The 137,886-nt window shown below is 61.9% G+C and overlaps 4 protein-coding genes across 5 annotated transcripts; 1 reads left to right on the forward strand and 3 right to left on the reverse strand.

The window, feature by feature from the left end:
• Positions 1-1,945: 1,945 nt before the first annotated feature.
• Positions 1,946-23,636, forward strand: CACNA1F (calcium voltage-gated channel subunit alpha1 F; the record flags this gene model as incomplete). Its single annotated transcript, XM_082300279.1, has 46 exons — positions 1,946-1,973; positions 2,584-2,830; positions 3,123-3,228; positions 4,232-4,371; positions 4,442-4,584; positions 4,659-4,811; positions 6,263-6,459; positions 6,644-6,747; positions 6,828-6,988; positions 7,071-7,154; positions 7,638-7,725; positions 8,240-8,266; positions 8,739-8,899; positions 9,851-10,076; positions 10,844-11,051; positions 11,475-11,595; positions 12,099-12,180; positions 12,305-12,359; positions 12,465-12,519; positions 13,220-13,352; positions 13,811-13,940; positions 14,200-14,259; positions 14,683-14,789; positions 15,022-15,109; positions 15,727-15,834; positions 15,947-15,999; positions 16,505-16,651; positions 16,723-16,924; positions 17,654-17,812; positions 17,894-18,250; positions 18,508-18,636; positions 18,722-18,787; positions 18,906-18,997; positions 19,544-19,703; positions 19,882-20,009; positions 20,087-20,183; positions 20,272-20,374; positions 20,464-20,565; positions 20,639-20,769; positions 20,848-20,958; positions 21,349-21,485; positions 21,567-21,707; positions 22,009-22,151; positions 22,605-22,717; positions 22,798-23,034; positions 23,397-23,636. 46 exons carry the CDS (start codon positions 1,946-1,948, stop codon positions 23,634-23,636), a joined length of 6,060 nt encoding a protein of 2,019 aa, XP_082156405.1.
• A 4,089-nt stretch (positions 23,637-27,725) lies between these two features.
• KDM5C (lysine demethylase 5C) lies at positions 27,726-53,061 on the reverse strand. Of its 2 annotated transcripts, none has more exons than XM_082300436.1 (27): positions 52,144-53,061; positions 50,060-50,137; positions 49,834-49,956; positions 47,939-48,109; positions 47,727-47,858; positions 47,508-47,631; positions 46,735-46,913; positions 46,500-46,658; positions 45,074-45,193; positions 43,728-43,886; positions 42,617-42,798; positions 41,530-41,692; positions 41,339-41,458; positions 40,100-40,294; positions 38,392-38,573; positions 37,306-37,430; positions 37,067-37,214; positions 35,845-35,941; positions 35,053-35,411; positions 34,614-34,752; positions 33,922-34,101; positions 33,235-33,369; positions 31,690-32,214; positions 30,724-30,781; positions 30,026-30,225; positions 28,895-29,080; positions 27,726-28,197 (listed from the first exon to the last, which is right to left on the reverse strand). In XM_082300436.1, exons 1-27 carry the CDS (start codon positions 52,759-52,761, stop codon positions 28,189-28,191), a joined length of 4,866 nt encoding a protein of 1,621 aa, XP_082156562.1. In that variant the 5' UTR covers positions 52,762-53,061; the 3' UTR covers positions 27,726-28,188. The 2 variants fall into 2 exon arrangements, with proteins under 2 accessions (XP_082156562.1, XP_082156561.1); XM_082300435.1 differs by having other exon boundaries at positions 27,727-28,197; positions 47,727-47,861.
• A 1,848-nt stretch (positions 53,062-54,909) lies between these two features.
• On the reverse strand, positions 54,910-77,673 carry LOC309584322 (IQ motif and SEC7 domain-containing protein 2-like; the record flags this gene model as incomplete). Its single annotated transcript, XM_082300281.1, has 16 exons — positions 54,910-56,041; positions 56,732-56,781; positions 57,358-57,519; positions 60,224-60,385; positions 61,029-61,128; positions 61,236-61,361; positions 61,686-61,825; positions 62,649-62,815; positions 63,261-63,383; positions 63,470-63,631; positions 64,144-64,979; positions 65,411-65,881; positions 67,314-67,590; positions 74,554-74,583; positions 75,461-76,311; positions 77,446-77,673. 16 exons carry the CDS (start codon positions 77,671-77,673, stop codon positions 55,046-55,048), a joined length of 4,881 nt encoding a protein of 1,626 aa, XP_082156407.1. The 3' UTR covers positions 54,910-55,045.
• A 1,670-nt stretch (positions 77,674-79,343) lies between these two features.
• On the reverse strand, positions 79,344-119,944 carry SMC1A (structural maintenance of chromosomes 1A). The gene is made up of 25 exons (XM_082300442.1): positions 119,736-119,944; positions 119,069-119,257; positions 117,679-117,791; positions 115,380-115,583; positions 113,146-113,384; positions 112,008-112,266; positions 111,361-111,501; positions 111,193-111,275; positions 109,842-110,049; positions 105,732-105,917; positions 103,547-103,726; positions 100,905-101,051; positions 96,748-96,885; positions 93,259-93,375; positions 93,071-93,177; positions 91,747-91,888; positions 87,709-87,854; positions 86,661-86,814; positions 85,742-85,852; positions 85,343-85,499; positions 84,739-84,893; positions 82,790-82,941; positions 82,153-82,222; positions 81,625-81,735; positions 79,344-79,691 (listed from the first exon to the last, which is right to left on the reverse strand). The coding sequence occupies exons 1-25, from the start codon at positions 119,842-119,844 to the stop codon at positions 79,608-79,610; spliced, it is 3,702 nt and encodes a 1,233-aa protein (XP_082156568.1). The 5' UTR covers positions 119,845-119,944; the 3' UTR covers positions 79,344-79,607.
• Positions 119,945-137,886: the final 17,942 nt, after the last annotated feature.

Here is a 137,886-nt window from a genome sequence, read left to right on the forward strand (position 1 = left end):
CTTCGTGACCTCTTGGCACAGCCCAAGATCTCCTACTTTGCATTAATTAGTACGAAACCCAGGTGCTGTTCTTGGCTCTATTGGTTTCAATTTGTTTTGATGACAGTTCATTTGTTCTGTTTCCTTCTACAAACAAAACTTAAACCAAAATATAATGGCAAATAATACATCACTTGGCTCTAGCTTAGGCATCCACCAATCATTAACTTTTGTTTCTCTACTCTATCTTAATTAATGCAAATTTCTTCTAACTCTTAGCTAAAATTTTAACCTTTTAGAGCCTTGACTCAGGGCGATGGAGCTCATGGGGAATATGAGGGGAAGGAGCAATGGGGGGATGCAGCCCATGGGGGGAAGGAATGGCACCCACGCGGTGTCTGAGGCGAAAATGGTGCCCGTGAGGGGTGGCAGAGCGGGAAATGTCCCCTGTGGGGTCGGAGGGGCAGCTGAGGGGGGACACGGAGCCCCTGAGGGCGGTGGGGGGAAATGGGGCCTGTCAGGGGTGATGGGGGAAGCGGCACCTGTGAGGGGCAGCCGAGGGGAGAAACGCGAGCATGCGGCACCTGGGGACGTTCAGTGGTGGCCGTGGCGGTGCTGAGGGAGCGGTCGGACCCGATGGTGAAGGGAAAAGAGTGGGAAAGACTCCGCTACTGGAATAAGGAGTAAAGTAGGCGTGTTTATTCCAGCGCTGGGACGCACGGGGGATCGCTCCTCCAAAGCCATGCGTGCCGACAGCTGCATTCAGCTTGGTATTTATCGGGTTACAAGTTCCATATTCATTGAGTTTCCCAATCCGTCTATACATATTCATTACCTGGCCCCGCCCAGCCTCGATTCGTATTAAAATAAGCCCAAAAGTCATTTACATCCGCGTTGCGCTTGCGCAGTGTTGTCTGGTGGTCGTGGGCAGGGGTCTCCGAGATGAAAGAAGAGTCTTCCTCAGATGAAGTAAAGGGTCTTCCTCATCCTGAACTTTTCACCTTTCGTCCCTGCGCGTGCTCTTTATGTCCCTGGGCTAAGTCCAAACTTCAAGACTGGTTTGAGCTAGTTTTAGGTTAAAAACAGGATGTCTGGTCAAGATTCCTTCCCCTTTATCAATAGTCTCCTATCTTCTCATCCTGCTTTGGTAGGCACAGTAAGTGTTGGGCAAGAGGGATGCATCGCTTCTGACAAAGAACTTCTCAGTAAATCATTTAACCTCTGCTTCCCCATTCCCCTGACTCAATGGGTTTGAGGGTTTGTTCTGACCTGAACAATTCTGTCATTCCGTGGAAGTGGCACCTGCAGGGTCTGAGGGGGAAACGGCGCCTGTTTGGGGACACTGACACCCGCGGGATGTGAGGGGAGCAGTGGTGGCAGCGCGTCCCTCACACGCCTGTTCCCGACCCCTCATGGGTGTGACCCCGACCCCTCACTCTGTCCCCAGCCCCGGGTGTGACCCCGACCCCTCACTCTGTTCCCAGCCCCGGGTGTGACCCCGACCCCTCACTCTGTCCCCAGCCCCTCACACGGGTGTGACCCCGACCCCTCACTCTGTCCCCGACCCCTCACTCTGTCCCCAGCCCCTCACTCCCAATCCCGACCTCTCCCACGCGTGTTCCCGGACACGTGGGCAGTGCTGCCCCCTCACCCCCCCCCCCGTTAATCCCCGTTAATCCCTGGCAGGGACGAGCAGGGACGAGCCCTGGGGAGGCCTTGGAGAGACCCCGGTGCCCACAGACTCCCCAAACCCCCCTAAGCACCCCTGAACCCCCCTAAACACCCCTGACCCCCCCTGACCCCCCCCCAATCCATCCTCTCGATGCTCCCAAACCCCAACAGACCCCACAAATCCCCGTGAAAGTCCGTTGGACCACCCTCCCCCCTTCCTAGGATACCCCAAACCCTCCCAAACACCCCCAGAGGTGCCCCCAACCCTCCAGAAACACCCCCAAACCCCCCCACCATGTCGGAGTCAGAGGAGAACGGAGAGGGTGAGTCTGGGGGGGGCCTGGGTGGGCCTTGGGTAAAAGTGAGGATTCAAGGGGGGGGTCCCTGAGGGCTTGGGGGGTGCCCGAGTGTCCTGGGGGGGGGCCTGGTCTATGGGATGGGGGTTTAGGGATGGTCACTGTGTGTCTGGGGGTCCCGGCATTGGAAGGGTTTGCAGGGTAGGGGGTCCAGGAAGATTTCGAGGTCCAGAGGGCTTGGGGGTGTCCAGGAAGGTTTGGGGGGTCCAGGAGGGCTTGAGGGGTTTCAGGAGGGGTTGGGGGTGTCCAGGAAGGTTTGGGGGGGGCTCAATGGGATGTGGGTGTTCAGGGGTGGTCACTGTGTGTCCAAGCGGTCCCAGGCTTGGAGGGAGTTGGGGGGATGTCCAGGAAGATTTGGGGGGCATCCGGGAGGAATTCGGGGGGGACAGGAGGGATTTGGGGGATCCAGGAGGACTTGGAGGGGTTTCTGCTCTATGGGATTGGGGTGTTCAGGCGTGGTCCCTGTTTGTCTGGGGTGCCCCAGGCTCCTGGGGGGGGGGCAGGAGGGTTTGTGGGGATCCCGAAAGGTTTGGGGGGGGTTCCCTACCCACTCCTGACCCCCCGTTCCCCTCCCCAGGCCGCCCCAAGGAGCTGCCCCCCTTGGCCGAGGCCATGGGGCAGCCCCTGGGCTGGGGGTCCAGCGACGGCGCCGGGGGGGGGGCGGGCGGGGGGACCCCCCCGGGGCAGCGGCAGCGCCGCCCCCCCCACCCCAAGCACAAGGGCCAGGGGGGCACTGGGGGCGTCCATCGCTCCCCCCGTGCCCTCTTCTGCCTCCGCCTCAACAACCCCATCCGCCGGGCGGCCATCAGCATCGTGGAGTGGAAGTGAGTGGGGGGCTCGGGGGGTCTGGGGGGGGGGCACCATCAGCATCGTGGAGTGGAAGTGAGTGGGGGGCTCGGGGGGTCTGGGGGGGCACCATCAGCATCGTGGAGTGGAAGTGAGTGGGGGGCTCGGGGGGTTGGGGGGGCACCATCAGCATCGTGGAGTGGAAGTGAGTGGGGGGCTCGGGGGGTCTGGGGGGGCACCATCAGCATCGTGGAGTGGAAGTGAGTGGGGGGCTCGGGGGGTTGGAGGGCCTTGGGGACCCCCCCCACCTGCTGCCCCCCTTCCCCCCAGGCCCTTCGACATCCTCATCCTCGCCACCATCTTCGCCAACTGCGTGGCCCTGGGGGTCTACATCCCCTTCCCCGAGGATGACTCCAACGCCTCCAACCACAACCTGGTGAGAGCCCCCAGACCCCCAGAAAGGGGGGAGGCCCCCCCCCCCCCACTCACCGGTCCCAGTTGGGTGCTGGGAGAACGCTGGGAAAGGGGGGTTCCACCCCAGCACTGGGATCCACCCGGGACTGGGCTGGGGGGTGGGGGGTGACACTTTGGGGGGTCTGGAGGCGCCGGGGGTGGCACTGTGGGGTGTCGGGGGCTGTGGGGACAGGGGGGTCCCTGTGTCACACGTGTCCCTTGGCACACGCCCGTGCCGCTGCCTTAATCCGCTTTGCCGGCGCCGCGGGAGCCGCGGGGGCCTAATCCCGGCTGAGCCGCCCCAGTCACCCACAAAGGGGACACTGGGAGGGGGCTGGAGGGGGCCCAAATGTCCCTTGTCACCCCGAGGGAGGAGGCACTGGGGCAGGACCCCCCCCCCCCGAATATCTCTGTGCCTGGACACCCAAAGGGAGGGGACTCCGGGGGGGTGTCAGGGGTGTCCCCAAATGTCCCTGTCCTTGTCCATGGGCAAAGGGAAAGCTGAGGGGGTGCAGGGCCAGGGGAGGTCCCGAAGTGTTCCTGTCCCTTATACCCAGGGGAAGGGGACACTGGGAGGTGTGGGGGGCTGGTGGGGTTCCCGAGTGTCCTTGTCCCCAAAAGGAAGGGGATGCAGGGGGTTTCCCAAGTGTCTCTGTCTCTTGTCCCCAAAAAGGGACAAACGTCCCTGTCCCTTGTCCCTCAGGAGAAGGGGATGCTGGGAGGGGGATCCCCAAACATTCCCAACCCCAGGGGATGCTGGAAGGGGTCGGGGGGTCCCTGAGGGGTTTCAAATGTCCCTGATCCCCAGGGAAGGGGACACTGTGAGTGATGGGGGGCGGAGGTGTCCCGGAATGTCCTCCTGGAGAAGGGGTCAGGGTGTCAGGGTAGGGGGGTCCCCAAAAGGGGAAGGGGACACTGGGCGGGGCTGGTGACCCTGTGCGCCCCTGGAGCAGGGGGTGCTGACCCCGCCCGCCGTGCCCCCCCAGGAGCAGGTGGAGTACGTGTTCCTCATCATCTTCACGGTGGAGACGTTCCTGAAGATCATCGCCTACGGGCTGGTGCTGCACCCCAGCGCCTACATCCGCAACGGCTGGAACCTGCTCGACTTCGTCATCGTCATCGTGGGGTGAGGGGGGTTCCAGGGACGGGGACAGCGGGGAGGGGATGGAGCTGTGTGACCCCCGGTGTCCCCCCAGGCTGTTCAGCGTGATCCTGGAGCAGGTGTCCCACAAGCCGGGCGATGCCCACCACATGAGCGGGAAGCCGGGCGGCTTCGATGTCAAGGCCCTGCGCGCCTTCCGCGTGCTGCGGCCGCTGCGCCTCGTCTCCGGCGTCCCCAGTGAGACCCCGGGGGGAGCGGGGGGGTTGGGGGTCACCCCAGCCTCCTGCCAACCCCTCCCCGTGCCCCCCCAGGCCTCCACATCGTGCTCAACTCCATCATGAAGGCAATGGTGCCGCTGCTGCACATCGCGCTGCTCGTGCTCTTCGTCATCATCATCTACGCCATCATCGGCCTCGAGCTCTTCATCGGCCGCATGCACAAGACCTGCTTCTTCATCGGCTCGGGTAGGGCCGGGGGTCACCCTCCTGCTTCTTCATCGGCTCGGGTAGGGCCGGGGGTCACCCTCCTGCTTCTTCATCGGCTCGGGTAGGGCCGGGGGTCACCCTCCTGCTTCTTCATCGGCTCGGGTAGGGCCGGGGGGTCACCCTGCGTGTCCCCCCAGCCCCGGGATGCCCCCAGCGTCAGGGACTCCCCAGGAGTCCCTCAGTGCTCTCAGGTGCCCCAGCCCAGGGATGGGGATTCCCCAGGGACACCCCACACTGAGACCCCCCCCCCTGAATTCCCTGAGGACCCTCCCAGCAATGAGGGTTCCCCCCAGGGACATCCCAGCAGGGTTCTGGGCTCCTTAACACACTGAGACCCCCTTAAAGCCCCTGAGACCCCCCCAGCACTGAGGATCCCCCAGGGACACCCCACACTGAGACCCCCCCCTAAATTCCCTGAGGACCCCCCCAGCAATGAGGTTCCCCCCCAGGGACACCCTTTAGCGGGGGGGGGGGGTCCCGGGTGCAGGGGAACCAGCTGGAGACACGATACGGACACCGATACGATTTGAGCATCGTGCTCCAGTTTTACTGTTTTCCTTACACCAAGTTATACTTTGCCAAGTTCACGCCCCTTTCCCATGAGAAAGCCTCTATGCAGCGGGGGAGCTGACCAGTGTGTACCTTTTCCCAAGGCTGTTCGAGGCTGCTGGCTGGCAGGTGCCTTGCAAGCCTGAGGCCCCGTCAGGGGTACTTCTGCAACAGCCCTGGGATGCCCAAGCTCTCCTGGGGTATCCTATGTCCCCGCTCCACAAGGAATTCCTCTACAACACCCCAGCAGGATTCTGGGCTCCTTAACACACTGAGACCCCCTTAAAGCCCCTGAGATCCCCCCAGCACTGAGGATCCGCCAGGGACACCCCACACTGAGACCCCCCCTAAATTCCCTGAGCACCCCTCCGGGAGACCCCAGCAGGGTTCTGGGCTCCTTAACACACTGAGATGCCCCTAAATTGCTGAGACCCCCTCCAGCCCAGGGACCAGGATCCCTCAGGGACACCCCACACTGAGACCTCCCTAAAGCCCCTGAGACCCCCCCCCAGCACTGAGGATCCCCCAGGGACACCCCACGCTGAGACCCCCCCTGAATTCCCTGAGACCCCCTCCAGCCCAGGGACCAGGATCCCTCAGGAACACCCCAGCAGGGTTCTAGGACTCCTTAAAACACCAAGACCCCCCTAAATTCCCTGAGCACCCCCCAGGACACCCCAGCAGGATTCTGGGGCTCCCAACACACCCCTGGGACAGTAACTCAGGGATGTGAGTTGTCAGGAGGGACAAGAGTGGGCAGTGGGGACAGGAGCTGTCAGTGGGCACAAGCGCCAGCAGCGGGGACCGGAGCCGTGTGAGGGCAGTGAGAGGGGACAGCCAGCCCGGAGCTGTCACCAGGGCCCGTTGTCTCCTGTCCCCAGACCTGGAGTCGGAGGACGATCCCTCTCCCTGCGCCTTCTCGGGGCACGGCCGCGCCTGCCTGCAGAACAACACCGAGTGCCGGGGCCGCTGGGAGGGCCCCAACGGCGGCATCACCAACTTCGACAACTTCTTCTTCGCCATGCTCACCGTGTTCCAGTGCATCACCATGGAGGGCTGGACCGATGTGCTGTACTGGGTGAGACCCCCGAGCCCCCCGAATCCTCATCACCCCTCCCTGAGCTCCCCCAAATCCTCACACACATCCCTGAGCCCCCCAAACCTCGACAGGGCAAACCCCCAAACCTCTCTGCTGGGTGTTCCTGGCCTCACCTGAGGAGGGATTTGGGGTCCCCCCCATCACCCCAAATCTCTCCCCACAGATGCAGGATGCGATGGGCCACGAGCTGCCCTGGATTTACTTCGTCAGCCTCGTCATCTTCGGCTCCTTCTTCGTCCTCAACCTGGTGCTGGGGGTGCTGAGCGGGTGAGGAGCCCTCAGTGGAATCAACAGTGGGGCAGGAGCCATGTCCTTGGCATGTTTGGGGTCACGCCTGTCCCCCCCAGGGAATTCTCCAAGGAGCGAGAGAAGGCCAAGGCCCGCGGGGACTTCCAGAAGCTGCGGGAGAAGCAGCAGCTGGAGGAGGACCTGCGGGGCTACATGGACTGGATCACCCAGGCCGAGGACCTGGAGGGCGACGAGGAAGAGGGGGAGCACGAGAAGCACCGTGAGTGGGGCTGAGGGGCAGCTACGGGGGGCCTGCCAAGTCCTGAGCCCCCCAAAGCTCCGTGACCCCCCCTTTCCCCCAGGCCTGACCGCCGAGGACCTGATGGGGAAGCGGAAGCCGCGGCTGAAGTGGCTGCGCCACGCAAGTCACTCCACCGACACCCACGGTACCCCCGGGGCACCCCAAATCCCCCAGAACGGGGCACCCCAAATTCCCTGAACCCCCGGGGCACCCCAAATTCCCTGAATACAGATATCCCAAAGTCTCTGAACCCGGGCACCCCGAATTCCCTGGACCTGGGCACCCCAAATTCCCTGAACCCCCAGGGTACCCCAAACCCCCCAGAGCCGGGCAACCTGAACTCCCTGGACTGGGCATCCCCAAATTCCCTGAACCTGGGCATCCCAAATCCCCGGGACCTGGGCACCCCAAATTGTCTGAACCCGGGCACCCCAAATTCCCTGGACCTGGGCACCCTGAATTCCCTAAACCCAGACACCCCAAATTACCTGAACACCCCAAATTCTCTGAACCTGGGCACACTGAATTCCCTGGGCTGGGCACCCTCAAATTCGCTGAACCCAGACATCCCAAACCGCCCGGTCCCGGTGCCCCCAAAGCCCCGGGCTGACCTGTGCCCCCACCCCAGCGAGCCTCCCGGGCAGCGAGACCACCTCGGTGAACACGGAGACCGTGGGGGAGGAGGAGGCACCGCCGACCGCCTGCGACCGCTGCCTGTGAGCCCAGCGGGGCACGGGACCCCCGGCTCTGCCAGGGCCCTCGGGATCCCCCCACAGCCCCAGGGACACCCCACAGATCCCCACGACACCCCACGGATCCCCGGGACCCCTCTAGGACCCCCAAACCCGACACCTACAGCACCTGAGAACAATTTGGGACCCTCCTATAGCTCCCTGATAGGCCCCAATACCACCCATAGCACGAGGGACCCCGCCCCAGATGCCCCCTGAGACCCCAGAACTGACCCCCCACAGCACCTCAAAGCCCTCTGGGACCCCTCCATAGCCCCAAGGTCCCCCCATACTCCCCTAGGACCCCAAAACTGACCCCAGCACCCCTGTGACCACCCCCAGGTATCTCAAACCCCCCCCCCCAGCCCCAGAGATCTTCTAAGCCTCCCCACCCAAATCTGACCCAGCACCCCTATAAAGCCCCCCCAGATATCCCCCCGTGGCCAAGGGACTCCCTCAAAATCCCCACGTTTTGGGGTAACTGTTTTTCTCTCTCCAGGGGCAAAATTGCAAAGACCAAATTCTGGTGAGTGGGGAGAAGAAGGGGGGGGGGGATGGAAAAAAAGAGGGGGGGGCGGCACTGGGGCCCCCGTAAAGCCTCCCAACCCCTCCCACCTGACGGGATCTCTCTCACCCCCCCACCTCCCCTCTGTCCCCAAAATCTTCCACCCCCTCCCACTGCCCCGTACCCCCAATTCCTCCACGTTCCCCAAAACACCCCCTCGACCTCCTCTACCCCAAATTCCCCCAAATCCCCCCTCGACCCCTCATGTCCCTCCAACTCGAACACCCTTCACCTCCTCGCACATGACGGGGGGGGTGTCTCTGTCACTCTCCCACCTCCTCTGTGTCCCCAAAATCCCCCCGCCTCCACCCCAAACCCTCCCTGTCGCCCCCAAACCCCACCGCTGCCCCCCAAACCCCCCTGTCGCCCCCAAACTCCACCGCTGCCCCCCAAACCCCACCGCTGCCCCCCAAACCCCACCGCTGCCCCCCAGCCGCCGCCTGCGCCGCCTGAACCGCCTGTGGCGCCGGCGCTGCCGCGCGGCCGTGAAGTCCGTGTCGTTCTACTGGACCGTGCTGCTGCTCGTGTTCCTCAACACGCTGACCATCGCCTCCGAGCACCACGGGCAGCCGCCCTGGCTCACCGAGACACAGGGTACGGCCCCGGCACCCCCCGGGGACCCCCAAACCCTCCAGTGCCTCTCAAACGTCCTAGTGCCCCCCAAACCCCCCGGTACCCCTCGACACCCTCCAGTGCCCCCCAAACCCCCCAGTGCCTCCCAAACCCTCCAGTGCCCCCCAAACCCCCCGTGCCTCCCAAACCCCCCGGTACTCCCCGACACCCTCCAGTGCCCCCCAAATCCCCAGCGCCCCCCAAACCCCCAGGTAACCCCCGACACCCTCCAGTGCTCCCCAAACCCCCCAGTGCCTCTCAAACTTCCCAGTGCCCCCCAAAGCCTCCAGTGCCCCCCAACACCCTCCAGTGCCCCCCAACACCCTCCAGTGCCTCTCAAGCCTTCTAGTGCCCCCCAAATCCCCCGGTACTCCCTGACACCCTCCAGCGCCACCTGGACACCCTCCAGCGCCCCCCGAACCCCCCGGTAACTCCCGACACCTCCCAGTACGCCCCAACACTCTTCAGCGCCCCCCGAACCCCCAGCGCCCTCCAAACCCCCCGGTAACCCCCGACACCTCCCAGTGCCCCCCAAAGCCTCCAGTGCACCCCAAACCCCCGGTACCCCCCGACACCCTCCAGTGCCCCCCGAACCCCCAGCGCCACCCAAACCCCCAGGTAACCCCCGACACCCTCCAGTGCTCCCCAAACCCCCCAGTGCCTCTCAAACTTCCCAGTGCCCCCCAAAGCCTCCAGTGCACCCCAAACCCCCAGCGCCCTCCAAACCCCTCAACACCCCCCAGGGCCTCCCAAACCTCCCAGTGCTCCCCAAACCCCCCGATGCCCCCCGACACCCTCCTGCCATCCCCCGGTGCTCCCCGACTCCCCCAGAGCTCGGGGGCCCGTCCTGCTCGTGGTGTTTCCCCACCACCCTCCAGGAGTGACCCTCGCCCGGGCGGTCACTCGGCTCTGTCCCCCCGGTGACCCCCGCAGCGTACGCGAACAAGGCGCTGCTGTCGCTGTTCGCCGCCGAGATGCTGCTGAAGCTCTACGCGCTGGGCCCCTCGTGCTACTTCGCGAGCTTCTTCAACCGCTTCGACTGCTTCGTGGTGTGCGGCGGCGTGCTGGAGACCGCGCTGGTGGAGCGCGGGGCCATGGAGCCGCTCGGCATCTCCGTGCTGCGCTGCGTGCGCCTGCTGCGCGTCTTCAAGGTCACCCGGTGAGGGGCACCGCGGGGACAGCGCAGTGCCCCAGCACCGCAGAGTCCCAGCAGCGGGACACCCCAGTGCCCCAGCACCGCAATGACCCAACACTGGGACACCCCAGTGCCCCAGCACTGCAATGACCCAACACTGGGACACCCCAACACTGCGGCACCTCAATGTCCCAGCACCCCAATGCCCCAAAGCTGGGACACCCCAACACCACAGCACCTCAATGCTCCAACACCGGGACACCCCAGTGCCCCAGCACTGCAATGACCCAACACTGGGACACCCCAACACCACAACACCCCAGTGCCCCAGCACCTCAATGACCCAGCACCGGGACACCCCAACACTGGGACACCCCAACACTGCGGCACTGCAGTGTCCCAGCACCCCAATGCCCCAAAGCTGGGACACCCCAACACCACAGCACCCCAATGCTCCAACACCGGGACACCCAAGCGCTGCAGCTCTCCAATGCCCCAGCACCCCAATGCCCCAGCACCCCGATGCCCCAGCACCGCGATGCCCCAAATCCACCACACCCCGATGTCCCAAGGCAGCGATGTCCTGATGCTGTGATGTCCCAAATTGGTGACACCCCAGTGCTGCAACACCCCCCACCACTGGCTGTTGGCTCTGCACTGGCCATCCAGCCCTTCCCAGTGCTCCCAGTGCTCCCAGTAACCTCAGTCCCTGGGCCAGTTCCACCAGGTGTTGGCTCTGCACTGTCCATCCAGCCCTTCCCAGTGCTCCCAGTAACCCCCGGGTCCCACAGGCACTGGGCGTCGCTGAGCAACCTGGTGGGGTCGCTGCTGAACTCCATGAAATCCATCGCCTCGCTGCTGCTGCTGCTCTTCCTCTTCATCATCATCTTCGCGCTCCTGGGCATGCAGCTCTTCGGGGGCCGCTTCAGCTTCGACGAGACCCAGACCAAGCGCAGCACCTTCGACACCTTCCCGCAGGCCCTGCTCACCGTGTTCCAGGTACCCCGAGACCTGGGGGGAACCTCAAATCCCACGGGGAGACCCCAAAACCTGCAGGGGGTCCCTGAAACCCGTGGGAGGCTCTGAAGGTTGTGGGGAGAACCCCAAAATGCATGGGGGACCCTAAACCTGTGAGGAGACTCCGAAACTGTGGGGAACCCCAGAATCTGTGGGAGGCCCTGAAAGCTGTGAGAGATCCCAGCACCTGAGGGGGGCCTTGAAATCTCGTGGCTCCCCTAAACCTGTGAGGAGACCCCAAAACCCACGAGCCTCCCTCAAACCATCCCATCACCACCCTGTAGCCGCTCCAGGGCGATGCTGCGCACTCAGAACAGGGAGGCAGCGGTGTACTGGGAGCACTGGTGGGGGTGGCACTGAGGTTTTGGGGTGCCCCTGGTGTTTGGGGACCCCCAAACCCCGCAGATCCTGACGGGGGAGGACTGGAATGCGGTGATGTACGACGGGATCATGGCCTACGGTGGCCCCGTGTTCCCCGGGATGCTCGTCTGCGTCTACTTCGTCATCCTCTTCATCTGCGGCAACTGTGCGTGGGCACTGGGGGCGCTGGGAGCACTGGGACAGACTGGGAGCACTGGGGGCACTGGGAGCACTGGAAGCACTGGGAGAACTGGGGGGACTGGGAGCACTGGGAGCACTGGGGGTGCTGGGACAGACTGGGCGCACTGGAGGCACTGGGAGGACTGGGAGCACTGGGAGCTCCGGGGGCACTGGGGGGACTGGGAGCACTGGAAGCACTGGGAGAACTGGGGGGACTGGGAGCACTGGAAGCACTGGGAGGCAGTGGGAGCACTGGGGCCACTGGGAGAACTGGGGGGACTGGGAGCACTGGGAGCAGGGAACTGGGGAACTGGGAATAGGTCAAAGGGTAACTGGGGAGCTGGGGTAGGACACAGCGGGGTTGGGAATAAGAAAGGGGGAGTGGGGGCACTGGGAGGATGTTGGGGGATGCTGGAAGGATACTGGGAGGATACTGGGAGGATACTGGGAGGATACTGGGAGCACTGGTGAGCCCTTTCCTCCCCTCAGACATCCTCCTCAACGTCTTCTTGGCCATCGCCGTGGACAACCTGGCGGACGGTGACAACATCAACTCGGGGGGGGACAAGAAGTGAGCCCGGACCCCTGGGGCCCTTTTGGGGGTGACGAGGGGGGGGGCACCCAGCCCCCGGGTCCCCTGGGGGGTACCCGACCCCCGGGACCCCTTGGCTGAGCCCCCCTTTCCCCCCACCCAGGGACAAGGCCGGGGAGGCGGAAGCAGGGACAGACAGCCAGGACGTGGTGGTGAAGGTGAGGGGGGGTCCCGGGGGCTGGGTGTGACTGGGGGGTCCTGGCGGGGTCCCTCCCTCCCCCTCGAGCGTGCACGGCCCCCACCCCTCCCCCTCCCCTGCCCAGGTTGAGGGGGATCAGCCCGAGGAGGAAGAGGAGGAGGAGGAAGGGAGTGAGGAAGGTGAGTGCCACCTGCGCAGACATCAGGGGGCACTGGGGGGTGGCAGTGCCCTGATGTGGGGGTCCCTGGAAGGGGGGGGGGGTGACAGTCCTTGAACATCAGGGTCCCGGGGACGGTGACAGTGACGTGACATGGGGTCCCCTGAGGGGGGTGGCAGTGCCCTGATGTGGGGGTCCCTGGGGAGGTGACAGTGGCGGGACATGGAGGGGCCCTGGGGGATGACAGTCCTTGAACATGGGGGGGTCCCTGGGGAGGTGACAGGGACATGACATGGGAGTCCTGAAAGGGGGTGACACTGCCTGGACAAGGGAGGGTCCCTGGGGGGAGGGGGTGACACTGCCCGGACCCGGGGGGTCCCTGGGGGGGGTGGGTGTGACACTGCCTGGACACGGGGGGGTCCCTGGGGGGGGTGGGTGTGACACTGCCCGGACACGGGGGGGTCCCTGGGGGGGGAGGGTGTGACACTGCCCGGACCCGGGGGGTCCCTGGGGGGGGTGGGTGTGACACTGCCTGGACACGGGGGGGTCCCTGGGGGGGGTGGGTGTGACACTGCCCGGACACGGGGGGGTCCCTGGGGGTGGGTGTGACACTGCCTGGACACGGGGCGGGTCCCTGGGGTGGGTGTGACACTGCTCGGACACGGGCGGGTCCTTGAGGGGGGGTTGGTGTGACACTGCCCGGACACGGGGGTCCCTCGCAGGTGATGAGGAGGCCGGGGGGGAGGGTGACAGACTGGGGAGGGCCCGGCTGGAGTCCCTGGAGGAGCCCCCCAAGCCCAAGGTGACCCCGATTCCCGAGGGCAGCGCCTTCTTCCTGCTGAGCAGCACCAACCCGTGAGTGGCACTGGGGGCACTGGGAGCACTGGTGCTTGAGGCCCTGAGAATAATGGGAGACTGGGGACATAAACTGGAGGGACTGGGAGCACTGGGACTGGACGGCTGGGAGCACTGGGATTGAAACTGAGAGCACTGGGACTGGGGACATAAAGAACAATGTGGCACTGGGGACAAACTGGAAGCGCTGGGAGCACTGGGGCTGTGAGCACTGAGGGACTGGGAGCACTGGAGACACTAAGAGGAATGCTGGCACTGGGAGCACTGGGGCTGGAGGGCTGGGGCACTGGGAGTACTGGGAACATCGGCACTGACTGGAGGCCTGGAGGGGTTGGGAGCACTGGAGGGCTGGGGGGACTGGGAGCACTGCGAACACTGGGACTGGGGACACAAACTGGGGGGGACTGGGAGCACTGGGGGCACTGGGAGCACTGGGAGCTGACGTGTGCCCGGCGCAGGCTGCGGGTGAAGTGCCACGCCCTGATCAACCACCACATCTTCACCAACCTCATCCTCGTCTTCATCATCCTCAGCAGCGTCTCCCTGGCCGCGGAGGACCCCGTGCGCGCCCACTCGCCCCGCAACCACGTGGGCTACTGGGCACACTGGGCAAACTGGGAGGGACTGGGGGAACTGGGGGGATGTGGGGGGGAATTCACCCCGTAACCGCGTGGGACGCGGGATCCTCTCACCCGGAGTTGGGGGCAGAAATGGGGGGCCTGGGAAGGGCAAGGAGGGGTTGGGGGGGAATCTGGGAGTGTTTGGGGGGGTCCCGGGAGGTTGGGGGGGTCGGGGGGGTTTGAGAGGGGTCGGGGTCACCCCGTTGCCCCCTCCCCATCCCCCCCAGATCCTGGGCTACTTCGACTACGCCTTCACCTCCATCTTCACCGTGGAGATCTTGCTCAAGGTACGGGGGGGTCTGCGGGGTTTGGGGTTCCCAGGGTTTGGGGGGGATTCCCGGGGTTTGGGGTGTCCCCAGGGGTTCGGGAGGGGTTCCCGGGGTTTTGGAGGTGTTCCCAGGGTTTGGGGGGGGAGGATTCCTGGGGTTTGGGGTGTCCCAAGGGTTTTGTGAGGGGGTTCCTGGGGTTTGGGGGGGTTCCTCAGGGTTTGGGGTGTCCCCATTGACAGGGGGGGTCCCCCCGGTTTGGAGGGGTCCCCAGGGTTTTGGCAGGTTCCCAGGGTTTGGGGGGGTTCTCGGGGTTTTGGGGTTCCTCAGGGCTTGGGGGTGTTCCCCGGGTTTTGGGTGGGATCCCCAAGGTTTGGGGGGTTCCCGGGGTTCGGGGGGTCCCCAGGGACAGGGGGACAGCTCGAGGCTCACGGCCTCCCGCAGATGACCGTGTTCGGCGCCTTCCTGCACAAAGGCTCCTTCCTCCGCAACTGGTTCAACCTCCTGGACCTGCTGGTGGTCGGCGTCTCCCTCATCTCCTTCGGCATGCAGTGAGCTGGGGGCAACTGGGAGCACTGGGAGTGCTGCTGGGGGCACTGGGGGTCACTGGGAGGGGCTAGGCTTGACACTGGGGACACTGGGAGAGTATGAGGAATGTCACTGGGGGCACTGGGACCATTGCTGGGGATGCTAGAAAACAGTGGAAGTGCTGCTGGAGGCACTGGGGGTGTTACTGGGGGGCACTGGGGACCTTACTGGGACCACTGGTGTGTCCCCTGGCAGCTCCAGCGCTATCTCGGTGGTGAAGATCCTGCGGGTCCTGCGTGTCCTGCGACCACTGCGAGCCATCAACCGGGCCAAGGGCCTCAAGGTGGGCAACTGGGAGCACTGGGAGGCACTGGGGGCACTAGGAGCACTGGGAGGGGGCATCCTCCCAGCAGTGGCCACAGCGGGCTGGAGGCTGGGACACTGGCTGTACTGGTGGGACTGGGAGCACGGGGGCCCCAGCATGCTGTGCTGTTGGTGGCACAGGGGTCTCCATTGGCCCTGTGCCCCCGATGTCCCGAGGCAGCGGTGTCACAGGTGTCCCCAGCACACAGTGGTCTCGGTGTCCCACTTGTTCCCATGTCCCAATGTCCCACTGTCCTTGTTGTCCCCATGTCCTGTGTCCCCAGCATCCCTGTTGTCCCCATGTCCCAGTGACATCCCTGTCCCTGTCCCCTGCCCCAGTGACACTGTCCCTGTCCCTGTCCCCACCCCGTGGTGTCCCCCTGCCCCAGTGACATCCTTGTCCCTGCCCCAGTGACACTGTCCCTGTCCCTGTCCCCACCTCGTGGTGTCCCCCTGCCCCAGTGACATCCCTGTCCCTGTCCCTGCCCCAGTGACGCTGTCCCTGTCCCTGTCCCCACCTCGTGGTGTCCCCCTGCCCCAGTGACATCCCTGTCCCTGTCCCTGCCCCAGTGACGCTGTCCCTGTCCCTGTCCCCAGCACGTGGTGCAGTGCGTGTTCGTGGCCATCCGCACCATCGGGAACATCATGATCGTCACCACGCTGCTGCAGTTCATGTTCGCCTGCATCGGGGTGCAGCTCTTCAAGGTGGGGCCCTGACCCCGGGGGTGCCACCCCCCTGAGGGGTCCCCAAGCCCCCTGAGGGGTCCCCACCCCCCTGGGGAGCCGAGGGTGCCCCTGACCCCCCGACCCCCCCCAGGGCAAGTTCTACAGCTGCACTGATGAGGCCAAGCACACGCCGGGGGAGTGCAAGTGAGTGTCCCCCCAAAAACTGACCCCACACCCCAAACTGACCTCTACACCTCAGATCCTGACCCCGACCCGCCCCGCTGGTGTCCTCATGGTGTCCCACCCCCTCCTGGTGGCAGTGTCCCATTGGGGTCTCACCATCACTGTCCCCGCGTTGCCCCCACAGGGGATGTTCCCGCTGTAAGGGGTGGGGCCGTGTCCCACCCACAGGTGCCAGTGTCCCACTGGGGTCTCACACTGCTGTCCCTGTGACCCCGTAGTGTCCCTGTGGGATCCCGCTGTTGCTCCCTGTGGTGTCCCTGTGGCCCCCCTGTGGGATCCCGCTGTTGCTCCCTGTGGGATCCCGCTGTTGCTCCCTGTGGTGTCCCTGTGGCCCCCCTGTGGGATCCCGCTGTTGCTCCCTGTGGGATCCCGCTGTTGCTCCCTGTGGTGTCCCTGTGGCCCCCCAGTCAGTGGCAGTGTCCCAGGGGGGTGTCTCACCCTCGCTGTCCCGGTGTCCCTGTCCCAGGGGGACGTTCCTGGTGTACAAGGACGGGGATGTGTCCCACCCGTCGGTGCGGGAGCGCCTCTGGCTCAACAGCGACTTCAACTTCGACAACGTCCTGGCGGGGATGATGGCCCTGTTCACCGTGTCCACCTTCGAGGGGTGGCCCGCGTGAGTCCCGGGGCGGGCTCGGGGCCGCCGCCACCCCCGCGGGGACGCGCCCCAACCCCGTGTCCCCCCAGGCTGCTGTACAAGGCCATCGACGCCAACGCCGAGAACCAGGGGCCCATCTACAACTACCGTGTGGAGATCTCCATCTTCTTCATCGTCTACATCATCGTCATTGCCTTCTTCATGATGAACATCTTCGTGGGCTTCGTCATCATCACCTTCCGCGCGCAGGGCGAGAGCGAGTACCGCAACTGCGAGCTGGACAAAAACCAGGTACGGGGACACGGCCCCGCGGTGTCCCCTTGGCTCTGTGGTGTCCCCATGGCCTGGTGGTGTCCCCTTGGCTCTGTGGTGTCCGATGGCCCAGTGGTGTCCCCTTGGCTCTGTGATGTCCCCATGGCCCTGCAGTGTCACCGTGGCCCTGGGTGTCCCCATGGCCCTGGGTGTCCCCTTTGTTCTGTGATGTCCCCATGGCCCTGCGGTGTCACCGTGGCCCTGGGTGTCCCCTTGGCTCTGTGGTGTCCCCATGGCCCTGCGGTGTCCCCATGCCAGCCCCATGTCCCCACGGCAGCAGTGCAGGGGCAATCCGTGGTGTGGCAGGGCAGTGACAGTGTCCCCACAGTGTCCCCACAATGTCCCCACCATGTGCCCATGCCATCACCATGTTCCCACAGCAGCAGTGCAGAGTGGGGCAGCGGGGCGGCCCCATGGTGTCCCCATGGTGTCCCCATGCCATCAGGGTGTCCCTGCAGCCAGTGGCTGGTGAGGAAGCAGGGTGGCCGTGTCCCTGCAGTGTCCCTTTGCCGTCCCACTGTCCCCACAGTGGCAGTGTGTGGGGTGGCAGTGGGGTGGCCATGTCTGCATGCTATGCCCATGCTGTCCCCATGCTGTCCCCTGTCCCTGCAGCGGCATTGTGTGGGGTGGCCATGTCCCCATGCTGTCCCCTGTCCCTGCAGCGGCAGTGGGGTGGCCGTGTCCCCACGCTGTCCCCTGTCCCTGCAGCGGCAGTGTGTGGAGTACGCGCTGAAGGCGCAGCCGCTGCGCCGTTACATCCCCAAGAACCGCACCCAGTACCGCGTGTGGGCCATGGTCAACTCCACCGCCTTCGAGTACATCATGTTCGTCCTCATCCTGCTCAACACCATCGCGCTGGCTGTGCAGGTGGGGGGACACCTGGGGGACCGGGGGGGTCACAGAGGGAGGGGACAGTGCCAGACCCCCGTGTCCCCGTCCCCCCCCCAGCACTACGAGCAGTCGAAGCCCTTCAACTACGTGATGGACCTGCTCAACATGGTGTTCACGGGGCTCTTCACCGTGGAGATGGTGCTCAAGATCATCGCCTTCAAACCCCGGGTACGCCGGGGGGTGTCACACGGGGGGTCACACAAGGGGGGGTGTCACACACAAGGCAGGGGGTGTCACATACGGGGTGACACAAGGCAGGGGGTGTCACATGAGGGGTCACACAAGGGGAGGTCACAGGACAGAGGGTCCTCACCACCTCTCCTCCCCCAGCATTACTTCTGTGACGCCTGGAACACCTTTGACGCCCTCATCGTGGTGGGCAGCGTGGTGGACATTGCCGTCACTGAGGTCAACGTGAGTCGCCCTCCTCGTCCCCTGGCTCGGGGGAGGTTGGTGTTTTGGGGCAGTCCTGGATGTCTGGGTCTCTCCCCGTCCATGTCCTTATGTCCATCTGTCTGTCTCCATCGTCTCCATCATCTCCATCTCCGTCGTCACATCTGTCACAGAACGGGGGACACGTTGGTGAGGTACGGGGAGGTGTCCCCAGCCGAGGGATTTTTGGGGGGGGCTGTGCAGGGGTTTTGGGGTGCCCCTGACCCCCCTCCCCACAGAGCTCAGAGGACAGTTCCCGCATCTCCATCACCTTCTTCCGGCTCTTCCGCGTGATGCGGTTGGTGAAGCTGCTCTCCAAGGGCGAGGGCATCCGCACGCTGCTCTGGACCTTCGTCAAGTCCTTCCAGGTAGGATGGGGGGGACACGGTGGGGGACACAGGGGAGAGGGGGCATGGGGGGGACAGCACCCCCTCACCCCCCCTCTGTCCCCAGGCCCTGCCCTACGTCGCCCTGCTCATCGCCATGATCTTCTTCATCTACGCCGTCATCGGGATGCAGGTGAGGGCCCCGGGGAGCCCCCCAGGCCAGGGGGAGGTGAGGGGCTTGGGGGGGTGTGAGGGGCGTGGGGGGCGTGTCCTGTAAGCTCCCGGCCACCCAGGCCCCCCTGCCCCCCCAGACCTTCGGGAAGGTGGCGCTGCAGGACGGGACTCAGATCAACCGCAACAACAACTTTCAGACCTTCCCCCAAGCCGTGCTGCTGCTCTTCAGGTGGGGCCGGGGGGCCTGGGGGGGCTGGGGCGGTCCTGGGGGGACTCTGGGCTTCCCGTGGGACTGGGAGCTTCCTCTCAGTGAATCATGAAGGGGGGTTACAGGTGTGCCCCAGGGGTACAGGTGTGTCACGGGGGTACAGGTGTGCAGTGGGGGGGACACAGGTGTGCCATGGGGGTACAGGTGTGTTACAGGGGTACAGCTGTCCTGTGGGAGGGTACAGGTGTGTCACAGGGGGTACAGGTGTGCCATGGGGGTACAGGTGTGTCACAGGGGTACAGGTGTGTCACAGGGGGTACAGGTGTGCCATGGGGGTACAGGTGTGCCATGGGGGTACAAGTTCCAGGGGGGTACAGGTGTGCCATGGGGGTACAGGTGTGTCACAGGGGTACAGATGTGTCCCAGGGGTACAGGTGCGCCATGGGGGTACAAGTTCCATGGGGGTACAGGTGTGCCCCAGGGGTACAGGCATGTCCCAGGGGTACAGGTGTGTCACAGGGGGTACAGGTGTGCCCCAGGGATACAGGCATGTCCCGTGGGGTACAGGTGTGCCACGGGGGAGGCATGGCAGGAGATCATGCTGGCCAGCCTGCCGGGCAAGCGCTGTGACCCCGAGTCAGACGCAGGCCCGGGGGAGGAGTTCACCTGCGGCAGCAACTTCGCCATCGCCTACTTCATCAGCTTCTTCATGCTCTGCGCCTTCCTGGTGAGACACGGGGCCCTGCTCCACAGCCCTGCCCCACAGCCCCACAGCTCAACCCTGCCCCACAGCCCAGCCCTGTCCCACACCCTTGCCCCATAGTCCTCTGCCCCACAGCCCCACGGCCCTGCCCCACACCCCTCAGGAGTCCCTGGGGCATCCTGACTCCCCTTGACCCCCCCAGATCATCAACCTGTTCGTGGCTGTGATCATGGACAACTTCGATTACCTGACGCGTGACTGGTCCATCCTGGGCCCGCACCACCTGGACGAGTTCAAGCGCGTGTGGTCTGAGTACGACCCCGCCGCCAAGTGTGTAACTGTCCCCTTGTCCCCAGCCGAGGGGGCCGGGTGTCCGGACCACCCGTGACCCCCTGACCCCCCCCCAGGGGCCGCATCAAGCACTTGGACGTGGTGACGCTGCTGCGCCGGATCCAGCCCCCGCTGGGCTTTGGGAAGCTCTGCCCACACCGCGTGGCCTGCAAGGTCTGGGGGAGTTCCGGGGGGGTTTGGGGCGGTCCCATATCTGGGTTTGGAGCCACCCCGATTCATCCCCCTCCTGTCCCCTGCCCAGCGCCTGGTGGCCATGAACATGCCCCTCAACTCGGACGGGACGGTCACCTTCAATGCGACGCTCTTTGCTCTGGTCCGCACCTCCCTCAAGATCAAGACGGAAGGTTGGGAGCTGGGAGGGTCTGGGGGGGCCCAGGGGACAGCAGGGCATGACAATGGCTGTGTGTCCCCCTGCCATGTCCCCTCCCTGCAGGGAACCTGGACGTGGCCAACAAGGAGCTTCGTGCTGTGGTCAAGAAGATCTGGAAGAGGACAAAGCCGAAGCTGCTGGACGAGGTCATCCCCCCGCCCGAGGGTACGTGAGGGCCGTGTCCCCTTCCCTGTCCCCTCGGACCCCCAGCTGCCCTCTGACCGTCCGTGCTCCCCAGAGGAGGAGGTGACCGTCGGGAAGTTCTACGCCACCTTCCTGATCCAGGACTATTTCCGCAAGTTCCGGCGGCGGAAGGAGCGGGGGATGCTGGGCGCCAGCGCGGGCCCCAGCAACGAGTGTGCGCTGCAGGTGCGACCCCTGCCCGGGGCGGGGCTGGGGGTCCCAGGTGTCACCAGGTCACCCCCCTGACCCCCTGTGTCCCCCCAGGCCGGGCTGCAGACGCTGCAGGCGCTGGGCCCTGAGATGCGCCGGGCACTGAGTGACCTGGAGGGGGATGAGGGCGGGGACGCCCCTTCGGAGGAGCCACTCACCTACGCCGTGAGCCTCGCCCACCCTGGCCACGCCAGCGGCCACACCTGACCCATGGCCACACCTGACCCATGGCCGCGCCCACCCATGGCCAAAATCCACACCAAATAGCCACACCTGTCCCATGGTCGTACCCACTGGTCACACCTGCCCCAAATCCACACCAAATAGCCACACCTGTCCCATGGCCACGCCCACTGGTCACACCTGCCCCAAATCCACACCAAATAGCCACACCTGTCCCATGGCCACGCCCACTGGTCACACCTGCCCCAAACCCACACCAAATAGCCACACCTGTCCCATGGCCACGCCCAGCGGTCACACCTGCCCCAAACCCACACCGGCTGTCCCCACCTGTGCCGTGGCCGCGCCCACCGACCCCGCCTCTCTCCGCAGGCCCCCGAGACGCTCTACGGCTCCGCCCCCGGCTCCCCCCTGCTCGCGGAGCCGCCCCCCGCCTCCAGCCCCGCCCCCACCGAGGGGGAGGACCCCGCGCCCCCCTCCCACGGGGGAGGCCCCCGTCCCGGCGGCAGGTACGGGGGGGCTGGGGACACCCCGGCACGGGGCGGGGGTTCCCCGGGGAGGACGGGGGGTGCCCATGGCCCTGTGCCCAGGCGGCGCTCCGAGGGCGGGGACCAGGACGAGGAAGCCCCCGCTGAGGACGTGGAGGAGCCGGGAGGGGAGCCGGGGGACGTCAGCCACGACGAGGACCTGGAGAGCTCGGCACCGGCCCGACACCGCTGGGCCGGGGACAGGTACCGCGACCCCCGAGCCCCTGGGGAGGAGCCCCATCTGGAGGGGGTCCCGGCAGCTGGGGAGGGGGGTCCCGTCAGGCCCTGACGCTGTCCCCGTGCGAGGCTGCCGGGACCCCGGAAAGGCGGGGGGTGTGCGTGTAACTGGGGAGGGGGCACTGGGGAACCTGTGCCGGGAGGGGGGGGGGTGTTCCTGTCACCCCCTGGCCCCCCGCTCCCCCCACAGGCCGCTGGGTCCCTCCGCGCTGGGAGGCGTTCCAGGGGATGTTCCCAGCCTCCGACTGACCCGCCTTGTTCTCCCCAGGCCACCGGGACCCCCGCGCTGGGCGGCGGAGCTGCCCCGGGGGGGATCGCTGCCGCTGCCCCCCCGACACTTCGCCTTCGGCAGCGGCGCCCGCGAGGGGCAACAACTGAAACGGCGCCGGCTCCTGCCCCCCACCCCCGCGGGTACGGCGGGGCGGGGGGCAAAGGAGGGGCGGGGTCTCCAGTGAGACCCTCCGTGGTCGCACCCAGCAGCGCTGACCGAGCCCCCTCCGTAGCACGGGATGGTTCCCCGGTAGCCCAGGAAGGTCCCTGATAGGTGGGGGTGACCGCTCCCTGTTCCCCCAGGTGCCCCAGAGGGTCCCTAGAGCCGGGGGTGGCTCTGCCTTGTGCCTCCCGATAGCCCGCAGGGTCCCTGCCCGGTGCCCCAGAGGGTCCCTGGCTGAGGGGGCGACTCTGCCCGGTGCCCTGGAGCGTCTCCGGAGCCGGGACTCAATCTGCCCGAGCGTCCCGGGACGGGGGAGTTGACCCTGCCCGGTGCCCCCGGTAGCCCAGAGGGTCCCTGGCCAGGGTGGGTGACCCTGCCCGGTTTCCCGGAGGGCCCGTGGCCGGGGGCTGACCCTGCCCGCTGTCCCGCAGGCCGGAAGCCCTCGTTCACCATCCAGTGCCTGCGGCGCCAGGGCAGCTGCGAGGACGAGCCCATCCCGGGCACCTACAACCCGTCGGGCCCGCCCGGCCCGGCGCGGCCGCAGGTACTGCTGGAGGTGGGGGAGGCAGACGGGGGGGGGACACTGTCACAGTGTCACCCCGTACTGACCCCTCCCGCCCCCAGGGCTACGGCAGCTCCGAGACCTGGCGCCTGGGGGGCTCCTCGCACGCCTGGGCGGCCCCGGCCCGCGGGCACGTTCTGTACGCGCCGCTCATCCTGGTGGAGGGGGCTCCGGCGGGGGGCGCGGGGGGCAGCCTGCCCCCCCTCAACCGCTGGTTCCCCCCCGCGCCGCTGCGCCTGCGGCCCTGCGGGCCCCACGATGCCCTGGCCCGAGGCTCGGCCGACAGCCTGGTGGAGGCCGTGAGTGGGGGACACGGGGGGAACACGGGGGGGACACGGGGTGACACGGCTCGGGGACAGCCTGGTGAAGGCAGTGAGGAGGGACATGGAGGGAACATGGGGGGACACGGCTGAGCTGACAGCCTAGTGGAGGCCGTGAGTGCAGGGTGGGGCACGGGGGGGAGATGCTGGGGATGTGGGACAGAGACCTCACAGTCTGGTGGAGGCAGTGAGTGAGGGGGGAACACGTAAGGGGGACACTGGGGACAGGGAGGGGGGACACCCCAGGGCTTGGGCGACAGCCTGGTGGAGGCAGTAAGGAAGGGGACACAGGCACACCCCCGGTGCCGGTGCCAGCGCGTCCCCCTCGCCCCCTTCCCCAGGTGCTGATCTCGGAGGGGCTCGGGCTATTCGCCCGCGACCCCAAGTTCGTGGCCGTGGCCAAGCGCGAGATCGCGGACGCGTGCGACATGACGATGGACGAGATGGAGAGCGCGGCTGCCGACCTGCTCACCCGGCGCCGCGCACCGCCCGCGTCCGCCGTCTACAGCGACGAGGAGCCGCTGCGGCCGCCGGCAGAGGAGGAGCTGGCGGACGAGATGGGCTGGGCCGGCGGGGTCTAGAACCCGGCACCAGCACCGCGGGGGTGGGCGGGCAGAGTCTAGAACGCGGCACCGCGGGGCCGGGCGGGCAGAGTCTAGAACCCGGCACCAGCACCGTGGGGCTGGGCTGGCGGAGTCTAGAACGCGGCACCAGCACCGCAGGGCTGGGCTGGCAGAGTCTAGAACCCGGCACCGCGGGCTCGGGCGGACAGAGTCTAGAACCCGGCCCCACCGGTCCGGGCGGGCAGGCTGGCTCTAGAACCCGGCACCGACACCAGACCGTGTGGGGGCGATGTTACCTCAGGAAAAAAAGGGATTTCTATCAAAAAGGTTTTTACTTTTTTCCTCACAGAAGGGGTATTTGCCTCAGGGAGGGGTTTTTTCCTGAAAAAGGGTATTTTGTTCCCTCAGGAAAAGGGGTATTTACCTCAAAAAAAGTTTTTTCTCAAAACCAAGAAGCGTGTTTTCCTTCAAAAGAACCAAACAGTGTTTCCCTAAAAAAAAAAAAAAAAAACCCACCAAAAAACATTTCCCTCAAAAAAGGTGAGTTTTAGCTCAGAGAAAGGAAGGGTTCCTCAAAAAAGGAAGGGATTTACCTCAAAAAGAAATTTTTTTCTGTCTGGGACAGAGATACTCCTTGGTGGGGGAAGAATCATCAGAAAATGAGGTTTTTCCTCAGGAAAAGGGATATTTACCTCAAAAAGTTTTTTCCTTAAAAAACCCACCCCAAAACCACACATAGCCCCAAGCCAGTAACTTTTTCCTCAAAAAGGACGTTTTCACTCAAAAAAAAAAAAGGACGGGTTTTGCCTCAATTTAGAAAAACGAGGGGGTTATGTCAAAAAAGGGTTTTAAAGGAGGTGTTTTCCTCTAGAAAAAAGGTTATTTGCCTCAAAGAGGGGCTGCTGCTCAGAGGGTTTTCCTCAGGAAAAGGGATTTTACCTCAAAAAAAGGAAAGTTTTTACTCAATAAAGAGAGGGTTGCCCTCAAGGAAAACAAACCAAAACAAAACAACCAACCATGCTTCCCTACAAAAAAGGATTTTTCCTTCAAAGAAAGGAAAAATTAAAAAGGGAGGGAAAGGATTTTCTTTAAAAGATGCAGTTTTTCCCCTAGAAAAGGGATATTCACATAAGGGAGGGGTGGGGGGGGGGAATGTTCTCAAAAAGGAGGTTTTTATTTCAGGAAAAGGAACATTTCTTAAGAGGAAAGGATGTTTCTTCTCAAAAAGGAAGTTTTTACTCAAAAAAAGGAAGAAAAAAAAGGGGGGGGGGGGTTCCCCCTCAAAAAAAGGGAGTTTTACCTCAGGAAAAGAGACATTTACCTCCTGGGAACGGTGACTTGTTTTTCAAAAATGAATATTCCCTCTTGAAAAGGGATAATTACCTCAAAAACAAAATAAAAAGTCCTTTAGGGAAAAAAAAGAAAAAAAAAGGTTTTGTCTAAAAAAGAAGGAAGTTTTTACTCCAGGAAAATGAGGTGTTTTCCCTCAAAAAAGGAGTTTTGTCTCAGGAAAAGGGAGATTTACACCCAAAAAGGAGGTAAACTGGAAAAAAAGAAGAGGATTTTACATCAGGAAAAAGGATTTTGTCACCTCAGAAAAGAGAAACTTTACATTACAAAGGAGGCATTTGTTTCCCTGACAAAGAGGAATTTTCACCTCAGAAATGGGGATTTTACCTCAGGAAAGATGAATTTTACCTCAGAGACTTTTATCTAAAGAGGTGGGTGAATGTTTTATTTCAGGAAGAGTAAAATTTACCTCATGAAAGAGGGTTTTACTGCAAGAAAGAGCATTTTTCACCTCAAGGAGAGGAACTTCACCTCAGGAAAGGGGTTTTTATCTAAGGAAAGGTAAATTTTGCCTCACAAAAGAGGGTTTTACCTCATGAAAGAACATTTCGCACCCCAGAAAGAGGGATTTTACCTCAGGGAAGGGGTGTTTTACCTCAGAAAAGTGGATTTTACCTCAGAAAAAGTAACTTTTACCTCACAGAAGAGGGTTTTACCTTAGGAAAAAGCATCTCTCCTCTCAGGAAGGTGGGACTTTATTTACCTCACTCACTGAAGAAAGTTTTATCTCATGGAAATGTTTTTCACTTCAGGAAGGATTTTACCTTAGCAAGGGGGTTTTTACCTCAGGAAAGGTGAATTCTACCTCATAAATGAGGGGTTTACCTCAAGCAAGGGATATGTTTTACCTCATGAAAGACAGTTGTACCACAGGAAAGAACTTTCACCTCGGGGAGGCAGATTTTGCCTCAGAAATGTAAAACTTGACTCACTTAAAGAGGGCTTTGCCTCATGAAAAAACATTGCTCTTTTAATGAAAGGGGCATTTTACCTGAGAAAAGTGGATTTTTACCTCAGGAAGGTAAATTCTACCTCACAGAAGTGGGTTTTATCTCATGAAAGAACATGTCACGTCTTAGAACGGGGAAATTTACCTCCGGAAAGGGGGTGTTTTACCTAAGCGGGGAAGGTTTTACCTCAGACAAGTGGGTTTTTACCTCAGGAGAGGTAAATTTTACCTCACGGGGGGGTGGTTTTTGCCTCAGGACCAGGACTCGCTCCGGGGCTCCGAGCGGAGGTTCCCGCGCCCGCCCAGGCCCCGCCCCCCCCGCGCGCCCATTGGTGGAGCCGGCGGCCAATGGGGAGGCGGCTCCGCGCGCAGGGCGAGCGCCCCCCCGAGGCTGCGCGGGGAGTCCGGGGGGGGCGAACCCCCAAAATCCCGAATCCCCCCAAAATCCCAACCCCCCCAAAACCTCTGAACTCCTCAAAATCTCGAACCCCCCCCAAACCTCTGAACTCCCCAAAACTTCTGAACTTCCCAAAATCCCAACCCCCCCAAACCTCTGAATTCCCCCAAATCCCAAACCCCCGAAATCCCGAACGCCCAAAATCCCGAATCCCCCCAAAACTTCTGAACTCCCCAATATCCCGAACCCCCAAAATCCCGAACGCCCAAAATCCCAAACCCCTCAAAACTTCTGAACTCCCCAAAATCCCGAACGTCCCCAAACCTCTGAACTCCCCAAAATCCCAACCCCCCAAAATCCCGAACGCCCAAAATCCCGAACCCCCCAAACTTCTGAACTCCCCAAAATCCCGAACCCCTCAAAACTTCTGAACTCCCCAATATCCCGAACCCCCAAAATCCCGAACGCCCAAAATCCCAAACCCCCCAAAACTTCTGAACTCCCCAAAATCCCGAACGCCCCCAAACCTCTGAACTCCCCAAAATCCCAACCCCCCAAAATCCCGAACGCCCAAAATCCCGAACCCCCCAAAATCCCAAAGCCTCCCAAAACCTCTGAACTCCCCCAAATCCCAAACCCCCGAAATCCCGAACGCCCAAAATCCCAAACCCCCCAAAACTTCTGAACTCCCAAAATCCCGAACCCCCCAAAACCTCTGAACTCCCCAAAATCCCGAACCCCCCGAAATCCCGAACGCCCAAAATCCCAAACCCCCCAAAACTTCTGAATTCTCCAAAATCCCGAACCCCCCCAAAACCTCTGAACTCCCCAAAATCCCAAACCCCCGAAATCCCAAACCCCCCCCAAACCTCTGAACTCCCCAAAATCCCAAACCCCCAAAACCTCTGAACTCCCCAAAATCCCAAAGCCCTGAAATCCTAAATGCCCCAAAACCTCTGAACTCCACAAAATCCTGGACGCCCAAACTCCCCCCATAACCCTGACCCCTCCCCAAAATCCCCAAACCTCCCATAATCCCAAACCCCCAAAACCCCTGAACTCCCAAAATCCTGAACCCTCCCCATAACTCAAATCCCCCAAAACCCTGACCCTCCCAAAATCCAGAATCCCCCCATAACCCTGACACCCCCCAAAATCCCCAACACCCCCGCTGAGTAATCCCGACTTCCCCAAAATCATCCTCGACGCCCCCCGGGGAACTCCGAATCCCCCAAAATCCCAACCCCTCACAGTAACCCTCAAGCCCCCCCCTCCCCAAATCCTGACGCTCCCCTGGAACCCTGAACACCCCAAAATCCTGACCCCTTCAATCACCCTGACCCCCCCCCCCCAAATCACCCCATCCCCCAATAACCTCCGACCCCCTTTAACCTCCAAAGTTTAATAATAATAAAAAAAAATCATAATACAATAAAATAAGGCCCCCCCACCCCCGCCCCGCTACAAAGAGCTTGAGACTTGTTAGTGTCAGCGGGGGGAGGGGGGGGCAGGGGGGCCCCAAATCCGCCCCCCCCCCCGCCCCCACCCCCCCAATCCTATAAAAAACCCGGTGTGGGGGGGGTGGGGGGGCTGGCCCTGCTGTGCTGGTTGGGGCCCCCCCTCCCCGGTGCGGGGGGGACCCCCGGACCCCCACCCGTGTGTGGCCCACCCCCCCCCGGGGCTGAACGATACAAAAGAAACAACTCAAATAATTACATCGCGGGGGGGGCGGGGCGAGGGGGCAAGGGGAGAGCTCCCCCCCCCCCCAGATCGGGGAGCTTGGGGGGCCCCAGGGTGGGGAGGGGGCCCGGCGTGGCCCCCCCAGTCCATCCCCACCGCCGTCAGGCGCGTCCATCCGAGCTGGGGGCTCCGCGTCACGAGTCCTGGGGGGACACAGGGGACAGGGCTGGGGGGACAGCCCCAAACCCCACGGGCAGCCCTCCCCCCCCTGCACCCCATAACCCCAGCGCTCCCTGCCCCAAACCCTCTCCCCTGCACCCCAGAACCCTCCCGTGCCCCTCCCGGAGCCCTCTCACCCCATAACCCCACCATGGACTTCCATAACTCTTCCCTGTACCCCATAAAGCCCCCCCAATTCTCCTCCAGGGCCCCCCTCTCACCCCATAATGCTCCCAATAAACCCCCATGATCTTCATAAACCCCCTTCAACCCTGTCATTCCTCCCTGTACCCCATGAAACCCCCCAATTCTCCCCCCAATAAACCCCCTTGATCCCCCCATATCCCCGTAACTCCCCTTCAACCCCACAACTCCCCCCTGTACGCAATAAACGCCCCAATTCTCATTCTGGGACACCCTCTCACCTCATAATCCCACCACGTACCCCCTGTAACCTCCTCCATCCCCACAACTCTCCCCTGTACCCCATAATCCCCCCTTAACCCCCCTCAAACCTCTCTCTCCCCCCTGCTCCTGGGCCCCCCGAATTCTCCTCCTGGAGAATCCCCCCCATGTACCCCCACAACTCCGCCCCGTACCCCATAAACTCCCCAATTCTCATCCAGGGACACGTCTCACCCCACAATCCCCCCAGTGACCCAGCCTGTACCCCACACTCACCCCCGGGGCCTGGGGGCCGGGTGCGGGGCTGTCCCGGGGGTCGCCCCCCTCGGGCCCCCGACTCCTCTTTGGCTCCAGCTCCTCCTTGGCCAGGGGGGGGAGGTCCCCCCGCTCCGCCCGGCGCTTCCGGCGCTTTTCGGGGTCCCGGCCGCGGGCGCGAGCCCCCCTACGCTCCGCCTGCTCCAGCTGGGGAGGGGGGACACCCCATCAGTGACCCCAAAGCTGGGAACGGGGGGCTGGACTGCCAGGGCGGGGCAGGTTTGGGGTCCCCAGAGCGGTTTGAGGAGGTGGAAGAGGGTGAGGGAAGCAGTGTAAGGAGGCGTTTGGGGTTCCTGAGGGGTTTTGGGGACCCTCACTCTGAGGACTCGGTCAGGAAAGGGGCAAAGGAAGGGCACGGGGAGTGTTCTGGGGTCAGCAGAGGGGATTCTGGGGACCCCCAACTTGAGGAAGAGGGGAAGAGGAGCTGCATGGGGCCGGTCTTGGGGTGTCTGAGGGAATGTGAGGGCATCAGTAAGAGCTTTAAGAGATACTTGGGGGCAGTTTTGGGGTGTCCAGCAGAGGTTGGGGCAGTTCTGGGGCTCAAGGGAGATGCTTTGGGGCAGTTCTAGGCTCCTCAGGGTGCTTGGGGAAAGTTTTGGAGTCCTAAGGACAATCTGGGGTGCCTTAGAGGGTTTTGGGGTGGGTCTGGAGCCACCTGGAGGAGTTTGGGCCAAGTTTTAGGGTCCTGGAAACGCTCTGGAGAAGTTCTGGGGTGGTTTGAGGGGGGCCTGAGGAAGCTTTGGGAGGGTTCTGTACTCCCAGGGAAGGTCTGGGGGTTCTGGGGTGGATTTGGGGGTTCTGTGTCCCTGGGGAGGTTTGGGGGGTTCTGGGTAGAGTTTGGGAGGGGTTCTGTGCCCCCAGGGAAAGTTTTGGGGTCTCTGGGGTTGGTTTAGGGGGGATTCTGTCCCCCCAGGGAGGGTTTGGGGGGTTGTGTCCCTGGGTAGGTTTGGGGGTCCCTGGGGCAGTTTTGGGGTCTCCAGGGCAGTTTTGGAGGGCTCTGTGTCCCTGGGTAGGTTAGGAGGTCTCTGGGGCAGTTTTGGGGGCTTCTGGGGCTGGTTTGGGGGTCCCTGGGGCTGGTTTGGGGTGCCGTACCTCGAGCAGCAGGCGGAACAGGGCCAGCGGGGGCGGGCGCGTGGCCTGCAGCAGCCGCCAGATGCTCTGGGCCTCGTCCAGCGTCACCTCCAGCAGGTCCCCCTCCATCATCAGCTCCTCCAGCGGCCGCCGCGTCCCCTCGGACAACTCCAGCACCGGCCCCTGCAGCCGCGGCAGCGCCGCGCTCAGCGCCTCCAGCTCTGCGGGGACACCACGGGGACATCGTGGGGACACCACGGGGACAGGAGGGGACACAGGGGGAGCTCAGCGCCTCCAGCTCTGCAGGGACACCACGGGGACATCGTGGGGACACCACGGGGACAGGGGACACAGGGGGAGCTCAGCGCCTCCAGCTCTGTGGGGACACATCATGGGGACACCGTGGTGACACTGGGACATCGCTGAGATGCCATGGGGACACTGGGACATCGTGGGGACACCACAACCCTGGGGGGACACGGTGTCACCTGGGGGACACAAACATGGCCCAGGGACAGGCTGGACCCTCCAGGGTATGAAGGGGATCACAGGGGTGCCACGGGATCTGCCAGGTTCGTGTGAGGTCCCTGGCTCCCAGGTGGCCCCAAGGAACCTCACAGATCCACAGGGCCCCCCAGCACCCCCTGAGCTCCCATGGGATCCCCCCGGGTGGGATCTGGTGGATCCCAGCGGGTCCCCAACCCCCTGACCCCGCTCACCTGAGGGCAGGGGCCCGTTCTTCTCCGGGCTGGGGGCATCCCCGTTCTCCACCGACACCTGGGGGGGAGCAGGGAAGGTGTTTTGGGGGGCTCAGCCTCTGCCAGCCCCAAAACCAGCCCCAGAACCCCCCAAATCCACCCCCCGTAATGCCAAAACCTTCGCTGCAGCCCCAAAACCTGCCCCACACCTCTCCACTGCCTCCCAGACGCTTCCACCTTGGTCTGCTTGTTGCAGCTCACTCTGCGCAGGGGTCTGACACCCCAAATCGCCCTAAACCCCCCCGAATTCCCGTACCTTGGTCTCTGCTCGTTGTGCCTGGCCTCGCGCAGGGGTCTGACACCCCAAAACCCCCATAAATCCCCCCAAAACCCCCAACAAATCCTCCAGTTCTCACCTTGGTCTGCTCGTTGTGGCTGGTCTTGTGCTGACACCCCAAAACCCCCATAAAACCCCCCAAACATCCCCCAATCCCCACCTTGGTCTGCTCACTGAGGCTGGCCTCGCGCAGAGGTCTGACACCCCAAATTGCCCCCAAACCTTCCCAAATCCCCCATAAAACCGCCAAAACCTGTCTGCTCACTGAGGCTGGCCTCACTCACACAGGGGTCTGACACCCCAAATTCCCCCCAAAACCTTTCTAAATTGCCCCCAAAACCCCCAAAACCCGCATCTTGCCTCACTCACACAGGGGTCTGACACCCCAAATTGCCCCCAAAACCTTCCTAAATCCCCCCTAAGCTCCCCAAAACCCACACCTTGGTCTGCTTTTGTTGAGGCTGGCCTCACTCACACAGGGGTCTGACACCCCAAATTGCCCCCAAAACCTTCCTAAATCCCCCATAAAGCCCCCCAGCCCCACACCTTGGTCTGCTCATTGCGGCTGGCCTCACTCACACAGGGGTCTGACACCCCAAATTGCCCCCAAAACCTTCCTAAATCCCCCATAAAGCCCCCCAACCCCGCACCTTGGTCTGCTCGTTGCGGCTGGCCTCGCGCAGGGCGCCGTCGCTGTCCCCGTGCAGCCGGTGCCGCAGGGCCGCCAGGCGCTCCAGGGGCCCGGCCACGTCGGGGGACGCCAGGAGCTGGCGTGCGCGGTCCTGCCAGGTGATGGCCCGCTCGGTGAGGCACTGCAGGGCCTCGCCCTCGGGCAGCCGCACCGGCAGCTTCTGCAGGGCCACCAGCAGCGCCAGGATGGTCTCGAGGCGCGGCCGCCGCGAGCGCTGGCACAGCGGGCACAGGAACTTGGCGTCCCACTCCCACCAGGCCGGCGACGGCTTCTGGGCGCCCAGGCGGGGCCAGGCCACGCAGGAGCCGTGGAACCAGTCCCGGCAGAGCTGGCACTGCAGCATGCCCGGCCCCGCCGGCTGCCCGCACACGCAGGACGGCGGCCCCGGGCCCGGCAGCGGCGGCGCGGCCTTCTGGGCGTTGGCGTGGCGGAGCCGCAGCATCCCCTCCTTCTCCTTCTGCTCACCCTCCTTGAACGCCACGATCTGGGGGGGACAGCAGGGGGTGAGAGGTGACAGGGATTGGGGTCACAGCGGGTGAGAGGTGACAGGGATTGGGGTCACAGCGGGTGAGAGGTGACAGAGTTTGGGGGTCACAGGGGGTGAGAGGTGACAGGGATTAGGGGTCACAGGGGGTGAGAGGTGACAGGGATTGGGGGACAGCAGGTGACAGGGATTCGGGGTCACAGGGGGTGAGAGGTGACAGGGATTGGGGTCACGGGGTGAGAGGTGACAGGGATTGGGGATCACAGGGGGTGAGAGGTGACAGAGTTTGGGGGTGACAGGGGGTGAGAGGTGACAGGGATTGGGGGACAGCAGGTGACAGGGATTTGGGGTCACAGGGGATGAGAGGTGACAGGGATTGGGGGTCACAGGGGGTGAGAGGTGACAGGGATTGGGGGACAGCAGGTGACAGGGATTCGGGGTCACGGGGGTGAGAGGTGACAGGGATTGGGGTCACGGGGGTGAGAGGTGACAGGGATTGGGGTCACGGGGTGAGAGGTGACAGAGTTTGGGGGTCACAGCGGGTGAGAGGTGACAGGGACTGGGGGTCACAGGGTCTGCTCCATCCTCAAACCCTTGAATGCCATGATCTGGAATGGGGAGGAAATCAGGAATGCGAGAGGTGACAGGGTTTGGGGAATCACAGGGTGTGCCCCATCCCCAAACCCTTGAATGTCATGATCTGGGGGGTGTGAGAGGTGCCAGAAATGGGGGGGTCCCAGGGTGTGCCCCATCCCCAACCCCCTGAATCCCTGACCTCGAGCAGGGAGGAAATCAACAATGTGAGAGGCGACAGGAACTGGGCAAATGTGGTGCCCCCTGGCCCAAACCCTGGAACACCCCAATGTAGGGGCAAAGAGGAATGCGAGAGGGGACAGGAACTGAGGGGAGCGTAACCAGCAACGTGAGAGGTGACAGCACTGGTGGGGACGTGGTGCCCCCCACCCCAAACACCCCGATCAGCAGGGACAGGAGCAGGGGGTCCCGCTGGGGTGTGCTCACCACAGCGCCGGGGTCCCGCAGGTCCTGCGCCGACAGCCCCAAGCTCTCGGCGTCCAGCCGGTACAGCCCCGGCTCCTGCCGCCACTTGAGCCTCTTGCTGCTGTCGGAGCCGGCGTCGGCGCAGGGACACAGCACCTGCGGGAGGGGACAGCGGGGGCTCAGCGCCGTGCCAGGGACGTGCCAGGCTTTTTGCCTTTTCTTTTGGTACGGCTTTATGTGTTCTCGGTATTGGTAATGGAGGTACTCGTAACTTTTTAAGCCTGATAGCTGAGCACAGTGCTGGTATTCTGCTGGGCCACAAAAGCAAACATCCTAAAGGCCTCACAGTTAAACGCCTTACACTACCTTGAGAAACTAAGGTTCTCCCTAAAACGCGTTCTGTAAACTAAAATAAAGTCCACCTGCAAGAAAATACTTTAAAATTTAAAGGTATCGCGCCCTTCATTAAGCCTCTCATTAGAAAATCTTCGTCAAACGTGCTGACTTGCAAAGCCTGCAGAACTGCACACGGATTCACCGTGCGGCGCCTCGGCGCGCTCCACCTCGACAAACTCTTACACCTGAAAAACCCTATAAACACCGAGGTAAAAACCCTTTTATCCCTTAGCCGCGTCCAGCTCTTAATTCTAAGACCACAGAAAAGGCACGGCCAGGACCCCCCCGTGCCCCCCAGCCCCCCACACCCACCTCGAGCAGGGTGTAGCAGGAGTTCTTCTTGAGGAAGGTGCGGGAGGCCTTGTCCCGCCAGGAGTGCGCGGTGCCCACCTGCACCTCGAGCTGCCGCAGCTCCTCCAGCCGCACCGGCAGGTCCCGGCCCACGGCCACCAGCCCCTCCAGGTCATCCAGGCATGGGTAGTGGTCACCGTTCTGGGGGGGACACGGGTCAGCCAGGGCTGGCGTGGGAATGTGGGGAGTGGTGGGGACAGGAATGGGATGAGAGAGGGATGTGGGGATGGATGGGGACGTGGGAGTGGGGGGATTATGGGCAGGACAGGATGGGGGCACGGTGCAGGGATGTGGCAGGGACATGGCAGGGACAGGATGGGATGGGGACATGGCAGCAGATGGGAGGTCCATGGGGACACGACAGGGATGTGTAATGTCCAGGATGCACAGGGATGGGGACAGGGACATTGAGGCGTCCAGGGGGACAGGATAAGGACACAGGGGTGCCCAGCTGCCATAGAGGACAGGGAGAGGACACAGGAGGGTCCAGTGTCCACAGGGACAGGACAGGACACAGGAGGGTCCAGTGACCACGGGGACAGGACAGGACACAGGGGTGTCCAAGGGGACAGCGCAGGCACTCAGGGGTGTGCAGTGCAGGGGTTGTGGGGGTCCGAGGCCTCCTGGCGTGCTCGTGGGGGTGCAGAGCCCACCTGGATCTCCTCGACGTCAGCGATCCAGGCGCGGGCCTTGGCCAGGGCCTCCTTCAGGGCCTGGATGTTGGGCAGCAGCGCCGGGATGTTCTCGGCCTCCTTGATGATGGCAGCCAGCGTGGCCGGGGGGTGCTTCTGCCTGCGGGGGTGTCAGAGCCAGGCACCCCGAGACCCCCGACACCCCAGAGACTCCCCCTGACACCCCCAACCCAGGGCAGGAAGCTCTGAGGAGCGGTCGAACGCCGAACCTTTATCCCCCTCCCCATGGAGTCACCCCCAGCCCCTTTATCCCCTCCTGGGCACACGGGGCAGTCTCCAGCCCTTCCCCCCCAGCCCCTTATTCCCCTCAGGGGACACAGGGCACAGCCCCCCCCCTCTCCCCTCTGAGGTGCAGCCCCCAGCCCCCCATCATCCCCTGGGGAGGGGTCTCCCCCCTGACCTGGCCTCGAGGCACATCTGGGCCTTCTCCTCCCAGCGCTGGGCAATGGTCAGCAGCTCCTGCAGCTCGGCCATGGCCACATCCACGGCGGGGCTGGGGGCCACGGTGCGGCCGGCCTGGATGAGGCCACGCATGACGGGCAGGGGCACGCGGGCGCGGGGGGAGCGCAGGGTGGCCGTCACCTCCTCCAGCCACGCGGCCTGGGCCAGCTGCCGCTCCAGCCGCCGGCCCTCGGGCACCTCCACGCCCAGCCGGGCCCCCCGCTCCAGCAGCTCCTGCAGCGTCCCAGGGGCCGGGGGGGGCACGTCCAGAGCCGCCCGCGCCTCCGCCTGGAACGCCTCCACCCGCTCCAGCAGCGCCTGCGGGGGACACAGGGTCAGGGACAGCCCCAGACACCGGGGGACAGCCCTGAGACATGCAGGGACAGCCCTGGGATACCATGGGACACCCCTGGGATGCTGTGTGACAGCCCTGGGAAGCTGTGTGACACCCCTGGGACACTGTGTAACACCTCAGAACACTGTGTGACACCCCTGGGACACCATGTGACACCCCTGGGACACCGTGTGACACCCCTGGGACACACAGAGACAACCTCAGGACACCGTGTGAAACCCCTGGAACACCGTGGGACACCTCAGAACACCGTGTGAAACCCCTAGGACACTGTGGGACACCTCTGGGACACACAGAGACAACCCCAGGACACCCCTGGGACACACAGAGACAACCCCAAGACACCGTGGGACACCCCTGGGACACACCTGTGACACCCCAGGACCCCCGGCCCACCTGCACATCCCCGATCTGGTGCATGACACAGGGCAGTTGGTTCATCTGCTCCAGGAACGCCCGCAGCTCCTCCACTGTCAGCGCCGGCGCGGGGACCCTGTGGGGACAATGGGCACTGCTAGGCACTGTGGGGACCCTGCGGGGACAGCGGGCACTGCTGGGCACTGTGGGGACCCTGCAGGGACAATGGGCACTGCTGGGCACTGTGGGGACCCTGCGGGGACAATGGGCACTGCTGGGCACCAGGGGGACGTGGGGACAGTGGGCACTGACGGGCACCAGGGGGACATGGGGACAGTGGGCACTGACGGGCACTGCAGGGACATGGGGACAATGGGCACTGCTGGGCACTGGGGGGACGTGGGGACAGTGGGCACTGCTGGGCACTGCAGGGACATGGGGACAGTGGGCACTGCTGGGCACTGCAGGGACGTGGCGACAGCGGGCACTGCAGGGACATGGGGACAGCGGGCACTGCTGGGCACCGGGCGGACACGGGGACAGTGGGCATGGCAGGGACGTGGGGACAGCGGGCACTGCTGGGCACCGGGGGGGACAGTGAGGGGAGGGAACGTGGAGGGGGATGGGGATGTGGAGGGGATGGGACGGGCACATGGAAACCCTACGGGGAACAGGATGGGGACATGAAGGTGTCCAGTGCCTATGGGGACAGGACAGAGACATCAGGGTGTCCAGGATGCACCCATAGGGACAGGATGGGCACACAGGAGTGTCCTTAGGGACAGGATGGGCACACAGGAGTGTCCAGTGTCCTTAGGGACAGGACGGGCACACAGGAGTGTCCAGCACCCATAGGGACAGGACAAGGGCACACAGGAGTGTCCAGTGTCCGTAGAGACAGGACGGGCACACAGGAGTGTCCAGTGTCCGTAGGGACAGGACGGGGACACGGAGGTGTCCAGGACCCACAGGGGACAGGACGGGCACACAGGAGTGTCCAGCACCCATAGGGACAGGACGGGCACACAGGAGTGTCCAGTGTCCGTAGAGACAGGACGGGCACACAGGAGTGTCCAGTGTCCGTAGGGACAGGACGGGGACACGGAGGTGTCCAGGACCCACAGGGGACAGGACAAGGTCACAGGAAGCACAAGAGGGACACGAGACCGAGCAGGTTGAGGCGATGGGACGGACACACAGGGCGAGGGAGCCAGCATGGGGACAGGCTGGGGCCACTCGGGGACACTCTGGGGACACTCACCCGGTCTCCTGGGAGCTGATGAGCCCCAGGGCCTCGGACACGCAGCGCTCGGCCTGGCCCAGGCAGCCCTTGAGCCGGTGCAGCAGCTCGTTCTCGGGGAACTTGCGCTCCCGCGCCTCCGACTCCAGCGCCCGCAGCTCCTCCAGCGCTGGCCGGGCACAGCCGGGGGGTCAGGGCCGGGCTCCGAGCCCCCAGACCCCCACTGAACCCCCCCAGGACCCCCCAGGACCCCCACTCACTGCGCTTGCGGCCGTCCTCCACCTCGAGGGCGATGCGCACCTTGTTGGCCCAGGTGTCGAAGGACTCGGCGCGCACCTTGAGCTTGTGCAGCATGGCCGGCAGCTCGTCCAGGGTGTAGCGGTACCTGGGGGGGCTGGGGGTCACTGGGAGTCCCCCTGTGCACCCACGACCCCCCCAGGGTATAGACAGGACCCCCAGACTGAGCCCATGGGCTATAGGGGGGATTCTGGGGCGGCTGGGGGCAGACAGTGAACCCCTCACATCAGCAGGAACAGGGGATGGAGCCCCCAGGCCGTGGCCGTGTCCCCCCCTCCTCTCCCCAGGACACCCCGAGACCTCCAGCACCCCCAAATCGTAGCCAGGACTCCACCCAGGGTCACGCCAGGACCCGCAGCCCCCCCAGCTCAACCCCGTGTGTGTCCCCAGGGTCACATCAAGGGCCCCAACACCCCAGAACCCCATTCCCACTCTTACAGACCCCCGCAAGCCACCCCTGTGTCCCCTCCAAGGGCACACCCAGGTCCCCAGCCCCCCTTACAGAGCCCTAAACCACCCCTCCATCCCCCCCAGGGGCACACCCAGGTCCCCAGCCCCTCTTACAGCCCCCCAAACCCACCCCTCCATCCCCCCCAGGGGCACATCAAGGCCCCCATCCCCTCTTACAGCCCCCCAAACCCACCCCTCCATCCCCCCCAGGGGCACATCAAGGCCCCCAGCCTCCCCAAACCATCCCTGTGTCCCCCTCAGAGGCACAGCAAGGCCCCCAAACCCCTCTGCCAGCCCCCCCAAACCCCACCCCCACCCTTACAGACCCCCACAAGCCACCCCCGTGTCCCCCCCAAGGGCACACCCACATCCCCAGCCCCCCCATCCCCTCCAGGGATGCCCCCACATCCCCTTCCAGGGGCACACAGACACCTCCACTCTCCCTAAAACATCCCCGCATCTCATTCAAGGGCACATCAGCCCCCCAAACCCACTCCCATCCCCTCCTACAGCCCCTCTAAACCACCCTGGGGCACATCAAGGCCCCCAGCCTCCCCAAACCACCCCCGTGGCCCCCCCCAGGAGCACAGCCCCCCCACCTGAGGTACTGCTTGCTGCGGGGGCACTTGCAGAGGTCGTCCATGTGGTAGAGGCAGACGAGGCCCTGGGGACAGTCGTAGCAGGCCAGGGCTGACAGGAAACACGTGGTCTTGCACTTGTCACACTGGCGCTCATCGTCCGGCAGCAGCTCGAAGGCCTCGCGCTCCGCCTCCGTGATGCCCTGGGGGGGCAAAAAAATGGACATCAGACCCCCCCCCCAGGAGTTTCTGGGGTGCCCCCAGCACCCCCAACCCCCCTGCAATCCCCTGAGGGGGACTAAAATTCTCTCAGACTCGTCCTAATACCCCAAACCCCTCCATGATGCCCTGGGGGATGCATAGAAATGTCCCTCAGACCCCCCCACGGAGCTTCTGGGGTGCCCCCAGCACCCCCAACCCCTTCCTGATCCCCTAAGGGGAACTAAAATTCTCTCAGACTTGTCCCAGAAGCTCCAACCCCTCCTGTTCCATCTCTGTGATGCCCTGGGAGGACACAGGAATGTCCCTCAGACCCCCCCACGGAGCTTTTGGGATCCCCCAGCAGTGCCAATCTGTGTCCCCCCCCCAGCTGACCCTCACCCTGCTCCCCACGGAGCTTTTGGGGTCCCCTCAGCACCTCTGTAACCCCCCAGAGAGGCATAAACACAACCCTCAGGACACCCTAAAACCTTCGGAACCCCAGCAGTTCCAACCCCTCCACAACCCCCCACAGGGACCAAACACGACCCTCAGGTCCCCCTCCCCAGAGCTTCTGGGGTGCCCCCAGCACCACCAACCCCTCTGTGACCCCCTGGGGGGGCACGAACATGACCCTCAGACCCTCCTAAAGCATTTGGGGTCCTCCTCACCCCCTCTGTACCCCCGTGAGGAGGCACAAACACAGCCCCCAGACACCCCTAAACCTTTTGGGGTTCCCCCAGCATCCCCAACCCCTCCATAACCCCCCCGAGGGGGTCAAACATGACCCTCACCCCTTACCCAGAGCTTCTGGGGTGCCCTCAGCACCCCCAACCCATCCACAACCCCCAAGGGGACCAAACATGACCCTCACCCCCTCCCCAGAGCTTTTGGGGTTCCCCCATCACCCTCAACCCCTCTGTACCCCCCTGAGGGGGCCAAACATGACCCTCACCCCTTACCCAGAGCTTCTGGGGTTCCCCCATCACCCCCAACCCCTCTGTACCCCCCTGAGGGGGCCAAACATGACCCTCACCCCTTACCCAGAGCTTTTGGGGTGCCCTCAGCATCCCCAACCCCTCCATAACCCCCCTGAGGGGGTCAAACATGACCCTCACCCCTTACCCAGAGCTTCTGGGGTGCTCTCAGCACCCCCAACCCATCCACAACCCCCCTGAGGGGGTCAAACATGACCCTCACCCCTTACCCAGAGCTTCTGGGGTGCCCTAAGCACCCCCAACCCCTCTGTACCCCCCTGAGGGGGCCAAACATGACCCTCACCCCCTCCCCAGAGCTTTTGGGGTTCCCCCATCACCCCCAACCCCTCTGTACCCCCCTGAGGGGGCCAAACATGACCCTCACCCCTTACCCAGAGCTTCTGGGGTGCCCTCAGCATCCCCAACCCCTCCATAACCCCCCTGAGGGGGGCACAAACACGACCCTCACCCCCCAACCGCAGCTCCCCCTGCCCCTCTGTACCCCCCCATTTCTCAGGGCACCCCCCACCCCCCGTTTCTCGGGGTGCCCCCACCTTCTCCAGCAGGGCCTTGCGCAGCTTGCGCTCCTCCTGCACGAGCACGAACATCTCCTTGTGCACGGCGGCCGCCAGGTTCAGGTCCAGCTTCTCGGGGCTCGCGGCCATCTTGCAGATGAGCTCCTCGTGCGAGAAGACGCAGTAGCGGCGCAGGCGCCGGTAGTGCTCGATGCACTGCCTGCCTGCAGGGAGCTGCACGGGGTGTCAGGGGCCTCCCCAAAACCGGGAGCAGCCCTAAACAAAACCCCAAACCCAGCTGGGAGCACCCCCATGGCTGATCCTAACCCTAATCCTGAACAGGGCAGTGCTCGATGCACTGCCTGCCTGCAGGGAGCTGCACGGGCTGTCAGGGGCCTCCCCAAAACTGGGGACACCCCTAAACACAGCCTGAAACCCAGCTGGGAGCACCCCCAGTGCTGATCCCTCAGACCCTAACCCTGGACCAGGTAGTGCTCGATGCACTGCCTGCCTGCAGGGAGCTGCACGGGGGTGTCAGGGGCCTCCCCAAAACTGGGGGCACCCCTAAACACAGCCCCAAACCCAGCTGGGAGCACCCCCAGTTCTGACCCTAACCCTAACCTAACCCTAATCCTGAACTGGGCAGAGCTCGATGCACTGCCTGCCTGCAGGGAGCTGTGGGGGGCGTCAGGGGGCTCCCCAAAACTGGGGGCACCCATATACACAGCCCCAAACTCAGCTGGGATCAGTGCTGATCCCTCAAACCTGGAGAACCTAACCCTAACCTAACCCTAACCTAACCCAAACCCTGGACCAGGTAGTGCTCGATGCACTGCCTGTTTGCAGGGAGCTGCACGGGGTGTCAGGGGGCTCCCCAAAACCGGGGGCACCCCAAAACACGGCCCCAAACCCATCTGGGGAAACAGCCCTGAACCCAGCTGGGACCCCCAGTGCTGACTTTTGGCTTCTCCTGTCGTTCTTCCAGAGCTTCCACCCCCAAATTTTACTGTTTTCCATGAGGTTTTTCTCATTGAGCCCCACAGATAACTCTGTGCCCCCACAGATATTTCAGAGCCCCTCCCGGTACATTCTGTGTCCTCCTGGATTTGAGGTTCTCCTGCTGTTCCTTCAAGGCTTCCACCCACAGATTTCCCCGTTTCCCTCGATTTCTTTTTCTGCCTTCCCCAGGTTTTTTTCTGTTCATTCCCCCAGACATTCTGTGCCCCCCCAGGTACATTTTGTGCCCCCCCCGGGTATTCCAGAGCCCCCAGTGCTCACCCAGTCGGCCGTGCAGAAGTTGACGGCCTCGGCGAAGTTGTAGCCCTGGTTGAAGCCGCTGTGGTAGGCGCGGGGGAAGGTGATGACGAACTCGCCGGCGCATTGGTTGGTCCGGACCACCTGGGGGGATACAACCGGGGTCAGAGGGGGCTGACAGGGCCAGGAGGGGCCGGGAGACACCTCCAACTCACAGGGACGCCGTGGGCCATGAGCGTGTTGGGGTTCATGAGGGTGACGAGCTGGTGCAGGAGGTCGGGCTGGCTCTCGAACAGCTCCGGCGTCAGCTTCTTCATCACCTCCTCCAGGTGCTCGGCCGCGAACGACGGGACCCCGTACCACGTCTTGGGCTCGCCCCTGGGGATGGGACAGCCCAAAAACCTCCTCATCACACCCTGTACCACCCCAAAACCTCCCTATGCCACCCCAAAAATCTCCTCATCCCACTCTCTACCACTCCAAAGCCTCCCTATCCCAACCCAAAAACCTCCTCATCCCACCCCAAAATCTCCTCATCCCACCATGTTACACCCCAAAACCTCCCTATGCCACCCCAAAAATCCCCTCATCCCACCCTCTACCACCCCAAAACCTCCCTATGCCACCCCAAAAATCCCCTCATCCCACCCTCTACCACCCCAAAACCTCCCTATGCCACCCCAAAAACCTCCTCATCCCACCCTGTTACACCCCAAAACCTCCCTATCCCACCCCAAAAATCTCATCCCACCCCAAAACCTCCTTATCCCATCCCGTACCATATCTCGGGCTCACCCCTGGGGAAAACAGGGGTCAGGGAACCCCACAAACCTCCTCACCCCATCCTAAACACCTCCTTATGCAACCCCAAAACCTCCTCCTCCCACCCCTACCACAGCCTGGGCTCCCCCCTGGGGCTGTAGGGGTGTCAGGACCCTCCTCCTTATCCCACCCCAAAACTTCCTGCTGCCCCCCAATCACCCCCCTGGCCACCTAAACACCCCCAAAATATCCACATGGCCCCCAAATTCCTCTCTGGCCACTCAAACACCCCCCAAACGTCTCCCTGGCCATTTCAACACTTCCCAGGACACCCAAATGCCCCCCTAAACACCCCAAAATCGCCCCCAGACAGCCCAAAGTCACCCCCAATGGCACCCTAACATCCCAAAGTCACCCCCAGACACCCCAAAGTCACCCCCAATGGCACCCTAATGTCCCAAAATCACCCCCAGACACCCCAAAGTCACCCCCAGACACCCCAAAGTCACCCCCCTGGTCCCCCAGTGCCCCCAGCCCCACCAGTGGAGGTAGTTGATGGAGTAGCTCCAGTGGTCCTCGATGTGCCAGCAGAAGGCCGAGAACACCATGCCCACGTAGAGCCAGGGCACCTTCATGCCCGAGATGTCGGCATTGATGTGGCACAGCACCGACTGCTGCAGCACCGGCATCACGTTCAGGTTCCAGCCGCTGCCCGCGTACTCCTGGCACAGCGGGGACAGCGTCACCGGGGGGGGACAGGGGCACCGGGGGGGGACAGGGGCACCCAACGGGACAGGGGCACCCGGGGGGGGGACAGGGGCACCGGGGGGGGGACAGCATCACCCAACAGGACAGGGGCACTGAGTGGGGACAGGGGCACCCAACAGGGTCACCAGGGGGACAGGGGCACTGGGGGGACAGGGGCACCCAACAGGACAGGGGCACCGCATCACCCCCACAGGGGTGGGGACACTGCATCCCATGGGGACAGGGGACACTGGGTCACCCCCCCCCCCCCCCAGGACAGGGACACCCCCAGGGACAGCAGCACCCTGAGCGTGGGGACAGGGACAATCCCAGGGATGACATCACCCCCACCACAGGGACTGTGGGATGGTGTCACCGCTGTGCAGGGACAGGGACACTCCTGGTGACCATGGGGTGACACTTTGGTGACAGGGACACCCCAGGTACCACAGGGACTGGGACAGCCTTGGGAACCGTGGGGTGACACTTTGGGGACAGTGACCCCCCTGAGAGTGGGCACAGGGACACCCCAAGGGACCAGGGACCACAGGATGATACTTTGGGGACAGTGACCCCCCTGAGAGTGGGCACAGGGACACCCCTAGGACCCACGGGGTGGCCCTGTGGGGTCAGTGCCCTGCAGGGTGGTGGCAGTGATGATGGCAGTGATAATGCCAGTGACCCCAGGGTGGTGGCAGTGCCCCCCAGGGTGGTGGCAGTGATAATGCCAGTGACCCCAGGGTGGTGGCAGTGACCCCAGAACAGTGACAGTGGCCCCCAGGGAGGTGACAGTGCCCCCAGGATGGTGCCAGGGCCCCAGGAGGTGAAAATGCCCCCAGGGAGGTGGCAGTGGCCCCAGAACAGTGACAGTGGCCCCCAGGGAGGTGACAGTGGCCTGTCCCACCTCCTCCTCGGGGGACAGGCGCCGTTTTCCGTCGCGCACGGGGAAGCCGGAGCCGAACTCCTTGGAGTGGATGTCGGCCCCGTACTCCACGGTCACGTCCTCCTCGATGCTGTTCACCAGGCGCCAGAACTCCTTCTCCACCAGCTCCGTGGGCACCATCTGCGGGCACGGGGCTTCAGAGGAGGCAGGGGGGGATTTGGGGGGGTTTGGAGTGAGTTTGGGGGTTTTTGGCTGGGGTTTGGGGAGGAATTTGGAGCCTCACGTGAAGCCATCGGCCTTGAAGGCATTGCCCACCTTGCCTAAAGGAGGGGGGGCCTGGAGGAGCTTGTGGGGTCCAGGGGGAGTCTGAGGGTCTTAAAGGGGTCCAGGGTGGTTTGGGGGGGAGGATTTGGGGGGAGTTCGGGGTGTTTTGGGTGGGGTTTGGGGCAGAATTTGGAGGCTCAGGTGAAGTAGTTGGCCTTGAAGGCATCGCCCACCTTGGCCAAAGAAGGGGGATCAGGGGGGTTCGGGGGCCTGGAGGATTTAGGGGGGCCCAGAGGGCTCAGGGGGTATCTGGGGGTCTCAGAGAAGGTTTGGGGGGGGCCTGTGAGGGTTTTGGGAGGGGTTTGGGAGGTTCACATGAAGTCATCGGCCTTGAAGGCATTACCCATCCTGTCAAAAGGAGGGGACTCTGGGGTTTTGGGGGGACCTGGAGGGGTTTGGGGGGTCCAGGGGGAGACCTGAGGGTCTTAGAGGGGTCCAGGGTGGTTTTGGGGGTTTTTTGGGGGGCTCACATGAAGTCAGTGACCTTGAAGGCATCAGCCACCTCACTGAAGAGAGGGGGATCTGGGGGGTTTGGGGGAATTTGGGGTGTCCAGGAAGGGTCCAGAGCTCTCAGGGGGCTTTTGGGGGGGGTCCATGAGGTTTTAAAGTAATTTGGTAAAAAAATGGCCTTGAAGGTGTCATCCACCTTGCCAAAGTGGGAGGGTCTGGGGGGGTCTGGAGGGGTTTGGGCTGTCCAGGGGGATCCAGGGCTCTCAGTGAGGTTCAGGGTAGTTTTGGGGGCTCCATGAGGGGTTTTGGGGTGTTTACATGGATGAGCACATTGAAGAGATCAGCCTTGAAGGCATCACCCACCTCCCCAAAGGGAGGGAAGCTCAGGGGAGCCTGGGGGGGTTTGGGGGGTCCAGAGGGGTCTGAGGGGGTTTTGGGGGGCTCCCACAGACAGGCAGTCAGCCTTGAAGGCGTCGGCCATCTCACTGAAGGAAGGGAGGTCTGGGGGGTTCAGGGGGGTTTTGGGGATCCAGAGGGGTCTGTGGGGATTTGGGGGGGATCCAGAGGGGTCTGGGGGGATGTGGGATGCTCACGTGGACGGGCATGTTGAAGTAGTCGGCCTTGAAGGCGTCGGCCATCTCGCCGAAGCTCTGCAGGGTGTACTCCCGCGTCGCCTGCTCGAAGCCAAACGCCTCCGGGGGCCGCTTGCACTCCTGGGGGGACACCGGGGGTCAGGGGGGCTTGGGGACATCAGGAGGGGGTCAGGGGACACTGAGAGGGGTCAAGGAACTTGGGGACACCAGGAGGGGGTCAGGGAGCTTGGGGACACGAGGAGGGGGTGAGGGGACACTGAGAGGGGTCAGGGGGGCTTGGGGACACCAGGAGGGGGTCAGGGGACACTGAGAGGGGTCAAGGAACTTGGGGACACCAGGAGGGGGTCAGGGGACACTGAGAGGGGTCAAGGAACTTGGGGTCACCAGGAGGGGGTGAGGGGACACTGAGAGGGATCAGGGGGGCTTGGGGACACCAGGAGGGGACCAGGGGAGCTCAGGGACATCAGGAAGGGGTCAGAGAACACCAAGAGGGGTCAGGGAGCTTGGGGACACGAGGAGGGGGTCAGGGGACACTGACAGGGGTCGGGGGACTTGGGGACAGCAGGAGGGGGTCAGGGGAGCTCAGGGACACCGAGAGGGGGTCAGGGAGCCTGGGGTCACCAGGAGGGGGTGAGGGGACACTGAGAGGGGTCAGGGGAGCTCAAGGACACCAGGAGGGGGTCAGAGGACACCAAGAGGGGGTCAGGGAGCCTGGGGTCACCAGGAGGGGGTCAGGGGACACTGAGAGGGGTCGGGGGGGCTTGGGGACACCAGGAGGGGGTCAGGGGACACCAGGAGGGGGTCAGAGGGGCTTGGGGACACCAGGCAAGGCCCCAGGGACACAGAGGACACTGCACACTAAGTTGGAGGTCCCCAGGGACAGGGAGGGTTGGGGTGCAGAGCTGGGGGTCCCCAGCCTCACAGGTGGGATTGGGGTGTGAGGCAAGGGGTGGGTGTGGGGGTTCCCAGCCCCTCAGATGTGACAGGGGGGTCCCTGACCCCACAGAGAGGGGTCCCCAGCCCCTCAGACAGGACTGGATGAGATTTGGGGGGCCCCCAGATTGGCTGGACCAGGAGTGGGGGTCCCTGACCCCCCAGACAACACAGGATGCGAATGACACTGGGGGTCTCAGCCCCACAGACAGGACTGGGTGAGACCTGGGGGTCCCCATCCCCTCACACCAAACAAACCCCAACCCCTGATCCTCCACGGACACCATGAAACACTGGCAGTCCCAGCCCCACAGATCAGGGGGTCCCTGACCCCACACACAGGCCTGGATGAGATTTGGGAGCCCCCATCCCTCAGACGGGACGGTCCCAGACCCCCCTCGCCCCCCTGGCACGACAGGACCCCACACAGCGGGGTCGTGGGGGGACGTGACGCGCACTGGGGGTCCCGGGGTGCCCCCGCGTGCCCCCTCACCGCCATGACGCATTTGGGGCAGCGCCAGATGCCCTTGGGGATCTCGGGCAGGGGGGGCAGCAGGCAGAAGATGTGGTAATTGTCGTCGCAGCCGTCGCACAGCAGCAGCTTGTCGTCCTCGTCGCCCCGCGAGCAGATCCGGCAGATGTAGGAATCCACCTGAGGGGGGAAAGGGATTTTGCGGGGATCCCACCCCGAATTCAGCCCTGCCCCGCCCCAGGAGCCCCCTACTCACGAACTGGCTGTTGCTGTGGCTGCGGCGCAGCCTCATCGTCATCTTGGTGCAGGGCTCGGGGCTGTGGCGCAGCTCCTCCCGCCCGTCCCGCGCCCCCGGAGACCCCGGGGACCCCCGGGGCTCCCCCGCCGGCTCCTCCTTCACCACCACCGTGGGGGGACACTCGGGGCCCTCCTTGTCTGTGGGGAGGGGGTTAATGAGTAATTTGGGGGGTGCTGAACCATTGGGGGGGTTACAGAAACATTGGAGGGTACAGAACCATTGGGGAAAGGGTCCTGAAAAATAGGACAGGGTCAGAAGAATGGGGGGAGACCCAAAAAAACTGAGAGACAAATGGATTCCGAAGCAATTATGGGGGGGAAGGTGGTCCCTAAAGACTGGGAGGGGGGTGTCTGTCTGCAAAGAATGGAAAAGTCTGTCCACAAACAGCTGGGGAAACGCGGTTCCTAAAGAAGCGAGAAGGACCCATCCCATAAAAGCTATGGGTGCAGGAGAGCACCCTAAAAGAATGAGGAGGAGTACCCAGAAACTCTGGGGTTGTGACCCAAAAGAACACGGCAGGGGAGAGGAGAGAGGAAGGCAAGAGGGGCCCTGAAGAACCCGGAACAACTTTGGGCACCCCAAACTGTGGGTAAAGAGAATGCCAAAAGAAATACGGAGATATACCAGAAACAAAAACACGACCCCAAAAACGCACGGAGTTCCCAGAAGGATTTAGGGGGTCCCAGCCACCCCTGCACCCCCCAAGCCCCCACATGAAGGGTCCCCAATACCTTTCTTCCGCAGGGTCTTATCCTTGGCCACCAGCCCCAGCCCCAACATTTTGGGGCCGGCCCCGTAAATCTGCAGCTTCTTCAGCTCGGGGTTCTTCTCGATGTCCTCCTCCGTGGGCTCAGGCTGCGGGGACAGCGGCATCAGGGGGGTCCCGGGGGGAGGTTTGGGGTGCCCAGGGAGGGTTTTGGGGTGCCCAGGGAAGGTTTTGGGGTGCCCACCTCCTGCTGCAGGCGCTTGGCGCGCCGGCCGTAGCTGTTGAACTTGGAGGGCTGCACGGACTGGCGCAGGGGGATGCTGTGGGGTTTGTACTCCCGGTCTTTCTCCTCGCTCTCGAAGGGCCGCGTGTGGCACTGCTGGAGGGACGGGGACCCTCAGCGTGGCTCGGGGTTAGGGTCGGGGTTCCCCGGCCCCCCCTGGGCCCCGCACTCACCACCAGGTTGGCCCCGGACTGGTACATCTCGTAGGGGTAGATGATGCGCTCGTAGTGCGCCCGCAGCAGCGAGCCGATGTTCTTGCCCGACGGGTACGACAGGCGCTGGGCCACCCGCGCCCACCGCCGGTCCTTGCAGATGGCCTCGTAGCCCCCCTCCTCCATCACCACCTGTGGGGGGACACCGGGCACTCAGGGACACCCCAGAGCCACCCACAGCACTCAGGGACACCCCAGAGCCACCCACAGCACTCAGGGACACCCCAGAGCCACCCACAGCACTCAGGGACACCCCAGAGCCACCCACAGCACTCAGGGACACCCCAGAGCCACCCACAGCACTCAGGGACACCCCAGAGCCACCCACAGCACTCAGGGACACCCCAGAGCCACCCACAGCACCCGGGGACACCCCAGAGCCACCCACAGCACCCGGGGACACCCCAGAGCCACCCACAGCACCCGGGGACACCCCAGAGCCACCCACAGCACCCAGGGACACCCCAAAGACACCCACAGCACTCAGGGACACCCCAGAGACACCCACAGCACTCAGGGACACCCCAGAGCCACCCACAGCACTCAGGGACACCCCAGAGCCACCCACAGCACCCGGGGACACCCCAGAGCCACCCACAGCACTCGGGGACACCCCAGAGACACCCACAGCACCCAAGAACACCCCAGAGCCACCCACAGCACCCAGGGACACCCCAAAGACACCCACAGCACTCAGGGACACCCCAGAGCCACCCACAGCACCCGGGGACACCCCAGAGCCACCCACAGCACTCGGGGACACCCCAGAGCCACCCACAGCACCCAGGGACAGCCCAGAGCCACCCACAGCACTCGGGGACACCCCAGAGCCACCCACAGCACCCGGGGACACCCCAGAGCCACCCACAGCACCCGGGGACACCCCAGAGCCACCCACAGCACCCGGGGACACCCCAGAGCCACCCACAGCACCCGGGGACACCCCAGAGCCGCCCGTGCCCACCACTGGGCCCCGTAGCCCCAGTCCTCCATCACCACTGGTGAGGGGACACCGAACACCCCAGAACGCCCTGGGGACCCCCACGCACCTCACTGGGAGAAGAGCCACATTAAAGGGCCCCATCCCCCCCAAATGGGAACACACCCCCTCTGGGGACAGTTAACTCCCCCCAATGGGAACGTGCCCCCTCACAGAAGTAATTAATCCCCTGATTAGAAAATGTTCCCCCAATGGGAACAACTGCCCCCCTAAACAGGAGCAATCCCCCAGGTGGGGGTAATTACCCCCCTCAATAAGAAAATATCTTCCAAAACAGCAAAATACCCCCCCAGAAAACAATGAGACTCATAAAGAGGAAAATACCCCCAAGCAAGGCAATTAACCCCCCTAAACGAGAACATATTCCCCACAAAGGGGCAATTTCCCCACTGACAGAAAATACCCCCCCAAGGGGAACACTGACCCCCAAAATGGCAAAACACCCAATTTCCCCCTGCTGGGGGGGAGGAATAACCCCCTAAATGGGAACACACCCCCGATGGGAACAATCCGCCCCCCCCAGAGGCTAAGATAACCCCCCAGGGGAGAAAATTACCCCCTAAATGGAAATACAGCCCCAAAGGGAGACAATTAATCCTCCGAAATGAGAGCACGACCTTCTTGGAGGCAATTACCCACCCTCCCAATAAAAAAGACACCCCCAGAGGAACAATCACCCCCAAGGGGGGGGGGGGGGGCAATTACCCCCCCCAGAATAGGAAATATCCCCCCAGGAGACAATTATCACCGGGGGGGGGCACCTTCCCTAACCTTGCACCCCACCCCAGCGGGGCAGGACCCTCAGGCAGGGGGGGAGTCCCCCAGGGGTGGGGGTCCCCAGCTGCCCCCCCCGTACCTTGCTGAGGCTGTAGAGGTCGAGGATGCGCCGCTCCACGTTGGGGATTTTGAGGGAGGAGCCCTGAATCTCCCAAAATTTGGCGATCTGGTCCAGGTAGTTCAGCTTCACCCGGGTCTGCGCCTGCGGGGGGGGGGGGGAATGGGGAGGCAAAGATGGGGGTGAGAGCTGTGCACACCCCAAAATCAGCCCCAAAAGCCCCCCCCAAGCCCCCCGCCCCACTCACCTCCAGCTCATTGAGCCGCTGGATGCGGGGAGTGAACCTGAAGTTGTCGACCTCGACAGCAAACGGGGGCTGCCAGTCCTGGGGGGGGCAAGGTGGGGTCAGGGATGGGCAGAGGGACACACAGCCCAAATTTGGGGGGTCAGCAGCCACAGGCCCCCTGTGTGGGACAGACAGGGCAGCCCTGGGAGCTCCAGAGGGAAAAAAGGGGGAGAAAACCCCAAATATGTGGGGTGGGGGAGGGGTCAGCAGCAAGGGCCCCCCCTCCATCCTGCACAGGCAGGGAACAACACACAGCCCAAAATCTGAGGGGTCAGCAGCAAGGGCCCCCCCATCATGCACACACAGGGGAGAACACCCAGCCCAAATTTGGGGGGCCAGGGGGGGTCAGCAGCCATGGCCCCCCCAGTGCTGCACAGGGAATACAGAGCCCAAATTTGGGGGGCCGGGGGGGGGGTCAGCAGCCATAACCCCCCCGAGTCCCACACAGGGAATACAGAGCCCAAATTTGGGGGGCCGAGGGGGGTCAGCAGCCATAACCCCCCCCAGTCCCACACAGGGAATACAGAGCCCAAATTTGGGGGGCTGGGGGGGGTCAGCAGCCATGGCCCCCCCAGTCCCACACAGGCAGATCAGCCCTGGTGAAAGGCCGAAGGGGAAGGGGGGGGGGACGACACAGCCCAAATTCGGGGGGTGGGTGCCCTGCACGTGCCCCCTCCCCCCCCAGCGAGGGCCACCCCCGCCCCCCCCCTCGGCGGGGGGACACCCGGGGGTGCCCCGCGGGGCCGGTGACGCCAGCGCGGCCCGGCCCGGCCCTCCCGGAAGCCCTTCCCTCGCCGAGCTGGGGGGACCGGCTCGGCCTGTCCCCCCCGCCCCCCCCCCGGGCCCCCCAAACCGGCCACGGCGACAAAGGGACCCCCCCGCCGCGGGGACAGAGCGCGACCCCCCCAAACAGGAAACAAGCCCGGGAAGGGGGGGGGGGAGGGGAGCGCGGTCGCTGGGGACGGGGGGGCTCGGCCGCCACCTGCCCCCCCCCCCCCCCCCCAGTGCCCCCCCGGGTCCCCCCCATCCCGGGGGGCGCTGCCCGAGCCGGGGCCCCCCCGGAGCGGCCGGACCCCCCCGCGCCCGCAGACAAAGGCTCGGCGCTGGCGCCATATTGGCCGTGTCACTGTTGTTGTTGTGAGGCCGCGGGGGGAGCGCCGGGACCCCCCCCCAGAACCCGCCGGGGGGCACCGAGACCCCCCCGGAGCCCGCGGGGACACCCCGAGTTCCCCGGGGTCACCCCCGGCCCTCACCCCCCCCCCCCCCCCCCCACCGAGCACGAGGGGCCCCAGCGGGGGGAGCGGGGGGGGGGGGCCTGGCCCCCCTCCCCCACCACGAGGTTTGGGCTGTGTAGGACCCCCAAAATCCCGCCCCCCCCCCCCAGGCAGGACCCCCAGCCGGGGGTTACCCCACACACATCGGGGGGGGGATTCACATGCGCTCCCCCCTCGAGCTTATCCCTAAACGGGGGACGGGGGCATTTACCCCCCCCAAGCAGACACAGACCCCCACAGCTGAGGTCTTTCCTCCGCGCCCCCCCCGTGGGTATTTACCCCCCCCCCCCCACAGACCACCCCCCCGAGTCAATAATTGCCCCCCCCCGGGGTATTTCCCCCCGAGGAGCACTGAGGCACCGGGGGGAGGGGGAATTACTCCCCTGGTGGGGTCATTAACCCCCCTAAATGAGAAATTACCCCCCCCCCTCAACTGGGGCGGTCCCGCCCCACGGGGGCAATCACCCCCCAACCAGAAACAACCCCCGAAAGCAATTATCCCCCAAAATAAAAAGATACCCCTCCCGCAGGGAGACAAGCACCCCCTTAAACGGGAAAATACTCCCAAAGGGGGTGAGGGGCAATGACCACCCCCCACAAATTAAGAAAATACCCCACCAAGGAGACAATTCTGCCCCCGGGGGGGGCCACCAACCCCAAACCCACACCCGAGGGACGCCGAGCCCGGCGGGCAGGGCCCCCAGCCCCCCGAGGGACGGGGGTTCCCCACTGCGAGGGGGTCCCGCAGCCCCCCCGGCCCCCCATACTCACGGCGGGGGGTCGGATCTTGCAGATGCCGCTTTTCTCGGCGATCGGGCGGATCTTGGCGATGTAGCCCAGGGGGTCGCTGAACTCGGCCCAGCTGGGCTCGAACACGGGGCACTCCGGGGGGGGCAGAAAGTCCTCGGGGGGCTCCGGCTCGGCCGGCAGCCACGGCGACCCCCAATCCCCGCGCTGCTCCGGGGCGGCCCCGCCGCGGGGACCCCCGAGGGGCCGCCGGGCCTTGTCCTCGGGGCCGGGCCGATCCCCGCCGCGGGCCCCGCGCTCCTCGGGGGGCTTGCGGGGGCTCCGCTCCTCGCCCGGGGGCCGCCCCCCGGGCCCTTTGCCGGGTCCCCCCCCGCCCTTACCCCGCGGCTCGCCCCCGGCCCGGGGGGGGCGCGGGGCGCTCGCGGCCTTCTCGTCCCCCGCCGCTTTGGGGGGCGCGGCCGCCGGCCGGGGGGGCCCCGCGTCCCCGGGGGGCTCCGGCCCCCCCCACTCCGCGCCGCGGCCCCGCTTGAGCTCCTCGTCCCCGTCGGGCGGCGGGGGGGGGACCCACGGCGGGGACCCCCCCGGGCCGGGCCCCCACTCGGCCCAGCCGCTCCCTGCGCGCTGCTGCTCCCCCTCCTCCATCCCTCGCACCGAGGGGAGCGGGGGGTTCCCGGGCTGCCCGCGGGGACCCCCTCAGGGGGCCATGGAGGCCCCGCCGCCCCCGCGCCGCCCCCTCACAGGCCGCGGGCCGCCCCCCCCTCCCCGAGCCGCGGGGAAAGGGGGGGTGAGGACAGCGCCCGCACGCTCCGCCGACCCGCCGGCCCCTCCGCGGCCCCTGTGCCGCCCCTCCGGCCCGTCCGGCCCCGCCGCCCCGCGCTCCGCCCGCCTCACACCCGAGGCCTGCCCGGTCCCCCAGGCCGGGCCGCCGCCGCCGCCATCTTGGATCCTCCTCCTCCTGCCGCCCGCCCCCCGCCCGCGCGCACGCGCGCACTGCGCAGGCGCGGCCGCGCACGCCGTCCCGGGCGGTGCTGTGAATCGCCGTGTCCTTCCGCCGCGGGACGGGAACCGGCGCCGAGCGCCGCCACAGCGCCGCGACCGCCGGCGAGAGCGGAAACGGGGAGCGGAAAAACAGCACCGGAACCTCCCCGCCACGGCCCGGATGGCGGCAGACAGTGTGGAGGGATGAGGGACGGAGAAATAGTCCTCAGGCTCCGCCCCCTCCGCAGCGGAGGGATCCACGGCACCGCTCGCCTCCGCGGCTGGGTCAGCGGAGGGGCCGGGACTTGTTGTGCACGTTTAAAGGGACGCACCGCGCATGCGCGCCCGGCGGCCGCGGGGGCGGGGCCACGAGGAGGGGCGGGGTTTTCCTGAGCCCCGCCCCCTCCGGTCACGCCCCTTTGCTCCTTCGCGGCCTCCTCGAGACCCCCGGGACCCCCATGGACCCTATAGACCCCTATAGACCCCTATGGACTCCCCGAGACCCCCATGGACTCCCCAGGACCTCCAGGGATCCTATAGACCCCTATGGACTCCCCGAGACCCCTATGGACTCCCCAGGACCCCCAGGGATCCTATAGACCCCTATGGACTCCCCAGGACCCCCAAGGATCCTATAGACCCCTATAGACCCCTATGGACTCCCCGGGACCCCCAGGGATCCTATAGACCCCTATGGACTCCCCAGGACCCCCAGGGACCCTATAGACCCCTATGGACTCCCCGGGACCCCCATGGATCCTATAGAATCCCATGGACCCTATATACCCCTATGGACTCCCCAGGACCCCCATGGATCCTATAGAATCCCATGGACCCTATATACCCCTATGGACTCCCCAGGACCCCCATGGACCCTATAGACCCCTATGGACTCCCCGGGACCGCCATGGACCCTATAGACCCCCAGGACCCCTTTGGAACCTATAAACCCCCACTGACACCCATGGACCCCTATGGAGTCTGTAGACCCCCATGGATTCCTACGGACCCTATAGACCCCCACCCCTACGGACCCCCCATGAATCCCTGTGGACCCCCAGGAACCCTATGGACCCTATAGGACCCCGGGACCCCTGTGGAACATACAAACCCCCACTGACCCCCATGGACTCCTATGGTGCCTATGGACCCCCAAGATTCCATGGACGTACGGGACCCCCATGGAGCCCTATAAACACCCAGGACCCCTGCACCTCCCATAGCCCTGCAGCCCCTAAGGACCCCCGGTACCTTCATAATCCCCACAGCCCCTATAGCCCCCAGGACCCTATAGCCCCCCAGAACCTCCACAGCCCCAGGGTCCCTACTGCAGCCCCTAGAGCCTCCCAGTCCCTCCAGCCCCCTCCCCACTCCCCAGAGCTCAACCGCCCGTCCCCTATAGCCCCCATAGGCGTGTGCTCGCCCCCCTCCCAAGAAGGGCTCGCGGGCGGGGCCGGCCGGTCCGTTTATGAAGCATCAAATATACAGTCTCTTATGTACAGGGCCCGGCGCGGGCGCATGCGGGTGCCTGGGGGGCTCCCCGGGGGGGCCCGGCCGCCTGGGACCCCCCCCCCAAAACCCCCGGGGGGGGAGGGGGGGAAGGCCCAGGCGGCCGGGGGGGCGGGGGGAGGAGGGGGGGGAGGTTAAAGTGCCATGTGACATTCAGCCTGAGCTGGGAACGGGGGGGGATGGGGATGGGGGGGCAGCCTCGCCGCTGGACCCCCGGGAGGGCGGGAGGGGCACCCGGCTGGCCGGGACCCCCCCACCCCTGGGGGGGGGGCGCGAGCAGCCAAACACGAGCCACGTGCAGGTTTTTTTTTGGGGGGGTGGGATGGGGGGGGGGGGAATTGAGGGGAATGGGGGGGTTACAAAAATAACCACCGCGTCCAGCAGGCCGGCGCCGTCCATCGCTGCCACGAGTTGTGTCCGGGCTCTGCCGGGGGGGGGCTCAGACCACCGTGCTGATGCGGTTCCCCCCCTTGGGTTTGGGGGGGCCCTGGCCGGCCTGGGCCAGGGGCGAGGTGGGGCCGGCGGGGGAGTGGGGGCTGAGGGGGGTGTGGGGCGAGGGGGGCGGCAGGGGGGGGTAGGAGGGGTGGGGGGGGATGGGCGAGTGGGGGGGCGCATGGTGGTGGTGATGGTGGTGATGGTGGTGATGGGGCGGGGGCGCCGCCCCCCCGCCGCCCCCCCGCAGGGCCCCCCCGGCCGGGCCCCCCACGCCGCCGCCCCCCCCGAACACGAAGTGCTTGGCGGGGGCGGGGGGCGGCGGGGGGTGGTGGTGCGGGGGGGGCCCGGGGGGGTACGCGTGGGACAGCCCGTGGTGGGCGGGCGCGGGGCTGTAGAGGGGCAGGGGGGACAGCGGCTGGCGGGGGGCGCCGGGCGGGGCCCCCCCCCTCTTGCCGGGCCGGTGCAGGGTGTAATGGGGGTGCGGGGGGGGGAACCCCCCGCCGGGGGGGCCGTGCTGCTGGGGGGGCGCCGACAAGGGGGGGGTGGGCCCCCCGTGGAAGCGTGGAGGGGCCCCGGCGGCGATGGCCGGCAGCGGCGGGGGGGGCGCGGGGCGGCTGGGCGGGGGCGGCTGCTGGGGGTACGGGGGGGGCGGCGGCGGGCCCGGGCCCCCCCCCGCGCCCGCCGCCCCCCCGGGCCCGTGGCAGTACTGGGCGTGCAGCGCCTGCAGCTTGGAGGGGCCCTCGGGGGGGGCCGCGGGGGGGGGGTGGTGGTGATGATGCGACGACGACGCCGAGGACGACGAGGCCGAGGCCGAGGTGGGGCCGCCCGCGCCGGGGGGGGGCCCGGCGGGGCCTTTGCCGCGGCGGCTGCCGAACAGGGAGCCCAGGAAGGACGAGGAGTTGGAGACGGGCCGGGCGGGGGGCTTGTAGCCCTCGGGGGCTCCCCCCGGCCCGCCCGGGCCCCCCCGCGCCTGCGGCCGGGGGCTGCTGATGATGGAGCCCTGCGGAGGGGGCGGGGTCAGGCCAGGGAGCCACGCCCCGCTCGGGGCTCGGCTCCGCCCATTGTGGGCCAGCCCCACCCTCTCCCTGAACAGCCCCGCCCCTTCCGTGTACAAGCCCCGCCCCCTGCTTCAAGCCCCGCCTCCTTTTGCCCTCCCCACCTTCCCATTGGTGGATGAGCTCTGGGGCTGGTAAACAAACCCCGCCCCTTCCGTCCATGGCCCCACCCCCTCTGCCAGCCCCACCCGTTTCGGACAAGCCCCGCCCCTTCTCTATACAGAGGGGGCGATTGGCAACGCGGGGGTGGGGCCAAGGTGGGTGGGGTGTGGGTGTGGGCTGGAAAGATGGCCGGGCTTAAATGGGTGTGGCAGCCAGGAGTGTGGCACTTGGGGGGCGTGGCACTGAGGGGTGTGGCACTGAGGGGGTGTGGAGCTCAGTGGGCGTGGCACTCAGGGTGTGGCACTCAGGGTGTGGCACTCAGGGCATGGCACTCAGGGGGCGTGGCGCTCGGGGCATGGCAGGGCGTGGTGCTCGGGTGTGGCACTCGGACGTGGCGCTCAGGGGCGTGGCAGGGTGTGGCGCTCAGGGGGCGTGGCACGCAGGGGGCGTGGCACGCAGGGGGGTGGCACTGTGGGGGGTGGCACTCAGGGCGTGGCACTCAGGGCGTGGCACTCAGGGCGTGGCCCCCTCACCTCGATGGTGCTGTCCAGGGACCCCACGCTGTTCCGCCGGCCCCGCTTGCCTGGGGGGGGGGGGAAGCAGTGAGGGGGGGGCAGGAGACCCCCCAGGGCACCCCAAGTCGCCCTCGGACCCCCCAACCCCCTCAGGAGACCCCTCCAGGGATCCCAAATTCCCCTTGGAAACCCAAAATCCCCCCCAGGACACCCCCCTGGGGCACCCCAAATTTCCCAAAGCCCCCCCAAGGGACTCCAACCTGCACCCCAGGAGACCCCAAACGCCATCCCAGGAGATCCAAATCCGGGGACACCAAAGAGTCTCCCAGGACACCCCAAAAACCCTCCCAGCAGACCCACCCCTGCCCCAGGGCACCCCAAAACCACCTCAGAGACCCCCAAATGTCCCCCTGGACACCCCAACTCCCCACCAGGGCACCCCAAAACCTCTCCAGAGCATCCCAAATCCCCGGTGGACACCTCAGACCCCCCCTCCCCCCAGGGCATCCAACCCCCCCCCCGTGGACACCCCAAACCCCCTCCCAGAGGACCCTAAGCTCCCTAGGGGACCCCCCAGACCCCTCTGTGGACACCCCAAAGCCCCTCCCAGTGCTCCCAGTGCCTCCCAGTGCTCCCAGTCTCACCGCTGTCGGACAGGTCCCGCAGGGAGCTGCTCAGGGCGCTGCGTTTGAGCCCCTCCCCCCCGAACGCCTCCTCCAGGCTGCTCCGGCTCAGCCCGTTCAGCGCCTCCCGGGGGGGGCCCGCGCCCCGCGCCCCCGCCACGCCCTTCTGCTTCTCCAGCTCCGCTGCGGGGGCACACCAGTGACCCCCAGTGCCCACCAGTGACCCCCAGTGACCTCAGTGCCCACCAGTGACCCCCAGTGCCCCCAGTGCCCACCAGTGCCCCCAGTGCCCACCAGTGACCCCCAGTGCCCCCAGTGCCCCCCAGTGCCCCCCAGTGCCCACCAGTGACCTCAGTGCCCACCAGTGCCCACCAGTGACCCCCAGTGACCCCCAGGGCCCACCACTGCACCCAGTGCCCCCAGTGCCCACCAGTGACCCCCAGTGACCCCCAGTGCCCACCAGTGATCTCAGTGACCCCCAGTGCCCACCAGTGACCCCCAGTGCCCCCAGTGCCCACCAGTGACCCCCAGTGACCCCCAGTGCCCACCAGTGCCCACCAGTGCCCCCAGTGCCCACCAGTGCCCACCAGTGCCCACCAGTGCCCCCAGTGCCCACCAGTGACCCCCAGTGCACCCAGTGCACCCAGTGCCCACCAGTGCCCACCAGTGCCCACCAGTGACCTCAGTGACCCCCAGTGCCCACCAGTGACCCCCAGTGCCCCCAGTGCCCACCAGTGCCCACCAGTGCCCACCAGTGCCCCCCAGTGACCCCCAGTGCCCCCGCCACGCCCTTCTGCTTCTCCAGCTCCGCTGCGGGGGCACACCAGTGCCCACCAGTGCCCCCAGTGCCCACCAGTGACCCCCAGTGGCCCCCAGTGCCCCCAGTGCCCACCAGTGCCCCCAGTGACCCCCAGTGCCCACCACTGCACCCAGTGCCCCCAGTGCCCCCGCCACGCCCTTCTGCTTCTCCAGCTCCGCTGCGGGGGCACACCAGTGACCCCCAGTGCCCACCAGTGCCCCCAGTGCCCACCAGTGCCCCCAGTGACCCCAGTGCCCACCAGTGACCCCAGTGCCCACCAGTGACCTCAGTGACCCCCAGTGCCCCCAGTGCCCACCAGTGACCCCCAGTGACCCCCAGTGACCCCCAGTGCCCACCAGTGCCCACCAGTGACCTCAGTAACCCCCAGTGCCCCCAGTGCCCACCAGTGACCCCCAGTGCCCACCAGTGACCTCAGTGACCCCCAGTGCCCTCCAGTGACCCCCAGTGCCCACCAGTGCCCACCAGTGCCCACCAGTGACCCCCAGTGACCCCCAGTGACCCCCAGTGCCCACCAGTGACCCCCAGTGCCCCCAGTGCCCCCGCCACGCCCTTCTGCTTCTCCAGCTCCGCTGCGGGGGCACACCAGTGACCCCAGTGCCCCCAGTGCCCACCAGTGACCCCCAGTGCCCCCAGTGCCCACCAGTGCCCACCAGTGACCTCAGTGCCCACCACTGCCCCAGTGACCCCCAGTGACCCCCAGTGCCCACCAGTGACCTCAGTGACCCCCAGTGCCCACCAGTGCCCACCAGTGACCCCCAGTGACCCCCAGTGCCCCCAGTGCCCACCAGTGACCCCAGTGCCCACCAGTGACCTCAGTGACCCCCAGTGCCCACCAGTGACCTCAGTGACCCCCAGTGACCCCCAGTGACCCCCAGTGCCCACCAGTGACCTCAGTGACCCCCAGTGCCCATCAGTGACCTCAGTGCCCACCAGTGACCCCCAGTGACCCCCAGTGCCCACCACTGCACCCACTGACCCCCAGTGTCCCCGCCACGCCCTTCTGCTTCTCCAGCTCTGCTGCGGGGGCACACCAGTGACCCCCAGTGCCCACCAGTGACCCCCAGGGCCCATCAGTGCACCCAGTGCCCCCAGTGCCCACCAGTGACCCCAGTGCCCCCCAATGACCTCAGTGACCACCAGTGCCCACCAGTGACCCCAGTGCCCACCAGTGACCCCAGTGCCCCCCAATGACCTCAGTGACCCCCAGTGCCCACCAGTGACCCCAGTGCCCCCAGGGCCCACCAGTGCCCCCCCCAATCAGCCCAATGGCCCACAGTGCACCCCCAGCATCCCTAGGCCCCACCAAAACGCCTTTCCCAGTGGCCCCAGTCCCCCTCCCAGTGCCCCTCCCAGTGCTCCCAGTGCCCATTTTGGTGCTCCCAGTGCCGCTCCCAGTGCCCATTTTGGTGCTCCCAGTGCCCATTTTGGTGCTCCCAGTGCCCCTCCCAGTGCTCCCAGTGCCCATTTTGGTGCTCCCAGTGCCCCTCCCAGTGCTCCCAGTGCCCCTCCCAGTGCTCCCAGTGCCCATTTTGGTGCTCCCAGTGCCCATTTTGGTGCTCCCAGTGCCCCTCCCAGTGCTCCCAGTGTCGCTCCCAGTGCTCCCAGTGCCCATTTTGGTGCTCCCAGTACTCCCAGTGTCCCTCCCAGTGCTCCCAGTGCCCATTTTGGTGCTCCCAGTGCTCCCAGTGCCCCTCCCAGTGCTCCCAGTGCCCATTTTGGTGCTCCCAGTGCTCCCAGTGCCCCTCCCAGTACTCCCAGTGCCCATTTTGGTGCTCCCAGTGCCCATTTTGGTGCTCCCACTGCCCCTCCCAGTGCCCCTCCCAGTGCTCCCAGTGTCGCTCCCAGTGCTCCCAGTGCCCATTTTGGTGCTCCCAGTACTCCCAGTGTCCCTCCCAGTGCTCCCAGTGCCCATTTTGGTGCTCCCAGTGCTCCCAGTGCCCCTCCCAGTGCTCCCAGTGCCCATTTTGGTGCTCCCAGTGCTCCCAGTGCCCCTCCCAGTGCTCCCAGTGCCCATTTTGGTGCTCCCACTGCCCCTCCCAGTGCTCCCAGTGCTGGGGCCCCGCTCACCCTCCACTCGGTACTTCTCCATCTCCTGCACCTCGGCCACCGACTCGCGGAGGTCGCTGGCGAAGCGCAGCCGGTCCTGGGGGCTCGGGGCGTTGAACACGATCAGCACCTTGCGCTCCCCGCCCGGCGCCGCCGACAGCAGCTTGATCCCAAACTGGTAATCTGGGGGGGATGGGGGGTCAGGGACATCCCCGTGGGGTCAGGGACACCCTTATGGGGTCAGGGACACCCCCGTGGGGTCAGGGACACCCTTATGGGGTCAGGGACACTCCCAGGGTCAGGGACATCCCCCGGGGTCAGGGACATTCCGTGAGGGACACCGTGGGATGTCCAACGGGGCACCACAGAGCGGAGTCACCCCGGGGGACCCTGTGGGGCACCCCATGGAGAACACAACGCTCCGGGGTGGACACAGGGCTGGGGGAGCCCCCCATGAGGGTGTTGTGGGGGCAGGGGGGTCCTGTGGGGTCCCATAGGGTGCCATGGGATCCATGGGGTCCCATGTGATGCCGTGGGGTGCTGTGGGGTGCCGTGGGGCGCCGGGGGTGCTGCGGGGTGCCAGGGGTGCCGTGGGGTGTTGAGGGTGCTGTGGGGTCCTGTGGGATGCTGTGGGGTGTCGTGGGTGCCGTGGGGTGCTGGGGATGCTGTGGGGTCCATGGGGTCCCATGTGATGCCGTGCGGTGCCGTGGGGTGCTGTGGGATGCTGTGGGATGCTGTGCGGTGCCGTGGGGTGCTGTGGGGTGCTCTGGGGTCCCATGTGATGCCGTGGGGTGCCGGGGGTGCCGGGGGGTGCCGGGGGGCTCACAGGCATTCTGGAAGAGCTGCATGTGCATCTCCACGAGCGGGAAGCTCTGCCGGAAGCTGTAGGTCACCAGGATCTTCTTCTTCTGGAAGATCTTCGTCACCTGCCGAGGCCACGGGGTCACCGGGGACCCATCTCCTGGGTGAGCCCACCCCAGGACCCCCTGGGACCCCCTGAGACCCCCGGGACCCCCGGGACTCCCCCGCTCACCACCAGCAGGTCGTTGAAGAGGAAAACCTCGCGCTGGTGCAGCCCCAGGCGCTGGGGCCGGTTGGGGTCGGGCACCTCGTAGAGCTGGCAGCAGCAGACCAGGCGCCGGTGGGGCAGGGACAGCACCTGGGGACAGCGGTGGGGTCACCTCCGGGGCGGGACACACCCCCAGCCCCCCCAGCCCCACCCCTGGGGGGTGACGGGACCCTTGAACCACCACTGGGGTCACCCCAAGCATCCCCCCCCATGGGTCACCCCAAAATGTCACCCACGAGTCACCCTGAATGTCCCCCATGGGTCACCTGGAACCTGCTCCATGGGTGGCCTAGAAAATCCTGCCCCCCACCACTGATCACCTGGAGTGTCTCCCATGGGTGGCCTAGAACCTGTCCCATGGGTCACCTGCAACACCCCCAGGGGTCACCTAGAGCAGCCCCCGAGCAGACCCACCGGTTTCTTGCCAACGATCATGCGCTCGACGGCCTGGACCTGAGACACGTGGTCATCGTTGGTGCGCAGCTCGCGGCTCTGGATGCGCTGGTAGATGCCCACCAGCATGTCCCGCGGGATGTCCTCGCCGTTGTCCACCCCTGCGCGACACCCGGGCCTGCTCTAGAACCCGCAGTGCCTGGCCCCCACCCCAGAACCCACAACTGCCAACCCCGCTCCAGAATCTGCGACACCCGGGCCCGCTCTAGAACCCGCAACAGCCGCCCCCACTCTGGAACCCCGACACCCAGACCGGCTCTAGAACCCGCAACAGCCGCCCCCACGCTGGAACCCCAACACCCAGACGGGCTCTAGAACCTGCAACAGCCGCCCCCACTCTGGAACCCCAACACCCAGACCGGCTCTAGAACCCGCAACAGCCGCCCCCCCACTCTGGAACCCTGACACCCAGACGGGCTCTAGAGCCCCCAACACCCAGACGGGCTCTATAACCCTCTCACCCGGCTCCACTCCAGAACCGGCAACCTGCCATTCCTGCTCTAGAACCCACGGGTCTGTTCTAGAACATTCGTCTCTCTGTCTGATCTAGAACCCAGAAGTGTCAGTCCCGATCTAGAATCCACCGAACACAGACCTGCTCCAGAAACCCACATCACGCCGCCCACTCTAGAACACGTGCTGCCCAGCCCTCACTCTAGAACCCACACAGACCCTGCCCTCCTCTAGGAACTGTGGGCCCGCTCTAGAAGCCACAATGACGGGGCTGTCTCTAGAACCCGCAACACCCAGCCCCGTCCTAGAACCTGTGACGCCCACCCCACTCTACAACCTGTGGCACCCAGCACCTGTCCTAGAAACCATGACACCCAGCCCTGCTCTAGAACCCATGGCAGCCATGCCCGCTCTAGGACTTGTGCCCCCGGGCAGGGGTCACCAGGGGGTGAGGGGCCGGTGGGGCCTCACCTCGCAGGTTCTTGATGAAATCCTCGAGCTTCATCTTGCGCTCGGCCTTGACGCTGGGGCTGTACATGTCGGTGTTGAGGAGGATGATGGCGAAGGCCAGGATGAAGATGGTGTCCGGGTTGCGGAACTGGCGCAGCAGGGCCGCGTTACACACGCAGTAGCGCTGGCTGCGGGGCGGACAACCCCCACGGCCCATGGGGTCACGGTGCCCCACGGCTGGCCCCGCCTTGCGGGGTGGCCTCTGCACCCCACAGCTGCCCCGGGGCCCCCGAGTGTGTAGGGTCACCTAGAACATGGGCCCACCACCCCCACGTCCCCTCCTTGATCCACAGGGTCACCTAGAACATCACCCTGTGGTCCAGGGGCCACCCCCCAATGTCCTGCCAGTCTGTAGGGTCACCTAGAATGGCACCTGGTCCCACAGGGGCCACCATCCCCTTGTGTCCCCCCCCAGTCCATAGGATCACCTAGAACGTCACCCCATGGTGGCCACACCACTGTGTGCTGTGGCCTGGTGGCAGGGGCAATGCAGCGGGGACATGGGGACACAGGGACAGGGGGATGTGGGGACATGGGGACGTGGGGACGTGGGGACAGGGACCCACCCCTCACCTGAAGGCCTCGATCAAGCGCTCGACCTTCTGCGCCTCCCCCTGCACCCGGATGTGGGACTGGAACTTCCGCAGGGCCTCGTCCAACTCCATCCCGGAGAAATCCATCTCGTCCACCACGCAGCTGCCGAGACCCCGCGGCAGGGCATGGGTCTGGGGGACCCCCCGCAGCCCGGCCCAGCCCCCCTCCCCAGCGCGTCCCCCCCTTACTCGAGGACGTCGCGGTTGAACTGCTTCTGGCGGTTGCCCAGGAACTCGCCGATCATCTGCCGGCTCAGGCCCTTCCGCTCCAGGATGAAGTGGGCGACACCCACGGGGGTGTCAGACAGGAACCCCCTCTCGATCAGGTATTGGATCCCCTTCTCCGGCTTCCTGCGGGGAGTGGGCATGGGGTCACCTGTGGTGGTCACTCTGGCTGTAGAGTGACCTAGAACGTCACCTGCTCCTGGCTCTAGGGCCACCTGGTCATCTACGGGGCCACCTGGTCGTCTACAGGGCCACCTGGAACACTGTCATATCTTGAGCACTGGGTAACCTGGAATGTCACTGTAGGGTTACCTAGAACTTCACCCTAGGGTTACCTAGAACGTCATTGGGGAGTTCTACAGGGTCACCTCAAACACCACCCTGCCCTTGCTACAGGGCCACCACGGCCATCCTGTCCTTCCGTGGGGCCACCCAGGCCACCTCACCCTTCTCCAGGGCCACCAACATCCCCATGTCCTCTCTATAGGGTCACCTAGAACATCACCCTGCCCTCACCACGGGGTCACCAACAGTCCCACCCCGCTCTTTCCCTGGGGACCCTGGGAGTGCCGCGCGGCCGCGCTGCCGGACCTGCAGCCCCCACCCCACGTCCAGCACGGCCCCCCGGCCCCCCTCACTTGTTGAAGAGGTTGAGGCCGATGCGGTACTGCCGCCGCTGCACCACGTCGTTGTTGAGGGCCGGCGAGTCCCAGCTCTGCCGCGGCTCCCGCTGGTACGTGGCCTTGCCGGGGGGGCCGGCGGGGCCGGGGGGCTGCGGGGGGGCGGTGGGCGGCGGGGGGGGCGGCGGGGGGGGCCGGCGCAGGCTGTCACGGGACGAGGAGCCCGAGGAGCAGTTGAGGGTCTCGTTGGAGTTGGAGCTGCTGCCCAGGCTCTCGTTGTCCCCCTCGGAGCCCTCCTCGGCCGCAGGGGGGGGCGGGGGGCCGGGGGGCGGCGGGGGGGGGCCCTCGGGGTGGAAGCAGCGGTGGGGGGGCCCGGAGCGGGGCAAGGTGCCCCCCCCGGCCCCCTCGGGCTCGTAGGGGCCCCCCCGGTTGATGGAGCCGCGGTCCGAGCGGTCACTCAGGTCGGCGGAGCTGTCGCTCGGGGGTTCCACCGTCAGCAGCGGGGGGTGCCCCCCCCCGGCCCCCCGCCCCCGGCACTCCAGGCACGGGGGGCCCCGCCGGGGGGGCTCCTCGGGGCCCCCCCAACGCTCGGCCGGGCCGGGGGGGTTGGCGGGGGGCGGCGGGGGGGGCGGCGGGGCGGGCGGGGGCGGCGGCCCCCCGGTGTCCGGGGGGGGCTCGGGGCTGGGGGCTCTCTCGGGGGAGTGGGGGGAGCCGGGGAGCCCCTCGTCCAGGTACAGGGTGACGTCGCTGGCGGAGGTGGCCGCGCTGTCCCCCGCGGGGGGGGCCGGGGCGCCGGGGGGGACCCCGCGACCCCCCCCCAGCGCCTCATCGATGGAGGCGGCCAAGGACTTCACCTGCAGGGACGGGACCCCCGTGAGCCCCCACCCCCAGAGGTCCCTCTGCGCCCCCCCATTGGCTCCGGACCCCCCGGAACCCCCCTGCGAGGCCCCCGACTCCCCATGATCCCCCATGGCCCCTGTGACCTCCCCTTGGCCAGGGGGGTGAGGGTGACCCATGTGACCCCCGTAACCCCCGACTCCCTGTGACCCCTCCCATGGCCCCCCCATGGCCCAATGACCCCTTAGTGGCCGCTGTGACCTCCATGACCCCCCTGACTCCCTTTGTCACCTATGACCCCCGATGGCCCCTGTGGCGTCCGTGGTCTTGTGACCCCCTGACCCCCATGTCCCCCCTGATCCTCATGACCCCTGTGACCCCCCGTGACCCCCATGACCCCGTAACCCCCAGGACCCCCCTGTGACCCCGTAACCCCCCTGACCCCCACCTGCTGCGCAAAGGCCTCCTCCAGGTCGGCGCCTCCGGGCCCGAAATCGGCCGACGCCGAGAGCTGCCGGGGGGGGCTTCCCGCGCCCCCCACCCCGGCGCCCCCCCCCACCGCCGCCCCCTCGCCGGGACCCCCGCCCCCGTCCAGGCCGGCCCGGCAGGACCCCCCGTAGCGGGGCGCGCGCCGCGGCCCCCCCAGGACGCCCTCGTCCAGCGAGGCCGGTTTGCCCTGGAAGTACGGGGGGGGCGGCGGGGGCGGCCCCGGGGCGGGGGCCGGGGGGCCGCGGTCGTACTCCTCGAAGGAGAACTGGAGGCGCAGCCCCGGCAGCGCCAGGCGCCGCGCCCGGCCACCCTCGCTGCGCAGCCGCTCGAACTTCTGCGCCATGCGGTAGCGCCGGAACGCGGCCTGGATTGTCCGCGCCGCCCGCCGCGAGCGGAAATAGCCCCCGTACTTGCGCTCCAGCATCTCCACCTGCGGGGACACGCGTGGGGACGTGGGTGAGGATGGGGACACGGGACACAAGTGGGGACATGGGGACATGGATGAGGATGGGGACACGGGACACGCGGGTGAGGTTGGGGACACGGGGACATGGGTGGGGACATGGGGACGTGGGTGAGGGTGGGGACATGGGTGAGGGTGGGGACACGGGGACGTGGATGAGGGTGGGGACATGGGTGAGGATGTGGGAACATGGGGACATGGGTGAGGATGGGGACACGGGACACGTATGGGGACATGGGGACATGGAGGTGTGGATGAGAATGTGGGGTTGGGGACATGGAGATGTGGGTGGGGATGTGGGGATACGGGGACGTGGATGAGGATGGGGACATGGGACATGGGTGGAGACATGGGGACATGGATGAAAATGGGGACATGGGTGGCCATGCGGGGACATGGAGGTGTGAATGAGAACATGGGGTTGGGGACATGGATGGGGACATGGGGATGAAGACATGGAGGCGTGGATGAGAATGTGGGGTTGGGGACATGGGGATGCGGGTGGGGACATGGGGATTGGGATGTGGATGGGGACATGGGTGGGGACATGGGGATATGGGGACATAGACAAGGATGGGGACATGGATGGGGACATGGGGATTGGGACACGGGGATGAAGACATGGATGGGAACGGGGGTGTGGGGGCAGGGATGGGGACATGGGGACATGGGGATGTGAATGGGGACATGGGGACATGGAGGGGGACATAGGGAAATGTAGACACAGAGTTGTGAATGGGGACACGGGGATGTGGGGACATGGGGATGGATGGAAACATGGATGAAATGTGGACAGGGACATGGATGGGGACATGGGTGGGAACGTGGATGAGGACATAAGGATGGGGACATGGAGATGTGGATGAGAACATGGGGTTGGGGACAGGGGGACATGAATGAGGACATGGGGATGGGGACATGGGGACATGAATGAGGACATGAGGACATGGGGATGGGGACAGGGATGGGGACATGGGCATGGGGATGCAGATGATGACACAGGGATGGGGACAAGGAGAAGAACATGGATGGGGACATCAAAACATGGACAGGGACATGTGGCCATGGGGAGCGGGAGGGGACAGGGAGGGGACAGGGAGGGGACAGGGCAAGAGAAGGACACAGGAGAGGCAACACCCAGGAAAGAGGGTGGGCAGCGGAGAGCAGGGACACAGTGGCCTCATATGGGGACAGGGACCATTGTATGGGGACAGGGACCATCACACGGGTCTGGGGACCATCACACAGGCTGGGACTGTCACACATGGCCAGTGACCATCACACAAGGGTTGTGACCATCACACAAGGGTTGTGACCATCACACGTGGCCAATGACCATCACACGTGGCCAATGACCTCACACATGGCCGGGGTCTGTCCCAGGGGTGTCCCCAGGTACCTTCTTGTCCTGCAGGTCGGTGGAGAGCTCGTAGCTGTCGCTCAGAGCCTTCGGCCTCTTGCTCTCCTCCTCCTCCTCCTGCTTGCGCAGGGCCACGCTGGCCGGCTGGGGGGGCAGCCGGGGCCAGGCCACCCCCGGGGAGCCCCCCCCGGGGCCGCCTCCGGCTCCTCCTGGGCCCTGGGGCGCCGGCTGGGGGAGGCCGCGGTAGGGGGGGGGTCTCCCGGGGCTGTCGGGCACCGGCCCCCCCCCCTCGCTGCCCGGCGTTTCGCCGTCCACGCTGCGGGGACACCGCGTCACCCCCACGTTGGGACCCCCTGAGACCCCACAGAGACACCCCAGACCCCCCCAAACCACCCCAGACCTCCCTGAACCACCCCGAAACCCTCCCAGGACCCCCAGACCTCTCTGAGACTCCCCCCCCTAAACCTCCCTGAGACCACCCCAGGTCCCCCTGAGACCCCTCAGACAGCCTGGAGCCACCAAAGCGGGGACTGGGGGGACACAGGGACATGGGGACAGAGACCCAGGGATGGGGGACGTGGGGACACAGACAGACACCGGGACATGGGACACACGGACACGGGAACATGGGGACACAGACAGACACCGGGACATGGGACACACGGACACGGGAACATGGGGACACAGACAGACACCGGGACATGGGACACACGGACACGGGAACATGGGGACACAGACAGACACCGGGACATGGGACACACGGACACGGGAACATGGGGACAGAGACCCAGGGATGGGGGACATGGGGACACAGACAGACACCGGGATGTGGGACACACGGACAGGGGGACACACAGATGTGGGACACACGGACATGGCCAACATGGGGACACACAGACACAGACATGGGGACATGAGACACATGAGGACAGAGGGACATGGGGACAGAGGGACATGGGACACATGGAAGTGACAGACATGAGATGCAGGGACACACAGACACAGGGACACGTGACAGATGTGGGGACACAGGGACACGGGACAGATGGACGTGGGGACACAGACAATGGGACACAGGGACAGGGGGACATGGGGACATGATGTGGGGCATACAGACATGGGGACACAGACATGGACATGGGGACATGGACAAATGGCCATTGGGACACACGGACGTGACAGACATGGGGACATGGACACATGGCCATGGGGACACACGGACACGTGGCAGGGACATACGTGCACACGGGGGACACACGGACACAGGGACAGACGCGTCTCCTCCCCCCCAGCCCCGCGGGGACCCAGCGTCGGGTGGGGGAGGGGCGGAGCAGAGCGGGGGGGGTGGGGGGGACCCCAAAACTCCCGGGGGGGGTCCCGGGCGGGTGGGGGGGGGCGGAGGGGGGAGGGGAGGGGGGAGAGCGGGGGGGGGGCGCGGCGCAGGGGGAGGGGGAGGGGAAGGGTCTGGGGGGTCCCGGGGGGGTCCCGGGGGGTCTCGGGGTGCCGGGGGGGTCCCGGGGGGGTCCCGGGGGTCCCCGACTCACCCGTGCAGCAGCCGCTGCCGGAGCGGCCCCCGCCGCCGGTCGGCCGTGCACTGCAGGCACCACATTTTGGGGGGGGGGGGGGGGCGCCCCCAAAAAGGGGGGGGGGACACACGGGGACACCCCCGGGAGGGGGGGGGGGCGGCAGGGGGGGGTCCCGGGCGGGGGCGGGGGAGCCCCCGGCGCCTCCGCAGCAGAACCAGGGCCCGGCCGGGCGGTGCGGGGGGGGTGAGGGGGGGGAGGAGCCGAGGAGCGACCCCCCCCCCACCCCCCCCGCTCTGCGCGTGCCCGGACGCCGAGACCCCCTGGGTGGGGGGGGATGGGGGGAGGGTCCTGGGGGGGGGGGGCGGACGCCTGGGTCCCTCGGACATGGAATGGGGGGGTCGTGTCCCCCCCCCAGAAAACTGCGGGGGGAGCCCGGAGCCTGGTCCCTGCTGGGGGGAGCTCGGTCCCCGGGGGGGGGAGACGCCCCCCCTGAGGTTGGGGACCCCCCCCGCCCCAACTGGGGGGTCTCTGACGGGGGGAGGGCGCCCCCAGGCCCCCCCCAGGCCGGGGGTCCCCAAGGGGGGGCTGGGGGGGGGGGGGTGTCCCTGTTCCCCGGCGCATGCGCGGAGCCCCCCCCCATCCCCATGGCGGTTGCCATGGCGACGCGGCGGGCGGGGGGCGGCGGTTGCCATGGAGACGCGGCGGGGGCTGGAGGCGGGGGGGGAGGGGAGGGGGGGGTTCCCCGGGGGAGGGTCCCGGCCGCTGGGTCCCCCCCCGAGCCCCGCCCCCCCGGCACCGCCCCCTCCCCAAAATAGCCCGAGGAGGCGCCATGATGGAGGCGTTGCCATGGCAACCGCCCCCAAACAGCCCCCCCCGCCCCCCCGGCGGCCGGAGGAGGAGCAGGCGGCGCCTATAGAGACCCTATAGGGCCCTGGGGACCGGAGGGCCCCTCTAGGCATTTGTATGGGCCCCTATGGGGCCGCGGGGTCCATACGGCCCCTATAGGGGTCTGTACGGGCCCCTATGGAGCCCTGGGGGCCCCATAGCTTCTCTACAGGCCCCGGGGGCCACAGGGCCCCTATAGGGATCTGTATGGGCCCCTACACGTCTCTCAAGTCTCTGTGTCCCCTACAGGTCCCTGGGGCTCACGTGGCCCCTGTGCAGCCCTGGTATGGCCCTATAGGGATCCTATATGGGCCCCTCCACAGCCCTGGGTCTCTATGGCCCGGCAGAGCTGAACGGGCCCCTATAGAGCCCTGGGGTCCCTATGGGATCTGTACAGCCCCTCAAGGCCCCCCAGGGCTCCGCCAGGGCCCCTGTAGGTCCCTGGGGTCCCTATGGCCCCTATAGGGACCGACACAGGCCCCTGCGGCCCCGGGGGTCCGGCTCTTACCTGCGGGCGGGGGGAGGTTGGAGCAGCCAAAGCACCTGAGGGTGGCACCTGGAGGGGGGGACAGACAGGGGGACAGGGACAGACAGGGGACACTGGACAGGGGGTGATGGGCGGGGGGACGCACGGTGGGGACAGACGGACGGTGGGGACAGATGGGTGGGGGGACAGTCGGGTGGGTGGGGGGACAAGCGGGGACAGACGGACACACGGGGGGGTCAGCGGGTGAGGGCAACACGGAGATGGACGGGGGACAGTGGACGGGGCAGCGGATGGGGGGGACAGACAGAGGGACAGAGGGGACGCTGCGGGACAGACGGACGTGGGGACGGGACAGAGGGATGATGGACAGGGGGACAGATGGACGGAGGGCACAACGCGGGACAGACGGATGGGGGAACGGTGGCCGGGGATGGGAGGGGACAGATGGCTACGGGTCACTGTGGAGGGACGGACAGTGGGGGGGCACGGACAGATGGACAGGGACGGACAGCGGGGGGGGACAGATGGATGGGGGGTGGGTTGGGTGGCAGCCGGACAGACGGACACGGGGGGGACATGGATGGCCACGGGGGACACAGATGGACGGACGGACAGGGAGGAGAGAGAGGAGAGAAACGAGTCAAGAGCCGGAGGGGGGGGACGGACACACGGACACGGGGGGGGAGGGGGACACGAGGGGGGGGGGGGGACACGAGCCGGGGGTGGGGGTGGGGAGGGATCCAGTGGATCCCCGGGATGGGGGAGGGGCCCCACGGCGGCGGGTCCAGGCCTGACCCCCCCAGCCCCCCCCAGGGAGGGACCCGCTGACCCCCCCCGACCCCAAACCCCACTCTGGGGGGTCCTGGGGGTCCCCTCCCCTCCCTGACCCCGCCCGGGAGGTCCCAGGTCCCCCCCACCCACCCCAGTGTCCCGCACTCACGTCATGGGGGGTCCGAGCAGGGGAGGGGTCAGGGGGGTCAGGGGGGGTCCGGGGGGGTCTGGGGTGTCCGGGGGGGTCTGGGGTGTCCGGGCCCTCAGACCTGGCGAACTCATGGCAGCCCCTCCCCCCCTTTCCTGCCCCCCCCAAGTCCGGAAGGCTCCAGCCGGAATTCCGGCCCTGCCGGACCTCGGGGTCCCTGGGGGGACAGGGAGGGGACACGGCCCGGGACAGGGACAGGGACGGGGGGGTCACAGCCCGGCACACCCGCACACGAGGACACGCGAGGACACACGGCCCTGGCACGGGGGTGTCACCGCCTGGCACGGTGTCACACACGGTCACGGTGTCACACACGGTGTCACATGCAATGTCACACGGTGTCACACGGTGTCACACACGGTGTCACACACGGTCACGGTGTCACACGGTGTCACACATGGTCATGGTGTCACACGGTGTCACACACGGTGTCACACTCGGTGTCACATGCGATGTCACACAGTGTCACACGGTGTCACACGGTGTCACACGCGGTGTCACACGCGGTGTCACACGGTCACGGTGTCACACACAGTGTCACACACGGTCACGGTGTCACGCGCTGTCACACACGGTCACGGTGTCATACACGGTGTCACATGCAATGTCACACGGCGTCACACGTGGTGTCACACATGGTCACGGTGTCACACAGTGTCACACACGATGTCACATGCGATGTCACACGGTGTCACACGGTGTCACACACGGTCACAGTGTCATACACGGTGTCACATGCAATGTCACACGGTGTCACACGGTGTCACACATGGTCACGGTGTCACACAGTGTCACACACGATGTCACATGCGATGTCACACGGCGTCACACATGGTGTCACATGCAGTGTCACACACGGTCATGGTGTCACACAGTGTCACACACGGTGTCACATGCGATGTCACAGGGTGTCACAGTGTCACACATGGTCACATGGTGTCACACACAGTCACACAGTGTCACACGGTGTCACATGCGGTGTCACACGGCGTCACGGCGTCACATGCGATGTCACACACAGTGTCACACACTGTCACGCAGTGTCACACGCGGTGTCACACGCGGTGTCACACGCGATGTCACACGCGGTGTCACACGCGATGTCACACACGGTGTCACACGCGATGTCACACGCGATGTCACACGCGGTGTCACACAGTGTCACACACAATGTCACACGCGGTGTCACACACAGTGTCACACACAATGTCACATGCGATGTCACATACAGTGTCACACACGGTGTCACACACGGTGTCACACGGCCCTCGCACGCCCCGGCACAGCCCCAGCACAGGGGTCACACAAGGGTTGGACACCCCGGCGCGGTGTCACTGCTGTCACACAGCCCTTGGCACGCCCCGGCACCGCCCTGGCGCGGTGTCACACGGGGGTCACGGGGGGTCACACGGGGGTCACGGGGGGGGTCACACGGGGGGTCACACGGGGGTCACGTGCTCTTGCACAGGGGTTACAGGCGGCTGCCACCCCTGGCACAGCGTCACTGCTGTCACATGCTCTCGCACAGGGTTGCCCAGGGTGTCACCCGCACCAGTGTCACAGTGTCACACACAGGGTCACACACAGGGTCACACACAGGGTCACACACAGGGTCACGTGGTGTCACACGTGGTGTCACACGTGGTGTCACATCATGTCACACAGTGTCACACAGTGTCACGTGGTGTCACACGATGCACACACAGTGTCACACGCAGTGTCACGTCACATGGTGTCACATGATATCACACAGTGTCACACGCAGTGTCACATGGTATCACGCGTGGTGTCACATGCGGTCTCACACGCGGTGTCACACACACTGTCACGCACACTGTCACATGATGTCCGGTGACACACAATATTACACGCTGTGTCACACACTGTCACACACAGCGTCAAATGATGTCACACACGGTGTCACATCATGTCACATGGTGTCACACGTGGTGTCACACACGGTGTCACATGTGGTGTCACACATGGTATCACACATGGTGCCACACGTGGTCTCACACGCAGTGTCACACACTGTCACACACAGTGTCACATGATGTCACACGGTGTCACATGTGGTGTCACACGCGGTGTCACAGGATGTCACATGATGTCACAAGCAGTGTCACACGTGGTGTCACACGGTGTCACACACACTGTCACAATGTCACACAGCGTCACACAGTATTACACGCAGTGTCACACACTGTCACACACAGCGTCAAATGATGTCACACACGGTGTCACATCATGTCACATCATGTCACATGGTGTCACACGCGGTGTCACATGATGTCACACACAGTGTCACATGGTGTCACATGATGTCACACAGTGTCACACATGGTGTCACAGAGTGTCACGGTGTCACACACGGTGTCACACATGGTGTCCCATGGTGTCACACGATGTCACACGATGTCACACGATGTCACGGTGTCACACGGTGTCACACGATGTCACGGTGTCACACGTGGTGTCACACACGGTGTCACACGATGTCACACGATGTCACACGTGGTGTCACACACAGTGTCACACGGTGTCACACGTGGTGTCACACACAGTGTCACACGATGTCACACGGTGTCACACGGCCCTTGCACACCCCGGCACAGCCCTTGCACGACGAAGTCGCCCCCGCTGTCGCCCGCCCGTCGCCGCCGCCACCCTGGCACTGTCGCCCACCCCGGCACGGCCCCTCCCCTGCCCGGGGGGGTTTTGGGGCGATTTTGGGTTTTTTTGGGGCCGCCCGGGGGGTCGGACCCGGCGCCGGGGGCGGGTCCCGTTGCCACGGCAACGCCCCCCCTGTCGCCTCCCCCGGCGCTGTCACCGCTGTCACCGCCCGCGCCGTCGCCCGGCAACGCCGCCCCGGCAACCGCGTGGCCCCGCCTGTCGCGACATGACGGGGGGGGCCGTCACGACATCTCGGGCCCGTCGCGACACGTCGGGGGCCTGTCCCGACATGTCAGCCCCGCCCGCTACAACGGGACGGCCCTGTCGCAGTGTGCCAGCCCCGCTGTGACATGCCAGCCCTATCGTGACATGCCAGCCCTATCGTGACATGCCAGCCCTATCGTGACATGCTAGGTCCTGCCCTGATATATCGGCCGCTTGCGATATATCAGCCCTGTCACGACACATCAGCCCTATTGCAACGGGCCCGGCCCTCTCGCGACGGGTCGGCTCCATTGCAACGTGTCGGACCTGTCGCGACATTCCGGGGGGTGTCACGACAGAACGGCCCTGTCGCGATACAGCAGCCCTGTCGTGACTCACCTGACACCCCCACACCCTCCCCCACCCCGGGGAGGGGACCCAGGCGTCCGAGGGGGAGGGGCAGCGGGGGGAGGGGCAGCGGGGGAGGGGCGCGGTCAAGGGCCGGGGGGGAGGGGCAGCACTGACCTCACTGTCCTCGAGCTGTCGCGATCCGACCTGGGGGGGGGAAGGGGGGAGGGGGGGGGTCAGTGAGGGGCAGAGACCCCCCCGGGGACCCCTCCCCCCCAAAAAGGGATCCAGGCACTCCCCCCACCCCAAATCCTCCCGAGAGGGCCCCGGTGCCCCCCCATGTCCGGCTGTCCCCGGCTGCCCCCGGGCCGACAGACGGTGCCCGGGGGGGGCTCGGGGGGGGCCCGGGGGGGGCTCTGACGTCGCGCCCCCCCCGCGGATCCCGCACCTGCTCCCCCCCCCCACGGGGGGCCGGATTTGGGAGGGGCCGCATCCACAAATCCCCGATTTCGGAGGGTGGAAGGGAGGAGCCGCCGATCCCAAATCGCGGATTTTGAGCGGGGAACGCGTCCCAGATCCCAAATCCCAGGTTTTGGTGGGAGTCCCGTGTTCTGGATTCCTAAATCCCAGATCCCGGACTTGGGGATGTCCCAGAGCCCCAGATCCCGGATTTTGAGGGGGGTCTCGGATCGTGGATTTCCAAATCACTGATCCCAAATCCCAGGTTTTGGGGGGGGGGAGGGGTCCTGAATCCTGGATCCCCAGATCTTGGATTTTTGAGGGGAGTCCCAGATCCCCAAATCCCGCATTTTGGCGGATCCCAGGTTCCCAAATCCCAGATCCCCCATTCGGGGGGGGGGGGGGGGGGGGTGTTCCTCAGCCCCAGCTCCCCAATCTCGGATTTTGGGGCCGTTCCCAATCCCGGATTTTGGGGCCGTTCCCAACCCCGATCCCGGATTTTTGGGATATTCCCCATGCCCAGTCCCTGACTTTGGGGCCGTTCCCGACCTTGGGGCCGTTCCCCACCCCCAGCCCCGTTTTTTGGGGCCGTTCCCGTCCCCCCGCCGCCCATCCCGCTCCGTACTTGCGCTGCAGGGTGGTGGCCGGGCTGGTGCTGGCGCTGGTGCTGTGCCCCCCGCCGGGGCTGGAGCTGCGGGAGGGGCCGCGGCTCAGGGGCCCCCGCGCCCAGTCCCGCTCCCAGCAGGGCCCGTAGTGCCCGTCCCGGGCCCGGAACGGCCCCTCCCGCTCCAGCCGGGCCGGGTACGGCCCCTCGGGGTCCATCCGGGCCGGGTACTGCCCGTCCCGCTCCGGGTACTGCCCGTCCTGCTCCAGCCGCCCCGGGTACTGCCCGTCGCGGTCCAGCCGGGCCGGGTACGGCCCCTCGCGGTCCATGCGGCCGGAATATTGCCCGTCCTGGTCCATGCGGCCGGAGTACTGCCCGTCCTGCTCCATCCTGCCCGGGTACTGCCCGTCGCGCTCCAGGTGCGGCTGGTACTGGAGGTCCCGCTCCAGGCAGCCGTGGAACTGCCCCTCCTGGTCCATGCGGGCCGCGTAGGGCCCGTCCCGCTCGGCGCGGCTCAGGTAGGGCCGCTCCCGCTCCTTGCGGCTCGGGTAGGGCCGCTCGTGGTCAGCGCGGCCGGAGAAGGGCCCGTCCCGCTCGGCCAGCGCCTCGAACTGCGCGTCCCGCTCCAGGTGCGCGGGGTAGGGCCGCTCCCGCTCCCGCTCCAGGTGCTCCGGGTAGGTCCCGTCGTGCTCCAGGTGCTCGGGGTAGGTCCCGTCGCGGTCCAGGTGCGCCGGGTACGCCCCGTCGGGGTCGCCGTGAGCCGGGTAGGGCAGGTCCCGCTCGGCGCGGGGCGGGTACGGCAGCTCGGGGTCCCCGTAGGGCCCCTCGGCCTCCAGGTGGTTCTGGTATTGACCGTCGGGGTCCGCGTGGCCCTGGCGGGGGGGGGGACACGGGGGTGGCACCGGGGGCCGGGCCGGACCGGTCCTGGGGATGTAGGACCCGGCCTGCCCTGGCCCGTGGGGCTCCGAGACCCCCAACCCGGTCCGTCCATCCCTTGGACCCCCTGACGTGCCCCGGATAACCCTGGGAGCCCCAGCTCGGTCTGGAGCTCCCTGAGCCCCCTGCCCTGCTCCGTGCAGCCCTGAGTGCCCCTGACCCAATCCCTCGTGGCCCCGGGACCCCCTGACCCCGCCGATGTGGAGCCCCCAGCTGGGCCCACACGGGCGCAGGACCCCCTTGACCCTGCCCAAATGGGACCCCTGGGAGCCCCATCCTGCCCCATACGGCCCTGAGACCCCCCCCGACCCCGTCCCAGCCCCAAAAGCCCCCCTGGGACCCCCCCAGCCCAACCCTGAGAGCCCCCAATTCGAGGGTCCCCGGTCCACAGCCCCCTGTGACCTCCATGACCCCCAAACCCGGGGTCCGCACCAGGACCCCCCCCCCCAATTCCTCTGTGCAGCCCCTACACCCCAAACCCGAGATCCCCACCCCCCCAAGCCCCCTCCCCACTTCAGAAACCCCCAAAACTCGGGTCCCCCCTACATGACCCCCCCGTAAGCCCCCTCTGCCTCCAAGCCCGGGGGTCTCCCCAGCCCCTCCACACCCCCAAAATCGGGGTCCCCGCCCCACGAACCCCCCAAAGGCCCCTCCCCTCCCGATCCCAGGCTCCCCACGACCCTCCAGAACCCCCTCCCCACCCCCCGCACCCCCCCAACGAGGCTTTCCAGCCCACGACCCCCCCCAATTCACCCTCCCCACCCCCAAAATGGGGGCCCCCACTGCACGACCCCCCCCCATATCCCCCTCCTGACCTCCTGCACCCCCAATCCCAGCCCCCCCCCACCCGCGACCCCCCAGTGACCCCGTCCATAACCCAATCCCCGTGACCCCCCCGTGACCCCCCTCCCCACCCCATAACCCCACGCCCCCCCACACCCCCCTCCCCACCTTCCCCTCCCCCCACCCACCCTCCCCACGCCGTGACCCCCCCGTGACCCCCCCCTCCCCGATCTCCTGCACCCCCCGAACATCGCTCCCCTCCCCCCCCCGGCCCTGCCCCCCCTCACCGCGTGCCGGGGCGGGGGTCCCGCGCCCCCCCCGCGCTGCCGCAGGTGCCGGTTCTCGCGGGCCAGGCGCTGCAGCTGCCCCTCGAGCTGCGCGATGCGGCGGCGCTGCGAGGCCAGGAGATGTCGCTGAGTCGCGATAATCCGGTTCAGCTCCAGCAGGTACTCGACAGCGCGGTCGGGGGGGTCGGAACCCCCCGGGGGGGCCCCGCCGCCCCCCGCGCCCTCCATGCCCCGGGGGGGAGGGGGGGAGAGGGAGGGGGGTGCTGGGGGGGGGCAGTGAAGGGGGGTGAGGGGGAGGAGGGGGGGTCAAGGAGGGGGGTCCGGCATGCGGGGGGGGGGGGAATGGGGGTGGGGGGGTCAAAAATGAGGGGGGTTAAAATTTGGGGGGGGGTGAAAATGGAGGTGGGGGAGGATGGGGGGGTGGTAAAATGGGGGGGGGTCCTTAAATGGGGGGGCGCGATGTGGGGGGCGCTGGGCCGGGGGCTCCGGCAGCCCCGAGGGTGAGGGTGGGGGGCGGCGGGGGGGCCCCGAAGGGGGTGGGGGGAGGTGGTGCCGGGGATGGGGGGGGGCCCCCCGAGTGTGATGGAGGGGAGGGGGGGCCCGGCCGGGGGGTGGCGGGGGCGGGGGGGGTGGGGGGGGCGGCTCGGGGGGGGCCCGATCCGGGCGCGGAGCTCGGAGGGAGGAGGCGAAGCGGGTGGGGGCGGGGCGGGGGGCGGGGCCGAGGGAGCCCCTCCCCCTCCCCAAACCCCACCCCCCTCCCACCCGACTCCACCCCCCCCCCGCCATGAACCGCCCCCTCCCCCCCCGGGGGGGGACACATCTCCTCCCCCCCCCAAAGGGACCCCGGCGTCCGGCCCCGCCCCCTTAATTAATCTTAATTAACAACCCGTGGTGGGGGGAGGCGGGGGGGGCAGCGCTTGGCCCCCCCCAAACTCCTCCGGGACCCCCAGGAGGGCACCCAGACGCCCCCGCCCCCCCCCCGCTCCGCGTCCCCCTCCCAACTTTGTGACCCCCCCGCGACCCCCCCGGTGAGCGCCCCTCCCCCCCCGGTGTGGTGTGGCCCCCCCGTGGCCCCCCCTTTGCCGCCCCTCCCCCGCCCCCCCCGGCGCTGCCGCCGGCTCAGCCCCGCTCGTTGCCACGGCAACGGGGCACAAATAACTCGGGCTCTGATTGGGGTTCGGCCGCCGCACGGGGAGGGACCCCCGCCCCCCGACCCTGCCCGGACCCCCCCAAAGCACCCCCAGACCCCCCCCCAGCCCCCGGGATGCCCCAGACCCCTCCCAGCAGCCGCAGATGCCCACGGACCCCCAAAGCCCCCCCAGCACCCCCTGACCCCCCCATTCCCCTCAGACCCCCCCCAAAGCCCCCCCAGCACCCCCAGAGCCCCCCGGATCTGCTGAGCCCCCCCAGACCTCCCCCCCAAATCCCCCTAAAGCCCCGCCCCCCCCCACACTTTTGGTCCCCAATTCCCGGACCCCCCCCCAGAGGTCCCTATACCCCCCCGGGGGTCCCCCAGCCCCTATAGAGCCCCTATAGCCCCCCCGAGGCCCCCATAGCCCCCCCCGGGAGACCCCCCATGAAGACCCCATCCCCCCCTCCCCATAGCCCCCCACAGCCCCCCCGGGGGTCCTATAGAGCCCTTCCCCCCCCCGGGGGTCCCCACAGCCCCTATAGAGCCCCCCCAGCCCCTATAGAGTCCCTATAGCCCCCATAGAGCCCCTATAGAGCCCCCCCAGCCCCCCCGGGGGTCCCCCAGGCCCCCCCTCCCCCCCCGGACGCAGCAGGACAGGGTGGGGGTGGGGCGATCAAAATCCTTTATTGGCCGCTTCCAAAATCCAGGGAAATGCCATAAAATCAGCGGGGGGGGGGCAGAGCATGATTGGGGGGGGGGAGGGGCTTGGGGGACCCCTCTGGGGACCCCAATGTCGGGGGGACACCCCGGGAGCCAAAGGGGGGCCCCGGGATTTGGGGGGTTGGGGGATTTGGGGGGGGTCCCAGGGGGATTTGGGGGGGGTCCCCGGGATTTGGGGGGGGGTCCCGTAATTTGGGGGGGGGTCCCCGGGGGATTTGGGGGTCCCGGGGGTATTTGGGGGTCCCCGGGATTTGGGGGGTCCCGTAATTTGGGGGGGGTCGCGGGGGGATTTGGGGGGGTCGCGGGGGGGTCACTGCTCGTTGGGGTTGGGGTTGGTGTCCGGGTACTTGGTGAGGTCAAAGGTCAGCACTTTGCTGATGACGCAATCGCCTTGCTGGGGGGGGGGGGGGGGGGAGGGGTCAAAGCCCCGCCTCGGACCCCTCCCCCACCCCGGGGGAGTCACCCCCGCCCCTCCCCCCAATGGCCCCCCCCCTCCCCCCCTCCAATTTTGGGGTTTTGGGGATTTATGGTCCCCCCTCCCCTCCCCCATCCCGGATGAGTTCCCCATCTCCCCCTCCCCCCCCCTCCCGTATTTTGGGGATATTTGGGGGGATTTGGGGGGATATTTGAGGTATTTTTGGGGTATTTTGAGGGGTTTTGGGGGATATTTGGGGGATATTTGAGGTTATTTGGGGGATATTTTGGGGTATTTGGGGAATATTTTGTGGCCCCTGGGTATTTTGGGGGTATTTTGGGGGTATTTTGAGGGGATTTAGGGATATTTGAGGCTATTTTTGGGGATCTTTGAGGATATTTTTGGGGTTCTTTGGGGGATATTTGAGGTATTCTGGGGTACCCCCCCCCCCCCCAGGTTATTTTGGGGGGTATTTGGGGTATTTTTAGGGGAATTTTTTAGGGAGGGTTGGGCACATTTTGGGTTGTTTTGGGATTATTTTTGGGGGGCTTTTGGGGTACCTGGGGGATTGGAGACATCGGGGAGGAGTTTGGGGGTAATTTGGGGCTTTTGGGGTTTATTTTGGGGGCGTTCTCGGGGCTTTTGGGGGTTCTTTGGGGGCGGTTTTGGGGTACTTTATTTTTTGGGGTGCTCTGGGGGTGTTCTGAGGTACCTTTGGGGTGTTTTGGGGTGTTCCAGGTGTACCTCGGGGTATTTTTGGGGTATTTTGGGGGTATTTGGGGTGTCCCAGGGGTACCTTGGGGCATTTTTTTGGGGTATTTTGGGTCTTTAAGGGGTCCCTCTGGGTATTGGGATATTTTGGGGTGTTTTGGGGTTGTTTGGAGTATTTTTGGGGTGTTTCAGGGGTATTTTTAGGGTACCTCTGGGGGGTTTGGGGTGGTTTTGGGGCATTTTGGGGTGCTTTGGGGTATTTCAGGGGTTCCTCAGGCTATTTTTTGGGGTCTTTCGGTGGTTTTGGGGTAGTTCTGGGGTTTCTCTGGGTATTTTTGGGGTACTTTGGGGTCTTTTGGGTGTTTCAGGGGTTCCTTGGGGTGTTTCAGGAGTATTTTGGGGTATTTTGGGTGGCCAGGGAGTATTTTTTTAATATTTTGGGGTATATTTGGGGCACCTCTGGGTATTTTTGGGTGTTTTAAGGGTATTTTGGGGTGTTTGGGGTGTTCCAGGGGTTTCTTGGGATACTTTGGGGTCTTTTTGGGGGTTTCAGGGGTTCCTCGGGCTATTTTTGGGTGTTTGGGGGATGTTTTGGGGTATTTTGGAGCATTTCCAGGGTATTTTTGGGGTACCTTCTGGGTGTTTTGGGGTATTTTGGGGCCTTTTTGGGTGTTTCGGAGGTACCTCCAGGTATTTTGGGGTGCTTTAAGGGTGTTTTTGGGGCGTTTAGGGGTTTTTTTGGGGTGTTTTAAGGGTGTTTTTGAGTGTTTTAAGGGTGATTTTGGGGCATTTTGGGGTGTTTTAAGGCTGTTTTTGGGGCATTTCAGGGTGTTTTGGGTGTTTCAAGGGTGTTTTTGGGCTGGTTTTGGGTGTTTAAAGGCTGTTTTTAGGGCGTTTTTGGGTGGTTTGGGGGTGTTTTTGGGGCGTTTCAGGGTGTTTTAAGGGTGTTTTTGGGGCGTTTTGGGTTTTTTTTGGGGTGTTTTAAGGGTGTTTTTGGGGCGTTTCAGGGTGTTTTAAGGCTGTTTTTGGGGCATTTCAGGGTGTTTTGGGTGTTTCAAGGGTGTTTTTGGGGTGTTTTAAGGGGGTTTTGGGTTGTTTTTGGGTGTTTTAAGGCTGTTTTTAGGGTGGTTTTGGGGTGTTTTTGGGGCATTTTGGGGTGTTTTTGGGGCATTTTGGGGTGGTTTTGGGGCGTTTTGGGTACCTCGGGGTAGACGCCGATCAGGCTCTGGGCCTTGGTGTAGAACTCCTCCTTGAGGGAGATGACGATGGCCTGGAAGTTGGCGGCCGACTGCTCCTTGATGTAATTGGCCACCTGGGGACCCCAAAAACCCACTTGGCACCCCAAAAAATGAGCTCTGCACCCCAGAAATGGGGTGGGGAGCCCCAAAAATGGGGGGTTGGGGGGCAAAATCCCCTCACTGGGGCAACAAAATTGTCCCACTCTGGGGGAAAATGGGGGGGGGGGGGAGGCTGGGGTGACACCCCCAGACCCCAAAATGGGCAGGGTGCCCCCAAAACTGGATGAGGGACCCCAAAAATGGGGTGGAGAACCCCAAACTTGGGGTGAGGGGCAGAAAAATCAACTCTGTGAGGGGTTCTCACATAATCAACTCTGAAAATGGGGCTGGGGGAGGTTGGGGTGACACCCCCAGACCCCAAAATCACACAGGGGGGGCCCTAAAGGGCAGAGGGGCCCCCCAAAACGGGCAGGGGCCCCCCAAAACCGCACCTTGCCGATGTTGGTGTTGTCCAGCGCGGCGTCGATCTCGTCCAGCACGAAGAACGGGGCCGGTTTGTAACTGGGGGGGCCAAACTGGGCTGAGACCCCAAAACTGGGGCACCCCGGGGGTCCCAGTCCCACCCAGTGCTCCCCAAATCCTGCCAGGGACACCCAGAGGAGCCCCCTCGGGTTCTGGGGGGGGGTTTGGGGTCCCCCCCATGGATTTCGGGGTGGTGCTGAGCAGGGTGAGGGTGGCCAGAGGGGAGTTTGAGGAGGATTTGGGGAGATTCCCTGGGGTTTTTGGGGTCCCCCCGGGTTTTTGGGGTCCCCCTGGATTGGAGGTCCCACCTGTGGATGTGCTGAGCAGGGTGAGGACCCCCAGAGAGGAGTTTTGGGGGGATCCCAGAGATTTGGGGGAGATCCCCTGGGGTTTTCCTTGGGGTTTTTGGGAATCCCCCCTGGATTTCGGGGTCCCCCCCTGGATTTGGGGTCCCACCTGTGGATGTACTGAGCAGGGTGAGGGTGGCCAGAAGGGGATTTTTGGGACGATTTGAGGGTCCCACCTCTGGGGTTTTTGGGGTTTCCCTTGGGGTTTTTGGGTTTCCTCCCTGGATTTTGGGATCCCCCCGGGTTTTTGGGGTCCCACCTGTGGATGGCGAAGAGCAGGGCCAGGGCAGCCACGGTTTTCTCGCCCCCGGACAGGTTGTCCATGGGCCGGAAGCGCTTGCCGGGGGCCACGCAGTTGTAATTGATGCCGTCCAGGTACGGCTCCTCGGGGTTCTCGGGGCCCAGGAACGCCTGGGGGGGCCGGGGGGGGTCAGTGAGGGGATATGGGGGGGTCAGGGGGACCCCAGAGCCACGGAGGGGACACGGGGGGGGTCCCCAAACCCCTGGGGACACATGGGGGGGCTCCTTGGGGTTCTCAGGGCCCAGAACACCTGGGGGACATGGGGGGGTCAGTGAGGGGCCATTGGGGGGGTCAGGGGGTCCCCAGAGCCACGGGGACACATTGGGGGGGGGTCTGGGGTCACACGGGGGGGGCTCCTCGGGACCCAGGAAGGCCGGGGGGGCCGGGGGGGTCTGAGGGGCCCCCCAGGCCGGGGGAACCCCTGGGGCTCTGTGGGGACACAGGGAGGGAGCGGGGGGGGGGGAGGGGGAGGGGCAGGATCACGTGAGCAGGTGGGGACAGGGAGTGCCAGGTGTGCCAGGTGTGTGCCAGATGTGCCGGGTGTGTGCCGGGTGTGTGCCAGATGTGCCGGGTGTGTGCCAGATGTGCCGGGTGTGTGCCAGGTGTGTGCCAGGTGTGTGCCGGGTGTGTGCCGGGTGTGTGCCAGGTGTGTGCCAGGTGTGTGCCGGGTGTGTGCCGGGTGTGTGCCAGGTGTGTGCCAGGTGTGTGCTGGGTGTGCCAGGTGTGTGCCCGGGTGTGTGCCAGGTGTGTGCCGGGTGTGTGCCGGGTGTGTGCCAGGTGTGTGCCGGGTGTGTGCCGGGTGTGTGCCCGGGTGTGCCAGGTGTGTGCCGGGTGTGTGCCCGGGTGTGTGCCGGGTGTGTGCCCGGGTGTGTGCCAGGTGTGTGCCAGGTGTGTGCCAGGTGTGTGCCGGGTGTGTGCCAGGTGTGTGCCAGATGTGCCCGGGTGTGCCGGGTGTGTGCCGGGTGTGTGCCGGGTGTGTGCCAGGTGTGTGCCAGATGTGCCCGGGTGTGCCGGGTGTGTGCCAGGTGTGTGCCCGGGTGTGCCAGGTGTGTGCCAGGTGTGTGCCGGGTGTGTGCCAGGTGTGTGCCAGGTGTGTGCCGGGTGTGTGCCGGGTGTGTGCCCGGGTGTGTGCCCGGGTGTGTGCCAGGTGTGTGCCAGGTGTGTGCCAGATGTGCCCGTGTGTGCCGGGTGTGTGCTGGGTGTGCCAGGAGTGCCAGGTGTGTGCCAGGTGTGTGCCAGATGTGCCCGTGTGTGCCGGGTGTGTGCCAGATGTGCCTGGGTGTGCCGGGTGTGTGCCGGGTGTGTGCCAGGTGTGCCGGGTGTGTGCCTGGGTGTGCCAGGAGTGCCAGGTGTGTGCCAGGTGTGCCGGGTGTGCCAGGTGTGTGCCAGGTGTGTGCCAGGTGTGCCCGGCCTGGGAGCCCGGGGCAGCTGTGAGAGCTCTCTATGGGCCCTGCACAGGGGCACCAATCCGAGCCAGGTGTGCCGGCCCTGTGCCAGCCCCCCTGCAGGTGTTCCAGCCACCATAAAGGTGTGTGCCAGCCCCTGTACAGGTGTGCCAGCCCCCGTACAGGTGTGTGATCCCCCTGCAGGTGTGCCAGCCCCGTACATGTGTACCAGGTCCAGTCAGGTGTGCCAGCCCTGTGCCATTCCCATACAGGTGTACCAGCCCCAGCCAGGTGTGTGCCAGCCTGTGCCCACCCCGTACAGGTGTGTGATCCCCCTGCAGGTGTGCCAGGCTTGTACAGGTGTGCCAGCCCTGTGCAGGTGTGTGCCAGCCCTGTGCCATTCCCATACAGGTGTGCCAGCCCTGTGCAGGTGTGTGCCAGCCCTGTGCCATTCCCATACAGGTGTGCCAGCCCTGTGCAGGTGTGTGCCAGCCCGTGCCCCCCCAGGTGTGCCCCCGTCACCTGGGCGCTGCTGTTGCGGGACAGGGCCTTGTAGATCTCGTCGATGTTGGTGGCCACGGCCTCGAAGCAGGAGTTGAAGCGGTCGAACCTCTCCTTCTTCATCTGCTCAAACGCCTGCTTGGCCTTCTTGGCGCGTTTGCGCGCGGCCTCGAACTCTGCGGGGACACGGGGACGTCAGGGGACAGGGGGGATGGCCAGGGGACAGCGGGGATGGCCAGGGGACACAGGAGACAGGGGGGACGGCCAGGGGACATCAAGGGACAGCTGGGACGGCCAGGGGACACTTCTTTGCCTTCTTGGTGCGTTTGTGCGTGGCCTCGAACTCTTAAGGACATGGGGGACATCAGGGGACAGCCAGGGGACAGCAGGGACAGCCAGGGGACACACAGGACACCCAGAGGACACCACATCCCAGAGTCCTCTTGTGTGCCCCTGTCCCACCATCCAACGTGTCCTGGAGCTTCTGCCTGTCCCCCTGTCCCCCCGTGTCCCTCCCTGTCCCCCATGTCCCACCATGTCCCCCTGTCCCACAGCTCCCAGGACTTGTCCCAGACACTCTTCTATGTCCCCTCCGTGTCCCCCCCGTGTCCCCCCCGTGTCCCACCGTCCGAGGTCTCCTGGAACTTGTCCCTGACGCTCTCCAGTTTCTCCATGGCCTTCATGTTGGGGGCTGCGATGCGCTGCAGGACGCTCTGCTGCTCCGTCAGCCGCTGCTGCAGCGCCGACATCTCCTGACGGATCTCCTCCTCCGCCTGCGCGTCCTGCACGGGGACACGGGGACAGGGACACGGCTCAGGGACAGGGACATGGGGACATGGGGACACAGGGCATGGGGACACGGGGACACAGCTCAGGCGCTGGAACATGTCCTGCTGGCCAGGCCAGGGTCAGGGCACGGCTGGGTCAGGGTGTGTCCTGGGCAGGGTCAGGTGTGTCCCAGGCAGGGTCAGGTGTGTCCAGGTGTGTCCCAGGCAGGGTCAGGGTGTCTCTGGGCGTGTCCCACCTTGAGCTCCTCGGGCAGGTCGCTGTAGTCGATCTCGATCAGGGCCTCGCGCGCGTAGAGGCTGGAGCTGCGCTGGGAGCTGCCCCCGGGCTCCTCGGCGGCCCCACCACCCTGCGGGGACACACGGGGGGTCAGAGGGGACAGCCAGGGGACAGGGGGGGCATGGGGGGTCAGGAGGGACAGGGGGTCAGAGGGGACACCCAGGGGCACAGGGGGGGCATGGGGGGGTCAGGAGGAGATGGAGGGACACAGGGGGATCGGGGGGACACAGGGGAAGCTGCCCCCCGGCTCCTGCCCCGTCCCACCGCCCTGCGGGGACACAATGGGGACACAGGGGGACACAGAGGGGTCAGGGGGACACGGGGGGATTGGGGTCACGGGGGGGTCAGGGGGACACAGGAGGATCGGGGACATGGGGACACAGGGGGGTCAGGGGGGACACAGGAGGATGGGGGGATACAGGGGGGTCAGAGAACACACAGGGGGGTCAGGGGGGACACAGGGGGGTCAGGGGACATAAGGGGACGTGGGGGGACACATGGGGGCTGTCAGTGGGGACAGGGGCACCTGAGGGTGGCACCTGGGGGGACACAGGGTCAGGGGTCGCAGGGGACGTGGAGGGTCACAGGTGCACCAGGGGGACAGCAGAGGGACAGGGGGGGACAGGGGGTGTCCCCAACCCCCCCCCCATCCCGCTCCATCCGGGCTGATGGGCCAGGGGCAGGCAGGGGGACAGGGGGTGACCCGGGGGGATGCACAGAGGGGACACACGGGGGGCTCAGGGGTGTCCCCAGTCCCTGTCCCACCCTTTCCTGGCTGATGGTGTCCATGGAGCTGTGGGCCAGGGGCAGGCAGGGGGACAGGGGGTGACCCAGGGGGACGCAGAGGGGACACACGGGGGGCTCAGGGGTGTCCCCACCTCCTCCTGGCTGATGTCGTCCATGGAGCCGCGTGCCAGCGGCAGGCGGATGTCCTGCATCTTGCAGGCCTGCAGGAGGTTGTGGCGGTCACTGCGCTTCTGCTCCAGCTTCGTCTCGATGGCCGTCACCTCCTTCTGCAGGTGGGTCATCTCCCTGAGGGACACGGCACGGGCACAGGGACGTGGGCATGGGGACACGGCCAGGGGACAGGGACATGGGCACAGGGACACGGCCAGGGGACAGGGATGTGGGCACAGGGACGTGGGCACAAGACCAGGGGACATGGCCAGGGGGACAGGGGCAGGGACGTGGGCACAGGGACGTGGGCACAGGGACAGGGGCACACGGCCATCAGGACACGCCCATCAGGACACGCCCACCGGGTCCTTACCCCCACTTGCTGGCCCTGCCCCCTTAGCCCCACCCCTCGTTGCCCCACCCCCTTTAGCCCCGCCCTTTCCTTTTGGCCCCACCCCCACTTGTTGGCCCTGCCCCTCTTGTCCCACCCAATTCAGCCCCACCCCACTCACTGGCCCCGCCCTCTTTAGCCACGCCCTCACTTGGTGGCCCCGCCCCACTCATTGGCCCCGCCCTCACCTGTTCATCCTGCCCCTGGCCCCGCCCCCTCTCATTGGCCCCACCCCTTTAGTCACGCCCTCACTTGGTGGCCCCGCCCCTCTCACTGTCCCCGCCCTCTTTAGCCCCGCCCTCACGTGTTCATCCTGCCCCGCCTCCACCCCCTCATTGGCCCCGCCCCCTCTCATTGGCCCCGCCCTGCCCCCGCCCTCACTCGTTGGCCCCACCCCCTCACTCATTGGCCCCGCCCTCACTCATTGCCCCGCCCCCTCTCATTGGCCCCGCCCCACCCTCACTCATTGGCCCCGCCCCCTCACTCATTGGCCCTGCCCTCACTCATTGCCCTGCCCCCTCATTGGCCCCGCCCTCACTTGTTGGCCCCGCCCCAGCCCCGCCCTCACTTGTTGGCCCCGCCCCCTCACTCATTGGCCCCGCCCTCACTCATTGGCCCCGCCCCGGCCCCGCCCTCACTTGTTGGCCCCGCCCAGCTTCTTGCGGATCTCGTCCATCTCGTGGTTTTTGTCGTTCACCTCCGACTTCTTGGCCAGGTGCTGGTTCTTGAGGTCCTGCAGCTGCGCCATCGTCTCGTCGATGATCTTCATGTGCCGCTGCTCCTCCTGGGGAGAAACATCCCAAAATCACCCAAAACAGCCCAAAAAACATCCTAAATCACCCCAAAATCACCCTAAAATCACCCCAAATTCTCAATGATCTTCATGTGCCGCTGCTCCTCCTGGGGGGACAAAACACCCCAAAATCACCCAAAATCACCCGAAAAACCACCCAAAATCATCCCAAAAAACATCCTAAATCACCCCAAAATCACCCTAAAATCACCCCAAATTCTCAATGATCTTCATGTGCTGCTGCTCCTCCTGGGGGGATGAAACAGCCCAAAATCACCCCAAAATCATCCCAAAAAACTTCCTAAATCACCCCAAAAAACATCCTAAATCACACCAAAACCATCAATGATCTTCATGTGCCGCTGCTCCTCCTGGGGAGAAACATCCCAAAATCACCCAAAACAGCCCAAAAAACACCCAAAATCACCCCAAGGAACATCCTAATTCACCCCAAAATCCCCCCAAATCCTCAATGATCTTCATGTGCCGCTGCTCCTCCTGGGGGGACAAAACACCCCAAAATCACCCCAAAATCACCCCAAAAAACATCCTAAATCACCCCAAAATCACCCTAAAATCACCCCAAATCCTCAATGATCTTCATGTGCCGCTGCTCCTCCTGGGGGGATGAAACAGCCCAAAATCACCCCAAACACCCCAAAATCACCCCAAAATCATCCCAAAAAACATCCTAAATTACCCCAAAATCACCCCAAATCATCGATGATCTTTGTGTGCCGCTGCTCCTCCTGGGGGGATGAAACACCCTAAAATCACCCCAAAATCACCCAAAATCACCCCAAAACACACCCCAGTGCCGCTGCTCCTCCTGGGGGGCACCAAACCACCCCAAAATTACCCCAAAAAACCCCAAAATCATCCCAAAACAACCAAATTTTCCCCAAAAGTTTCTCGAGCTTCTCCACCTTGGCCTCATCCTCGTGCTCACCCTGCTCCCACCTCAGCTCCTCCCTCTGTGTGAGCACCCTGAGAACCCCAAAACTCCCCCAAAACCACCCGAAACCGGCAGAAAAAAAACTAAAAACCCCAAAACAAACAAACAAAACGAAAACCCCCCAAAACCCCCCAAAACCCCAAACCTTCTTGAGCTTCTCCATCTCAGCCTCATCCTCGTGCCCTCCCTGTTCCCACCTCAGCACCTTCTCCTGGTCCTCCCTCCCTGTGAGTGCCCTGAGACCCCCAAAACCACCCCAAATCCCAGGAAAAAAACAAACAAACAAACAAAAAAACAAAAAACCCCCAAAAAACCCCAAAACCCTAAAAAAAACCCAAAAAACCCCAAACCTTCTCGAGCTTCTCCATCTCTCCCTCATCCTCGTGCTCACCCTGCTCCCACCTCAACTCCTCCCTCTGTGTGAGCGCCCCAAGACCCCCAAAACTCCCCCAAAACCCGCAGAAAAAAACCCCAAAAAACCCAAAACCCCAAAAGAACCCTAAAAACCCCCAAACCTTCTTGAGCTTCTCGATCTTGGCCTTGTCCTTGCGCTCGCCCTGCTCCCACCTCAGCTCCTCCTCCTGCTCCTCCCTCCCTGTGAGCACCCAGAGAACCCCAAAAACCCCTCAGAAATACCCCAAACTCCTTAAAACCCCCAAAACTCTCCATAAAAACCCCAAATTCTCCAAAACACCCCAAAAACCCCAAAATCTCCTGGAGCTTCTCCATCTCGGCCTCATCCTCGTGCCCTCCCTGTTCCCACCTCAGCTCCTCCTCCTGCTCCTCCCTCCCTGTGAGCGCCCTGAGACCCCCAAAACCACCCCAAATCCCAGGGAAAAAAAACCAAAAAAGCAAAAAAAAACCAAAAAAGCAAAAAAAACCCCCAAAACCCCAAAAAACCCCAAACCTTCTTGAGCTTCTCTATCTCTCCCTCATCCTCGTGCTCCCCCTGCTCCCACCTCAACTCCTCCCTCTGTGAGCACCCTGAGAACCCCAAAACTCCCCCAAACTGGCAGAAAAAAAACCCAAAAAACCCAAAACCCCAAAAGAACCCTAAAAACCCCCAAACCTTCTTGAGCTTCTCGATCTTGGCCTCGTCCTTGCGCTCGCCCTGCTCCCACCTCAGCTCCTCCTCCTGCTCCTCCCTCCCTGTGAGCACCCAGAGACCCCCAAAAACCCCTCAGAAATACCCCAAACTCCTTAAAACCCCCAAAACTCTCCATAAAAACCCCAAATTCTCCAAAACACCCCAAAAACCCCAAAATCTCCTGGAGCTTCTCCATCTCGGCCTCATCCTCGTGCCCTCCCTGTTCCCACCTCAACTCCTCCTCCTGCTCCTCCCTCCCTGTGAGCGCCCTGAGACCCCCAAAACCACCCCAAATCCCAGGGAAAAAACAAACAAAAAAAAAACCACCAAAAAACCCCCAAAAAACCCCAAAACCCTAAAAAAAAACCAAAAAACCCCCAAACCTTCTCGAGCTTCTCCATCTCTCCCTCATCCTCGTGCTCACCCTGCTCCCACCTCAACTCCTCCCTCTGTGTGAGCACCCAGAGAACGCCAAAACCACCCCAAAACCACCCCAAACTGGCAGAAAAAAACCCCAAACCCCCAAGAACCCAAAAAAACCCCAAAAAACCCCCAAACCTTCTTGAGCTTCTCCATCTCGGCCTCGTCCTTGCGCTCTCCCTGTTCCCACCTCAGCTCCTCCTCCTGCTCCTCCCTCCCTGTGAGCACCCAGAGACCCCCAAAACCACCCCAAACCCCAGGAAAAAAAATAGCAAAAACCCCCAAAAAACCCCCAAAAATACTCAAAAAAATCAAAACAACCCCCAAACCTTCTGGAACTTCTCCATCTCTCCCCTGTCCTCGTGCTCTCCCTGTTCCCACCTCAGCTCCTCCCTCTGTGTGAGCGCCCCAAGACCCCAAAAAATACCCCAAAACCACCCCAAACCGGCAGAAAAAAACCCAAAAACCCCAAAAAACTCCAAAAAATCCTAAAAAAACCCCAAACCTTCTTGAGCTTCTCGATCTCGGCCTCGTCCTTGCGCTCGCCCTGTTCCCACCTCAGCTCCTCCTCCTGCTCCTCCCTCCCTGTGAGCACCCAGAGAACCCCAAAAACCCCTCAGAAATACCCCAAACTCCTTAAAACCCCCAAAACTCTCCAAAAAAACCCAAATTCTCCAAAACACCCCAAAAACCCCCAAACCTTCTCGAGCTTCTCCATCTTGGCCTCGTCCTCGTGCTCTCTCTGCTCCCACCTCAACTCCTCCTCCTGCTCCTCCCTCCCTGTGAGCGCCCTGAGACCCCCAAAACCACCCCAAATCCCAGGGAAAAAACAAAAAACAAAAAAAACCCAAAAAACCCCCAAAAAACCCCAAAACCCTAAAGAAAACCCAAAAAACCCCAAACCTTCTCGAGCTTCTCCATCTCTCCCTCATCCTTGTGCTCCCCCTGCTCCCACCTCAACTCCTCCCTCTGTGTGAGCACCCCGAGAACCCCAAAACCACCCCAAATCCCAGGAAAAAAAAACAAAAAAGAAAAAAAAAACCCAAAACCCCAAAAACCCCCAAACCTTCTTGAGCTTCTCCATCTCGGCCTCGTCCTTGTGCTCGCCCTGCTCCCACCTCAGCTCCTCCTCCTGCTCCTCCCTCCCTGTGAGCACCCCGAGAACCCCAAAAAATACCCCAAACTGGCAGAAAAAAAACCCCAAAAAACCCAAAACCCCAAAAGAACCCTAAAAACCCCCAAACCTTCTTGAGCTTCTCCATCTTGGCCTCGTCCTTGCGCTCGCCCTGCTCCCACCTCAGCTCCTCCCTCCCTGTGAGCGCCCTGAGACCCCCAAAACTCTCCCAAAACCACCCCAAACTGGCAGAAAAAACCCCCAAAACCCCCAAAAAACTCCAAAAAATCCTAAAAAAACCCCAAACCTTCTTGAGCTTCTCGATCTCGGCCTCGTCCTTGCGCACGCCCTGCTCCCACATCAGCACCTTCTCCTGGTCCTCGCGCAGTTGGTTGCGCTCGAAGTCCAGCTGGATGCCCAGGCGCGTCTTCTGGTTCTCGAACTCCAGCCTGGGGGGCACCCGGGCATTTGGGGGGGTCCTGAGGGGTCTGGGGGGGGTCTCTGAGGGGGTTTGGGGGTCCCTGAGGAGTTTGGGGGGGTCCTGAGGGGGTTTGGGGGGGCCCTGCTGGGTTCTGGGCATCCCTGAGGGGGTTGGGGGGGCCCTGAGGGGTTTGGGGGGGCCCTGGTGGGTTCTGGGCATCCCTGAGGGGGTTGGGGGGGCCCTGAGGGGCTTTGGGGGGGCCCTGGTGGGTTCTGGGCATCCCTGAGGGGGTTGGGGGGGTCTCTGAGGGGGTTTGGGGGTCCCTGAGGAGTTTGGGGGGGCCCTGAGGGGGCTTGGGGGGGTCCTTGAGGGGTTTGGGGGGGTCTCTGAGGGGGTTTGGGGGGTCCTTGAGGGGTTTGGGGGGGTCTCTGAGGGGGTTTGGGGGGTCCTTGAGGGGTTTGGGGGGGTCTCTGAGGAGTTTGGGGGGGCCCTGAGGGGTTTGGGGGGGCCCTGAGGGGTTTGGGGCGGATTCTGAGGGGGTTTGGGGGGCCCTGAGGAGTTTGGGGGGGCCCTGAGGGGCTTTGGGGAGGCCCTGGTGGGTTCTGGGCAGCCCTGAGGGGTTTGGGGGGGCCCTGAGGGGTTTGGGGTGTCCTTGAGGGGTTTGGGGGGGGTCTCTGAGGGGGTTTGGGGGGGTCCCTGAGGAGTCTGGGGGACCCTGAGGGGTTTGCGGGGTCCCTGAGGGGTCTGGGGGGTCTCTGAGGAGTTTGGGGGGGCCCTGAGGGGTTTGGGGGGGCCCTGAGGGGCTTTGGGGGGGTCTCTGAGGAGTTTGGGGGGGCCCTGAGGGGGCTTGGGGGTCCCTCTGGGGGTCCCTGAGGGTTTTAAGGGGGCGTCCCTGAGGGGTTTGGGGGGGGTCCCTGAGGGGGTTTGGGGGGGGCTCTGAGGGGGTTTGGGGGGGTCCCTGAGGGGTTCTGGGTGTCCTTGATGGGATTGGGGCAGACCCTGAGGGGTTTGGGGGGTGTCTGAGGGGGTTTGAAGGTCCCTGAGGGGGTTTGGGGGTTCCCTGGTGGGTTTTGGGGTCCCTGAAGGGTTTTGGAATCCCTTGGGGGATCCAGAGCTGCCCCCTCCAGATTTTGGGGTTCCCTGAGGGGTCCCAGGCTGATTTTGGGGTTCCCTTGGGGTCCATCCCCCCCCGATTTTGGGGTGCCCTCACCTTTTCTTGGCGATCTCGTTCTGCCTCTTCACCTTCTCCTCCTCGAACTCCCGAATGTTCCTGACCCCGATTTCCCGGCAAAACTCCTCAAAAACCTCATCCTCCACCTGGGGGGGGAGCAAAGTCACATCTGGGACCCCCCAAAATCCCCCTGGGAGACCCCAAAATCCCCCAAATCCCCCCCAAACCTGGTTCATCTTCTCCTTGAGGTCCTTCATCTCCCGCTCCCGGCCCTGGATGATTCGTTTGATGTCGTTGATGCGCGGCCCAAAATTGGCCAGTTCGCTCTCCAGCTTGGACTTCTCCTGGGCAGAGCGGGGGACAAGGGGTCCAAATCCAGCCCTGCACCCCAAAATCCAGCCCTGAACCCCAAAATCCATCCCTGCATCCCAAAATCCAGCCCTGCAACCCAAAATCCCCATCCCTGCACCCCAAAATCCCCATCCCTGCACCCCAAAATCCAGCCCTGAACCCCAAAATCCAGCCCTGCACCCCAAAATCCCCATCCCTGCACCCCAAAATCCAGCCCTGAACCCCAAAATCCTTCCCTGAACCCCAAAATCCATCCCTGCACCCCAAAATCCCCTCCCTGCACCCCAAAATCCAGCCCTGAACCCCAAAATCCCTCCCTGAACCCCAAAATCCATCCCTGAACCCCAAAATCCAGCCCTACACCCCAAAATCCCCATCCCTGCACCCCAAAATCCCCTCCCTGCAACCCAAAATCCTTCCCTGAACCCCAAAATCCTTCCCTGAACCCCAAAATCCATCCTTGAACCCCAAAATCCTTCCCTGCACCCCAAAATCCCCTCCCTGCATCCCAAAATCCAGCCCTGAACCCCAAAATCCAGCCCTGAATCCAAAAATCCCCTCCCTGCACCCCAAAATCCCCTCCCTGCAACCCAAAATCCTTCCCTGAACCCCAAAATCCCCTCCCTGCACCCCCAAAATCCTTCCCTGCACCCCAAAATCCCCTCCCTGCAACCCAAAATCCCCTCCCTGCACCCCAAAATCCAGCCCTGAACCCCAAAATCCAGCCCTGAACCCCAAAATCCCCATCCCTGCACCCCAAAATCCAGCCCTGAACCCCAAAATCCTTCCCTGAACCCCAAAATCCATCCCTGAACCCCAAAATCCAGCCCTGAACCCCAAAATCCTTCCCTGCACCCCCAAAATCCCCTCCCTGCACCCCAAAATCCCCATCCCTGCACCCCAAAATCCATCCCTGCACCCCAAAATCCCCTCCCTGCACCCCAAAATCCCCTCCCTGCACCCCCAAAATCCCCTCCCTGAACCCCAAAATCCCCTCCCTGCACCCCCAAAATCCAGCCCTGAACCCCAAAATCCCCTCCCTGAACCCCAAAATCCCCTCCCTGAACCCCCAAAATCCAGCCCTGAACCCCAAAATCCCCTCCCTGCACCCCCAAAATCCATCCCTGAACCCCAAAATCCCCTCCCTGCACCCCAAAATCCATCCCTGAACCCCAAAATCCATCCTTGAACCCCAAAATCCAGCCCTGCACCCCAAAATCCCCTCCCTGAACCCCAAAATCCCTCCCTGCACCCCAAAATCTGCCCTGAGCCACCCAAAGCAGGGAATTCCTCCCCAAAACCCGGGATTTTCCCCCAAACCGTGGGATTTTCCCCTAAAATCAGGGAATTTCTCCCCAGAATGGGGTTTTTTTCCCCAAACCGAGCTGGTTTATCCCCAAACCCGGGGATATTTTCCCAAAGCCTGGGTTTTTTCCCCAAACCCGGCTGGTTTTGCCCAAACCCCGCTATTTCCCCCAAATCCGCCCGTTTTTGCCCAAACCCGGCTGCTTTTCCCCCAAACCCAGGGCTGTTTTGCCCAAACCCGCCCGTTTTTGCCCCAAACCCGAGGCTATTTTTCCCAAACCCAGCCGGTTTTGCCCAAACCTGCCCGTTTTTGCCCAAACCCAGGGCTGTTTTTCCCCCAAACCCCACTATTTTTGCCCCAAACCCGCCCGTTTTTGCCCCAAACCTGAGGCTATTTTTCCCAAACCTGCCTGGTTTTTGCCCAAACCTGCCCATTTTTCCCCAAACCCGCCCATTTTTCCCCAAAACCTGCCTGTTTTTGCCCCAAACCCCTGTGTTTTTTCCCAAACCTGCCTGTTTTTCCCCCAAACCCGGGGCTATTTTTTCCCAAACCCGCCCGTTTTTGCCCAAACCCGCCCGTTTTTGCCCCAAACCCGCCTGGTTTTGCCCCAAACCTGCCTGTTTTTTGCCCCAAACCCACCGGTTTTTCCCCAAACCGGGCCCTTTTTCCCCCAAACCCGGGGCTGTTTTTTCCCAAACTCAGCCGTTTTTTCCCAATCTGCACTGTTTTACCCCAAACCCGCCCATTTTTGCCCCAAACCAGGGCCTATTTTTCCCAAACCCCACTATTTTTCCCCAAACCCCGCTGTTTTGCCCCAAACCCGCCCATTTTTGCCCCAAACCCGAGGCTATTTTCCCCAAACCCCACTATTTTTCCCCAAACCCCGCTGTTTTGCCCAAACCTGGCAGTTTTGGCCCCAAACCCGGGGCTATTTTTCCCCAAACCCCGCCCGTTTTTGCCCCAAACCCCAGTGTTTTCCCCAAACCCGAGGCTGTTTTGCCCAAACCCCGCTGTTTTCCCCAAACCCGCCCGTTTTTGCCCCAAACCAGGGCCTATTTTTCCCAAACCCCACCATTTTTCCCCAAACCCCGCTGTTTTGCCCAAACCCGGCAGTTTTGGCCCCAAACCTGGGGCTATTTTTCCCCAAACCCCACTATTTTCCCCCAAACCCAAGGCTGTTTTTCCCAAACCCCGCTGTTTTCCCCAAACCCGCCCGTTTTTGCCCCAAACCCGAGGCTATTTTCCCCAAACCCCACTATTTTTCCCCAAACCCCGCTGTTTTGCCCAAACCTGGCAGTTTTGGCCCCAAACCCGGGGCTATTTTTCCCCAAACCCGAGGTTGTTTTTCCCAAACCCCGCTGTTTTCCCCAAACCCGCCCGTTTTTGCCCCAAATCCCGCTGTTTCCCCAAACCCTGCTGTTTTTCCCAACCCTGCTGTTTTTGCCCCAAACCCCACTATTTTTCCCCAAACCCGAGGCTATTTTCCCCAAACCCCACTATTTTTCCCAACCCCGCTGTTTTGCCCAAACCTGGCAGTTTTGGCCCCAAACCCGGGGCTGTTTTTGCCCAAACTCGCCCGTTTTTGCCCAAACCCGCCCGTTTTTGCCCCAAACCCGAGGCTATTTTCCCCAAACCCCACTATTTTTCCCCAAACCCCGCTGTTTTGCCCAAACCTGGCAGTTTTGGCCCCAAACCCGGGGCTGGTTTTGCCCAAACCCGCCCGTTTTTGCCCCAAACCCGAGGCTATTTTCCCCAAACCCCACTATTTTCCCCCAACCCGGCAGTTTTGCCCAAACCCCGCAGTTTTGCCCAAACCCGCCCGTTTTTGCCCAAACCCGCCCATTTTTGCCCCAAACCCGAGGCTGTTTTCCCCAAACCCCACTATTTTTCCCAACCCCGCAGTTTTGCCCAAACCCGCCGGTTTTTGCCCCAAACCCGAGGCTGTTTTTCCCAAACCCCAGTTTTTCCCAACCCCACTATTTTCCCCCAACCCGGCAGTTTTACCCCAACCCCGCAGTTTTGCCCAAACCCGGCGGTTTTCACCCCAAAACTGCCGCACCTGCAGGTTGAGCGCCAGGTGCCGCGTCTTGGTTTGCTCCAGGTCGCTCTGGGAGTACTTGAGGCGCATCTGGAGCCCGTGGGCCTGGGACTGCACCTGGCGCAGCTCGGCCTCCTTGCGCTTGGCCTTCATCTGCTCCTGCGGGGCGCAAAATGGGGGGAAAAACCGGGAATTTGGGAAAAACGGGGAAAAAATACCCAGAAATGGGGGGAAAATGGGGAAAAATGACCCGGGAATGGGGGAAAACAACCCAGGAATGAGGGAAAATGGGGGATGGGGAGGGGGCACAGCTCGGCCTCATCGTGCTTGGCCTTCATCTGCTCCTGGGGGGGAAATGGGGGAAAAATTGGGAATTTGGGAAAAACGGGGGAAAAAAAGGGGAATTTGGGAAAAACGGGAGAAAAAAAATGGGAATTTGGGAAAAACGGGGAAAAAACGAGAAAAACAACCTGGGAATGAGGGAAAATGGGGGATGGGGAGGGGGCGCAGCTCGGCCTCCTTGTGCTTGGCCTTCATCTGCTCCTGCGGGGTGCAAAATGGGGGGAAAAACCGGGAATTTGGGAAAAACGGGGGAAAAATACCCAGAAATGGGGGGAAAATGGGGAAAAATGACCCGGGAATGGGGGAAAACAACCCAGGAATGAGGGGAAATGGGGGATGGGGAGGGGGCGCAGCTCGGCCTCGTTGTGCTTGGCCTTCATCTGCTCCTGGGGGGGGGAAAAATTGGGAATTTGGGAAAAACAGGGGAAAAAAAGGGGAATTTGGGAAAAATGGGGGAAAAAAACCGGGAATTTGGGAAAAACGGGGAAAAAACAGGAAAAACAACCTGGGAATGAGGGAAAATGGGGGATGGGGAGGGGGCACAGCTCGGCCTCGTCGTGCTTGGCCTTCATCTGCTCCTGGATGGGGGAAAAATTGGGAATTTGGGAAAAACAGGGGAAAAAAAGGGGAATTTGGGAAAAATGGGGGAAAAAAACAGGAATGGGGGAAAAACGGGGAAAAACAACCTGGGAATGAGGAAAAACACAGAGAAAATGGGGGATGTGGAGGGGCCGCAGCTCGGCCTTCATCTGCTCCTGGATGGGGGAAATGGGGGAAAAACCGGGAATTTGGGAAAAACGGGGGAAAAAACAGGAATGGGGGAAAATGGGGGAAAAAAACCACGGGAATTTGGGAAAAACGGAAGAAAATGGGGGAAAACAACCCAGGAATGAGGGAAAAAGGGGGATGGGGAGGGGGCACAGCCCGGCCTCCTTGTGCTTGGCCTTCATCTGCTCCTGGATGGGGGAAAAACGGGGGAAAAAACCGGGAATTGGGTAAAAACGGGGAAAAATACCCAGAAATGGGGGGAAAATGGGGAAAAATGACCCGGGAATGGGGGAAAACAACCCAGGAATGAGGGAAAATGGGGGATGGGGAGGGGGCGCAGCTCGGCCTCATCATGCTTGGCCTTCATCTGCTCCTGGATGGGGGAAATGGGGGAAAAAACCAGGAATTTGGGAAAAACGGGGGAAAAAAACGGGAATGGGGGAAAAACGGGGAAAAAACAGGAAAAACAACCTGGGAATGAGGGAAAATGGGGGATGGGGAGGGGCCGCAGCTCGGCCTCCTTGTGCTTGGCCTTCATCTGCTCCTGGATGGGGGGAATGGGAGAAAAAAACGGGAATTTGGGAAAAACGGGGAAAAAACAATGGGAATTTGGGAAAAATGGGGGAAAAACAACCCGGGAATGAGGGAAAACGGGGAAAAATACCCAGGAATGGGGGAAAAATGGGATAAAATGGGGGAAAAACAACCCGGGAATGGGGGGAAAAGGGGGAAAATGGGGAAAAAATAGGAAAAACAACCTGGGAATGAGGGAAAATGGGAGAATGGGGAGGGGACACAGCTCGGCCTCCTTGTGCTTGGCCTTCATCTGCTCCTGGATGGGGGAAAAACCGGGAATTTGGGAAAAACGGGGGAAAAAACAGGAATTTGGGAAAAACTGAGGAAAAAAAGGCGAATGAGGGAAAAAAAGGGGGGAAAAAACCTGGGAATTGGGGGAAAAAAAGGGGAATGGGGGAAAAACGGGGCCTCAGGGGGGATGGGGAGGGCACTTGGCCTTCATCTGCTCCTGGACGGGGAAAAATGGGGAAAAAAACCAGGAATTTGGGAAAAACGGAGGGAAAAAACCGGGAATTTGGGGAAAAAAACCGGGAATTCGGGAAAAAGAAGGGGGAAAGAAATGGGAATTGGGGAAAAACGGGGGTCGGGGAGCAGTGGGGAGGAGGAAACCCCTGGGGAGAGGTTTTTGGGGTCAGTCTGGGATTTTTGGGTCAGTTTGGGTTTTAGGGTCAGTTTGGTGTTTTTAGGGTCAGTTTTGGGTTTTTGGGGTCAGTTTTAAGGTTGGTTTGGTGGTTTAGGGTCAGTTTGGGTTGTTAGGGTCAGTTTTGGGGTCAGTTTTAGGGTCAGTTTAGGTTTTTGGGGTCAGTTTTGGTTTTTAGGGTCAGTTTTGGTTTTTAGGGTCAGTTTGGAGTCAGTTTTAGGGTCACTTTGGAGGTTTAGGGTCAGTTTGGGTTGTTAGGGTCAGTTTTGGGGTCAGTTTTAGGGTCAGTTTGGGTTTTTGGGGTCAGTTTGGGTTTTTAGGGTCAGTTTTGGGGTCAGTTTTAGGGTCAGTTGGGGCTTTCAGGGTCAGTTTTAGGGTCAGTTTGGGTTTATAGGGTCAGTTTTGGGGTCAGTTTTAGGGTCAATTTGGGTTTTTAGGGTGAGTTTTAGGGTCAGTTTGGTGGTTTAGGCTCAGTTTTGGGTTTTTGGGGTCGGTTTGGGTTGTTAGGGTCAGGTTTGGGGTCAGTTTTAGGGTCAGTTTGGGTTTTTAGGGTCAGTTTGGGGTCAGTTTTAGGGTCACTTTGGAGGTTTAGGGTCAGTTTTAGGGTCAGTTTTGGGTTTTTGGGGTCAGTTTGGGTTTTTAGGGTCAGTTTGGGGTCAGTTTTAGGGTCAGTTTGGTGGTTTAGGGTCAGTTTTAGGGTCAGTTTGGGTTTTTGGGGTCAGTTTGGGTTTTTAGGGTCAGTTTGGGGTCAGTTTTAGGGTCAGCTTGGTGGTTTAGGGTCAGTTTTGGGTTTTTGGGGTCGGTTTGGGTTGTTAGGGTCAGGTTTGGGGTCAGTTTTAGGGTCAGTTTGGGTTTTTAGGGTCAGTTTGGGGTCAGTTTTAGGGTCACTTTGGAGGTTTAGGGTCAGTTTTAGGGTCAGTTTGGGGGTTTGGGGTCAGTTTTAGGGTCAGTTTGGGGGTTTGGGGTCAGTTTTAGGGTCAGTTTGTGTTTTTGGGGTCAGTTTGGGTTTTTAGGGTCAGTTTGGGGTCAGTTTTAGGGTCAGTTTGGTGGTTTAGGGTCAGTTTTAGGGTCAGTTTGGGTTTTTGGGGTCAGTTTGGGTTTTTAGGGTCAGTTTGGGGTCAGTTTTAGGGTCAGTTTGGTGGTTTAGGGTCAGTTTTAGGGTCAGTTTGGGTTTTTGGGGTCAGTTTGGGTTTTTAGGGTCAGTTTGGGGTCAGTTTTAGGGTCAGTTTGGTGGTTTAGGGTCAGTTTTAGGGTCAGTTTGGGTTTTTGGGGTCAGTTTGGGTTTTTAGGGTCAGTTTGGGGTCAGTTTTAGGGTCAGTTTGGTGGTTTAGGCTCAGTTTTGGGTTTTTGGGGTCGGTTTGGGTTGTTAGGGTCAGGTTTGAGGTCAGTTTTAGGGTCAGTTTTGGTTTTTAGGGTCAGTTTTGGTTTTTAGGGTCAGTTTGGAGTCAGTTTTAGGGTCACTTTGGAGGTTTAGGGTCAGTTTTAGGGTCAGTTTGGGGGTTTGGGGTCAGTTTTAGGGTCAGTTTGGGGGTTTGGGGTCAGTTTTAGGGTCAGTTTGTGTTTTTGGGGTCAGTTTGGGTTTTTAGGGTCAGTTTTGGTTTTTAGGGTCAGTTTGGAGTCAGTTTTAGGGTCACTTTGGAAGTTTAGGGTCAGTTTTAGGGTCACTTTGGGGGTTTGGGGTCAGTTTTAGGGTCAGTTTGTGTTTTTGGGGTCAGTTTGGGTTTTTAGGGTCAGTTTGGGGTCAGTTTTAGGGTCACTTTGGGGGTTTAGGCTCAGTTTTAGGGTCACTTTGGGGGTTTAGGCTCAGTTTTAGGGTCACTTTGGGGGTTTAGGCTCAGTTTTAGGGTCCCACCTTGAGCTCCTCCGTCAGCCGCTCCTTCTTCTCCTTGAGTTTGTCCACGGCCTTCTCGTCCCAGCGCCGCGCTTTGGCCTTGAGGTCGCTGGCGCCGCCCGAGATCACCCCCGACTTCTGGAACAGCGTCCCGTCCAGGGCCACCGTCTGCGGGACAGCCAGGGTCACCCAGGGCACCTACGGGCACCTACGGGCACCCAGGGGCAGCCAGGGACAGCCAGGGACAGCCAGGGGCACCCAGGGCACCTACGGGCACCCAGGGACAGCCAGGGACACCCAGGGCACCTACGGGCACCTACGGGCACCCAGGGACAGCCAGGGGCACCCAGGGACAGCCAGGGTCACCCAGGGCACCTACGGGCACCTACGGGCACCCAGGGGCAGCCAGGGACAGCCAGGGACAGCCAGGGGCACCCAGGGCACCTACGGGCACCTACGGGCACCCAGGGGCAGCCAGGGACAGCCAGGGACAGCCAGGGGCACCCAGGGGCACCCAGGGACAGCCAGGGACAGCCAGGGGCACCCAGGGGCACCCAGGGCACCTATGGGCACCTACGGGCACCCAGGGACAGCCAGGGTCAGCCAGGGACAGCCAGGGCACCTACGGGCACCTACGGGCACCTAGGGACAGCCAGGGACAGCCAGGGACAGCCAGGGGCACCCAGGGCACCTACGGGCACCTACGGGCACCCAGGGGCACCCAGGGACACCCAGGGACAGCCAGGGACAGCCAGGGACAGCCAGGGGACATTGGGGACACCCAGGGACACCCAGGGCACCTATGGGCACCCAGGGACAGCCAGGGCACCTATGGGCACCTACGGCCACCCAGGGGCACCCAGGGACAGCCAGGGTCACCCCCGACTTCTGGAACAGCGTCCCATCCAGGGCCACCGTCTGCGGGACAGCCAGGGTCACCCAGGGCACCTACGGGCACCTACGGGCACCCAGGGGCACCCAGGGACACCCAGGGACAGCCAGGGTCACCCAGGGCACCTATGGGCACCTACGGGCACCCAGGGACAGCCAGGGACAGCCAGGGACAGCCAGGAACAGCCAGGGGCACCCAGGGCACCTACGGGCACCTACGGCCACCCAGGGACAGCCAGGGACAGCCAGGGGACATTGGGGACAGCCAGGGTCACCCAGGGGCACCCAGGGGCCGGAGGGGGTCATGGGGGTCACGGGGCACCGGGGGGGGCTGGGGCTGCTTTGGGGCCGTTTTTGGGGTCCCTCGTGCTGCCGGTGCCCCCCGGGGCGATGGGGGCTGCGCTCGGCTGGGTTGGGCTGGGTTGGGGGTGGTTTTGGGCTGTTTTGGGGGATTTTTCGGGCTGTTTTTGGGGTGCTTTGGGGATATTTTTGGGGTGGTTCTGGGGTGTTTTTTGGGGATATTTTTGGGCGGTTTTGGGGATATTTTTGGGGTGGTTCTGGGGTGTTTTTTGGGGATATTTTTGGGCGGTTTTGGGGATATTTTTGGGGTGTTTTGGGGATATTTTTGGGGTGGTTCTGGGGTGTTTTTTGGGGATATTTTTGGGCGGTTTTGGGGATATTTTTGGGGTGTTTTTGGGGATATTTTTGGGGTGGTTCTGCGGTGCTTTGGGGATATTTTGGGGGTGTTTTTGGGGTATTTTTGGGGTGGTTCTGGGGTGTTTTTTGGGGATATTTTTGGGGTGGTTCTGCGGTGTTTTGGGGATATTTTTTGGGGTGGTTCTGCGGTGCTTTGGGGATATTTTGGGGGTGTTTTGGGGGATATTTTTGAGGTGGTTCTGGGGATATTTTCGGGGTGGTTCTGGGGTGGTTTTGGGGATATTTTTGGGCGGTTTTGGGGATATTTTTGGGGTGTTTTGGGGTGGTTCTGGGGTGGTTTGGGGATATTTTGGGGATGTTTTTGGGGATATTTTTGGGGTGGTTCTGCGGTGTTTTGGGGATATTTTTGGGGTGGTTCTGGGGTGGTTTTGGGGATATTTTTGGGGTGGTTCTGCGGTGTTTCGGGGATATTTTTTGGGGTGTTTTGGGGGATATTTTTGGGGTGTTTTGGGGGATATTTTTGGGGTGGTTCTGGGGTGTTTTTTGGGGATATTTTTGGGCGGTTTTGGGGATATTTTTGGGGTGGTTCTGGGGATGTTTTTGGGGTGGTTCTGGGGTGTTTTGGGGATATTTTTGGGGTGGTTCTGTGGTGCTTTGGGGATATTTTGGGGGTGTTTTGGGGGATATTTTAGGGCTGTTTTTGGGGATATTTTTGGGGTGGTTCTGTGGTGCTTTGGGGATATTTTGGGCTGTTTCGGGGATATTTTTGGGGTGGTTCTGGGGTGTTTTTGGGGATATTTTTGGGCTGTTTTTGGGGATATTTTTGGGGTGGTTCTGGGGATGTTTTTGGGGTGGTTCTGGGGTGTTTCTGGGGATATTTTTGGGGTGGTTCTGGGGACATTTTTGGGGTGTTTTTGGGGATGTTTTTGGGGTGTTTTTTGGGATATTTTTGGGGTGGTTCTGGGGATGTTTTTGGGCTGTTTTGGGGATGTTTTTGGGCTGTTTTTTGGGATATTTTGGGGTGGTTCTGCGGTGTTTTGGAGATATTTTTGGGCTGGTTTTGGGGATATTTTTGGGGTGGTTCTGGGGTGGTTTTGGGGCCGTTTTTGGGGTACCTTGTGCCGCTGGTGCCCCCCAAAGGCGATCCTCCTGGCGTCCTCCACGTTGTCGCACACCAGCGCGTTCCCGCAGGCGAACTGCAGCGCCTTCTTGATGTGGGGCGGCTCGTAGCGGATCACATCGATCACCAGCTTGGCCCCCCGCAGCTCCCGCAGCTTCTCGTCCGTGGGCTTCACCTGGAACCCCAAAAACGGGGGGTTATAAACCCAAAAATGGGGTTAAAACCCCAAACAGGGCACCCAAACCTCCCCCAGCTTCTCATTGGTGGGGCCTTCACCTGGAACCTCAAAAACAGGGGGTTATAAACCCAAAAATGGGCACCCAAACCCCCCACAGCTTCTCATTGGTGGAACAGCTTCTCGTTCACCTGGAACCCCAAAAATGGGGTTAAAACCCCAAACAGGGCACCCAAACCCCCCACGGCTTCTCATTGGTGGGGGCTTCACCTGGAACCCCAAACTGGGGGGGTTATAAACCCAAAAATGGGGTTAAAACCCCAAACAGGGCACCCAAACCCCCCTCAGCTTCTCATTGGTGGAGCTTCACCTGGAACCCCAAAAACAGGGGGTGAGAACCCCAAAAATGGGGTTAAAACCCCAAACACGGCACCCAAACCCCCCCCAGCTTCTCATTGGTGGGGCCTCACCTGGAACCCCAAAAATGGGGGGTTATAAACCCAAAAATGGGGTTAAAACCCCAAACAGGGCACCCAAACCCCCCCCAGCTTCTCATTGGTGGGGCCTCACCTGGGACCCCAAATTGGGGGGGGCAGGACCCCAAAAATGGGGTTAAAACCCCAAACAGGGCACCCAAACCCCCCACAGCTTCTCATTGGTGGGGCTTCACCTGGAACCCCAAAAACGGGGGGGTTACAAACCCAAAAATGGGGTGACGATCCCAAATCAGTGTCAGGACCCCAAAAATAGGGTAAAGCCCCAAAAATGGGCACCCAAACTCTCCCAGGAGCTCCTGCAGCTTCTTGTCTGTGGGTTTCAGCTGAAAACCCAAAGCTGGGGGGTTATAAACCCAAAAATGGGGCCAAAAGCCCAAATCGGGGTCAGGCCCCCCAAAAATGAGGGGGTTGTAAACCCAAAAATGGAGTCAGGAACCTAAAACAAGGCACCCAAACCCCCCGCAGCTTCTCCTCCATGGGCTTCACCTGGAGCCCCAAAATCAGGGGGTCAGGAACCCAAAAATGGGGTCACAATCCCAAATCGGGCTCAGAACCCCAAAAATGGGGTCACAATCTCAAATCGGGCTCAGAACCCTAAAACAGGGCACCCAAATTGCCCCACAGCTCCTCATCCGCGGGCTTCACCAGGGCACCCCCAAAATCGGGGTCAGCTCTGGGGTCCCCAAACCCCTCACAAGGTCCCTTCTGACCCCAAACCCCATTTTGGGGTTGCACCTTGAGGCAGTCGAGGGGCAGGAAGGTCTCGGGCTCCCCAAACCTCTCAGAGGGTCCCTGCTGACCCCAAACCCCTCAGAGGGTCCCTGCTGACCCCAAAGCCCGTTTTAGGGTCCCTGCTGACCCCAAAGCCCTCAGAGGGTCCCTGCTGACCCCAACGCCCTCAGAGGGTCCCTGCTGACCCCAAACGCTGTTTTAGGGTCACACCTCGAGGCAGTCGAGGGGCAGGAAGGTCTTGGGCTCCCCAAACCCCTGACAGGGTCCCTGCTGATCCCAAACCCCATTTTTGGGTCCCCTGCTGACCCCAAACCCTTCACAGTGTCCCTGCTGGCCCCAAACCCCATTTTAGGGTCCCCACCTCGAGGCAGTTGAGGGGCAGGAAGGTCTCGGGCTCCCCAGACCTCCTGCTGACCCCAAACCCCGTTTTGGGGTCACACCTCGAGGCAGTCGAGGGGCAGGAAGGTCTCAGTCCCCTGATGACCCCAAACCCTTCACAGTGTCCCTGATGGTCCCAAAGCCCATTTTGGGGTCACACCTCGAGACAGTTGAGGGGCAGGAAGGTCTCGGGCTCCCCAAAGCCCTCAGAGGGTCCCTGCTGACCCCAAAGCCCTCAGAGGGTCCCTGCTGACCCCAAACCCCATTTTGGGGTCGCACCTCGAGGCAGTCGAGGGGCAGGAAGGTCTCGGGCTCCCCAAAGCCCTCAGAGGGTCCCTGCTGACCCCAAAGCCCTCAGAGGGTCCCTGCTGACCCCAGACCCTGTTTTAGGGTCACACCTCGAGGTAGTCGAGGGGCAGGAAGGTCTCGGGCTCCCCGCGCTGCTCCTTGATGTACTGGATGCAGTCCCTGCCCGTCTTCTCCGAGTCCACGATGATGGCGTCCATGTTCTTGCCCAGCACCTTGGTCACGGCGATCTGGTACTTCTTCTGTGTGGGCTGGCACAGGTCAATGAGGCGGCCGTACTGAGGGGGGACAGCAGGGATGGGGTCAGGGACAGCAGAAATGGGGTCAGGGACAGGAGTTATGGGGTCAGGGACATCAGAAATGGGGTCAGGGACAGCAGGGATGGGTTAGGGGACAGCAGAAATGGGATCAGGTTCTTCTGTGTGGGCTGGCACAGGTCAATGAGGCGGCCGTACTGAGGGGGGACAGCAGGGATGGGGTCAGGGACATCAGAAATGGGGTCAGGGACAGCAGAAATGGGGTCAGGGACAGCAGGGATGGGGTCAGGGACAGCAGGGATGGGGTCAGGGACATCAGAAATGGGGTCAGGTTCTTCTGTGTGGGCTGGCACAGGTCAATGAGGCGGCCGTACTGCACGGGGGGGACACGAGGTATGGGGTCAGGGACATCAGAAATGGGGTCAGGGACAGCAGGGATGGGGTCAGGGACAGCAGAAATGGGGTCAGGGACAGGAGATGTGGGGTCAGGGACAGCAGGGATGGGGTCAGGGACATCAGAAATGGGATCAGGTTCTTCTGTGTGGGCTGGCACAGGTCAATGAGGTGGCCGTACTGAGGGGGGACAGCAGGTATGGGGTCAGGGACAGCAGGGATGGGGTCAGGGACATCAGAAATGGGGTCAGGGACAGCAGAAATGGGGTCAGGGACAGCAGAAATGGGGTCAGGGACAGGAGTTATGGGGTCAGGGACATCAGAAATGGGGTCAGGGACATCAGAAATGGGATCAGGGACAGGAGTTATGGGGTCAGGGACAGCAGAAATGGGGTCAGGGACAGCAGAAATGGGGTCAGGGACAGGAGTTATGGGGTCAGGGACAGCAGGTATGGGGTCAGGGACAGCAGAAATGGGGTCAGGGACAGCAGGTATGGGTTAGGGGACAGCAGAAATGGGATCAGGTTCTTCTGTGTGGGCTGGCACAGGGCAATGAGGCGGCCGTACTGAGGGGGGGACACGAGGTATGGGGTCAGGGACAGCAGATGTGGGGTCAGAGACAGCAGAAATGGGGTCAGGGACAGCAGGGATGGGGTCAGGGACAGCAGGGATGGGGTCAGGGATACTGGAAATGGGATTGGGAACCTCAGAAATGGGGTCAGGGACATCAGAAACGGGGTCGGGTTCTTCTGTGTGGGGCGATGAGGAGGCCGTACTGAGAGGGGGACAGCAGGTATGGGGTCAGGGACAGGAGATGTGGGGTCAGGGACAGGAGTTATGGGGTCAGGGACAGGAGATGTGGGGTCAGGGACAGCAGGGATGGGGTCAGGGACAGGAGATGTGGGGTCAGGGACAGGAGTTATGGGGTCAGGGACAGCAGGTATGGGGTCAGGGAGCTCAGAAATGGGGTCAGGGAGCTCAGAAATGGGGTTGGGCACCCCAGAAACGAGGAGAGGAACCCCAAAACGGGGGCAGGTGAGGGGCCCGGGCGGGGCTTGGGGCGCAGATTTCGGGGAACACATTCGGGGTTCCGGATTTGGGGTCCGCGTTTGGGGCGTCCCTCACCACGGATTTGGGGTTCAGCTGAGGGGGTTGGGGGCAGTTTTTGGGGCACGCATTTTTGGGGTTCCAGGGCACACATTTGGGGTGTTCAGGGGAGGGGTCTGGGGCTGTTTCGGGGCAGTTTTTGGGGACCAGGTTTGGGGTTTCCCACACCACGGATTTGGGGTTCAGCTGAGCGGTTTAGGGGAAGTTTTTGGGGGTTTGGGGCACACATTTTGGGGTTGTGGGGCAGTGTTTGGGGTTCCAGGGCACACATTTTGGGGTTTTGGGGCACACATTTTGGGGTTGTGGGGCAGTTTTGGGGGGTTTGGGGTAGTTTTTGGGGTTTTAGGGCACACATTTTGGGGTTTTGGGTCAGTTTTGGGGCACACATTTTGGGGTTTGGGGGCAGTTTTTGGAGCAGTTTTTTGGGTTTTGGGGCCCACATTTTGGGGTTTTGGGGCCGTTCTTGGGGTTCCAGGGCACATATTTTTGGGTTTTGGGGCACACATTTTGGGGTGTCCCTCACCACACAGCTGGGGTTCAGCTGAGGGGTTTTGGGATAATTTTTGGGACCCAGATGTGGGGTTTCATTCGCCATGGATTTGGGGTTCAGGTGAGGGGTTTGGGGGAGGTTTTTGGGGCAGTTTTTGGGGTTTAGGGGCACACATTTTGGGGCATTGGGGCAGTTTTTGGGCTTTTGGGGCAGTTTCTGGGGTTTGGGGGCAGTTTTGGGACCGTTTTTGGGGTTTTGGAGCACACATTTTGGGGTTTTGGGGCAGTTTCTGTGGTTTTGGGGTAGTTTCTGGGGGCAGTTTTGGGGCAGTTTTAGGGCAGTTTCTGTGGTTTTGGGGCAGTTTTGGGGCAGTTTCTGGGGGCAGTTTCTGCGGTTTTGGGGCAGTTTCTGGGGGCAGTTTTGGGGCAGTTTCTGTGGTTTTGGGGCAGTTTTTGGGGCAGTTTCTGGGGGCAGTTTTGGGGCAGTTTTGGGGCAGTTTCTGGGGGCAGTTTCTGGGGGCAGTTTTGGGGCAGTTTCTGTGGTTTTGGGGCAGTTTTGGGGTGGTTTTTGGGGCAGTTTTTGGGGCAGTTTCTGTGGTTTTGGGGCAGTTTCTGGGGGCAGTTTCTGGGGGCAGTTTCTGGGGGCAGTTTCTGGGGTAGTTTTTGGGGCAGTTTCGGGGGTAGTTTTTGGGGCAGTTTCGGGGCAGTTTCTGTGGTTTTGGGGCAGTTTTGGGGCAGTTTCTGCGGTTTTGGGGCAGTTTTGGGGTGGTTTTTGGGGGCAGTTTCTGGGGGCAGTTTTGGGGCAGTTTTTGGGGCAGTTTCTGGGGGCAGTTTCTGGGGGCAGTTTTGGGGGCAGTTTTGGGGCAGTTTTTGGGGGCAGTTTCTGGGGCAGTTTCTGGGGCAGTTTCTGCAGTTTTGGGGCAGTTTCTGTGGTTTTGGGGCAGTTTCTGGGGGCAGTTTCTGGGGGGCAGTTTCTGGGGGGCAGTTTCTGGGGGCAGTTTCTGCGGTTTTGGGGCAGTTTCTGGGGGCAGTTCTGGGGCAGTTTCTGCGGTTTTGGGGCAGTTTTGGGGCAGTTTCTGCGGTTTTGGGGCAGTTTTGGGGTGGTTTTTGGGGGCAGTTTCTGGGGGCAGTTTTGGGGCAGTTTTTGGGGGCAGTTCTGGGGCAGTTTCTGGGGGCAGTTTTGGGGCAGTTTCTGTGGGCAGTTTTGGGGCAGTTTCTGTGGTTTTGGGGCAGTTCTGGGGCAGTTTCTGCGGTTTTGGGGCAGTTCTGGGGCAGTTTCTGCGGTTTTGGGGCAGTTTCTGGGGGCAGTTTCTGGGGGCAGTTCTGGGGCAGTTTCTGGGGCAGTTTCTGGGGGCAGTTTTGGGGCAGTTTCTGGGGGCAGTTTCTGGGGCAGTTTCTGGGGACAGTTTTTGGGGGCAGTTTCTGGGGCAGTTTCTGGGGGCAGTTTTGGGGCAGTTTCTGGGGCAGTTTCTGGGGGCAGTTTTGGGGCAGTTTTTGGGGGCAGTTTCTGGGGCAGTTTCTGGGGCAGTTTCTGGGGGCAGTTTCTGGGGCAGTTTCTGGGGGCAGTTTCTGGGGCAGTTTCTGGGGGCAGTTCTGGGGCAGTTTCTGCGGTTTTTGGGGGCAGTTTTTGGGGGCAGTTTCTGGGGGCAGTTTCTGGGGCAGTTTCTGGGGACAGTTTCTGGGGACAGTTCCTGTGGTTCTGGGGCAGTTTCTGTGGTTTTGGGGCAGTTCCTGTGGTTCTGGGGCAGTTCCTGTGGTTTTGGGGCAGTTTTTGGGGGCAGTTTCTGGGGGCAGTTTCTGGGGACAGTTCCTGTGGTTCTGGGGCAGTTCCTGTGGTTCTGGGGCAGTTCCTGTGGTTTTGGGGCAGTTCCTGTGGTTTTGGGGCAGTTCTGGGGCAGTTTCTGCCGTTTTGGGGCAGTTTTGGGGCGGTTTTGGGGCGGTTTTGGGGTCCCTCACCACGGAGCCGGGGTAGAGGCGTTTGATGCTGTCCATGATCTCGGCCTTGCGCTGCTGCCGGCTGCTCTCCTGGCGGTCGATGCGGGCGTCCCCGAGCTGCTCCATCACCTGGTTCAGCTCCTTGTTGATCTCGTCGATGCGGCGCTTGGCCAGCTCCACCTCCTCGGTCAGCTCGCCCTCGAGCCGCTTCTGCTCCTCCAGGGACTGCCTGGGGGGGGAAATGAGATTTGGGGGGGGTTTGGGGGGGTTTAGGGGGTCAGTCCCAGCCTCTGGAGCCTCTTCTGCTCCTCCAGGGATTGTCTGGGGGGAGGAAATGGGGATTTGGGGGGGTTTAGGGGGTCAGTCCCAGCCTCTGGAGCCTCTTCTGCTCCTCCAGGGATTGTCTGGGGGGAGGAAATGGGGATTTGGGGGGGTTTAGGGGGTCAGTCCCAGCCTCTTCTGCTCCTCCAGGGACTGCCTGGGGGGGAAATGAGATTTGGGGGGGTTTGGGGGGTCAGTCCCAGCCACTTCTGCTCCTCCAGGGATTGTCGGGGGGGGGGGGGGCAACAAGATTTGGGGGGGTTTAAGTGAGGTTTGGGGTTCAATCCCAGCCATTGGAGACCCTTCTGCTCCTCCAGGGATTGTCGGGGTGGGAAATGGGGATTTGGGGGGGTTTGGGGTTCAATCCCAGCCCCTGGAGCCTCTTCTGCTCCTCCAGTGAATGCCTGAGGGGGGGGAACAAGATTTGGGGGGGGGGGGGGGTTTGGGGGGTCAGTCCCAGCCTCTTCTGCCTCTTCTGCTTCTCCACGGATTGTCTGGGGGGTAAATGGGGATTTGGGGGGATTTGGGGGGGTTTGGGGGGTCAATCCCAGCCCCTGGAGCCCCTTCTGCTCCTCCAGGGATTGTCAGGGTGGGAAATGGGGATTTGGGGGATTTGGGGGGGTTTAGGGGGTCAGTCCCAGCCACTTCTGCTCCTCCAGTGAATGCCTGGGGGGAAATGGGGATTTGGGGGGGTTTAAGTGAGGTTTGGGGGGTCAATCCCAGCCCCAGAGCCTCTTCTGCTCCTGCAGGGACTGCCTGGGGGCACAAAGGGGGTTTGGGACACTTCAGGGAGCACCTTGAGGCCACGGAAATGGGATTGTGGGGATGGGGACACCTTGGGGACAGCGATGGGGACACGAGACCCCTCAGGGACCCCTTGAGGACCCCTCCAGCCCCCTGGGGAAAGGGACATGGGGACATGAGACCCCTCAGGGACCCCTTGGGGACCCCTCCAGCCCTCTGGGGACACCTTGGGGACAGCGATGGGGACATGAGGCTCCTCAGGGACCCCTTGGGGACCCCTCCAGCCCCCTGGGGACACGGGACCCACTTGCTGGTGGCGATGTACTCCTCGAGCTTCTCAATGCGCTTCTGGTTCTCCTCGATCTCCCGCAGCTTCTGCTTGATCTTGGCCTGGGGACAGAGGGGACAGGGGGGATCAGGGGGTGCCAGGGGGGCTCTGGGGGTCCTGGAGGGGCTTTGGGGACCCCCAGCTCACCTCAGTCTCCACCTTCTTCCTCTCCTCCAGGTCCAGCCGGTCCTGGTCGGCTTTTTGGTCGCGGTTGAACTTCTCGAGCTCCTGGGCCAGCGTGGCCGCGCGCTTGCTGGCCTCCTCCTTCAGCCGGTGGTACTTCTTCACCTGTCCCAAACCCCATGGGATCAGCATGGAGGGAGCAGGGCTCTGCTCTTCCATCCCATCCCATCCCATCCCATCCCATCCCAAACCCCACGGGATCAGCATGGAGGGAGCTCCAGGGGCAGCTCAGGGCCTGGGCCAGGGCTCTGCTCCTCCATCCCTCCCCAAATCCCACCTGGACCAGCCCGTACCTGGTTCTCCTCCACAGTGAGATTCCTGCCCTGCTCTGGCTCTGTTTCTCCACCCCCAAATCCCACCTGGATCTCCAGGGTCAGGTCTCTCCCTTGGCTCTGGCTCTGCCCCTTTCCCAAAATCCCCAAACCCCACGGGCCCATCCTGTACCTGGTTCTCCTCCAGGGTCTCTCCCCTGGCTCTGCCCCTTTCCCAAAATCCCCAAACCCCACGGGCCCATCCCGTACCTGGTTCTGCTCCAGGGTCAGGTCCCTGCCCTGGCTCTGGCTTTGTTTTCCCACCCCTCCATCCCCAAACCCCACGGGCCCATCCTGTACCTGGTTCTCCTCCAGGGTCAGGTCTCTGCCCTGGCTCTGGCTCTCCTCCTCCATGCGCTCCTCGAACTCCTGCCGGGATTTCTCCACGGAGAGCATCTCCTTCTCCAGCTCGTCCATGTCTGCCTTGCGTTTCTTGTACTGCTTCTGGGCGTTCTGCAGCGACTTCCGCGCCGCCTCCAGCTTCTTGATCTTGTGGGACGTGTTCTCCTTGGCCTTGATGTACTGGGGCCGCTTCTGGTTCAGCTCCGAGTCCTTCTCCCTGCGGAAAACCCCCGGATGAAGCCCCCCCAAGGAAGTCCCTCCCCGGTTTTGGGGTGGTGCCGGTGCCCAGTTGGGGTTTGGTGCATCCTCCCCTCCCCACAACGGGATAATCCCATGGGAGAACCGCTAGGAGGGCGTTGGGAAAGGAGTTTCATGGATTTTCCCAGAATTAATGGAGCCTGAGAGGTTTGGGATCGATTTTGGAGCAGTGCTGGGGACTGGGGGAAATGGGGAAACTGGTCTGTGGGGCTTGGGGGTGGATTTTCCCACCAGGTAGGGAGGAATTCCCACATCCAGCCCAAAAACAGGGAATGCACCCTTTGGAAACACCCAGATTGAGCAAAAATCATGGAAATCAGGGAATCACCAGGGCTGGCAAATCCCAAAATCCTGGGATGCACCCACTGAGCCCCATGAGAACTTCCCCAGGAAGGGATCCTGGAGCTGGGATCGGCCCCAATCCCGAGCTGAAATCCCAAAGGGGCTCTGGAGGCGCTGGAAGGAAATCTCCCTTCAGGTCCTTTCCAACCCAAACCCGAGGGCTGGGAAAGCTGGGGCTGCCCGGCTGGGGTGGGATGAGCTCCCTGGAAGGTTCCCTGCCCACGGTGGGAGATGAACCCACATGAGCTCTAACCCCATTTTTAACCCATTCCAACCCCAAGCATTCCAGGATTCCAGAGCCCTTCCCCTATGGAGACAGGCTGGGAAAGCTGGGATTGTCCAGCTGTGGCTGGATAACACTTGGAACAACCTGGTCTGTGGAGTTCCCCTGCCCAGGGCAAGGGCGGTTGGAACGAGGCGGATTTCCCACCCCACCCCAACACTCCCCGAGCCCCCAAATCCCAGGATTTCCCGGGATTCCCCCGGCCCAGCTCACTTGATCTCCTTCTCGATCTGCTGCTGCTCCCTCATCATCTTGCCCAGCTCCTTCTTGCGGTCCTTGAGCTCGTCCTCCACCCTGTCCATCCTCTTCTTGTCCTTGTCGATCTCGCGGTTCTTCAGCCCCAGCTCCTTGTTGAGTTTCTCGATCTCGGCCTCGTTGTGGAAGAGTTTGAAGAGCTGCAGCTGCACCTGGGCCCGAACCACCTCGTCCTTGAGGCGCTGGTACCGATCCGCCTGCGGGGGCACGGAGGGGACGTGGGATGGGAGCCACACGGAGCTTCCCGGGCCCGGGGCTCGGCCCTGGCTCTGCCCAGGAGCCTCCTGAACCCAGGGATGGGCCCTGGCTCTGCCCAGGAGCCTCCTGAACCCAGGGATGGGCCCTGGCTCTGCCCAGGAGCCTCCTGAACCCAGGGATGGGCCCTGGCTCTGCCCAGGAGCTTCCCGGGCTCTGGCTCTGTCCAGGAGCTTCTCAAACCCAGGGATGGGCTCTGGCTCTGCCCAGGAGCTTCCCGGGCTCTGGCTCTGCCCAGGAGCTTCTCAAACCCAGGGATGGGCCCTGGCTCTCCCCAGGACCTTCCCGAGCCCTGGGTCTCTCCAGGACCTTCCCAACCCCTGGCTCTCCCCAGGACCTTCCCAAGCTCTGGGTCTCTCCAGGACCTTCCCAACCCCTGGGTCTCTCCAGGACCTTCCCAAGCTCTGGGTCTCTCCAGGACCTTCCCGAGCCCTGGCTCTGCCCAGGACCTTCCCAAGCTCTGGCTCTGCCCAGGACCTTCCCGAGCCCTGGGTCTCCCCAGGACCTTCCCAAACCCTGGGTCTCCCCAGGACTTTCCCAACCCCTGGCTCTCCCCAGGACCTTCCCAAGCTCTGGGTCTCTCCAGGACCTTCCCAAGCTCTGGGTCTCTCCAGGACCTTCCCGAGCCCTGGCTCTGCCCAGGACCTTCCCAAGCTCTGGCTCTCCCCAGGACCTTCCCGAGCCCTGGGTCTCTCCAGGACCTTCCCAAGCTCTGGCTCTCCCCAGGACCTTCCCAAGCTCTGGCTCTCCCCAGGACCTTCCCGAGCCCTGGGTCTCTCCAGGACCTTCCCAAGCTCAGGGCTCAGCCCGAGGGTGTCCCTGGTCCCTCCCCAGCTCCCCTTTCCATCCCGACCCTTCTCCCACGACAATGGGAGGCTCTGCCTCATTCCTCTTGCTCCTTCCCTTTCCCATCCTTCCCTTTTGCCACGACTCAACAGAAGCCTCTCCCCTGTTCCTTTTCCTCCTTCCCACCCTTCTTCTTCAACGACAACGTGAGGGTCTCCCTCGTTCCTTTGTGTCCTTCCCCTCTCCATCCTTGCCCTTTTTCCATGATTTAACACAAGACTCTCCCTCTTTCCCTTCCCTTCCTTCCTTTCCCATGACATTGGGAAGGTCTCCCTCGATCCTTTCCCACTCTTCCCCTTCTTTCCATAACTCAAGGATCTCCCTCGTTCCTTTTCCTCCTTCCCCTTCTCCATCCCGACCCTTCTTCCACGAATCCATGGAAGGGAACCCCCATTCCTTTCCCATCCTCCCCCTTTTCCCATCACTCAAGAACCTCCCTTGCTCCTTTTCCTCCTTCCCATCCCTCTTTTTCTGTGTCTCCCTCACTCCTTTTGCTCCTTTCCCACCCTTCTCTTCCTCGTTCTTCTCCTTTTCCCCGACAATGTCCAAGTCTCCTCTTTCCCTTCCCCCTCCTGACCCTTTTTCCATCACTCTACGGGAGGATCTCCCATACTCCTTTCCCATCTTTCCACTTTTCCCAGGATTTCACAGGGAACTCTCCCTCATTCCTTCTCTTTCCCATTCTTCCCCTTTTTCCATGACTCAACAACAGAGTCTCCCTCGTTCCTTTCCCTCCTTCCCCTCCCCCTCCTGACCCTTTTTCCGTGACTCAATGGGAGGATCTCCCGTGCTCCTTTCCCATCTTTCCCCGGGATTTCACAGGGAAATCTCCCTCGCTCCTTCCCTCTCCATCCTTCCCCTTTTTCCACAACTCAACAAGGAACTCTCCCTCATTCTCCTTCCCAACCTTCCTTTCCCACAGGAACACAAGAATCTCCCTCACCCCCTTCCCTCCTTCCCTTTGCCCTCCCCAAACTCCTCAGGGACCATCCGGAATCGCTTCCACTGCCTCATTCCAGCCCCGCTCCCGTCCCCACCCATCGCTGTTTGACACCAAACCCGCTTTTCCTGGGATTCTGAGCGTTCCCCACCTCCTCCTTCTCCTGCTTGGCCTCCTTGCGCTCGGCAGCGATGTTCTTCTTGCGGTGGTAGTTGAACTGCGTGTCCTCCTCAGCCTTCACCATCTCCTTCTTGCGCTTGTCGTACTCGGGGGCCAGCTCCCCGGAGCGGCTGATCTCCTCGAAGAGCGCCGTGCGCTCCTTCGGGTTCTTCATGGCGATGGACTCCACGGCTCCCTGGAAAAATAACGGGGTCAGGGGTGCCTAAATCCCTGAGAGAGATCCCTAAATCCTCACTGGGGTCCCTAAATCCTGTCAGGGATCCCTAAATCCCCACAGGGAGCGGCTGATCTCCTCGAACGGCGCCGTGCGCTCCTTCGGGTTCTTCGTGGCCATGGACTCCACGGCTCCCTGAAAAGTCAGAGATGGTCCTAAATCCTGCCAGGGATCCCTAAATTCAAACTGGGGGTCCCTAAATCCTGTCAGGGATCCCTAAATCCCCACTGGGGGTCCCTAAATCCTGTCAGGGATCCCTAAATCTCCACAGGGAGCGGCTGATCTCCTCGAAGAGCGCCGTGCGCTCCTTCGGGTTCCTCGTGGGGATGGACTCCACGGCTCCCTGCAGGAATAACGGGGTCAGGGGAATCCCTAAACCCTGTCAGGGGTGTCTAAATCCCTGAGAGAGATCCCTAAATCCTCACTGGGGTCCCTAAATCCTGTCAGGAATCCCTAAATCCCCACTGGGGTCCCTAAATCCTATCAGGGATCCCTAAATCCCCACTGGGGTCCCTAAATCCTATCAGGGATCCCTAAATCCCTACTGGGGGTCCCTAAATCCTGTCAGGGATCCCTAAATCCCCACTGGGGTCCCTAAATCCTGACAGAGTTCCCTAAATCCCTACTGGGGTCCCTAAATCCTGCCAGGGATTCCTAAATTCACACTGGGGTCCCTAAATCCTGTCAGGGATCCCTAAATCCCCACTGGGGTCCCTAAATCCTGTCAGGGATCCCTAAATCCCCACTGGGGTCCCTAAATCCCTGAGAGAGTTCCCTAAATCCCCACTGGGAGCGGCTGATCTCCTCAAAGAGCGCCGTGCGCTCCTTCGGGTTCCTCGTGGGGATGGACTCCACGGCTCCCCAGGAAAATGGGAATCAGAGATGGTCCTAAATCTTAATAGGGAATCCCTAAATCCCTTTGAGGGGGTCCCTAAATCCCTGCAGGGTCAGGGGGATTCCCATGGGGAGGGGCTGATCTCCTCGAACGGCGCCGTGTGCTCCTGTGGGTCCTTCACAGACACGGATTCCACAGCTCCCTGTGGGAATAACGGGCTCAGGGGGATCCTAAATCCCTGAGAGATCCTTAAATCCCCGCTGAGGGTCCTTAAATCCCTGTGAGGAGTCCCCAAATCCCTGTGAGGAGTCCCCAAATCTCCACAGGGAGCAGCTGATCTCCTCGAACGGCGCCGTGCGCTCCTTCGGGTTCCTCGTGGGGATGGACTCCACAGCTCCCCAGGAAAATGGGAGTCAGGGAGGCCCCAAAACCCCCAGGGGTGCTCCCCAAATCCTGACAGGGTGCTCCCCAAATCCTGATGTGGAGGTGGGAGATCCTAATGGGGAAGGGCAGTTCCCAGAAGGGGCCGATCCCAAACAGCACCAGGTGCTCCTGTGGGTCCTTCATGGCCATGGATTCCATGGCACCCCGGGAAAAGGGGGGTCAGGGGGGTCCCCACATCCCCACGGGGGGGTGGGGAATCCCAGTGGGGATGGGGGATGTGGGGAGACCCCCCCCAAATCCCCACGGGGGGCTGGGGTCTCCCAGGAGCGGCCGATCCCAAACAGCACCAGGCGCTCCTGTGGGTCCTTCACGGCCATGGATTCCATGGCACCCCGGGAAAAGGGGGGTCGGGGGGGCCCCCAAATCCTTGGGGGAGTCTGGGGGATCCCTGTGGGGAGGGGGGTTCGGGGAGACCCCCCCCAAATCCACATTGGGGGTCTGGGGTCTCCCTCAGGGAAGGGGCAGTTCCTGGGAGGGGCCGACCCCCCCTCCATCAGCAGCTCGGGGTCCTTCGTGGCCCCCTGTGAAAAGGGGGGGCTCGGGGGTCCCCAAATCCTCACCTGAGGCCCCCAAATCCCCACGGGGGCCTGGAGGATGCCTGGGGGGGGGATGAGGGGGGAGAACCCCCCAAATCCTCATGGGAGTCCCCAATGCCTGGAAGTCCAAAAACCTCCCCTAAACCTCCACACCCTGCCCCGAAATCCCCCTAAAGCCCCTCTAAACCTCCCCAAAAAAACCCCAAATCCCCCCAGACCCCCTTCCCAAGCCCCCCCTCACCTGGAAGACGAGGAAGTTCCTGGCCTTGATGAGGATGCCCAGCTTCTCCAGCTCCTCGCTGTACTCGCTCAGCTGCACCACCCGGTTGTTGATCTTGTACTCCGAGGAGCTGCCTGGGATGGGCATTTTGGGGGGTCAGGGGGCTCCCCCAAACCCTAAACACCCCAAAATGTGTCCCACAAACCCTGACACACCCAAAAAGTGCCCTCCTTACACCCACACTGACATAGGCGAAGGTGCAGCCCTCGGGCGCTTCCTTGGAGCTGCCTGTGCTGGGGATTCTGGGAGGATTTTGGGGATCACAGGGGCTTCCCCAAACCCTAAACACCCCCAAAATGTGCCCCACAAACCCTGACACACCCAAAATGTGCCCCACAAACCCTAAACACCCCAAAATGTGTCCCACAAACTCTGAGACACCCAAAATGTGCCCTCCTTATACCCACACTGATGCAGGTGAAGGTGCAGCCCTCGGGCGCTTCCTTGGAGCTGCCTGTGCTGGGGATTCTGGGGGGATTTTGGGGATCACAGGGGCTCCCCCAAACCCTAAAGACCCCAAAATGTGCCCTCTAAACTGTGGCCCCCAACCCTGTGGCCCCCAAAATGTGCCCCTTGTCCTCACACTGAAGGAAACAAAGGTGTGGCCCTTAGATCCCTCCTCAGAGCTGCCTGTGCTGGGGAGTTTGAAAGGGATTTTGGGGGGTCAGAGGGGCCCCACCAACCTCTAAACCCCTCAAAATGTGCCCACCAAACCCTAAACCCCCTAAACTGTGCCCTCTTTATACCCACACTGATGCAGGTGGAGGTGCAGCCCTCAGGCCCCTCCTTGAAGCTGCCTGTGCTGGGAATTTGGGGGGACCACAGGGGCTCCCCCAAACCCTAAACACCCCAAAATGTCCCACAAACTCTGAGACACCCAAAATGTGCCCTCCTTATACCCACACTGACATGGGTGAAGGTGCAGCACTCAGCCCCCTCCTTGGAGTTGCCTCTGCTGGGGATTTCAGGGGACCACAGCGGATCCCCCAAACCCTAAACTGTGTCCCCCAAACCCTAAATCCCCTAAACTGTGCCCTCCCCAACTCTGTGACCCCCCAAATGTGCCCCCTTTGCACCCACCCTGATGCAGGTGAAGGTGTGCTCCTTGGCCCCCTCCTTGGAGCTGCCTGTGCTGGGGGCTTGGGGGTGATTTTGGGGGGTCAGACGGATGCCCCCAACCCCTAAACCCTCCCCAAATGTGCCCCCCCCAAGCCCCTGTGCCCCTCCAAACCCACAAATCTCATCCAAGACACCCCATAAATCCCCCTTTACCCACAGCTCCATCCCCAAACCCGCCCATAGCAGCCCCAAAAACCCCAGAAGTGTCCCCAAATCCGTGTCTCCCGCGCACCGACGATGACGCGGGCGAAGGTCCGGTCCTCGGCGCCCTCCTCCGAGTACACCATGCTGACGAAGGCCCGGCTGGCCGCGGGTTTCCCCACGGGAGCGCCGTGGATCAGATCCCGCAGCGTTTTCACCCGCAGGTTGCTCGTCTTCTCGCCCAGCACGAAGCTGATGGCGTCCATCAGGTTGGACTTGCCTGGGGGGGGACACGGGGCTCAGCGGATCTGGGGGTCTGCAGGGGGATGGGGGAGCCCAGGGAGCGGAGGGTTTAGGGGGAAGCCAGGGAATGGGGGGGGGAGCCCCGGGAATTGGTGAGGGGGGACCCCATGGAATGTGGGGACCCCAGGGAATTGAGGGGGGACCCCAGGGAAAGAGGAGGGAGGCGAGGGGGGAGTCCAGGGAATGGGGGGGAGGAGCTGAGGGGGGGCTCAAGGGATTCGGGGGAGGGTGAGGGGGGATCCAGGGAGTGAGGAGGGGGTGAGGGAGGGCTGTAGGGAATGGGGGGGGGACCCCAAAGCTCAGGAGGAACCCCAGGGAATGGGGAGGGGGGGGGAGGAAGGGAACGGGGAATCCCTCCGGACAGGGTGGGAGGAGGGAGCGGGGCGGTGTGAAGAATTCCCCTCAGACCATCACGGGAGCGGCCTGGACCCCCCCAGAGCACCCCCGGGACCCACCGGAGCCATTGGGGCCGATGATGGCGGTGAAGCGGCGGAAGGGCCCGATGATCTGCCGGCCCTTGTACGACTTGAAGTTCTCGATCTCGATGAGCTTCAGGAAGCCCATGTTGGGGGATCCCGGGAGGGTCCCGGGGGTCTGAAGGGGTCTCGGGGGTCTCGGGCCGGGGCCGCGGCCGGAGGGCGGGAAAGCGGCGGCTGGGGCGGCCGCTAAGGGACCGGGCGCTGCGCCTCGCGATTGGCTCCCATCGCTGTCAATCTTCCCCTTAACCCCGCCTCCCCGCCGCTCATTGGCCGGCAGTTTGCTGTGGCGGCTTTGTGGTGCCACGCCTCGCGATAGGCTGGCGCTGCTGTCAATCTTCGCCTGAACCCCGCCCCCCAACTTTCCATTGGCCGCCAATTTGAACGCGGGATTGGTGGCGCGAGCGGGCTCATTTGCATGGAACGTACCAAGTCTGGAGGGAGGGAGGGGGGGAGGAGGGGGAGTGGAATGGGCCGCCCCGTCGCCATGGGAACGGGGGGAGGCAATGGGGACAAAGGGGGCCGCAAATTGGGGGATTTTCGATAAAAATCGGGTTTCTTGGTGATCGCGACAATAAACCTTGGGACAAGATTTATTGCTCGGTGTGAAGGATACAGAATGTTTTGTTCACTAAATATCAAGTAGCAGGAAACCAGCTGCCTATACCTAGATAAGAGCCAGAGACAAATATGTGCTTGCCTAATCCCTATCTGTACTTGCTTAACCAGCTTTTAGTTCCAGGACCTTGAGCATAATGACCATATAAGGGGAGGTCAACCAAAAGACACCGGAGGATGACTACTAACCTTCACCCTGCGACCACCAGGAGGCAGAAAAAGACCCCCAGCAACAGGTCACACATGCGCAGAGTACCGCGGCAGAGACACTTCAGCCGGAAAAGAGACTCTGTAAGAAGGGACTGGGAGTGGCGGAAGGCGCGGCACTTGGTGGAGCGGGGACTCCCCTGCCGCCCAGCGCTGTAGGTGCCTTTGCCTTGCTCGCTTGCTGTTAATCAATAAAATTGTAATTAGCAGATTGAGTCTCGGAATTCATTACAAATTGGTGCCGTGACTCGGATGCAACTTGTACGGCGGGGTGACGGCTCTACCGGGGAGGCGCCCCGCCGATCCTTTGGTGGCCCTGGTGGTCCCGATCCCTACCTCGGTTGCACCGACGAACCTAAATTCAAGGCATTAGGCAAAGGAAGCCGGCAGACCCTGTAAATTTTGTGCACAAAGGTCCGGACGAAGACGCAGGACGCGTGAGTATCTGTGCGGAAGGATCCGTTCGGTCTGGGTCGGGTATCCTGGAGTGCTGCGAGTGTGTGCATGAGAGGGGAACCGGCAGCTCGGATTCTCCAAGTGAGTGTGGACCCTCAGGAGTGCGGTTCTCATTGCCCGCGAGGGCGAGAGCCACGAACCGGGGAAGCGAGTGAATCTGCATCACAGACGCGCTTGAGGGCACTCCAGAAGATGGGACAGGGGAAAAGCAAGCCCTCCGTACCCATAAAACTTCCCCCAGTGCCTAGAGATAGCCCACTGGGGTTTATGTTAGATAATTGGAGACATTACCCTAGCACAGGGGGTAAGGATAAAGCTAAAATGATTCATTATTGTATAGAAGTATGGGGCGGGAAGGAAATTTTCCAGGGTGTTTTCTGGCCTATATTCGGATCATCTGAAGAATGGGTAAGACAGAAACTTAACATTTGGGTGAATACAAAAACTCCTTTTAGTCAGGAAGAGAGTGATTATGCTGGCGTTTGGGCGGCAACACCTCGGGGCGAGGTGCTCCTGTTTCCCCTTAAGGAAGGAAAGCGAAAGAAAGATAAGAATAAGGAAGAAGAAATCCCTTTGATCCCTCCTCCCTATGTACTCCCTCAGGATCCCCAACCCCCAAATGCACCTCTAAGGGAGCCCCAGGGGGTGGGAGATAACCCCGAGCCCCAAGAGGAAGAACCGGGACCTATGACTAGGGGCCGGGCCAGACAACATAACTTATACCCATTAAGGGAAATGCCCATGGGAGGCCCGGGTCCTCAACCCGCAATAGGATTCATCTCAGTACCCCTTAGTTCTAGTGATGTACGGGAATTCAAGAAGGAGATGGGGAACCTCCTGGAAGATCCACTGGGGGTGGCAGAAAGGTTAGACCAGTTTTTGGGGCCCAGTATATACACTTGGGGTGAGTTACAGGCCATATTAAATATTCTTTTTACGGCGAAGAAAAGAATAGGATTAGGAGGGCAGGAATGCGAATATGGGACACACAACATGCGCAAGGACCATTAGCAGATACTAAGTGGCCTCTGCAGGATCCCAATTGGAATCACCAGCAGCAGGCAGACCGAGGTCACACGCAGGATCTGAGAATAATCATAATACAAGGAATTAGAGAAGCAGTGCCTAGGGGGCAGAATATTAACAAAGCATTCAATGAAAGACAAAAGAAGGAAGAGACACCCACAGAGTGGTTAGAGCGCCTGAGAAAAAATCTGCAGATGTACTCAGGTTTAGACCCCGAAACACAACTAGGACAGGCATTGTTAAAGACACAGTTTGTGGCTAAATCATGGGAAGATATCAGAAAAAAAGTTGGAAAAGCTAGAGAAATGGCAAGATAGAGGTTTAGATGAATTGTTGAGAGAAGCACAAAAAGTGTATGTTAGAAGAGACGAAGAGAATCACAGGAAGCAAATAAAAATGATGGTGGCGGCAGTTAGGGAGACAAGAGGAAACGATCCTCCCCCTCCTCGCAGACCGCGGCAAATGCCCCAGAGAAATGGGGGAGGGGACACACGAGTAGAGAAAAGGGATGTAAATGTGTGTTTTTATTGTGGAAATAGAGGGCACTTTAAGAAAAACTGCAGAAAAAGGCTGAAGGACGAGAGGATGTTTAAAGAAGATTAGAGGGGTCAGGGGCTCTATTTGCTGGGGGCACAGAAACATCAGGAGCCCTTGATAAAAATTAAGATAGGTCCTCAGCAGCAGGAATTTGAGTTTTTGGTGGACACTGGAGCAGAACGGTCCACAATACAAGTATTGCCTGCCGGGTGCAAAATTTCCCGGGATACTGCCCAAGTGGTTGGGGCAAAAGGGGAACCCTTTGAGGTCCCCATTATAAAGAATGTATTAGTAGAAACAGGATCTAAAATGGGAATAGGGAGCCTCTTATTAGTTCCAGAAGCTGATTATAATTTGTTAGGAAGGGACTTAATTATAGAGATAGGCATTAATGTAAAAGTAGTGAATAAAGAATTAAAAGTTAGACTTTGTCCCTGGAGAGTGGAGGATGAAGAGAAGATTAATCCAGAAGTATGGTACAGCCCAGAGAGTGTGGGAAGACTCGAAATACCTCCCTTCTCGGTAACCATTAAAGATCCTGAGGTGCCGATAAGGGTCAAACAATACCCCATTTCTCCAGAGGGAAAAAGGGGATTAAAACCCGAAGTTGACAGGCTACTGAGTAAAGGTCTTTTAGAACCTTGTATGTCCCCTTTTAACACCCCTGTCTTGCCAGTAAGAAAGGCAGATGGGTCATACAGACTAGTTCACCATCTAAGGGAAATAAATAAAAGAACAGTAGCGCGCTTCCCGGTAGTGGCCAACCCTTATACCTTATTGAGCAGATTAGGTCCCGAAAATCAGTATTATAGTGTAATTGATCTTAAAGATGCATTTTGGGCATGCCCCCTAGACGAGAAAAGTAGGGACTATTTTGCCTTTGAGTGGGAAGACCCAATAACACATAGGAGACAGCAATTAAGATGGACAGTGCTCCCCCAGGGATTTACAGAGTCTCCGAACTTATTTGGACAAGCCTTAGAGCAAATCCTGCAAGAATATCAGGCTGGAGAAGGAGTGGTCCTCATTCAGTATGCAGATGACCTTTTAATTGCAGGAGGAGCAGAGGACAAAGTACGAGCAGAAAGCATCAGACTATTGAATTTTCTCAGTGTTAAAGGACTAAAAGTATCTAAGGCAAAATTACAATTTGTGGAAGAGGAAGTGAGATATTTAGGCCATTATCTGAGTAAAGGAGAAAAGAAAATAGACCCTGAGAGAGTGAAAGGGATTCTGTCCATACCACCCCCTAAGAACAAAAGACAAGTGAGGCAGTTACTGGGTCTAGTGGGGTATTGTAGACAGTGGATTGAGAACTATAGTAACAAGGTTAAGTTCTTATATGATAAGTTAAGCCGAGAGGGTTTAATAAAGTGGAGCGAGGAGGATGACCAACATCTAAGAGTACTGCAGCATGATCTAGTCAATGCCCCTGTCCTGAGCCTACCAGATTTAAAAAGACCTTTCTATCTATTTATAAATGCTGACAATGGAACGGCCCATGGAGTACTAACCCAAGAATGGGCTGGAAAAAAGAAACCTGTGGGGTACTTATCAAAATTGTTAGATCCTGTCAGTAAAGGGTGGCCCACATGCCTGCAGGCAATAGTAGCTTGTGCTCTCCTGGTAGAAGAGGCTAACAAGATTACCCTCAATGGAGAACTAAGGGTATTATCCCCTCATAATATTAGGGGAATTCTACAACAAAAAGCAGACAAATGGATAACTGATGCCAGACTCTTGAAGTATGAGGGGATCCTATTAGACTCCCCGAAATTAACCCTGGAGGTAACAACGCTACAAAATCCTGCTCAGTTTTTGTATGGAGAGCCCGATGAAGCTAAATTGGCCCACGATTGCCTGTTAACCATAGAAGAGCAAACTAAAATAAGACCAGATCTTGAAGAAGAAGAATTAGAAGAAGGAGATAGATTGTTTGTGGATGGATCATCTCGAGTAATCAATGGAAAAAGAGTATCTGGTTATGCAATAATGGGAGGGGAAGAGTTTAAGGTGATAGAATCAGGACCATTGAATAGATCCTGGTCCGCACAAGCCTGTGAGCTTTATGCCGTGTTACGAGCACTGCAATTATTAAAAAATAAGTTAGGAACAATATACACTGATTCTAAGTATGCCTATGGGGTTGTGCACACTTTTGGGAAAATATGGGAAGAACGGGGACTAATAAATTCCCAAGGAAAGGACTTAGTCCATCAAGATCTAATAAAACAAGTGTTGCAAGCTTTGAGGGGGCCAAGAAGAATCGCTGTTGTACCTCTAAAAGGACACCAGAGAGGGCTGGACTTCAGAAGCAGGGGAAATAATGCAGCAGATCAGGAAGCAAAAAGGGCCGCACTATTAGCATTACAGCCCACTCCCAAAGAGGATCCAGCAGCTGAGAGAAGGAAGTGCCATACTTGTGGGGGAAATCTACAGGACCCTCCTTGCTATGCTTATTGGGACAATTGGGGTATGGATGCTATAGAATGCGCCTGTGAGACACCAGGGGCTAAGCATTGTCTTTTCCACGGTAAAATTTGGCAGATTTATAGTTTTACTGCCCAAGAGAAAGAAAAGATGCAGAAAATGGGATTGAGGGAAAATTCGAAGGGGGAATGGAGACTCCCAGAAGATGACAGGATCGTGCTACCAAAATCATTAGCCATGGAAATTATGAAGAGAATGCATAGCAAAACACATTGGGGAGCACAGGCATTGGTAGACCAGTTTGCCATTAAGTATATGTGTATCAGAGCAAATGATCTAGCAAAACAAATAGTGAGGGGATGTGTTATTTGCCTAAAGGTAAATAAGACGAACCTAAGGAAATCCCTAATGGGGAGACGGCCTACAGCATATAGGCCATTCGCCAACATTCAGTTAGACTTCACTGAGTTGCCAAAAACCAGAAGATATAAGTACCTACTGGTAATAGTGGACCATTTAACCCATTATGTAGAGGCATTCCCGACTGCAAGAGCAACGGCGCAAGTTGTAATTAAAACCTTGTTAGAACATATTATCCCAAGATACGGGATAATAGAAACCATTGATTCAGACAGAGGACCACATTTTGTGTCAAGAGTGATCAAAGAAATCATGACAGTAATGGGGATAAAATGGGACTACCACACTCCCTGGCACCCCCAAAGCTCGGGGAGAGTGGAAAGAATGAATGGGGAAATCAAGAAGCAACTGACAAAACTTATAATGGAAACCAAATTGTCATGGGTAAAGTGTCTACCTCTAGCATTATTGAACATTCGAACCCAACCTAGGTCAGACATGGGAATATCTCCTTTCGAAATGTTGTACGGAATGCCCGATAATATGGAAGAGCCCCAAGACCACCCAAGCCTAAGAGATCAGAATATGAATATGTATATTACAAGTTTAATGAAATATAGGGAGACTCTGTGGAAAAAGGGAATGCTAGCCCAGAGACCCCCATTAGACCTTAAACTACACCGGGTACAACCAGGAGATTGGGTGATGATAAAATCCTGGAAGGAAGCAACCCTACTCCACTGTGGGAAGGTCCTTACCTTGTACTACTTACCACAGAGACTGCAGTTAGAACAGCAGAAAAAGGATGGACGCATGCTAGCAGAATCAAAGGACCAGTGACGGGCCCGACCCCCGAGTGGCAGGTGACCAGCCGCCCCGGAGACCTGACAGTGAAGATTCAGAAGAAAAATCATTCATGAGCAAACATCAGGTAGAATATGCACCAGAACCATATTATATTGAGGAAGGACTAATTCTAGCACGGATGTTAAAATAAGGTGTGGGGACCCCAAGTGTCACTGTTATCCGTTTGTATGCTACATCTGTAAAGTATGCGGGGACAAGTAGTGGAGTCACTGTAGGCGAAGGGTTCCCCCTAGAGGGGTTTGTATTCCTTGCTGGATGCTCCAGTGGAACTTAACTGATTGGATCTTAGAGTATAAGGTGGTGCATGAAGGATTAATAAAAGAATCTGAAGAATAGTGGAAAATCTTTGCATACGGGATTGAGCCAAAATATTATTGCTATCATCCTAATGAGCCAATCCCCTTTAGCGTTGAAATTATTCATTGCACCTGTCGTACCCACCTGAAGGGAATCCGGTGTGATACACCTCAGGTTAAGAACTGTAACTGGGACTCCTACGTTAAGAGGCAACAAGAGCGACAGAGCTGCCCCCAGGGGTCTCCTGAAGAATACTCTTGCTGCCGAGAAGATGGCACCCCTCGTGGCTCGAAGCAACCGAGTCGACGAGCGAGGCAGAAGAGTAGAAGGCTGTGGAGGAAAGAACCCCCAGAATGGGATAATAAAACTACGCTCATGGAAATGCCTCAAAAGTAAGATTAAGAGCAAAGATCCCTGGAGGGAGGGCAGGTCGCAGTGTGTAAATTGGAGGAATCCTCAAACATACTTTTGTACTCCCCATGCCTTTAGTGATGCTCGTTGCTTGACCCGGCATATTACCCTTCTTGTGCTTACATTGTATTTAAATGAAGCTAGCGCAACAGAATCCCTATCACACCAACCATTTAAATGGTCATTAATACGGTGGGAAGATCAGAAGGTTATACAAACAGTAACTACGCCAAGTAACCCAAGCTTTAGTTGTCAACTCTGTGATATTATACAAGTAAAACCATGCCTGAACAAAAAAGGATTTTATTTCTGCCCAGCATCTAACCCAGGGAAAGCCTATTGTAACTGGCCTGGACACTACTACTGTGCATACTGGGGCTGTGAAACAGTCGCCTTTGGGTTTTCCCCTGGAGGAGGACAAGACAAATATATCAAGGTCGGGTGGAGGCCCAGCGGGTGTCAGCCCCCAGAGGTAGGGCCGGACACAGGAATAAGGCAGGGCGGAAATTGTCACGGAATCCAGATAAATGTGACCAATAAAATGGATTCCGGATGGGCAATAGGAAAAACCTGGGGAGCCAGATTATGGGAATCCGGTACAGATCGAGGTGGGCACTTTCTGATAAAAAGGGAAGAGATACCACCGAGTGCTGAAGCCATAGGCCCCAACGTAGTTATTAACCCCCCTATAGAAATTCAGTCCCAGGGTAATCGAACGGCAGAGGAAGACCACGCTGCTCAAACACCGACTCACAGTGAAAAATCCAAAGCAGAGACAGCCAGCAGCATGGTTAATCCCGGCCACCAATACCAGATGGGTCTGCCAAAGCATAGGAATAACTCCTTGTCTGTCCCTTGAAGTTTTTAATCATACTCATGACTATTGTATTCAGGTAACCATCATACCTAGAATCACTTACCACCCTAAAGACTATGTTTTCAAGCAACATATCACCCCTGAACACCACCTGATGAGGAGGGAACCTTTCACCGCCCTAACCATAGCAACCCTCTTAACAGTAGGAGGAGTGGGAGTTGGAACAGGAATAACCTCACTAATTAGCCAGCAAGAAGAGTTTAAAGCACTAAGGATCTCTGTAGATGAAGATTTAAGTAAAATAGAGCAAGCAATTGACGGATTAGTCAAGTCAGTCAGGTCACTGTCAGAAGTGGTCCTACAAAATCGCAGGGGACTAGACTTACTGTTCCTACAACAAGGGGGTCTTTGCGTAGCACTCAAAGAAGAATGCTGCTCCTATGCTGATCACACCGGGGTGGTAATAAACACCATGAACAAATTAAGAAAACAGCTAGAACAAAGGAAACGAGACAGGGAAACACACCAAAGCTGGTATGAAAACTGGTTTAATCATTCCCCTTGGCTAACTACATTGCTTTCAACCATTGCAGGACTGTTGCTTTTGTTAGTGCTTGGACTCACCTTTGGACCATGTATATTTAATAAACTAATTTCTGTAGTGAGAAGCCGCTTAGAAGCAGCACACCTTATGCTTATCAGAGCTAAGTATGAACGAATACCTAAAGAAGAAAACTTAGAAACATTAGAATTAGCTAAACAGGAATTACAAAGATTCAGTGAACAAAAATGAGTAAAAGAGAAATGGGGGATTGTGAAGGATACAGAATGTTTTGTTCACTAAAGTAGCAGGAAATCAGCCGCCTAGATCTGGATGGGAGCCGGATGCAGCTGTGTGCTTGCCTAGTCCCCATCTGTACTTGCTTAACCAGCTTTTAGTTCCAGGACCTTGAGCATAATGACCATATAAGGGGAGGTCAACCAAAAGACACCGGAGGATGACTACTAGCCTTCATCCTGCGACCACCAGGAGGCAGAAAAAGACCCCCAGCAACAGGTCACACATGCGCAGAGTACCGCGGCAGAGACACTTCAGCCGGAAAAGAGACTCTGTAAGAAGGGACTGGGAGTGGCGGAAGGCGCGGCACTTGGTGGAGCGGAGACTCCCCTGCCGCCCAGCGCTGTAGGTGCCTTTGCCTTGCTCGCTTGCTGTTAATCAATAAAATTGTAATTAGCAGATTGAGTCTCGGAATTTATTACAATTATAATAACTTGTTTTCATTTACTTTGGTTTGTTTCTAAATACTGTCAAAGCATTGTCACTAACGGCTTATTGCTCCTGGATCAAAAAGCGGTGTTTGGAATAATCACTTCTTTTCATTCATATATTTTTTATTCTACCCCCACCTAGACACCCCACACCTGATCCAGCATCCCAGGTGTGTCCTCGCCTGGGGACTGCACTCACGGGTGTCACGTCCCCCTGAGCCGCCCCTCAAACCTCACAGGCACCATTTGCCCCCTCATCAACCCCTCACAGGGACCATTTCCACCCTCACCCACCCCCAGGCTCTAATTCACCCTCATTTGCCCCTCACAGGCACCATTTCACCCCTGAGTGCCTCCCAAACCCCACAGGTGCCATTTGCCCCTCACCACCCTCTCACGGGCACCATTTCCCCCTTTCATCCCCTCCATGGGCTCCATTTCCCCCTCAGCTGCCCCTCTCGGGCTCCATTTCCCCCTCAGCTGCCTCTCAAACCCCACGGGCCCCATTTCCCCCACATCAGCCCTTCACAGGCTCCATTTCACCCTCATCCCCTTCACAGGCATTATTTTCATCCCCATCACCCTCATGGGGTGGATTTTGACCCCATTTCCCCCACAGTTGCCCCCCAAAGCCCACAGGCACCATTTCCCCTTCAGTTGCCCCTCAGAGCTGCCATTTGCCCCCATCACCCTTGGGGACTCCATTTCTTCACTGCATCACCCTCACACAGCTCCATTTCCACCCCCATCACTCTTGGGGATTCCATTTCCACCCCCCATCACCCTCACACAGCTCCATTTCCACCCCCATCACTCTTGGGGACTCCATTTCCACCCCCCATCGCCCTCACACGGCTCCATTTCCACCCCCATCGCCCCCAATCACCCTCACACAGCTCCATTTCCACCCCCATCACCCTCACACAGCTCCATTTCCACCCCCATCACCCTCACACGGCTCCATTTCCACCCCCATCGCCCCCCATCACCCTCACACGGCTCCATTTCCACCCCCATCACCCTTGGGGACTCCATTTCCACCCCCATCACCCTCACACGGCTCCATTTCCACCCCCATCACCCCCAATCACCCTCACACAGCTCCATTTCCACCCCCATCACCCTCACACGGCTCCATTTCCACCCCCAGCACCCCTCACAAGGCTCCATTTCCACCCCCAGCACTCTCTTGGGCTCTGTTTTCCCCTCTTCACCCTCAGGACATCCTTTCCCGCCCCATGAGCTGCCCCTCAAACTCCACAGGGGCCATTTCACACTCAGGCACCATTTTCACCTCTCGATTGCCTCCCATCACTCTCGCAGCCTCCATTTCCACTCCCCTCACCCTCATGGGCTCCATTTCCCTTATTACAGACACCATTACCCTCATTGACTCTGAACTGCCTCCCAAACCCCATAGGGCCATTTCCCCCACCCCCCCCCATGGGCTCCATTTCCCACTCATCACCCTCATGGGCTCCACTTCCCCTTTCACTGCCCCCACAGGCTCCATTTCCCCCTCATCACCCTCATGGGCACCATTTCCCCTTGCACTGCCCCTCAAGGACTCCATTTCCCCCTCATCACCCTCATGGGCACCATTTCCCCTTGCACTGCCCCTCAAGGACTCCATTTCCCCCTCATCACCCTCATGGGCACCATTTCCCCTTGCACTGCCCCCACAGGCTCCATTTCCCCCTCATCACCCTCATGGGCACCATTTCCCCTTGCACTGCCCCTCAAGGACTCCATTTCCCCCTCATCACCCTCATGGGCACCATTTCCCCTTGCACTGCCCCTCAAGGACTCCATTTCCCCCTCATCACCCTCATGGGCACCATTTCCCCTTTCACTGCCCCTCAAGGACTCCATTTCCCCCTCATCACCCTCATGGGCCCCATTTCCCCTTGCCCTGCCCCTCAAGGACTCCATTTCCCCCTCATCACCCTCATGGGCACCATTTCCCCTTGCCCTGCCCCTCAAGGACTCCATTTCCCCCTCATCACCCTCATGGGCCCCATTTCCCCTTGCACTGCCCCTCAAGGACTCCATTTCCCCCTCATCACCCTCATGGGCACCATTTCCCCTTGCCCTGCCCCTCAAGGACTCCATTTCCCCCTCATCACCCTCATGGGCACCATTTCCCCTTTCACTGCCCCTCAAGGGCTCCATTTCTCACCTGAGCTGCCCCTCAAACCCCACAGGTGCTTTTTTCCCCCTCATCATCCCTTCACAGGCTCCATTTCCCCCTCATCCACCTCATGGGTTCCATTTCCCCCCAAGCTGCTCGCCAAACCCCACAGGCACCATTTCACCCCCATCACCCTCATGGGCTCCGTTTGTCCCCCGTCACCTCACAGGCGCCATTTCACCCCCTCACGGGCTCCATATCACCCTCATCACCTCACAGGCACCATTTCTCCCTCTCACGGGCTCCGTATCACCCTCATCACCTCACAGGTGCCATTTCACTCCCTCACGGGCTCCATATCACCCATGTCACCTCACAGGCACCATTTCGCCCCCATTACCCTCAGGGGCTCCATTTTTCCCTCCTCACCCCCAAGGTTCGCTGCTTGGAACTGTCTCCCACGGGCTCCATTTTTCCATCACCACCCTCAAGGGCTCCATTTTTCCCCGTTTTCCCCTCACAGAAACCATTTCCCCCCTGAGCTGCCCCTCAAACCCCACAGGCACCTTTTCACCCTCACCAACCCCTCACGAGCCCCATTTCCCCCCTGAGATACCCCTCAAACCCCACAGGAGCCTTTTCACCCTCACCAACCCCTCACGAGCCCCATTTCACCCCTGAGATACCCCTCAAACCCCACAGGAGCCATTTCACCTTCACCAACCCCTCACGAGCCCCATTTCTCCCCTCAGTTGCCCCCCAAGCCCCACAGGGGCCATTTCCCCCTCAGCTGCCCCTCATGGCCGCCACAGGTTGGACTCCATGATCTCAAAGGTCTTTTCCAACCCTGTAAATTCTGTATTTGTCCCCCATCACCCTCACAAGGGGCATTTCCACCCCCATCACCCTCAGGGCTCCATTTCCTCTCCTTTTCCCCTCACAGACACCATTTCCCCCAAGCTGCCCCCAAAGCCCTCAGGCTCCATTTCTCTCCCCCACCTCCCCAGGGCTCCCTTAAAGCCTCCGCCGTCTTCAACAAGTCACGTAAAAATAACGAGAACAGAAGAAAAAAAGAAATGTTTGCTGTTTTTTCTAATGACCGAATTAACGTCATTTCTGAAATGCGTCCTGCCACCCAAAAACTGAGGAATTAACACTGTTTCCACCCATTTTGGGGGGGTCCCAGCTCGTGTTTTGGTGAGGCTGGAGGATCTCAGCTCCTGTTTTGGGGGAGTGGGTGGTCCAAACACTGATTTTGGGGCTCCTGGGAGGATTCAGCTCCAGCTTTGGTGGGGCTGGGAGTCTCAGCACCATTTGGGGGAGGTTCGGGGGGGTCCCAGCTCCTGTTTTGAGGGGGGTGAGTGGTCCCAGCATCTGTTTTGGGGGGTCTGGGGTTGTCCCAGCACAAGTTTTGGGGGGTCTGGGTGGTCCCAGGTCATGTTTTTAGGAGTCTGGGGGGTTTCAACACCTGTTTTGGGGGGATTTTGGGGAGTCCCAGCTCCTGTTTTGGGGGGGTTTTGGGGAGTCCCAGGACCATTTGGGGGAAGCTTGCGGGGATCCCAGCAGTGGCTTGGGGGGTCTGGGGTGTCCCAACACCTCTTTTGGTGGATCTGGGGGGGTCCCAGCTCATGTTTTGGGGGGCTTGGGGAGTACCAGGACCGATTTTGGTGGGTCCTGGATGATCTCAGCTCTGGTTTTGGGGATCCTGGGTGGTCTCAGACCCTCTTTGAGCGGGGTTCTGGGTAGTCCTAGCTCCGGTTTGAGCCTCCCCAAACTGGTGATTTGCCCCCAAAATGGCAAAGTCTCACCCCCAAAATGGTTGGATTATGCCCCAAAATTCCCATGTCTCCCCTAAAACGCCCCTTTTTCCTGCCAAAATTGTCGATATTCCCCTAAAACGATCAGGTTCTCTCTGAAACGACCCTTTTCCTCCCCAAACACTTCTCACCTTAGCCAAAAAATCTCTATTTTACCCCAAAACCTCCCATTTTCCCTGCACAAACACTGATTTCCTATTAAAAATACCGATTTTCCCACTAATATTTGGGATTTTTCCTCCAAATCTGGGGGGGGGGTCTCAGAGCCTGTTTTGGGGGGGGTCCCACCTCTGGGTTTGGGGGGTACTGGGGGGGGGGGGGGACGACAAAGCCCCGCCCCTTCACAGACAAACCACGCCCCCTCCCGACCACACCCAATCGTTATCGAGGCTCCGCCCACCAAAGCTCCGCCCCCTCCCGGCAACACCCAATCGTTACTGATGTCCCGCCCACCCAAGCCACGCCCCCTCCCACTCGGCCCCGCCCCTCGCCCCGCCCCTGCGTCGCCCCGCCCCCTGCGGCAGCGCGCGCGAGGGGGGCGTGGCCAGGGCAGCGCGCGCCGGCCCCTCCCCCGCGCCCCCCCTCAGGTACCGGCGGGATCGGAGGGGGGGAGGGGGCAAAGGAGCCCCGAAATTGGGGGATTTGGGCCCAAAATGGGGCGGGATGGAGGGGCCAAGGGAGGGGGGGGGGGAGGTGGCCCCAGAAAAAGGAGGATTTGGCCCTAAAAGGGGGAGTTTGGTCCCAAAAAGGGTGGGGCTGGCAACTGAAAAAGTGAATTTGGCCCCCCCAAAAGGGTGGGGTCGTTCCGAAAAGTGGGGGTTTGGTCCTAAAAAAAGGGGGGGGGGTTGGCCTGAAAGGGGGAATTTAGCCCTAAAATGTGGGGGGCTGGCCCCGGAAAGTGGAGGGGTTGTCCCCAAAGGGAGAGTTTGGTCCCAAATAGGGGGAATTTGAAGCCAAATAGGGGAGTTTAGGCCTCAAAAAGGTGGGGTTTGACACCAAAAATGGGGATTTTGGTCCCAAAAGGCGGAGTTTGGATCCAATAAGGGGGTGTTTTGTCTCATAGAGGGTGAATTTGACTCCAAAAGGGGGCATTTGGCCCCAAAAAGAGGGAATTCGGCCTCAAAAAGGGGGAGTTTGTCTCTAAAAGGGGAGATTTGGTTCCTAAATTTGGGCCATTAGAGAGAGGTGGCCTCAAAAGTGGGGGAGTTTAACCCAAAAAGGGGGGGTTTGACACCAAGAAGGGTGTCTAAAAGGTGGGGTTTGGCCTCTAAAAGGGGGAATTTGGTACCCAAAAGGGGCTGTTCGGCCTCAAAACGTTGGGGGTTGGTCCCAAAATGAGGAGATTTGTCTAAAAAGGGGGATTTTGACACCAAAAATGGGGAGTTTGGCCCCCAAAGAGGGGGGTGGCTCCAAATGGGGGTTTCAGTGGGGCCATTTCCCCCAAAGTTGCTTGTTCCCCCCCCCAAATTTCCCATTTTCCCCCCAAATTGCCCATTTTCCCATCCAGCTGAGTGTTTTCCCTGTCATTAATTTTTCCCCCAGAATTTGCAATTTCTGCCCCCCCCCCAATGCCTTTTTTTCGCCTCAAAACCCCACAAAATGTTGAATTTGGCCCCGAAAATAAAGAATTCTGCCCCATCCCAGTCATTCCTCCCCCAAAATGGGACTTTTCCCTCCCAAGTCTCCCCAGTTTTTGCCATAAATTGGGGTTTTCCCTTCTCCAGGTTTCTCCATCCTCACCAAGATCTGCTCTTTGATTTTTTTCTCTCTCTAGAATTATATATTTTATAAATTCTGGTCTATTTTTGTATTTCCCTCAAAACAACACAATTTTCCCCCAAATTGTTTCCCCAAAAATGCCTATTTTTCCCCCCCAAATGGCTCCTTTCCCCCTGGAAATTCCTGATTCCATCCCAAATCCCTTTTTGTCCTGCAAAAATTGAGAATTTTCTTCTCCAAATTGGATTTTCCCTCACAAAAATCCCTTTTTCCAAGGGAAAAATGACCATTTCCTCCCCAAACTGGTGATTTGCCCCCAAAATGGCAAAGTCTCACCCCCAAAATGGTTGGATTTTCCCCCAAATTCCCATGTCTTCCCTAAAACGCCCCCTTTTATTGTCATAATTGTCGATATTCCCCTAAATTAATCAGCTTCTCTCTGAAACAACCCTTTCCTCCCCAAGCGCTTTTCAGTTTGGCCAAAAATCTCTATTTTGCCCCAAAAATTCCCCTTTTCCCTGCAAAAATACTGGTTTTCCACTAAAAATATGAATTTTCCCACTAATATTTTTGGGTTTTCCTCTAAAAATGTCAATTTCCCGCTTAAAAAAAGTGGATCTTCCCCCTACAAATGTAGATTTTCCCTCAAAAAAGGTGGATATTTCCTCTAAATTCTGTTCTTTTTCTAGAATGTTTCTCTCCAAAACCAACCATTTTCTTCTTAAAATGTGGATTTTTCCTCTAAAAAGGTGGATTTTCCCTCCAAAATGGTTGATTTCCCTCTATCAAAGGTGGCTTTTCCTCTAAAAAGGTGGATTTTCCCCCAAACCCGGCTTTTTCCCCTCCAGTAATGCGGATTTTCCCTCCAAACCCGGCATTTCCCCCTCCAATAATGTGGATTTTCCCCCAAACCCGGCATTTTCCCCTCCAGTAATGTGGATTTTCCTCTAAAAACCTGGATTTTCCCTAGAAAATGGTTCATTTCCCCCCCCCCACATCGTTTTCCCATCCCCGGAAAATGTGGCTTTTCCTTAAAAAACGTCTCTTTTCCCTCTCATTTCAGGTGACGCTGTCCGTGATGTCATCGCCACCCCGGTGACGTCATTACCTCCCGGCTGACGTCATGGCCGTGCCGGGGGCGTGGCCGGCGCGGGGGGCGGAGCCCTCGGACAGCAGCCCCGAGCCCCCCTCCCCCTCCAGCTCCCGGCCGCCCCTGTCCGACTCCAGCCCCTCCCCCACAGACACCACGCTCACCCAGCGGGGGCGGGGCCCGGGGGGCGGGGCCAGGACTCGCCCCGCCCCTCCTGCCCCGCCCGGGCTGGGCGGGGAGCGCCCCCTGGCGCTGTTCGAGGTGAGGCCACGCCCCCTGCAAAAGCCCCACCCCTTCATTAGCACCACCCCTTCATTAGCCCCGCCCACTCAGGGCTGTTTGCCACAAGGCCACGCCCCCTTTAAAGCCCCACCCCAATTAGCGACACCCCCAATTAGCACACTGTTTGCTGTGAGGTCACGCCCCCTCCCTAAGCCCCGCCCCCTGCATTAATCACTCCCCATTAATGCCCCCGCGCTGCTCGTGGTGAAGCCCCGCCCCCTCCCCAAGCCCCGCCCCCGCGCTTGTCCACCTGAAGCCACGCCCCCTCCACAAGCCACGCCCCGTCCTGTTCCACGTGAAGCCACGCCCCCTCCCCAAGCCCCGCCCCTTCATTACCCACTCCCCATTAACGCCCTGCGCTGTTCCACGCGAGGCCACGCCCCCTCTCCAAGCCCCGCCCCTTCATTACCCACTCCCCATTAACGCCCTGCGCTGCTCCAGGTGAAGCCCCGCCCCCCGGCCCCGCCCACTCGCAGCCTCCGAGTGCCCCGCGCTGCTCAAGACAAGGCCACGCCCCTTCGGTCCCGCCCCTTTCGGCCCCTCCCCGCCCTGCCCCTGAGCCCCTCCCTCGCTCGCCCCGCCCCGAGCCCCGGCCCCGCCCCCCGGCCCCACCGTCGCTCGCCCGCCCGCAGGAGGAGCTGGCCACGCGGCCGCGGGTGCCGGCGCTGCTGCGCAGGATCGCCCCGTACAGCGCCCTGAGCCCCGACAGCGACAGCGGCACCGCCCCGGTGAGGGCACCGCGAGGGGCCGGGGGTGGGGCTGGGCGGGCAGCGCACCTGTACATCCGCCGGGGGTGGGGCTGGGCGGGCAGCGCACCTGTACATCCGCCGGGGGTGGGCACCGGGCTGGGCGGGGCTGGGCGGGGCACCTCACCTGCAGCTCCCCTGCACAGCCCCTGAGCCCCCACAGTGGCGCTGCCCCATGGGGTCACTGTGGGCTGTCACTGACCCTGGGTGACCCTGAGTGACCCCTGGGTGACCCTGCTGCCCTGGGGTCACTGTGGGCTGTCCCTGACCCCTGGGTGACCCCTGGGTGACCCTGCTGCCCCATGGGGACACTGTGGGCTATCACTGACCCCTGGGTGACCCCTGGGCGACCCTGCTACCCTGGGGTCACTGTGGGCTGTCACTGACCCTGGGTGACCCCTGGGTGACCCTGCTGCCCTGGGGTCACTGTGGGCTGTCACTGACCCTGGGTGACCCTGAGTGACCCCTGGGTGACCCTGCTGCCCTGGGGACACTGTGGGCTGTCCCTGACCCCTGGGTGACCCCTGGGTGACCCTGCTGCCCTAGGGAGACTGTGGGCTGTCCCTGACTCTGGGTGACCCCTGGGTGACCCCTGGGTGACCCTGCTGCCATGGGGACACTGTGGGCTGTCCCTGCCCCCCGGGTGACCCTGGGTGACCCCTGGGTGACCCTGCTGCCATGGGGACACTGTGGGCTGTCCCTGACCCTGGGTGACCCCTGGGTGACCCCTGGGTGACCCTGCTGCCCTGGGGTCACTGTGGGCTGTCCCTGACCCCCGGGTGACGCTGAGTGACCCCTGGGTGACCCTGCTGCCCTGGGGTCACTGTGGGCTGTCCCTGACCCCCGGGTGACGCTGAGTGACCCCTGGGTGACCCTGCTACCCTGGGGTCACTGTGGGCTGTCCCTGACCCTGGGTGACCCCTGGGTGACCCTGCTGCCCCATGGGGACACTGTGGGCTGTCACTGACCCCTGGGTGACCCCTGGGTGACCCTGCTACCCTGGGGACACTGTGGGCTGTCCCTGACCCCTGGGTGACCCCTGGGTGACCC

This window comes from Coloeus monedula (assembly GCF_965178545.1).
Source record: "Coloeus monedula genome assembly, chromosome: 39".
Taxonomy (NCBI): domain Eukaryota; kingdom Metazoa; phylum Chordata; class Aves; order Passeriformes; family Corvidae; genus Coloeus; species Coloeus monedula.

Coding starts and splice junctions, on each gene's coding strand:
- KDM5C (XM_082300435.1), bottom strand. CDS start 52,761: ATGGAGGAGGGGGAGCAGCAGCGCGCAGGGAGCGGCTGGGCCGAGTGG. Junction 40,295..41,338: donor ACTTCTGCACGGCCGACTGG/GTGAGCACTGGG, acceptor CACCCCGTGCAG/CTCCCTGCAGGCAGGCAGTG. Junction 32,215..33,234: donor TGCGGGACCCCGGCGCTGTG/GTGAGCACACCC, acceptor TGTCCCCCCCAG/ATCGTGGCGTTCAAGGAGGG.
- SMC1A (XM_082300442.1), bottom strand. CDS start 119,844: ATGGGCTTCCTGAAGCTCATCGAGATCGAGAACTTCAAGTCGTACAAG. Junction 110,050..111,192: donor GAGTACATCGCCACCAGCAA/GTGGGTCCCGTG, acceptor TTCCCCCCCCAG/GCAGTCCCTGGAGGAGCAGA. Junction 82,223..82,789: donor CTGCTCTTCGCCATCCACAG/GTGGGACCCCAA, acceptor TGGCCCCCCCAG/TTACAAACCGGCCCCGTTCT.